This window comes from Acomys russatus, chromosome 21 (genome assembly GCF_903995435.1).
Source record: "Acomys russatus chromosome 21, mAcoRus1.1, whole genome shotgun sequence".
NCBI classification, from domain to species: domain Eukaryota; kingdom Metazoa; phylum Chordata; class Mammalia; order Rodentia; family Muridae; genus Acomys; species Acomys russatus.
In genome coordinates, this window is record NC_067157.1 from 18,242,566 (window position 1) to 18,386,744 (window position 144,179).

General features: G+C 42.7%; 1 protein-coding gene and 1 non-coding gene across 2 annotated transcripts; one reads left to right on the forward strand and one right to left on the reverse strand.

The window, feature by feature from the left end:
- Window positions 1-4,758: 4,758 nt before the first annotated feature.
- On the reverse strand, window positions 4,759-116,314 carry Fam184a (family with sequence similarity 184 member A). Its single transcript, XM_051164232.1, has 18 exons — window positions 116,075-116,314; window positions 71,274-72,128; window positions 69,930-70,065; window positions 67,429-67,610; window positions 62,689-62,886; window positions 56,638-56,760; window positions 49,071-49,232; window positions 46,946-47,067; window positions 46,369-46,519; window positions 30,073-30,285; window positions 25,147-25,300; window positions 21,294-21,421; window positions 19,611-19,795; window positions 19,041-19,187; window positions 12,709-12,826; window positions 9,998-10,102; window positions 6,812-7,014; window positions 4,759-5,316 (listed from the first exon to the last, which is right to left on the reverse strand). The coding sequence occupies exons 1-18, from the start codon at window positions 116,240-116,242 to the stop codon at window positions 5,235-5,237; spliced, it is 3,432 nt and encodes a 1,143-aa protein (XP_051020189.1). The 5' UTR covers window positions 116,243-116,314; the 3' UTR covers window positions 4,759-5,234.
- Window positions 98,626-98,731, forward strand: LOC127205434 (U6 spliceosomal RNA). Its single transcript, XR_007832645.1, has one exon. It is a non-coding gene; the product is annotated as a U6 spliceosomal RNA (small nuclear RNA).
- Window positions 116,315-144,179: the final 27,865 nt, after the last annotated feature.

The following is a 144,179-nucleotide window of genomic DNA, read 5'->3' on the forward strand; positions in this document are numbered from 1 at the left end:
GAGGGGTACCCCTAGAAAGAGACAGAGACAGGAAGAGTGAGAAGAGAGCTTGTAGGAAGATTTTACTTACAAATTCAAACCCCATACTAGGTGTTATTCTGGCTGTTTCTGAGTTTGAATACTTTGTCTATGAAGGACTGTTGACTATTTCCTCTTTGTCGTCTAATTTATAAACATTGAGAGGGTGTCTGAGACCTCTGGAACCAAATGCCCATTCATATGGTATTCAGCAGTTCACCAAAATACCGACTTCAATGTGTCAGTCCCAAGTAAGCTTAAGTGTTGGGGTTCTGGCTTGTTTTGTTTTGTTTTTTCAAGTCTGTCTCTCCAAATTTCTGAGTGACTGACTTTAAGAAGTACTTAATTTGCAGTTTATGGAGTTTTTGACTTGAAGAGGAAGATGGCGGCAGGGCTTTGTTGAGACCCTTCTAGTACAACATGGCTATTTGTATAGATTTCTGTATTTTACAAATTCTTGTATCTACTTTGTTAATTAAGTTTTGGTTTAAAACAAAAACCAAAAACAAACAAAAGGAAAAAAGAAGAAAAGGGTCTGCGTTGAATCCTTGAATCTCTGGCCCTGGGTGTAGACATGACGTCCTGAGTGCCTTTAAGACTACAGAGCCACACCAGGGTGGTTGCTGGAAACAACAAGACGTGTCATTGTCTCCCACCTGTAAGTGTTCATCCAAATTCGCAGGCTTGGTTGGCCATAACTGTAATCCCAGCACTAGGGAGGTACAGCAGGAAGGCCAGGTGCTCAGTGTCCTCCTCAGCTACAGAGCCAGTTCAAGGTCAGCTTGGGCTATGTGAAACCCAGTCTCAAAACCACGGTAACCCGAACTGTTCTGCCAAGTAGCTGCATAGGAAAACACCCTTCAGGAAAGCTGTTTACGAGACCTTAGAAAATAGTATTTACACCCAAACTAAACATGGAGGATAGCACAGTAGTTTGTTTAACCATCGTCGACTCTCATCCAAGGAGTGTTTTCTTCTGTAATAAATTCTCTCCCTTACAATATGCTGTGTCCTACCTACTCTTAGTTCTGTCTTTTCCTTAATTTATAATCTGTGTTCATTCTGACTCTTTGTTCGCATTTTCTTTTTCTGGGGCTGAGACAATGAAATCAGAAGATTTGGGGTGGCTCAAGTGACCTTGACCATCCCGAGTCCTAGTTCCCTGAGGTAAAGCCAAGGAAACAAAACCAAAAAAGGCTCCAGTGCATGCTAAGAAGTCCCTGCAGTCAAGGTTGACAGTCCTAGATGTTAATCCTAGGAGAGGCAGATCTTTATGAGTTTAGGGCTAGCCTGGTATACATATTGTGACTGTCTTAACACAAATAACCACACCTTGCATTGAACCTACTAAAATCTGATGAACTGATTAGAACTATGACTGTGAAGATTGAAATACAACAGGTCCAAAACCTAGTTCACCTTAGGCCTCTTAAACTCTTTAAGCTGTGTTTCTTGTCAACCATTTTGAGGGATCAAATAGTCTTGTAACTAGCTGGTGAAGCCCTTTTGAATGTATTTGTTTTTAAGATTAGTTTTACCTAAGTGTTTATGTGTGTCTCTCTGTGTTGCTACCTAGAGAGGCCAGAAGAGGGTGTTGGACCTGCAGGAGCTGGAGTAACAGGCAATTTTAAGTTCCCTGACGTAGCTTCTGGTAATCTAACTTGGGTCCTCCTGAAGAGCAGTGGGTGCTCTTAACAGCAGAGCCATCTCTCCAGCACCTCTTTTGAATATATTAACGTCAGACCACCACTTTCCACCAACTCCAGAGTTAGGATGTCACCCCATAGCATCTGAGGCCTACAGCAGAGCGTTCCAAGCTTTGTTGTAACTCGCTCTTCTAGTTTCATTTCTGCTGCTGTGAAAAGTATCCCAACCAAAAGCAACTTTGGGCGAGAAAGAGCTTATCTGACTTACAATTCTTGGTCCTAGTCCTTTACTGAGGGAAGTCGAGGCAGGAACTTGACAGTACACCTGCTAGCTATTTCACATAGAGTTAATTCTGACCCATGAACTATCTTTACAGCCAAAGGAAGTATGGCAGGAACCCTGGAAGATGGCCGCTGGTTGCTGGCTGGGAGGCTCACAAGCCAGCTGATACTTGGCTAGCTTTTTTTTTTTTTTTAAACAGAGTTCAGCACTACCGACCTAAGGATAGTATTTCCCACAGGGGGCTGGGCCCTCTTCTTATATCAGTTAAGGATATAGTCCCTCACAGACGCCTATAGGCCAATCTGATACAGGCAGACTCTTCTCAGCCAGGAGTGGTGGCGCATGCCTTTAATCCCAGCACTCAGCAGAGGCAGGCGGATCTCTTGAGAGTTTCAGGCCAGCATGATCTACAAAGTGAGTTTCAGGGCAGCCAGGGCTACACAGAGAAACCCTGTCTTGAAAAACAAAACAACAAACAATCAAAAACCCTTCTCTCTCAAGTAATTCCGGGCTGAGGCAAATTGGTATTTAAACTTAACCAGCACACCTGACCAACTCAGGGTTCCATCAATGTACTTGAAAAGCATCTTAATTTTCTTCTGTTGCTATAAAAACTTCCTGAAACTGTTGGCACATTGGACTGTGGAACTGGAGTAACTGGGCTGTAGTCACTCATATTTTGCTCCAGAATAAACTACCTGTTATCCCCTCTCAGGCGACAGTTACGGTTTTGAGTCTACACTTCGGAGAAGTATTTCTTTTTTTGAGACAGGGTCTTGTTAGGTAGTTCTCACTAGCCTCTCACCTGGTCCTCTGGCTTCCCAAGTGCTAGGATTACAGGTGTGAGCCTCCATAAGTTGCTAATAGGGTACTCTCAAGCCTTGTGGTATAGAGCCTTTACAAACACACACACACACACACACACACACACACGCACACACACACACACACACACACACACACACACACACGAGCCACCTCTTGAAGCAAAGCTATTAGCCTATTAGCTTGCAGAAGACAATGACTTATAATGATGACTACAAAATAAACTGAACAGTACAACCGACAGCTAGGTCTATGGTGGTGGCCTTCCATCATGGAGAGAGGAGGGGTCTTCATGACTACAGAAGACCACCCCCCTTCCCCCTCCATTCCAGGCACCACTCCCTCCTGTCCAGCTGCATGAAAGTAGATAAGAGGTAAAGAAAAAAAAATGACTTGGGGTAGTACTTTAAATTTTTAAAGTTTAGAATTATATCTATTTATTTATCATGGTGGGTCCTGGGGCTCAGGAAGGTCAGAGGACAATCTGTGTGAGTCCTGGGATTGAACTCAGGTCCACCAAATGCTCTTACCACTGAGTCACATCCCATGGCTTTTGCATGGGGCTTTCTGTGGTGCAAACCACCCCTGTGTCGACCATCTCATGTGAACAACTCCAAGTAAACTCACTTTTTTGTGAAGCTCGACTTGGTGGACTCATTGGTCTGTTGGTTCCTTCCCTTTTGGGGTAAACAGACCTTTCATTTACATCTCTCCAAAAAGTCCCGAGGCAAGGCCGTTCTGATTGCTACGCTGATCTCTGTGGGTGAAGGCCATGCGTAGCTGAAGCAGCCATCAGAAGGGCCACGTCCCCCTATTTGCTTACAGTGTTCTCAGGAACTACTTGTTAGCAGGAAAAAGTGACTTCCCTTAAGCCTCAACTATATTTGGCCAGCAACTGATAGGTAATAGTTATTTAATTTAGTTATTAAAAGTAATAATTACTCCATTTAGTTATCAGAGGTACAGTCAGTGGCTTTTCTGTAATACGAAAATCGTTGCCACATAACGTTAGCTTCTTTGCAGATGTGTCACCCATGCTTTGTGTTCACAACCCAGGCTATTCTGAGGCAAGGATGGGTGACGGCATCTGCATCCATTTTGGAGATGCTTCAGCCTACAGTTCTAAACAGAATTACCACAGCATTCCATCATTCCACCGATAGCTATGTATTCAAAAGCGGAACTGAAAGGAGGGGGCACAAGACAGATGCCTGCACCAATCCTGGTTCCTCTAGCTGCATTCTTTGGGGCAAGAAAATGAGTTGCTAAGACGAAGAAGATTAAGTTAAGCGTGGGGCAAGAGAGATTGCTCAGGGCTTAAAGCGCTTGCTGCACACATGTGAGGACTGGAGTGGGTGCCAGGGACTCACACAACTGCCAGGCTGGCATGGTCGCCCACCTGTCATTCCAGTATTGGAAAGTGGAGGCAGGAGATCAGCTAACAAGACTTGCCACTTCACTGAATTCTACATTTGACTGATAGACCTACCTCAATAAATACTAGAAAAGGGAGGTCCACGATGGTTTCTGACATCAACATGTATGTGCACATACGTGCAGGCAAAATGTATGCACACACAGACATACACACTCATAAAAAAAGCAAAAAGCCCAAATGTGACATCTTTGGGTTTGTGCTTATATGTCAACATTCTATGCTACTATGAAGATGGACAAGCGGGCTTTTTTTTTTTTTTTTTTAAAGACAAGTTCTCACTATATAGCCCTGGCTGGCCCTATGTAGACCAGGCTGGCCCCTGATGCACAGAAATCTGAAGTGTTAAGACTAAAGGTATGTGCCACCATGCCTGGCATGACCTGCCTTTTAAGACACATTATAGTAGAGCTTTTTATAGAGTAACTTTGGCTCTAAATATATTAATCATAGATACTAACCGTATTTAAGGTTTAAATCTCATCTAACAGAATCAAAAAAGAAAAAAAAACTATAAACCAACAAGAATTCATATATTGAAAGTACACAATTTACATAAATTCTTTTATTCTTGATTTATAAATGTTGACAATTTAATCAAAATTATACACAGCAATGAAAGGTATTAATATATTTCCCTATATTGATTTTAAGACTATTGAAGTAACAGTTTGTGATCATTAGTGCAGTAAATCTTATTGACAAATCTTACACCTGGTATTAAAAAGTGTTTAAAGTACACTCAATAGAAAACAACAACAAAAACATCTGTTCTAAGAAAATTTATTATGCAGTAATTACAAAGATTAAAGACTCCCATCTCAAATAAAAATAATTGTTATAATTATACACTTAATAGAGTAGAGTACCTCAGAGAGTGAGTCCAATAAATATCACAGGAAATACAGTGCATTTTCAAGTTGGAGAGACAGACACTTTCTCATTCGCAGTGTTTTACATAGGAAAGCCTGTCCAGATAATGATTCGCCATGCTCTTCTAACAGTCCAGTGCGCCAGCTCAGCTCCCTCAGAACGTGAAGTAGCGGGCAAACCACTCCTGGCGCTGGGAGTCTGGAGAAGCCACGGGGGGAGCTTCACTCTGAGGAGGACTGAATACACAGAAAGAGAGACATGGAACCCAGGATTAAATGGTTTGCGGAGTAACTGGAAAGCAATTAAATACAAGCACTGATTTCCAGAGCTGGCAACCCGCGTCACAACTAAGGACTGGCTACTCCTCCGCTTTACAGCGTGTCCTGTGAGAACAGGAATTACAGCGGCACTTCACATGAACTCCATGACAGGAGAGCCATGCCAGTTACTCCATACATCCAAAAAGTAAGCAGCAGCAAAAACAGTATTATCATCTTTGAGGTTTAAAAAAAAAATGAGTGTTTGTGGGAAAAGAGCAAACAAAAGTGTTCCCTCTTTTAGCGAATTTCCCTCTTAATTATCAGGATTCTCACATGTGCACGTTCTTCATTGGAACTGAAGGATGACAAGGCACAGTTCTTTTTACTGTTTGCATATTTATTTATATTACGCATCCACCACTATCAGTAGACACTCCAAAGAGTGCATGAAAGCCGAGTTTCCTTCTACTTTTCGCGCTCTATGTCTTAATTCTAAGTACGGTTCTTTGGGCTACTTAAGAAGCAGGAAAGCATCCCTACCGTCTCGGGGGGGTTACAAGGCACGCAACAATGTAACGGAAACTGCAGCGGTCAACTTCCTCCAGCTCATGCACATGCATCTTACTGATACCTGAACGCACCCACGCGTGGGAAACAAGCAACAAGAGTGTTTAGCAGGAGAGACATGCCGAGACACAGTCCACTATGTTTCAGTCTATTTCCTTTCGCTTTAGCATCATTAGTCATTAGCTGCCTCAGAAATCACTTAGCGTAAAAGCAGAAAGACAAACTCCACTTGTAAGACTTCCTAGTAGACTTATTAGGATTTAGTAAAAATAAGAAAAAATAAAATTGAATCAACAACAAAAAATCAGTTGTAATGAAGTAAGCGTAAACAGTACTTTTTGATTTCAATCATGTAATGACTTAATGATTTCATTTCATTCAAAACTTACTTAATATATTTAGTCAACTCTGAGGCAATTTCAAACTGGAATTAGATTTGTTTCTAAATTTATTTGTATTTGACTACGTCAAGTTCTCAGAGCTTAAGTTTTTTTTTAATTGGCAATATGCATATTATATTAATAAGCATGATAAAAGGAAATACATATAGAACGCATTAGAAATAAAAATTTTAATAAAATGATTTTAAAATTATGAAAACTAGTTTGCACTAATAAAACTTTAGTGACACATAAATATTAAAATTCTTAGCACATGAATTATGTGAACACCTGTTAGTATTTAGAAAATGCACTAGTGATAAATTTTTTTAAAAAATCTATAGGTGGTAAAGGATGTTCCAGCTATTTCTTGTTATTTTTTTAGGTTTTTGGAGTAGTGGATTTCTGCAGTGTGAAAGGGGAAATTTCTCAAGTTAAAAATGAGAAGAAGAAGGAGGAGGAGGAGGAGGAGGAGGAAGAGAAGGAGAAAAAACAAAAAATGCTCCTGGTGAGACAGGGCTCACCTCAAAAATGTCTTGGGCTCTTTGGGTGGCAGTGGCTGTGGCAGAGGCTTGTTGCTGTTGAACTCAACGTCACGGACTGGAGAATTGGGGATGGGCTCCAGGCGGTTAGGATGTCCATTGCCCACACCACTGGACTCCAGAGCACTTAGATTGGGGACACTCACAAACCTGTTTGTTGGTGACTTATCATTCTTCTTCTTTTGCTGCGTTAAAAATGACACACATGAGACTACTCAATCCCTGCACGAGAGCCAACAAGAAAACAGGAATAGTAGGAGATGTGAATTTGGCATGGGAAACTTTTGGAACCTTTGTGTCGAATTACAATGTTAAAATTAACCAGTGTTACCCAAAGTGTGGTCTGGGGTCCTTGAGAGTGTTCATCTACATGGACTCCTCAAAGACAGACGTCTTTGACACTACCAGGACAGAAAGCACAGGGCACGGACACTTAGGAGCAGTTCGCCTCTAACCACGAACCACTGTGTGGCCTATGGAACGAAAGGGTAGAGTAGTCCAGACTACGGGGAACAAGTTCCTCAAACACCACAAAGGGAAGTGGGTTTAGGCTAAAATTAGGAGGCATGAAGTTAAATGTAATTTTAAAAGAGAGGTCCATGAACTTTATCCATCTGTCAAAGAGAAGCTGTTCTTGCCGGGAATTAAAAATAAATAAATAAATAAATAAATAAATAAATAAATAAATAAATAAGGAATAAAAAATGCTTGGCACTGTAGTTTGAAATAAATCTCACATTATTACTGAAGACTTAAAGCTGACTTAAATAATGTCATTTTAAATTCTCCGTGACATCTTTCGAAAGAGAATTAAACCTGTATAATTAAATCTATATTTTAATTAACTGGCAATATCATGAACTACTTCATAATGTAAAGGCTAAAGACAAGTGTATTCATTTTTTTTAGCATCCAATCAGTATTTAAATAATAGAAATAAGAGGAATAAAGAATAAAGAAATAAGATCACAAATGTAGCCTCAAAATGTCTCAGCTTGCAAATCATCAACTTTAGTCTCAAAGAATTATGTTCCTAACTCTTGATTTGATGAGCATCAACCTTTATAAAAAATTAGAATTAGTATGTTGTAGAAGGCTTAGAATATTCTTACATGTCTTCTAATGGGGCGTGTGCTAAAGTTTTTTATTTTTCTTACAAAATTAGTTTAGTTTAATGAATAGAAATGATATAGAAGATAGAAGTTTTACTTCATTTAGCCCAGTCCCTGTGGACATTCCTCACGCTGTAGACTCTGACAGAGAACAGTGCGTGAAAACCGGAAGGCTAGTAGGAGTCAGAAGGAGCCAGGCGGTTCTCTCACACTGTATATTTTTTGCCTTTTCTTATTCTACTCTTGGGATAGTTTAGTGTTTTGAATGGGGGTTCAGTTTTTTGTTTGTTTTATTTAAGAAATCATACAGTTGATAGCCAGGTGTAGTGAGCCACACCATTAATACCAGCACTCTGAGTTCAAGGCCAATCTGCATAGTGAGATCAGCCAAGGCTGCAATATTGTAACTATGTCTAAAAACCAAAAACAACAACAAACACCCACACTTCTGGTAAAAGTGTAAAGATTTAAAACTGAAAAAAATATTTTTGATAAAATAAAAGCAAAAAATTTTCTCTACTATACCTTGTTTATACAAGTCTTAAAATGTTTTCTAATTAAAAGCTATGTTATCCTAAATTGTCAATTTAAAAAAATGAAATTAAAGCCAGGTGGGTCCCACACAGCTATAATCCAAGCATTGGGAAGATCAGTAGTTCAAGGCCAGCCTCAGTTATAAGGTGAGTTTAAATTAAGGATAGCCTATATCACGTCAGACTTTTTCAAAAATCAAACCAAAACAAAAGCCCAGCATAAAACTAATTCTGTTTACGCATTCAATTATTTAGCGAGATCTTTCTATATGAAGGTCTAAAGACAGAGCTATATCTCCTTAGTTTACAAAACATGCAAGCTCAAAATTTGGAGCACTGATGAGGAAAGAACATACTTGGTATTCTAAACAGAGAAATTATATAAGCTTTGAAAGTAAAATTTCTGTGTGGTGGCACACGCCTTTAATCCCAGCACTCGGGAGGCAGAAGCAGGTGGATCGCTGTGAGTTTGAGGCCAGCCTGGTCTATAAAGTGAGTCCAAGACAGCCAAGGCTACACAAAGAAACCCTGTCTCAAACAAAACAAAACAAAACAAAACAACAAAACAAAAACAACCAAAAAACCAAAACAAAACAAAAACCCCAGCTTTAACATAAGCTTTATTTCAATATTAGTTTCTCTGAAAGAGATTCATAATCTATAATATTTACTCATTACTTACTTTACTTACAAAATAATTTAGGTTGGATTTAAAAAAACATGATGAGTTTTTTTAATTATTTATTTTATTTGCATTGGTGTTTTGCTTGTATGTATGTCTGTGAGAGGGTGTCAGATCCTCTGGAACTAGAATTATAGACAGTTGTGAACTGCTACATGGGTGCTGGGAATTGAACTCAGGACCTCTGGAAAAACAGACAGTGCTCTTAACTGCTGAGCCATCTCTCCAGCTCCCACGTGATGAGTTTTTCAGTTTAACACATTTACTGTATATGTGCTATGCCCAAATACTAGGGCTGTGGGGACAATGATGTATAAAAGTCAGGCAAACCTAACACAAGGCTTTTCCTTTTGTTTTAAGAGAAAAATAGCGCCTTAGAAAACGCCTTACTTAAATCTCAAGAACAGTCACAGAATGTGAAAAGTGGAGCTTACAGTTCACCTTTAGTTGCCTTAGCATAGAAGGCATGGAGCTAGGAGGAGCTGCTCGGCATCTGGGGCTGGAGTCTTTCTGAACTCCACAGAGGGTGGTGGTCAATAAGGAAATGACAATCAATTAATTTGAGCCAGAGGTTTAATTTTCCTTAGAAATATGAAAAACATAAAGGTAGAGCTTGTATGTTTCAATACTAATAAAATATTTTAAGGAGTCTAAATCAGCAATAAGTGAGTAGCTTATTTTGAAGACAAAGAAATAAAGAACTGATAAACCTTAGTAGGAGATTCTTACACTTAAAACATCGTGGGCAGCTTTAACCTTATGGTACTTGCTCCATATACTTTAGCCCATTTCCCTCCAGGCCTTAAGTACATCCCTGCTTTACAGTGTCTATGGCACATACCTTAGCCAATGGGTTAATTACACCAACGGCAGGACTTGTGTTAAATATTTTGTTGAAGTTAGTTTCTCGATTGACTAATTCCAGCTGATAAATTTTATTATCCTCCTATGCAAAAGAATTATAAACATCCTTTCAACATTTTCTATTATAGATTTACAAACTTAAAATGTACGAGTGCCATTTCATTATAACTTTAATAAATGTGAAGGTTTAGGTATTTTGTTTAAACATTTCTAGGCTTGACTGCCAGCATCTTAAAGGCTGCCTTTTAAACGCTGGGCCTATGAACTTGGCCACACCCTTCAATACTCTTTCATTCATGAGAGGATCTACTAGTGTCCCATCTCTTTGTGGTGCTGCCAGTGGCATCTGAGTGGATCTAACTGGCACTTGAGGTACTGTGAGAGACACGAGTCTCTTTCTTTGGCAACAAGAATATTGTTAACAATGGTCCCTGGCGAATTGGAATTCCCCCAGAAGTCTCATGCGCAGAGAAGGAAAAGGCAGAGGGAGAACTTGTTTCCAAACAGGATTTCCAACAGTCCTGACAGGTTGTCGGATCACCTTGAGGGAGAGACGGGAGCTAAGACAATCATGATGGACAAGATCAATCTTGGCCAGGACAGTTAAGTTACGTACACCTCTTGTCTGGCATTTAAACCTCAGCCTCCTGTCAAGACCGCAAAGATGGGCCTGGAGTTCAGGGGAGACTTATTTTGACCTCTTCTCATTGTGGCCTTATGTAATACATTTCTTTCTTTCTTTTTTCTTTTCCTCTGTTTAATTGGGCTATCAAGAGTGGGTGGCCAAGCCTACTGTGTTAGGGCTGCAAGGGCCAGACTCTGACTCTAAGAAATTTTGTAATGTATGTGGCTGAGTGGTTTCCACATTACAAAGATGGCACTATTATGTATTATTCTTTAGGACCTGAAAATGGATTTGATCTCTTCTAGTCTCTTCTTTGTGATAGTGATATGAATATGTCTTCCAATGGCCATAGAAAAGTGAATGGCCCATGCAGAGATTAAACCTTTCATTTTTGAGTCATAGATAAGATGTATTAATTAATTTAACAAACAGTCTGGGAAGGCCACAGCAGATGGAGCAGCATGGGTAAGAATGGTGGCTGTGTCCAAAATGGCCTTGATTCTAGTATAATCTAGTAGAAGTAGACCCTTGTGAACCCTCTTTGTCGCCACTGACTATCTTTGCATTACAGAGCTTGCCCCACATGCCTCTTGATGCCCAGGAACCACAGTGTTATAGATATGGTGTGGAGTTGTCCTTGGTTACAGTATTGGATCTGCCCTCTGATGAAGATAAATACAATTGTATCTGTAACATTTCAAGTAGTAACTGTAAAAAGAAGCAGCTGCTTGTAGGCTACAGATGAATACACTTACTTTCCTTGCTCACTTCATAACGGAAACACTTGTCCTTGAGTCTACTGCTGTTGGGTAGACTGCTCACGTGTACCAGCCTTGCAACAGTGGGTGTTTAGCAGCCTGCAGCCACAAGAAACACTCCACAGCCTATTCCTGGGCTTCCTCTATGGACCCTAATCCACCTTATAGGTTTCAAAAGGAACTTCATAGGTTTCCAATGGACCTTTCCAGTCTTGAAGACAGACAGGATTTTCTACACCATAAAAATAATTTTTAAAGGACATGAGAATCTTGGTCTAGTGCTGTTACATGCTAGTATCCAAAGTGTAATTAAAGCCATCAGGGGACATGTAGGTGATTAGCACTGTTTTCACATTGACTATAAAAGACTTTCATTGATTAGTGATAATAAAAAACATTTTAATTACTGACCAAGATAATATCATTTTAGAAAATTCTGAAACATTTTATAAATTTTCAAACACTTATATAGTTCTTATTCTCAAATAATAATAATGGTTCTAATGAAGATAGAATATTTGCTTTAGAATCTCATGGTTTTTCTCAAATGGGCTTCCGAGTGCCCTTCACACGGAACATCGCTGATTCTCTGATGGAGCACACAGATCTTAGGCCAGACCACCAAACCCTTCTTTCCTTCTGTTTGGTTTTGGCTCTTGAGACAGGTCCTTGCTATGCATCCCAGGATACTCTTGAATTTGATGTGATGCTCAGGTTGGCCTCAAATTCAAGATCCTCCTACCCCAGCCCCCAGAGCACCTGGATGGCTCGGTATCTCTCTGGACCAGGGTTTGGCTGAATACACTTTAGGGAATTAACACGATTCATTTGAGCCCAGCACAGTGATGCCTACCTGTAATCCCAGCACATTGGAGATTGAGGCAGGAGGATTGCTGTGAGTTTTAAGAGCTCCATAGCATAACTACCTCAAAATAAAACAAACAACAACAAAAGGGGGACTAATCTGTCACCTAATTTACAGTCTAATGCATGGCCATGTTAGCAGATTTTTCTTAGTTCTAATACTGTACGTACAATACGCATCCCTATATGTACTGACAGGATAGTGACTATGAAGTGATAATGACGTATTATTAAACAGTGTATGTTAAAACTATGACTTCAACAAAGCACTGGTGAAAGGGTAAACTTTCATCCTTCTAATGCCAAATTTAAATTTGAAATTATATTTTAATAAGTTTGACCACAACACACAGATCTTACACTTTCCATTTTCAAAAATGTTTCCCCAACCAATAGTCTATTGATTACTAAGATGGTTGTACTAAAAACAAAATATCTTACAATGAGTTTCTTTATGACCTGGTCTCGTTCTGAAAGCATGGATTTTAATTCTGCAATCATCTGTATATCTTCTGGCTTCGATTCTCTCATTAGATACTTCTCTTCCATTTCTTCTAGTCTATAAACAAGAAAACCTTTATCTCACTGATATGACTCAGACACATCTTGTAACAAATACCTATATTCTTCAGTTAGTCCAGCTAAGTGCACACAAATTTAACATAAGACTTGCAAGCATGATAACGTGATTGCCCCAAGAGCTGTAGTTGTTACAGGCTTTGAGGGAATAAAGGCCACCACTTTAGGGAGGATTTATCCACTTTAAGTCGTATATGAATGAGGTGAGGTGAGTTCAGCGAGTGGAGAAGCCAAATGACACAAATTTTACACACTCAGGTTGGTTACTATTAGCAGTGGTTACTATCAACACAGTATTGGGTGATGAGGTACATAACATATGTAGGAAACAGGAAAAGATACAAAGGAAAGGGGAACAAAAGACACACATGAACGACATCCTCTTTCCTTGGCTTGTGAGGAATGCAGTTTGAAAAACTCAACATTATCAGCCAATATGGACAAATTGTAATAGGCTCATCAGGTGAAAGAATAGCCACATTTCCTTGTAGGCCTACTCTTTCCTAAATGATAAGGGACTGCAACAAGAGAGAATGTCACTGAAGACCAAGACATAGGCCACTCTTTATGAGCAGAGGTGACACAGGTCACACTGAGTCTTAGCATGGAGGTAGGGCAGATAAAAAAGAATGCAAATGGAATATCCTGGCTGAGTTTGAGGGTGGGGAAGAACTGTTTCAGAAATTATAATTAAACACTTTTTATATTTTCAGATTAGACAAGGTAGAATTAAAACTTGCTAAGTTGTGGTTAATGAAGAGTCTAGAACAAATTTATTTGACAAGAACTTAGTAGTTTCTAGATGACCTATCATGTGATCTGTCACTGTCTCATCAGGTAAACCCCACAATTTCTGTGTTTTAGTGCCATAAAAGCTCACCACTAACCCGACCCCAAGAGTTTTGGGGACACAATATCTGCCTTCCCACCCAGGCCCTGCCTACTGCTTTAAAGAAGGACAGAGAAGCAAGGAGCTGGGAAGTGATGGTCTCTGCCTCAGCGGGGATTTTGCGAAGTCAGTGTGAAGTTAGTCACATATAGTACATTTTCCTCTTCTCTTGTTGACAGAGAATACTAGGAAAAAATAAATGATATCCCATGTGATCACAGAGTATCTGGCATTTTGATTACAATATGAAAGGAATTGCTTGTATGCATTTTATGAGCCAAGCTTTCAGTATTTTAGAATCTGAGGGAGAAAAAAAAAAAAAAAAAAAAAAAGGCACAAGGGCTTTGTATGGGAGCAGCCACAAGGTGTCACTGGAGCGCTGCCTTTGTGGTTAGAAGCAAAGCTGATGAGGATCTACTTCTCTTGACTGTAAGGACAGCAGGTAGAAGTCTGGCCTGGTGGTGCATGCCTGTAATCCCAGCATTCAGGAGGCAGAGGTAGGTGTTTCTCTGTGAGTTCAAGGTCAGACTGGTCTAGACAGTGAGTCCAGGACAGCCAAGGCTACACAGAGAAACTGTCTCAGGAAAAAATGCAAAGAATAGCTGGTAGAATCTGAAACTACCATTTATAGTTTTGGAACCTCCCTTTGTTGTACAGTAAAGATCTCACCTGTGCAAGTTTGTTTCACTTTAGCTGAAGCATGCTTTTTATTTTTATTTTTTCAGAAAGGTTCTCACTGTGTAGCGCTGGCTTACCTGGAACCCATTATATAGACCAGGCTGGTCCCTCACTCAGAGATCTACCTGCCTCTGCTTTCCAAGTGCTGGGATTAAAAGCATACACTACTACACCGGGCTTAGCTGAGACATTTTTACCTACAGAATTATATAAGCTAATTCTCCCCACAACACACTTTTACATCAGCAAAAATTGTAATAAAAACTAGATAATGAAGACACAGTATTACAGACAGGAAAGCATTAAAGGAGAGAACAAGAAACCATTATGAACCAGGTGTAACTTACAGACATACAAGGATCTCACCCAACATTCTAGTAGAAAGGAACTTGGTACCATCCCAAGATCCACTTCAAGACTATGCTAGTCAGTGTTGTCCCTTCTGCAACCATCTGGGCAGCTCACTAGACCAACGGTGCTCCTACAAGGCTGAGTGCAGACTAAGGGTCAGGAGCTTGGAGGTGGGGTTCTAAGTTTGATATTTTTAGTCCTTTTTTTCTTTCATTTTTCTTTCCTCCACCTTTTCTTTCTTTGGCATAGGGGCTCACTTTCTATCTTGTATTTGATCTAAACTCAGAGATCCTCCTACTTTGGCGTCCCAAGTGCAAGGATTACAGGCAGGTGCTAGGATCCTAGCTAACCTCTGATCTTTTTACTCACAACCAGTCTATTTGGTTCTCTATTTCTTCTTTCTTTCTTCTTCTTCTTCTTTCTTATTTTTTTGTTTTGTTTATTCAAGACAGGGTTTCTCTGAGTAGCTTCTAGAACTAGCTCTGGAGACCAGGCTGGCCTTGAATTCACAGAGATCCGCCTACCTCTATTTCCTGAATGCTGGCATTAAAGGTGGTCACCACCATGCCCAGCTGGTTCTGTATTTCTTAAATGACCTTTATGAAATATGCTTTTGACCCTAAGTCATACTAGTCAGGTCTCTGAGTGCTCATCTGGTAGCAGGAATCCAGTTTATTTTCATTGAGTTTTCAGATTATTATTAAAAGTAATACAGAGACGGAAGAGAAAGGAGGGGCAGAACACATGGAAGTGCTGGTCAGGCTAGCCAGGGTCACTGTGGGACTCTAGCCAAGGATATGCCCTGCTGTGTGTGTGTGCATGTGCGTGTGTGTGTATACAAGAGAGTATATAGGTCAACTGTCCACAGCTCATAAACAACACAGTCCTGTACTAAACTATACAAAGAAAATGTCCAAGTTATCATCTACTTTGTGTTGCTTTATAAGACCAATGACCAGAGGCTGTAGACCTGAGCAATCGCATTACCAGGAACATAGCCCGGAAGTTACGCTTTATGAGCTCTGTTATGTAGAAATGAAACAGAGGACTGAAGCATTTCACTGCTGGGCTTCCCTATCCTTTCCAAGCAGACTTTGATTTGTGTTACAAAGACCACTACCACTTCCAGATGTCCTCAAAGCTTCTTTAGAGTTTTAGAGGTTAAGGATTCAAAATAGCCATTCTACCATGGCACAGTACATCTTTGCTGTTAGGGATTACTGGTATACCTAATGGCCGTGTGGAGAATTGACACTTCTCCCAGGAAGAAATGATTTCTTTGTTCCAGTACAGTGAGGTGCTAATTTAAAGTAAACCTAAACAAAATTAATATCTGGCCAGGTAATGTGGCCATATCTGTAATGCCAGAACTTGGGAGGTAGGGACAGGAAAAGCAAGAGTTCAAGGCCATCATGGACTACCTGAGAAACTGTTTCAAAAACAAACCAACATATAACAAGCCCACAAAACCTAAAATGACAAACCCTAATCACTTTTTAGACAATAAATATTTCTGGACTCCCAAGGTACTACGATAGTTTTTATTTCACTTAAACTTTCTTTACCTATGGAAAATGTCATTTAGATAAAATTGAGTAGCCTATTCTCTCATTTGCTATCATGTTTTTTTTCACACATTGGGGGTCTTGGGAACCAAGCAAGTGTCTTGTGCATGCTAAGCAAGCATTCTACCACTGAGCTATGTCCTGGGCCTCACTTGTTTTTAAAACAAAAAAATTCAATGCATTTGTAAGTTAGATGCAAGATTTTTGTTTGATTGATTGTTTTGTTTTTGGTTTTCAACATCGGGCTTCTCTGTGTAGCCTGGCTGTCCTGTAAGTTACTATGTGGACTAGGCTGGCCTTAAACTCACAGAGCTCCTACTGCCTCTGCCTTCTCAGTACCGGGATTAAAGGCATGTGCCACCACAACTGGCTGGATGCAAGGTTCTTGTTAGGAGAATAGTCAAGACAATCCAATTTCCATGAAACTCTGAGAGGGTCTGCAGAGTCAGCACTAGAGAGCAGTTTCTAAGTCATTTCAAAGACAGAGACTCTCACACTCTATCTCTACGCCGTTAAGCCTGCTCTCCATTCTCTCCAGGTGTTCAACAGGCGTTGTGGCAGAAGTGAGAAGAGAAGCTTCTAGCTGCCCCAGTGTTTCCTCAGCACTATACTTTGGTTTGGGGGGGAAGCATGGACCTTTACCGTCCCCCTCTCATCCCTCTAATAATTCACCAGGGGTTTCTGAATCTGAAGCAGCCAAGCTGAGGTTCGGGGTGGCTCATAACCCAGTAGGGTAACCCCTGTGCTGTTATTCACATTTGCATTAAGTAGGGTGAATTAGAGTTTAAGTTTGCAGTCAAAAGTAAGTGTACAGGATTCAACCTTAACTAGACATGTGACTACCTAAAGCTAAGGGGTAATTATACGATGGTATCAGGTGGAAAGAGAAACGTGATTGGTTACTGTGGCCCCAAGGCCAAGTGTAAAATCAATGCCAGTTCTAAAAAAGAGGCAAAATATTTTACTTATTGGTAATACTAATTCTTCAATTATCGAAAGCCTGAAATACAGAAACATTAAATGAACATTTGCTAGCCATTAAAATGTTATAATGAGCAAAAGCACAAAAAAGAAAAATGTCCAAACAGACACAACATAGCTACTATTCATAAGAGGACGTCAGGGCACACAGACAAACACAGGCTGTTCTTTATGGGGGTGTATCCTTTTGGGTGTGAGGAGAGGGGCTCAGGGTTTCAGTGTCTGCTGGTAAATACATAAGCCAGGAAATATGAGAGCCATGGCGCTGAGGCTGATTTTATCTTGCTGTCTGCCAAGCCTGTTATAGGTATGCTTTGCTGCAAAGTAGGCACGTGAGGCCACAGTGGCTGAAAAAAAAAAAAAATCTAACAACTGACTGTGATAAAAGCAAACAGCAAATCAGTGAGTTTGTGCAAATAATGATTATTTTCCTTTATTTTATGGGCAACTTCACTAAGTGGGGACCCTCGTGAAATGTATTCATGACAGATTCATTAGTATATGGCCACTATGTGAAGAGACACTCGGAAAGTGTGTCTAATCCCAGAGGACGTTTGAGTAAGAAGCAGCAGCAGCCAGGGGCTGGTTTCTGCTCATGTGTGCCTACACGTGTCTGCTCCTATGCATGGGGGAGACTTAGTGGTTACACAAATGCAAGATGTGAAGATGGGATTAATATTTGGAGTAGGTAAATGGTATTAGTAACACAAATGCAGAAGACCCAATGAAGCTTTGTGCCTCAGGGTAGTAGTAACTTGTTAGTTTATGGAGGTGTCTGGATAATTGGAATAAGCCATTAGCAGCAGGTTACAGTAGACTAAACCTAAGATCACCTAAACCAACCAGGGGTTAGGTCAGAGAGACAGACTGAATTCAAAGGGAGTAGTCTGCAGCAGTTTCTAAGTATTCGGGAAAGAGAGGGGCTATTAATCTTCTTAATGAACATTAATAAATTTGTATAAATTTTAACTTGAATAAAAGGGTTACTAAACATGAGTAGTAACTTTATTTGTAATGATCCTACTTTATAAATTTTTTAAATAAAAAAAACTATTTAAATGCTAATTGTAAGAATTCAAGCAGTACTCAGGTATTAGGAAATGAAGTCTTTGCTCTCTTCCGTCCTTGTTTCCTACCCATGTATTTGCTAAATGGACCCACATCATTAAAATGTGTTTGTTTTGAAGGGTGTTTAGGGTTTTGTAAAATACATGTTGACTTATGCATGGGCTTATAAAATTTCTATTGTTCGCAATATACTAATAACTTCACATTATATAATAATCACACTTTGTGATGTCATCATAGAAGTGACGTGTCATGGGGAGCCTTCTGCTTTTGTTGTTTCTCAAGACAGGGTTTCTCTGTGTAGCCTGTCCTGGAACTTGCTCTGTAGGCCAGGCTGGCCTCGAACTCACAGAGATCTGCCTGCCTCTTCCTCCTAAATACTGCGATTAAAGGTGTGTGCCTGCACTGCCCAGCAAGCATTCTCAAGATATGTATTATTTTAGCAGGCCCGCAGCAACAGCAGCAAATGAAACAAAACCATTCAATGCCTTATCCTAAGTACAGAACACACAGAGCACACTGCAGTTACATCTGTAACACAGCACTTTCATCTTCCTCACTAATAGCATTTTTATTAGCTTCAGACAGTTAAGGTGAGCATAGACACAGTGCTCCTCCGTTCATTATCCCACATGAATGTTCTTTAATGCAATATGACTTACGACACTTGTAAAGCTGCATTTATTTCCTTGAGTAGCTCATTAGTCTTATTAAAATCTGCCCGCATCATATTTTTCTCTCTGAGGTGGTCTGCTGTCATGACATCCAGCTCTTTCTCAAGTCTCTTGTTTAAATCTTGTTCATGCAACCTGTTTGATTTATTTTTAGTTAAGAAAATGTTATTCTGAAGTCAAGTTTTCAAAACTTCTATGTTCTACCAAATTTGAAATGCCCCCATTTTGATATAATATATGGGAAATTTATGTAAACCGCTTAAGATAAACTATATAGTTTGCTGTGAGCGAAATCTGTCTCCTTTAATGCTTTTTTTAAAAGAACTTTTAACTATTTACTTATGGTCATTTCCCCAGAGTCAATGAATAATAAATACATCATCAAAGTGAAGACATTTTCTTTTCCAGATGACATCGTACCCACCACACATTGTAAAAAGTGATCTTCACTATACTACTGGGCGGGCAGGCTAGGCAGAGATCTGGGAACATACTGCTAAGCATTCTGCAACAGGATTTTAGACAACAATGCATCGTCTGCTGTGGTGACTGGCATACCTCATCTGCTGGTTGGATTCACTTCGTATTCTGAGAATTTCTTTCCCCTTAAGTTCCAGCTCTTTCGTTAGGGTGCTTATGTTCTCTTGGAGGTGCTGGACCTCCTTATCCAAGTCCGAGATGTGATGATCTCGGTGGCGAACTTCCTCTTGCAGGTCACTAATTCTGCACACGTGCTCCTTACTCTGCAAAACCCAAAAAATGCTAACCATGTTCTATAGATTTGCCCTCTGTGCTGATATGACAGGGAGGAAATGACAATTTTGAATATTAAGTATAATCATTCTGACAAGGCTTCAAAAACAAACTTCCTGGGGCTGGAGCGATGGCTCAGAGGTTAAGAGCACCGACTGTTCTTCCAAAGGTCCTGAGTTCAATTCCCAGCAACCATGTGGTGACTCATAACCATCTATGTGAGATCTGGTGCCCTCTTTTGGCACATAGGCACACATGGGGGCAGAATACTGTATAAATAATAAATAAAATCATTTTTTAAAAAACCCTGAACCTCCCAAAATGAAAAACCACAAGGTCCTGTCTCTTCCATAGAGCTAAGAAATACTTACATGACTACAGTTGTAGTATCAGGGCTGTAAGGGACTCAAAAGATCATGAAAACATAGCTCACTCATTTTAGAATGAGGAAATTACTACTACTTTTGAGCTGACTTTCTCAAAGGTAACTTATAATCACTGGCAGAGTCAAGAGTAGATCATGGGCCTCTTAGTAAGTTGTATAGATCTTGTAGTAACTGCTGTCATTGTCCTTTAATCTCAAAAGGATTTTCATCTTGGGAAGCCCCAACACACATTGCGTGCTTTGGAAAGGCTTTCAATGCTACCCATACAGTTATTCCCTACAAGTCAATGTTTTCTACAAGTTCTGTAAAGTAGACATTGTCAACTTTACTGGAGGTGGAGCTGGGAAGAACAACTTCCCTCTATGGTTACAAGGTGGCTCGCTTAAAGTGTCCTAGCAATGAAGAGCAGATCTAGGCTGAGCACTTAACATGGGTGAGCCAACAAAGGAAAAGCTGTAGGTGTAATGAGCTAACACAGCTTTCCCTGCACAGTGCCGATGGCTGTATCCTTCCATGCATAGATATCTTCACTAGTACAGATTATCAAATTAAAAGCAAGTATGCCAGGCCAAGGAGCAAAGTTTTAAAAGTATAAGCAGTAGTGGCTAATTAATACATTGGCAATATGAGTTATCTTTCTTCTTGTTGAGGACCTACTGCTTCTGTATAGTTCTGTCATCCAATGTGACTGTTTAGTTTTGGTTAAATTAAACTACATAAAATTGAAAATGTAGTTTCCTGGTTGCACTAGAGAAAGCTGTGCTATGTGGCTACGGGCTACCACAATGGCCCTCCCAGACACAGGACGGTGTGTTGTCATGGACAGACCGTCCGGCTGAATAGCACTATCCTCACCCTTGATAATCTTCATATTTCAGTGTTTATTTTTCTAAGATGCAAACAAAATGCAAAATAATCAATCAAAAGGTCAGAAAATAAAATGTAATTTTATAACAAGCATACAAAAGTAGGGTTGTTCATTTCCTCTGAAGAAGGTAGTTCTTTGTCGTGTGCAATTAGCAGCTACTACCAAGTATCTTTCCTAGCATGAGAGCTTGGGGGGACCAGATCTAAGGAATAAGCACAAAGTGTTTGCACATACCTGCCGTCGGCTGATGTCCATGCTTCGCTCTATTTCCATTTTAGCCGCTGCCAGTTCTTGATGGTGATTATGCCGTAATAAATCAATTGAAGCTGCGTGTTGATGGTTTAGTTCAGAGCGTAAGGAAGCTGGAATGCAAAGAAAAGGCCTTACCTTAGGAAAAACATTAGAAATTAGGACACGTATAAATGAGCATAAAATAGACTACCATATACTATTGTAGATTTAAAATCTACTTAGCTTTGATGAGGATATGAGAAGTGCCAAGAGCTTAAATGACAAAGGTATTTGTGTGTGTGTGTGTGTGTGTGTGTGTGTGAATTCAGTTTGAAGATAAAGTGGTGGTGAAGAGGAAATGTTTTAGCTATTTGATATTATGAAGTTAATATAGACTTTAGAGATGCATGCTGACAGATGTTTAGAAGGCAGCTTGCCTCCCAGGAGTAGCTTCCCCCCCACAACATCCCTAGACTATGCAAAGTGCTGCCTGACAAATACTCTTAATGATCTGGAGGGGGGATATACCATTCATTAGAGTTTGCGATTGGTTTTTAATTTTAATGTTTTTTGAGACAGGGTCTCATGGAGCCAAGGCTGCTTTAGGATAAGCACACTATTCAAGCGGGACCTTGAGATCTTGGTTCTGCTATGTCTGTCTCCCATGCACTGCGGCTACAGGCACTCCTTATGCCTAGCCCTGGAGTTAATTGTTTCATACTCCTCACAAACATTTACTGAGCAACCACAGTATCCTAAGAGAGAATAAAACTTGAGACTGTCTTTATAACATCACAAGCTGCAAGTGAAGATACTACGCCAGGGAACTACACAGGATAGCAGAGGTTAATATTATGTATAACAAGAAAACAGGGGTGAAAACACCATATTTCCGGGAGTCAGTGATGGGATGGATCAGAGAGAGACTGTCTAAAAGATGGAAGGACTAAATTGGGGTGTCTAAGTAGAGAAGGGGTGCTCTCACTGCAAGAGAAGCCAGAACCCGGTCCGTCCTACAAGCAGGAGGCCACAGGGCACACAGTGCCGTGAAAGACAAAGGGACCTGCATGGAGGTTTCTTTAAACTTCAGGCCCATGGTTCTCAAGCTGGGAAGTGAGTGGCTATGTTTCTGACATGAATGAGACTTCAGCATTTTTCATATGGAGATGCAAGTGAGTAAAAGGCAAATTACGGATTTTGAGGCTAATCTGTGAAATCTGGTTGAAAAAATGCTGCCCTTGCTTGTAGCTGGCCCCCTTCAGCTCCTCTTGTGGTCTTCACAGAGAACATAAGGTCAGTTTCTCCTGTGTTAAGGGCTTTTTTAGTGGAAAAGTTTGCCAGATGCTGCTGTGAGGAGCCACGGAAGGATTTAAAGTGGGAAGTCTCGCATGAGGTACCAGTGCTTCAGAGTTTTCTCTGACAGTAACTGGGAAAATAATCTCTGGGAAGGCAAGTCAGGAGGAAGGTTATGATAACAATCTTTCAAAAAATAATAATAAAAGGGGCTGGAGAAATGGCTCAACGGCTAAGAACACTTGTCCTTGCAGAGGACCCAGGCTTGGTTCCCAGCACCCACATGGCAGCTTTAACTCCAGTTCGAGAGGAATCCAACATCCTTTTCTTACCTCTGAGGGCACCAAGCATGCATGTGCTACACAGACATATATGTAAGCAAAAAACTCATATACATAAAATCAATAAATTAAAAAAATAAATCATATGGCTTTGAAGTAAGTATGACAGAAGGACTAAACAAGAGAAAATAGACACAGAAAAGAAAAAAATATCCCTGATAGGCAAAATGTGGCAGTGAAAGAAAAAAGATGCTTCTATTTCCCCAGTTTTGACAACTCAATAACATGGCGCCATTAATCAGAGAGGGGAGTACAGGGATGGATATGTACTTTGGACAACAGGGAGGTGGCAAGATCATATTTGAAAGTCAAGTTTTCAACACATAGCAACAAATACCAATTTAATGTATAAGACCAAGAGGATTGATCTAGAGGCACCCATTTCAAGTCCCTGGCACACAGGTGAAAGCTGAAGCTATGAGCAGATAAAAAGGAAAAGGCTTAAAAAAGAAAAAAGAAGAAGAAGAAAAAAAAGCTAGAACTGAATCACAAGCAAAGCAGTATTGGGTGGAAACAGGTCAAACAGATGAGAGCAAAGGGTCCAGATCAGATAGCCACAACAGTGGTAATACACAGGAACAAGAAAACCAAGGGCAGAAAAGCCCCACAACGTCAACGTGGCCAGATGTGCACACAGAGACAATGAAATGAGAGCCAGTCAGTGACCACAGCACAAAACTCAGTGATAACGTCGGGCAATGTATTTTCGTGGCAGTGATAGGAAACAGATCTGTGTGGTGGATGTAAACATGTTTTTGTATCCAAGTGTGGGGTGTGAAACAGACTTACGTAAGGGTGTGAGGTGTTTTTCCTCTGAAAATAGACTTGTGAGAGAATACGTGGTGTTTGTCCACTGGAAGAGGAACAGCCTCTTGAGGGGGCATTGTCTTTGCCAACCAATAAACATCCTGAAAGGATATGTTTGTGTGTGTGTGTGTGTGTGTGTATGTGTGTATGCCCAAAATAAGAGATAAGAGGCAAGGCATTTTGGTTTTGGCTGTTCATCACTCCACTTCGAGATTTTCCTAGAGAGAACCGCTCCAGTGAACGCTTCAAGGCTCCGGGTTCTGGCTGCTGCTCTGGGCTCCAGCAGCTGCAGTTGCAGTCACCTTTACTGAATTGCTGGTTTGCTGTTTAACTGGTCTATTGGAATCCTGCTGACTACACCAGTGGAATCACTCCAAGGAACTGAGTCTAAAAAAGTTCTATCTCTTCTGTTCCTATTAACCTCCTTTCTCTCCTATCTAGGGTAGGTGGGTTGGAAGGGAGGTAAAGCATTAAAGAACCCCAAATAAAGTAGGTTTTACAGAGTTCAAAGGCCACAGTCTTGAAGAACCTTGACAAAAGACTAGTGTCTAGACTATATAAGTAGAATTCTCTTTTTCTTTTCTTTGGTTTTTCGAGACTGGGTTTCTCTGCGTAGCCTTGGCTGTTCTGGACTCACTTTGAAGACCAAGCTGGCCCCAAACTCACAGAGATCTGCCTGCCTCTGCCTCCTGAGAGCTGGGATCACAGGTGTGTGCCACCATGCCTGGCTCATAAGTAGAATTCTTAAAACTTAACAGCAACAATGAAGACTCCATCCAAAAAGGAAAACATGAAACTCCTGAGAACATGAAAAATATTCCACCTCTCTATCCATTAAGGAAATGTAAAGTAAAACTATGAGATGCTACGGCACGCTTACCAGTATAGCTAATGTGCAGTCATAATATCAAACACTGGTGAGATGAGGGGGGAATGGGTCTCCCCTCAGTGCTAGTAGATTGCAAAATAGCAATCGGGTGCATGTGTGTGCACGCGTATGGATGTGCGTGCGACTGCACGTGTTGGCGATCACATGGTAGTACATGCGTAGGTACATGTTTGGTGCATGTGTGAGGGTAGATGTGGGGATGCATGTGTGGGTGCATACACGGGTGTATGAGTGGGTACGTGGGGGCTGCTGTTCAGTGACTGATTTCTGGGATCCCCACTTGTCCTCCATGAAGACAGACACGTCATTTATAAGGACTGCGTTCTCAGATCGCAGAGGAGACTGCGCCACTCTAGCTGACATCTTTTGCCTTTTCAAGTAGTAGCATCAAATTAAGCTTGGGGCCCACTTAGACACGCATCTGACGCCCCAGAATGTAAATATGCAGCTTGGTGCTCCCTGATGACGTTTACAGTGGAAGGATGCACAAGCAAGCACGACAGGGTTATAGCCCTTTCCACAGTACCGAGCATAGCCTTTCCTTCGTCTTCGAGCTCAAAGCGGAGCGTCTGGAGCTCCTGCTCCATCTCCATGCGGAAGCCCTCCATGGACTCTCGGTGGGCTTCCTTCAGTGACTGCAGCTCCGCCGAGTGCTTCTGCTGCAAGTGACTCTCCAGAGCCTGCGCAGGAGACGTGAGTCAAGTTATTAGGCAAGAGTACGGGAAGCACAACAGAGAACGCTTCGGGGGGGGGGGGGGGGGGCTCAGGAGTTAGCAAGGGTACGCTGCCGGAGCTCATTTCCATGAAAATCAGATATAAAGTAACTGGAACTGGAAAACAAATTCATTGGGCCAATTCAGCAGAGAACAATGAATTCTGACACCAGTTTGACTCAATATATTTTGTTGAAATTGGAAATATAGACCTTTAGCTTCAGGCGGTTTTTGAATGAAATCACTTTTCTAAAGTTGCTAAGGATACAAATTATTGAAAACTAAAGGAGAGAAAAATCTGTGCTCACACACAGGAGAGGAAGAGGGTGTTATTAAGAAAACTACACAAAGTCCACTCCTTGTTTAGGTTTGCCTAAGCACAGTGAGGGTGTTTAGGAAACTTCACCCTAATCAAATAATTTACAGCATTTTAAATAAAATATTTGTCTGAGAAGGCAAATTTTCTGAGACTGAGTGGGTAGAATTTTTCCTTGTTGGATGTTTTTTCCTTAAATGTTTCCTACATGCTAGTGTGTTGAACACTTGCTTCCTGTGTGGCGATGCTTTTTTGAGCAGCTGTGTGGACCCTTTAGGAAGTGGGTCAGCAGGAAAGTCACTGTGTGGACAAGACACTGAATGGTGTAGCGCGGGACCTGGCTATGACGGTCTCTCTGCTTCCCGGACTGCAGTGATGTGCATGCACTTCGAGCCCCACCCTGCTTCGCCCAACTTGAAATGGTGAGGGAAGGTAAATCTTTTCTCCCGGGAGCTTTCCTGTGCTGTGGAGCCCTGGCCTCTGGGCGTTGTGGTCTTCAAGTCAGAGCAGCTGTGCTGTCCTGCCGGAGATCTGAAGAGACTAAGAATACTAGCGCTTTGTCACAGAAGGGAGAAGGAAGGGCTCACTGGCCCCACAAGATCCCTCCCTGAGGACATGGGGCATTTTCCTTTGGTCCTGTGTGTGCCACTGTACATAATCTTTTCTTTTTGCTTTTTATATTTTATTAATTTATTCATATTACATCTCAATTGTTATCCCATCCCTTGTATCCTCCCATTCCCCCCTCCCTCCTGCTCACCCCCTACTCCCCTCCCCTATGACTGTGACTTGGGGGGACCTCCTCCCCCTGTATATGCTCATAGAGTATCAAGTCTCTTCTTGGTAGCCTGCTATCCTTCCTCTGAGGGCTACTACGTCTCCCCATCAAGGGGACGTGGTCAAATATGAGCCACCAGAGTTCGTGTGAAAGTCAGACCCCACTCTCCACTCAACTGTGGAGAACTGACAGGACCGTCTCCTGAACATAATTTTAATTAAACTCATCGGTTCATCAACCTAGACTTGTTGTTTGGTCTACTGTTGGTGTCCTACACTTGTTCATGTCTCCTCAAGGGAAAGTTAACAAAATATTCTATCACAGCAACAAAAAAGTAAGTAGGACATCTGGGCATGGTAGCACAGGCCTTTAATCCCAGTATGGCGGGAGCCAGAGGCAGGCAGACCACTGAGAATTCAAGGCCAGCCTGGTCTACAAAGCAAGTGTAGGATAGCCAGGGCTGTTACACACAGAAACCCCGCCTCGAAAAACAAACAAAGTAATTAGGCTAGATTCCATGTGATACATTGTTTAAAAGGTTCTATGGGTGCAACAGAGGAAATGTGGCCCTCCAGGTACTTAAAGCTGAAAGGTGACACAATTTTTATTGTTTTTGTTTTACTGTAATTTCTTGTTTTTTTTTTTGTTTTTTGTTTTTTTTAAACTCGGTCTTGATTTTATTTTTTAAAGCTTTAGCCAAATCTATTCAATGGAAAAAGGATAGCATATTCAACAAATGGTGCTGGTCTAACTGGATGTCTTCATGTAGAAAAATGCAATTGGACCCATATTTGTCACCATGCACAAAACTCAAGTCCAAGTGGATTAAAGACCTCAACATAAAACCAGAGACATTAAATCAGTTAGAAGAAAAAGTCGGGAAGAGCCTGGAACACATAGGCACAGGAGACAATTTCCTGAACAGAACTCCAACAGCCTAGGCCTTAAGGTCAACAATTAATGAATGGGACCTCTTGAGGTTGAGAAGCTTCTGTAAGGCAGGAGACACTGTCAACAGAACAAAGCGATAGCCTACAGACTAGGAAAAAAATCTTCACCAACCCTTCATCTGACAAAGGTCTGATATTCAAAATATAGAAAGAACTCAAGAAATTAAACACCTCAAAACCAAACAAACCAACTGAGAAATGGGGCCCAGATTTAAACAAAGAATTCTTAACAGAGGAATATCGAATGGCTGAGAAACACTTAAAGAAATGCTAAATGTCTTTAGTCATCAGAGAAATGCAATTCAAAATGACTCTGAGATTCCATCTTACACCTATCAGAATGGCTAAGATCAAAATTTCAAGTTATACCACATGCTGGCGAGGATGTGGGGAGAGAGGAACACTCCCTCATTGCTGGTGGGAATGCAAACTAGTACAACCACTCTGGAAATCTATCTGGCCCTATCTCAGAAAACTAGGAATAGGGCTTTCTCAAGACCCAGCTATTCCACTCCTTGGAATATACCCAGAAGATGCACCAGGCACAACAAGAACATATGTTCAACCATGTTCATAGCAGCCTTATTCATGATAGCCAAAACATGGAAACAGCCTAAGTGTCCCTCAGTAGAAGAATGGATAAAGAAACTGTGGTACATTTACACTATGGAATACTATCTAGCTATTAAAAACAAGGAATTCCCGAAATTTGTGGACAAATGGATTGAACTAGAAATGATCATAATGAGTGAGTTAACCCAGAAGCAGAAAGAGTCAAATGGTACATACTCACTTACATCTGGACACTAGCCCAAGGGGCACGGCCCATGAAAGTCTTCACTTATCAGGAAAATGAGATAGAGGGGAGGACATCCTATTGGGACTCTCGGTGAGAGAAGTATGGGAGAATGGGGGAAATAGAAGGATCCAGAGGGTCCCAGAAACCTACAAGTAGAACATCATGATGGACAGATTTGGGCCCAGGGGTTCTGCTCAAACTATGGCACCAGCCAAGGATAATATGTGCAGTAAACTTCCAACCCCGAACCGGATCTAACCAATGGACAGGACAGTCTCCACAGTTGAGGGGAGAGTGGAGAGTGGGGACTGACTTTCATACGAACTTGGGTGCACCATATTTGACCACGTCCCCTTGATGGGGAGACCTGGTGGCCCTCAGAGGAAGGATAGCAGGCTACCAAGAAGAGACTTGATACCCTATGAGCATATACAGGGGGAGGAGGTCCCCCCGAGTCACAGTCATAGGGGAGGGGAGTAGGGGGTGAGCGGGAGGGAGGGGAAATGGGAGGATACAAAGGATGGGATAACAATTGAGATATAATATGAATGAATTAATTAAAAAAAGATATTTAAAAAAAGATTTATTTATTATGGATACAGTGTCTTTGCCTGCATGTACACCTGCATGCCAGAAGAGGGCACCAGATCCCATTATAGATGGTTGTGAGCCACCTTGTGGTTGCTCAACTCAGGATCTTTGGAAGAGCAGCCAGTGCTCTTAACCTCTGAGCCATCTCTCCAGCCCATACTGTAATTTCTAAAATGAAATATTTATGAGACTATGCCATATAACTAGGGCAACATATCTCTAAAAGAAAAGTGGTATTTTAAAATTTAGCATTTGGCTGCTTATTACCATATAAAATGCTTTTCAAAAGCAAAGCACGAGTGTCTTTTGATATGGGTAAAATAAAGATTGTCTCATTGAGACAGAACCTCCAACTAGGTAGTTTGACTATTTAATGACAGCACAGACACATTTCAAGCTCTGACTTCTTTTGAAGATCAAAGTTAAATGACTTTTAATAGTCCAAATGTATAGCATTTAACTACTGCTAAGAGTCCATGTTTTACTGCAACTCATAAGGAGCAGCCAATGAGTAGATTTTAACCTAGTAAGGCAGCTGGGCTGTTCCTGACTTGTTTTTGTTGTTTGCTTTGAGAAAAGTTTTCAGGTAGCCAAGCCTGTACTCAAGTGAGCTCTGTAGCCAAAGAAGACTTTGATCCGCCTGCCTCCACCTCCTGCAGGGATTGCAAGAATATGGCACCGCACTCACCCTATCAGGCCTAATTCTTAACCAAAGAAACCTCTTTGGTTTTCTGCACATGATTCATAGATTACAACTTACTATATTAGTAAGGTGTCTGTTGTTCGAACTTTTAGATTTTTCTAAAATTATTAATTTCTGTATATAAAGAAAATATTTTTATTTTCATAAATTAAAGACTCTTAGGTTAATAGTTGATGTCAAGACACAAACACAAAAATAGCTTGAAAATCTTTAATCACTGTTGAATTCAACCTTAGTAATTTATTTATACCATTTGTCAAACTAGTGTCTGCAAGCAAATAAAAAAATTTAAGAAACAAGCTTTGGGGCTGGAGAGATGGCTCAGAGGTTAAGAGCACTGTCTGCTCTTTCAGAGGTCCTGAGTTCAATCCCCAGCAACCACATGGTGGCTCACAACCATCTACAATGTGATCTGATGCCTTCTTCTGGCCTGGAGGTGCACATGCAGGCAGAGCACTGTATACATAATAATAAACAAAGAAATCTTTGGAAAAAAAAGAAGAAGAAGAAACAAGCTTTATCTGCAATCTGTATTATGTTAAAAATGGTCGTGGGAGTGTGTTCTCTCCAGGGCATGCTTTCCTGAGGTCACTGGGCCTTACCCTTTGTTCCTTCTCCTTCTCCTCTTCCATGGTTTGGAAGGCGAGGGCGTGTGCTTCCTTCAGAGACTTGTGCCTCTGCTGATGCTGCTCCTCCAGCTCTCCCAGCTCCTGAGTGAGCCGCTGGCGTTCCTGTGTGAACTGCGCCTGCAGCTGCTGCAGAGACGTCTGTGACTGGCAAAGCTGCAGCTCCAGGTTCTGCTTGAGCAGGGAGATCTAAGCCAGGAAGACACACAGCAGAGACTAAATGCAAGGCACGCTTCACAGACTGCCCACCCAAGGGGAAGAGTGGGTCAGCAGATCCCATCATAAGTTAACGTGCTCTGCAATAAGAACCTAATGTAAATAATCCATCTATTCGTATTGGGCGTGCGTATGGTGCGTGCTTGCGGAGGTCAAAGCAAAGCTGCATGGAGTTGGATCTCTCCTTCAACCTTCATGTGGGCCATGGGAATTGAACTCAAGTTGCCAGGCTTGACTGAAAACACTTTATATGTTAGGCCGCCTCACCAGCCCGGAAATCTAATCTTGAGTTCTCACCAGATTAAGTGTGTCTTTAGAAGTTACCTTGAAAATTCCCAATTGCAGAGCTTATTACATAAATGGAATTTGTAACTAGTGTTAAGAAATCCAGTGTGCACTTTTGGTGCAATACACTTAATATTTATAATATGAACAGAAACAGGCAGTAACTACCACTATTGTGTGGTTAAGTCTCCTTCAGGAGATAAACTACAGGTTAAATGGCTTCTCTGTGAGGCAGTAAGTGTAATATGGGCTCAGAATGAAGATCCGCCTCTGCTGTTAGCATCCACACCTCACCGCTGTGTGGGAATTGGGCGTTTCCGTACCCCGTCACTTAGAGCAGCTTCTGGCACACAGGGACTGTGCAATAAGCGTTAGCCAAGATCATTTGACGGCTGAAAACCTGATCTTCTGCAAGATTTGTCAAGTTAATTATTTATTTGGTGTGTGTGTGTGTGTGTGTGTGTGTGTGTGTGTGTGTGCAGCACGTTTGTGGGGATTCCCACAGACACTAGAAGAGGGCATCAGATCCCATCTCCTGGAGCTCTGGCTATAGGCTACCAGGCATGAATGCTGAGCCTCAAAACTGGGGCCTCTAGAAGAACAGTAACTACTAAATTCCATTAAGTGGAAAATGACTTCTTCCTTTTGAAATCTAAAAATATCAGCTTTAGCATGTCAAACATCATCTCTGTCTGGTTTTAATTAAAATGAAGTCTTTTCTAAGAATAAAAAGCCTGTGAGCATAAATAAGTGTGTACTATGTACATATTAATACACGCGGCTGGTGAAACTTTAATTTTACCTGTTCCTGTTCTTATCCACAGGTTATTCTAACCTGAGATGGTGTAAGTCAATCTTACTCTAGAAGAAGTCTGAAGAGAAGAGGAATTTAGAGTCCAGATACAAAGCTGTAAAATATGCTCTGTAAACAATTTAAGGCACCATTCACTCACACCTAACCAGAACAGTGCCTGCGGCCTCCAAAGCCAACAGAAGAGGGCGCTCTTCTGTGAGCAGGAACCGTTTCTCTTTTTAATGGCAACAACTTTCCTGCTATGTATTGGTGGCAAAAAGCACATGAGAAAAAAGGAAGACTTGGGAAGCAAGGCAAGAGGGGAGAGCTCTTACTGGACAACAAGGAAGGCTACGAGCAGCAGGAGTTAGTCTCTGCAGTGAGCCTGGCTGAAAAGTTAGCTACAGGAAGGGCCTGGGACAGAGCTACAACCCAGGACTAATGGAAGAGTCAGCACGTCGTCATGGATTTAGCCAAGCCCTGCTAAGAAATGACACAATTGACATTGATGCTGGAACTGTCATTATGTACTCTAAAGAAGCTGTTTCACCTGTTGATGTTTATGAATTATTAATTTGTATACAATGGTATGTTCCAGAGATTTTACAGATTCGGGGGCCAAAGAAGGAGTTATAAATCTCTGATTCCAGGCATTTCGACTTCTTAAAAAGTCTGTTGAGTCAGGGTTTTATTCTGCAGCTGAGGCTAGCCTGGAACTTACAGTGATCCATCTGAGTTCAGAGATTATGGGGTGTGGACTATCACACATGGCAACTTCGTAAAAAAGCCACAGCAACAGATAAGGCCATGCCGTGGAATAGGATTATAGTTTATGTGTCCCCAGCTTTATGCGAGGTACTTCAAGATGAGATGAGTACTAAGGAGGTCCCAGAGAGAGAAGACAGCCACAAAGCCCTGAGCATGGCTGAACACAGAGAGAAGACAGCCACAAAGCCCTGAGCATGGCTGAACACAGCTCTGTAACGGGGAGAGTCCTTCTCTGCTCAGCGAGCAAGGCCTTGCATTATAAAAGGCACCCATCCTCTCTCTTACAGTGTTATTTCTAGTCTCAGCATCAGGGTGGCTCTCATGGGGACTGCCTTGTGCTGCCCTGGAGCTAACTTGTTATAGGAAGGTCGGAGACTGTGTGTGTCACATGTACAACCTTAACAGGCACTCTCAAAGCTCTCCCTGGGCACCTGACCAAGAGGGACCTAAAATCTATGTAGCATTTCTCCTCTAAGCCGTATGCCCCAGCACAGCCTGTGTTCATCCGGAAAGGATAAACATGAAGCTTTGCTTTGCCCAAAGGCACGATTTAGGCTGTCAGTGGCCCCAGATCTTACCCTCTAAACCAATGGCCTTCAACTTTCCTAATGCTGTGACCTTTTAATACAGTTCCTTAGGTTGTAGTGACCCTGAAACAATACAATTATTTTTGTTGTTACTTCATAGCTATAATTTTGCTACAGGATGGATCTCACGGTGACTGCCTTGTGTTACATTATGATTCATATGTGAGACATTCTCTCCCCCCGCCCCCTACACACAAAGAGGTCACAACCCACTGGCTGAGAACCACTGCTCTAAATACTTAGGTTACTGAAAAGCCAACCACTGCCCTTACAGATGTTTTATTTTTGTCATAACCTGCTTTAAACGTTCACTACCTCCACACATCTCCTATTGTGTTAACTGGACCAGAGCTGTGTCAAATGGTATTATTCTGACTACAGATTGACTTACTCTTGAACAGTTTAAAAGTGAAGCTTCTGAGGAATAACATTAAAATAAAAGAACCGCCACAGAAACATAATTATACATTTAAATATAAACTGTATTTCCCCAGCTTAAATACTGTGCACTATGACATACTTTACCTTAGAAGAACTTCAAAAAATTATTTTCCAACTTAGGCTGTGTGATTAATATTGAATATACACTCTAGAAGTAACACACATTATATGCAGACAGACACCATGCAGTTCAGTAGTTAAATACCATTATTTTGTATTCTTAATTTTGGAAGCACACAGAAAGTCTTCACATTCATGTTCAATGCAGCAATGTGAATTATACGCAGAAAGCCTTATCATGCAATGCAGCACTGCAGTAAACAAATCAGGAGGGCGGCAGGAAGTAAGTCAGCCTTTAGTTAGCAGGAACATGGCATACCGTCAGAGAGGACAGATAATGAGTGAAGCAGTGTCATGGGAACTAAAGGGTTATGGCAGTTATTTAAGCATCTGCGTTTAATACAGTTTATAAAGCACATATTAATACCAAACAGCTTTAATGCAAAATAAAATAAAACAAGGATGGGGTCCACATTAAATCTTTGGACAACCTTGATCCATAAGACTGTTTTGGAGTACGGAGCAGCTAGGAAGACGCTCACTGAATGGTGAATAAGAAGCAGCAGTTGCTTTGAATTTTGCTCTATACTCACATTAAGTACTGCGAGGCATTTGTGCCTTTCTGTGTTAAACATTTTTAAAGGTTTTATTCCATTTTAAAGGATTTATTTATTTTTATGTGTATGTGGGTTCTGCCTGCTCGTTATGTCTGTGCACCACCTGCTTGCAGTGTTGCAGAGGCCAAGTGGTCTCCTGGGACTAGAGTTGCAGAAGAAGGTTGTGAGCTGCCACGCGCCTGCTAGGAATGCACCCCAGGCCCTCTGGAAGGACAGCCGGGGATCTTAGCTGCTAAGCCATCTCGGCAGCCCTATTCAATCCGTTTCAAAGCAACACAAGAATCTTTATTTCAGAACAAATTGGTCCTTATTGTAAGAATTCCTACCAGTCTATATAACCAAGTACCGTGTTCTAGATTTGCAAACAATAGGTTTAACTGCACTGACAGTGAGCGCCAGTCTCCAGTCTCCACCCTTTCATAATGCTTCCTGAAAATAAAAGCTTTGCTCTCTTTTAGAAAATACAGTATTAAGGACAGAGTTCTGTAGAAATATCAAAGAGAAAACACAGTAAAATGTATGGTTTATTTTATGGAAGGGAGGGAGCTTTGCCTCGCTGTGGAGCCCTTCACACGTGCCCTGATCCTTTACCACCTCTGTGTTGAAGCCGCTCAACAGAAACGCTGGAGCGGAGTCTAGTCATTTAGTGACTTATTAGTGTTCACATAGTAGACGGCACTGTTAACTTTAAGTAAACAACACAAACCTAGGGTGGCCAGTGCCACAGGATATCAGCACAGGCACAACATTAACCTGCCAACTTTAATCCCAGCACTTGGGAGGCAGAGGCAGGTGGATCGCTGTAAGTTCGAGGACAGCCCGGTCTTCAAAGCAGTCCAGGACAGTCAAGGCTACACAGAGAAACTCTGTCTCAAAAAACCAAAAGAAAGAAAGAAATAGCAAATGACCCTCAAGCCTAGCTGTACATTAATCTCTCCCAATCTTCTGAGATTCTGGTTCTGCATCGGAATCAGACCCAGGCTGGCCAACATGATTGTCTCTAATCACCAACTGCATGTGGCATGCACTCTGGAGTGCACCACATATAGTCCCGGGCTGAGATGAAGCTCAGCGGTACAGAGCTTGGTCTAGGTATATCTCAATATAGTGACCTGGTTTATTTTGTTTGATTTCTAGAAAAAAATTTATCAAGTATAAATTGACACATTGTACATAATGTATCTGATAAAATACTGATTTATGTTTTATATACCAAATTTTCTAGATGGACTCAGGACACACTTAAAAAAGCCTCAGCATTAATGTTTGAAGCCACTGATAGGGACACATATCCTAAGTGTGTCAGAGGGAAAAGAAAACACCACTCTGGATAAGAGGTCATGAAGGTGCGTCAACTTGCAGGTGTTGACAAAGTAGTATTCACAGAGCCAACTCTGGATGGCCTCCTCAAAATGAGTGTACTCTGGGCTTTATTTGACCATGTTAAATGAATTTTTTTCCATTTAGAAAGAACAGTGAATTTATGTTTTTTCCCCTCCCCATTCCTAAGGTGTACATGGTGTTCAGATATACAACTTGTTTTTTTTTTTTTTTTTTTTTTTTTTGCTTTGCTTGTCTGTAGTTTATGAGACAGAGGCTCACCATATTACCTAGGCTGGTCTCCAACTTACAGATGTAGGCCACCATATACAGAACTTTTCTTCCCACTCATTTTTTATTTTTACAATTGTTATTATTATAACAAAGCCTCCTATATCCTAGGGTGCTGGCCTGGAGCTCCTGGCCTTTCTACCTCTACTCCCACATGCTAGGACTACAGGCATGCCAAAGACCTCTCTCGTGGCACTTCCCATGGCAGTCACAGTGTTCTGCCTTTCCTCCTGTCTTCAGTGTCACTTAGCAGCTTTCAGATTCTGCTGGGATTACGTCATGTCATCATCTTGAAGAACACAGGCCCCTCTTTTGCCACCGGTACATACTAGGACTGTTGATGGTCATGTTAGCTTAACTGTGAAGCATGAAGTTTGGTACTTTTAGATATTGAAACAACACTAAAACCTGCTAACTTAAGCATAGTAGAAAAAGAATAATTTATCAGCATGTCAACATTTTTATGAACAATGATGGAAGGTGCTGAAACATTTTAATTCTTTTTGAGACTATTAATCTGCTCTTATTAAAAATCAGGGAGGGGCTGGAGAGATGGCTCAGTGGTTAAGAGCAATGTCTGCTCTTCCAGAGGTCCTGAGTTCATTCCCAGCGACTACATGGTGGCTCACAGCCATCTCTAATGAGGTCTGGTGCCTTCTTCTGGTGTGCAGGCATACATGTATATGTAATAAATGAATAAATCTTTAAAAAAACAGGGAGAAGGGAAAGTGAAAAAAATATATTTCAGTTAAAAACATACTTTAAAAAAAAGAATATATTTCATGTCATGAACAGTTCAAACATACTTTAAAAAAGAATAATATAGTTCATGTCATGAACAGTTAAAAACCTACTTTTAAAAAGAAGACTATATTTTAGGTCATGAAATGCTGGTCACTCTGAAAAACTTCTCTTTGGCAATTCTAAGAAAGAGTTTTCTTGGATGATCCTAAACTAAACTTGGCAATTAAGACCCACAGTGACACTTCTTAATTTTCCCAAAGATACTATAAATTGCATTCCCAACTATCTTCTCAATCTTAACTAAACAACTAGGAAGCATCCATAAAAAAGAGATGTACTAGCAATCACTTGTTGCTTTTAAGGATGGCCTATGAGAGGCCAACTGTTGCTAAGCAGGAACTTTTACTTGGGAAGCTGGGCCAATATGTGGTGGGTGAGGAATGCCTGCCAGCCCAACACTGCATGCTAATAGTTCAGAGTCTGGCAATGGATGATGAGAGCGAGAAGTGATCAATGACAACTATGATGTCACATCAGGGGTTTAATTAAATGAGGATTCATTGGCTTAATATTTAGTGCTATTTATTCTTAGGGGATTTATAAAGATGTTCCGATCCAGGTACTAACAGACAGTTAAAATAATGTACTTTTCCTTATAGTAAGCCAACGAACTGGTTTTTATTTAATTAGTACATTTTTAACCACTAAGGGGAATAGCTATGTAATTAAAATGTTCTGAGGTACAATGTAATTCATTTTTACAACAATCGCATTTTATTTGGGTTTTTATTTCTATCCCAATCAACAAATACATTTAAAAAATTGGATCGATATCAGGCTGATCAAGGCAAAATTCTTACTCTATGCTATGTGATTTTAATGTTAACAACTATGTCTAAATGTAGCCTTGTTCATCAAAATTGAGATAAACATATCTGTTGTTTATTTTAAAACACATTAAGAAAATTTGCTAACCAGAGTTATTATTTTTAATTTATTTATTTTATAGAATAGTTGACTATGAAAAGCCAATAAATTGTTTTCCTTGGGTAGTAAAAAATGAAAATATTAAAGTTTCATAGGACACATATTGACTCAAACTTTGATCTGTCTAGGAAGGCGCTGGCAGGCTGCATTCTGCTCATAAGTGCATGCGCTGGAGCACAGCTGCAGCCTTGCCCTGCATTCATGAGTGCATGCGCTGGAGCACAGCTGCAGCCTTGCCTCACCCGCCAGTGCGTGAGTGTTTTACAGGACAGCAGCAGAGGCAGTGCCCAACTTGAACATTTTCATTGTCTACTGCCTGAGAAAGGGTGCTCAGCAGCAACAGGCCTCTTCCAGAAGAAGTGTGCTGACCTCTGTCCTGACATATCAGGACCAAGTGACTCATTTAGGGACACCTGACTCTGTAATCTAATCCTGAAGGGACAAGGTATTAATGGGATTTGATATGAAGATAAATCTCATTGTTTTTCTCCAAAGAAAAGGAGAAATGTCTGGAATATTATTTTGAAGCTTAATTTCTGCAATGTTTGTCTACATAAAAGTAAAATAATACTTTTGCAAATTCTTAGGAAAGGGATTCACCTCATGTGTTACAAGTTATGACATTAAAATAGAAAATGTATTTAAACCTTATGAACTTTCACAAATATTTATTCCTTTTAAGTGAGGTCCATTGATACTTTAAAAAAAAATAACCTTTTAACTAAAGAAAAATACATTTTGTATTTATTTCCATTTTATGATAATCAACTAGTTAATATTTTTCAAGGCTGTTACCATGCCTTTCAAGGTTAACATTTAAATACTGAATTTTATAGATAAGATGAAAGTCTAGCTTAGCTTCATCATGAAACACACTTATGAAGACAATATGGCAGATGTATGCACACACAAATGAATGGTTGAAAGTTAGATATTATTAGTACCCATATGCAAAAAATTCTTATTGTGTGCCAAGCTATTTTTGTAGAAGTTAAAAGCGTCAAAGCAGTGCTGTTATGCAAAATGAAAAGTGCAACATGCCTTGTGCACAGACTGTGAGTGCCGCTCACTTACATTGTTGATAGACTTATGCAAAGCTTCACCCAGAGAGTGACGCTATGAAGAGATCACAGAAGAAAGGGGACTGTTCAGAAACCGACTGAGAGAAGGGAGGACTAAAACGGGAGTGAGAAACACAGGGCACTGATTACAGCATGCTCACAGAAAACAGTTCTGACAAGAAATCTGATTTAAGAAGAAATTTAAGACGCGGTGTAAATGATGTGCACGCAGTCCCTAACAGTTCTCTGAGCATCTGTGGGCCCATCCACTTACCTATGCAGGACACTTAAGGTTAGGGCATGTGCACTGAGTCCAGTGTAAACATGACGGTTACTGAAAGGCAAAGAACGTCTATTACTGTTCTAAAGCCCTCCATATAGCTGCAACCTAACCGAGTGCTCAACACAAATGCCTTAGGTAGGTTTCTCCAAAGAGTAGACGACAACTGCAAAACCGCCTGTTCTTGTATCTACTGCGTTGGGATAATCATTACCAATTGGGACTATACAGAAAAGACGAAGTGGTTTTATGTCTTTTACATTCTCTTTTCTAACATAAACTTTATAGACTATGGTGTTGTTTTCCAATGCCAAAACGCTGACAATGAGCTAGCGTGCTGCCTCAGGGGTGGAGAGAGGATCCAACTTCAGTCCACAAAACTCACGTGGTGGTTCACACCACCTATAACTCCAGTTCCAGGGGATCTGATGCCCACCCTCTTTGGGACTCTGATGGACAAGCACACGCACATGGCATATATACATACATGCAAAGCAAAAGACTCACACACATAAAACAATTCACTTTTTCTTTTCTTTCTTTCTTTCTTTTTTTTTTTTTTTTTTTGTTTTGTTTTGTTTTTCAAGACAGATTTTCTCTGTGTAACAGCTCTGCCTATCCTGGACTTGCTTTGTAGACCAGGCTGGCCTCAAACTCACAGAGATCTGCCTGCGTCTACTTCCCCAGGGGGATTAAAGTGTGCACCACCATACCTGGCTCAGTTAATACAATTTTAAATGGTTGGTTGACTCAGCCTGGAGGACTGGGCTATTCCAGGGCACTGTTTACAGGAACTGAACAGGGGAAGATCCGACACCTGTGCACTTGGCGTTGGAGGTAACTGATGTACAGAGCTCTGAACATCGCTAGACAAGCCAGAATCCTTAAAAAGTATGGACTGGGTATTAGTGCCCCCAGCTTGCCAATTTTTCTGTTGACATCCCACCATTATGTGGGATGGTATTAGAAAGTGAAACCCGGAGCACGGATTAGGTCACGGGAGGCAACACTTTCATTATTAGCTACTGCTCTTATGAAAACATTCCTAATGAGCTTCTTCATACCTTCCACTGTGTGAGAGCACAGATCTGTGAGAGATGCTTATGTTCAAAAGCTAACATCTATGGCATTCCATCCATATAGCCCAGGCTAAGACAGGACTATTGGTACCAAGCCATGGTGTGCTGCTCTAATGAAGAGTCGTGGACGTGGTTTAGGATTCGGTACTTAGGACTAAGTACTGAGTGGAGGCCGGAGTCTGGGCTGCATACTAGAAAAGACTGTATTACTAGGAATGGACCTAGTTGTAGGGCTCAGAAAGGAGAGTAGACAAATGCAGAGAGGTGTCAATCATTTTAGAGAACACTAAGGGAATGCTGGGGAGATAAAAGGTTGGTAGAAATATGGCCTCATAAGGTCTCAGGTGAAGAAGATCTCGGTGCTGAAAACAGGAGGAATCGTTGTCCCTTTCACAAAGACGACACGGCCTTTGCTGACAGTTGCTTCTGTCTTACAGAAAATAGAACTTAAGCAAAGACATTGAATATTGAACTGAAGTGGTTCCAAGAAGTTTCGAAGGTCTGAGGCAGCTGTCATAGTAAAATGCAAGACGAAAGAAATGGAGGTTGGAAAGATGGCTCAGCGGTGAGGAGTACTTGGTGTTCTTGCAGAGGACCTGGGTTCAATTCCCACCACCGGCATGGCTACTCATAGCCATCCATAATTACACTTTAAGGGGGATCTGATACCTTCTGATGATCTTCACTAGCGCTAGGTCTGTATGTGGTGTGCAGACGTACATTTGAGCAAAACACTCATACACATAAAAAAATCTAAAAAAAAAAAGTTCTAAAGAAAAGATAAACTACTTGAAGATGCAATTGTTAAACAAAAAAAGAATTAGAATGGAAATATTTTGAAAGCCCCAAGCCTATCCACAGTGTAAATATAAGAAAGCAGGGCTTTAGGACAACACCAAACCATGCCTGAGGACCACTTGACACAGTAGCATGGCCATCAACCATGGGCTAAGGAGTTCAGCAGTAGCGAGATACTATTATCTAAGAAGGAGGGCCCTGGGTATGGTGGCACACCCTTAATGCCAGCACTCAAGAGTCACAATCAGGCAGTCTGTGAATTCGAGGCTAGCCTGGTCTGCATAGTAAGTTCCAGGACATCCAGAGCTATATAGTGAGACACTGTCTCGAAAAAAAAAAAAAAAAAAAAAAAAAAAGGAGGAAGAGGAAGAAGGATGCTCTTGGTAGTAAATGATTTGTCTCTCTCCTTGGTGTACACAGGACAGACCGTTTGTTTGCCTCACTGTTAGCAAGCCAGAAAGTCTCCAGCTAAGGCTGTGGGGCAGAGTTCCAGGGCTTTAGGTGCAGGACAGCTAAGCCAGTTTCTCATTGTCTCTGCAAGCTGGGGATCTGAGCTACAGTGGCACTAGAGGGCAGAGGAGGAAAGAGGAGGCGCTTTGCCAGCTTTTAGACCTCATTGCAGCTGCTTGCTGCTTAGGATAATCCCTTCCTTTCCCAGCGCTCACTTTTGGAAACGGAATGCTCTTATTCTTTTCCCTTCCTTGTATGTGGGGTGCAGGGCTCCTAGCGTGGTGCCATTGGGAGGAGGTAGAGCTTTTGAGAGATGTCGTCTAGTACACAGCCTTCTATCACTAGGGATAAGCCCTTGAAAGGGAGACTGTGAGACCCCCTACTCCTCCATTTCCTCTCTGCTTCCCAGCCCTGAGGTTTCCTCTATGAAACACTTTCAGCCATTGACATCCTGGCACCACGCCAAAGGCCTTAAAAGCAATGGGTCTACTCAAGTATGGCCTGAAATCTCAAAACAAACCTTTCACTTTATAATTATGTTTGATATTCTGTTACAGCGAGAGAAAGCAAATGGTTCCATGGGTTTGCAGGAGAAGAGCCTTTTCCTTCAGCATCCATGAGCATATAACCTGGCTCTGGTCTGACTGGGATGAGATGTCAGATGTTGGACTTTAGGGCTGATGCTGAAAGGAGATGGATGGGTACACTCTGCATGTGAGGGCTGACATGAATACCGAGGAGCAGGAATGATGAGGTCATAGCCTTCCATGGAGTAGCATTAGGAAGTGGAGTCTCATTAGAGTGCTACCCCAGAGTTCCCTTGACCCTTCAGCTACGTGAGGATGTGTGAGAAGAAAGCTGCTTATGGAGCAGTGAGTGGAACCTGACCAAACAAAACTGCAGCTCCCTTGAACTTAGACTTCCTGGCCTTTACAGCTATAGGAAATGAACCGCCACTGTCTATTATGGATGTGGTCTACAATCATCTGTTGCTTAATACAAGCTAAAACCGAAGAGAATACTAGACAAACTGAGAGCTTCTATGCACTGTATTTCTCAAACATTCCATATGAGACCCATATCAACCCGAGTCCTGCATAGTCGGTTTTCAAGGCTATGTTTCTTTGTAGTTTTTGAGGTCAGTGAGCAATCATCCGTTCACTGAGTGCATGCAGAGGCTTCAGTGTTAAAAGCTTGTTAAATATGTAATGTGTTTCAAAAATGTCATTCTTTTGTTTTGAATTGGGTGGTCCAGGCTAGTTGTGAACTCATGGCACTATTTCTGCCTCATTATCTGGAGTGCTGGGCTGCAGACAGGAGCCATGGCACTTGCAGGATCTCTTCTCCCAAAGGAGGAGTGTAAAGCAGATTTTCGGATAATGGAGGAAAAGTGAAAGTAATTTTTAACTGCTTCATTTAATTGGAAATTTGCATCATTGTATATAAAAAAGCAATGCTCTTAAGGACTGATAATGGTTCTTGGTTTGTTTTTTGCTTGTTTTGTTTTGTTTGTTTGTTTTTCGAGACAGGGTTTCTCTGTGTAATAGCCCTCACTGTCCTGGAACTCTCTTTGTAGACCAGACTGCCCTTGAACTCACAGAGTAAGTTTTCGGATTAAAGGAATGTGCCACCATGCCCAGCTCTGTGGTTCTTGTTTTTAACAACTCCTTTTTAACATTTTATTTTATCAACACTTTATTTTGTGAGGGCAAGGGGGCATGGGTGCCACAGCTCTCTGGCAGACGTCAGAAGACAACTTGCAGGATCTCTGTCTTCTGCCGCCATATGGGTACAAGGATCAAACTCAGGTACCCTAGCTTGGCACCAGGCACCTTCACCTACAGAGCCACCTGGCAATTCTTCTAAACCTCGATTTAGTCCTTGCTAAAGCACAGTAAGGCTTTACTTGCCAATAATTCCCAAAAATACTGATATGCAAATTCTGAAACCCAAACACCTGGACCCTGGGTCAAGATTAACTACTACTCTTAAACTGACTGGCCTGAGAGATGCCTGTGGGGTTACTAGGTGTGCCTATGGGGGCATTTTTAGATGACTGAGTTCATAAAGGCTCTGATCTGAACAATAGCTTACTCTGTTCATGGGCTGAAGATGTTCATAGAATAACAGGAGGCAGTGGAACTCTGGAAGGTGGGGCCTACTTAGAGAAGTGGCTCAGAGCAAGCATGCCTTGCCTGTTTTCCTTCCCTTCTTCTCTGGTTCATGGCTGTCTTCAGCTCCCGCTACCATACTATTGTGCCTTGCAGCACTCCCAAAAGTAATGCACTCAGATTGCCTTCAATAAGCTGTGTGGCAAAGTAAACCTTTCCTCCTTCATGGTTTTGTTGTTGTCTATTTCAGTGGGTGGGGTTTTGTTTTGGTACAGGCATGCACGATGTGCCCATGCAAACCTGGGTCAGAGGAGAACATCGGGTGTCCTGCTCTGTCATTCCCAGCTCTGCTTGCTTGGGACAAGGTCTCTCTCTGACCCTGGCGTAGAGCTGGCATCCAGCAAGCCCTAGTGATCTGTCTGTCTCCACTTCTCCCATGTGTTACAGACGACACGTGATCATGCTCTGGGTTTTATGTGGGTGCTGGGGATTTGAACTCTGGTCCTCATGCTTGCATAGGAAGCACTCTTACTCACTGAGCCATATCCCCAGACCCCATTTTTTAAAATTAATTTTTAAAATTAGCACCCAAAGTAATAGGTTTCACTATGACATTACATACACGCACACACACACGCACACACACACAGACACACACACACACACATACACAAACACACTTATACTTTGTTCTGGTTCATGCCCCTCCTTCCTTGTTCTATCTACTTCTCTTGCTGGTCTTTTCCCCCCTTCAGATGTCACTTCATGTATATTCTAGCACCTTGGCTTTCCCTGCTCCCTTCACTCTTTAGACCTCTTCCTCCCTTCTCATGATCCCCTTGCCGGTTTCATAACACACACACAGACACACACACACACACACACACACACACACACACACACACACCAGAATATATGTTCTGTACATAAGAAAAAAAATGCCCTGATTGTCTTTCTGAGCCTGGCTAACTGCACAGAACAATGGATTCCAGCTCTATCCGTTCCATCCATCCTATCTGGAAGACAAATTTAGACCCTGGCTATGGACCCCACAGGTGTGTGTCTGAGTGGTCAGCCTCCTTTAGATCCTGGCTATGGGCTCCACAGGTGTGTGTCTGAGTGGTCAGCCTCCTTCATTTCTCAGCTAACACTCTGAATGAAGATCAATACATGCGTCATCACTTTGGAACCACAATAAAGTCCACGTTAAGAGGGAAATAAATGTGATGTCATTTTAGGATAAAAACAGAAAATATGCTCAAGTGTTTTCTTTATAACTTTCTAAATATTATTGTAGAATGAGAACCTAGATATTTTATTTGTAAATTCTGATTTATACACTATTTCAGAAAGAACAGCCTGTGCTGGGCAATACTGTAGCCCTTTAAGCTTGGCCTTCTGGCATGTACCTGTAGGCCTGACTATTTGGAAATCTGAGGGAGAAAGAGAATTTGAGCCCAGGGTTAAGATCAACCTGGACAACACAGTAAGAATGTACACTATCAGCACCACCACCACCAAAACCAACGAAAATAAGTTAAAAAATAATCACGGGTTATGAACAGGGGTAAATGAAATACTGAAAGAAAATCACTGAGGAATAAACGCTGAAGAAATACAAAGAAGAAAAAGGGGGGGGGGGAGGAAGACAGAAAGGAAAAAATGAAAAAGGATGGCCTCTGACAACTTAATGCAAGTGACACTACAAGGACAACAAAGGCAGGGCCAGAAAGGGGGCTCAGCAGGTCAGGGTGTCCGCATTGTGCCTGGTACATGAGTTCAATCACTGGAACCCACGTGGCGGAAGGAGAGAACGGGGTTCTGCAAGTTGTCCTCCGACCTGCACACATGCACAATGCACACGGGTGCACACACACAAAGAGATAACATGCAATACATGCAAATTTAGAGAAAAATGATGGAGAAAGTGGTGAGATTTCTTTATACCATGAACCCAGTCCTGAAAGTGTGTGTGTTCAATACTTTCTGGCTGGAAAATATCAGAAAGGCTTTAGGGATGCCGTCCATTTTACTACATAACTGAACCAACCACATCTTGCTGGGTGCAGAATGCAATAGAAGGATGGGGCTCTCTACCCGGGAAAATCTACTCTCTGCTCTGTAAATACGAATGTAAAAGCAGTATACACAAGGCCACTAGGAAGCCATACAAGAGTGATGCCAGCTTCTAGTCAGAATTGTTTGCTTGCTCTTATTTCAAAGACTTCAAATGACTGAGCGCGCGCACACACACACACACACTTGCTTTTCAGAGCTTTATTATAAACTACACTAACCAGACACAGACTGGCAGGCTTCAAGCATTCCTGAAACATCAATACATGTTTCTACATGCATAAACATGAGCTCACAGAAAGCCTACTTTAAATTCTATTTTGAAAATCCTCATAATCTTAAACAGAAAGTAAAAAACTAAGATATCAGTAGGTTTTAGGCACAAAATTTGGAGTTGTTTCATGCCCACATTCTGCTCCAGCTTGGTGATGTACACAGGCAGGTCTATTTAATTCCTGGTTTTCTGGATCTGTCCTTGTTTGGTGGTGCACACAGTCAGTCTATTTAATTACTACTGTATGAGCATTTTGCTTTCTTGATGATGCATACAGCTGGGTCTAGTTAATTATGATTTACCAGGATCTACCCTTGCTTGGTGATGCACACAGTCAGTCTATTTAATTACGGTTTACCAGGATCTATTCTTGCTTAGCGATACACACAGTCAGTTTATTTAATTTATGGTTTACCAGGATCTACCTTTGCTTGGTGATACATATAGGTGTGTCTAGTTAATTACTAGTTTACCAGGAGAGTGTAAAAATGCCTATAAAGTCAGAAGTTGTATAAATAAGTGAAATATACAAATTATTTTAATTATAGTTGTAAATGTTCTGGAAATAAAATAGATTTAGAAATACTACCACTTTTTGTTTATGCTGTACTCTACTAGTAGTTAAAGTATAAACCCACAAGAGAAACAGACACAGATTGCTCCCTTGGGGAAATATTTTTAGGAAGTCAAGACACTGCCAATCAATATCATCTGTGGCCCAGATGGCATCTAAGGGCCAGAAACAAAATGACTTTCACATTTTCAAACCCGAGCTGACTTTCCCACGTAAAGGCTATGTGTTCTGCTCAAATGTCAACGTAAAAAGTTACAAATTCTTCTCAGAATTTGGGATCACATACACAACAGACTTGGTTAGCACAACGGTTCATATGAGTAGGTCTCTGGTTCTGAGCATTTCAGTTAGCTCTATGCACAATAAAGCACAGTGAGTGAACATGCAGTGGCTGGCTCTCCACCTGGAGAGCGCTGAGGAAGGGAAGTCCCCAAGCTGCGAGCTGCCGACTATTACCCACCTGGTTTAAGAGGTCTTCAACTTTCTTCTGCCACGAATCCCTGGCGGCATTTTTCTCTCGCTCTTTCAACTGCAACAGTTGAGACATCGCAGACTTTTTATCCTCTTCGTGTTGCAGCCTTAACTCCTGGCGAAGTTTAGAGCACTCTTGTCTGTAATAGAACGTAGGCGTTTGCTTTGTGAAGAGAGTTGCTTCCCTCAGTAAATGTCCTCTAGGGGCTCACGAGTTTTGTAAAAGCCCCTTTAATCCTCAAGTCTGTGAGTACTCAGTGTCATTGGATTAACTCACAGGAAATCAGTAACTTAACCAAGACCACGTCTCAGTCTACCATTGGTGGAATAGGCATGAGAGCAAGAGAGCCTTCCAATTTTTAGCTACTTCTCTACTTGTTTTTAATATTCAAGAAAATTACATTTAAAAAGTGGATCTGAATTCAAACAGGAAAAAAAAAACCCTCTAAATTCTCTGCATTTAATCATGAGAAAAATTAACTTTACAACCCTGCTAGCACATCTTTTAAGGAGACTACAACAGGAGTGCTTCCTGCACTGAGGCCACACTACAGAGCCCAGCGTACCTAAGATTTTCAGTCCACTTGATCTCGAGGTCGTGGGCCATCCTGTCCACCCTCAGCTTCTCTTCCTCCTTCATGGCAGAGAGCGTTTCTTCGTGCTTGTGCCGCTCTTGTTCTAGCTCAGCCTGAGGGACAGAAAGAGAAGTGAAGAGCGGTCTCCACAAACACAGACAGAAGAAAAGCACAATTAAACAGACAATGGCCAACCCTCGGAGCAGCCATTAATAATGCTAGCTAGGAGAATTAGTCAGGCTAGTTCAACAAAATACATGGAGTACATTCTACAGTTTAAATGTTCTTTTCCTTAATTTTTAAGAATCAAAGCTTATACTATCTAAACAGTTTAAAAGTTAGTTTATTAAAACTTTTTTACCATGAACATACAACCATATTCCTCCAGCTAATTCATATTCAATTTAAAATCGGGCTATTTGTCCAAAGTCTAATTATCATATCTAGATACCTTCAGCATGATTAAAGGAATAACAAGGAATTTAAGTTGCCTGGATGTTTTTCTTTTGTAACTCAAAGCCATGTGCTTAGTGCTATGATCATGACACAATACACAAGAAATCCTTGCAGACTGGCATAAACCAAGTGATTCTCTGCAGCCAGTGGATGGAGGTGACTATCTTGACAAAGGTGCCAATTATGGACCACTGTGAGTGTTGTGGCTGCTCAAAAGCACCAGGCGAAAGAGGAGCGGGCACTGGTCTGTTCTTTGGTCACTGTGATGGCCATTTCTGCATCACTCTGTGCCTGATACCAAGGGGTACAGCAGTTTTAAAGGCTATATTCAGATTAATGACAAGACAAGCAAGTCAGTATTGAAATTCCCATCCAACGCTGTTCATTAGACTAACAGAAGCAGTTAACTACTGAAAACTGAATTCAGGCACCTGTTCTTGTCCAACACTCAGCCTCTAGAAGCCATTTGTGAACAACAGGTAGCATTAAATATTAATTAATTTATACCCAAAACATTTCTTATTCAAAGACATCCTGCATTAAGATTTATTTTAAGTGTGTGTGTGTTCACATGTGCATGTAAACACACACACACACACCACGTGTAACTTGAACTAAGTAGATTTACCAATTTAAAATACCTTACAAAACACCTCTTAATATGATTTAGTCATTCCATTAAGCTTTATGGGTAAAATTTCCACCACTGAGGTTATAGGCAATGTTTGGCATCATATACATTAAATATATTGCATATTATAGTAACTCTAAATACAAATTTATTCCTTCTCATATTAGCACTGTTGTATGATACAGTTACTATTTATTTTGTCACAGATTTCAAAAATAAAATGCAATTGGTATTCAAGTTCCACTCAATTATTTCCTGGGTAAAACATGAATAGAATTATATACACACAGGATAGGAGGTGCATCAAGTATATACATACTTGAAGTGTCACCAATTCCAAGCTAAAATCGAGTATCATTACTAACGCCAACGTCAGCTAAGTTGTTGCACTTTGCTGAGCATCATTTATACTGTACATCGCTTATCTTTTAGTTATTGTAACTGTGATAGGAAACGTTATTATCCTGCTCTGTGCCTTACTAAAGTGTCAAGGAGTGTCACTCTGTCCAAGTGACATAGTAAATGGTGGATGCAGAATTCTCACAGGACCAGCCCTGCCTCACTATGGAGCCCACAACCCAGATCACCCCTGATGGAGGCCATGAAGAACCCTTGGCTATTGTCTGCCTAGTTTTATAGGCTGTGAAACTTTGTTGTACTTCCTAAGAGTGGGAGGGGCAAGGCAGGGCCTTCTGAGACCTGTAGGTCACTGAGAAGCCCTTGTCTGCTACACATGAAAGTTGTAGCTTCATCCAAGAAAAGAATTTGCACATATACTAATTATCCTGAATCTAACTGTGTCTGTAAAAAGCTTTCCTGGAATCTCAGCTGGTAGACTCAGTCTGTCCCAGGATGCAACCTTATTTGGAAACAGAGCTCATGCACATCATTTGTATTACTTTCTAATGGGAGACCCAGGAGTTAATCCACTAGGTATGTATAAATGATGCCAACATAAGGTTTAAGGAAAGCGGCCCAATTATATTTTCATATTTACACATTTAGATTACAGTAGAATTATGCAGTTACCTCAACGTTTAATAGGGCATCCTTCGTCTCCTTTAGCCTGCCTTTCGTCAGGTCCAGCTCACCCTGAAGCCTCTCTTGGGAGTCCTGAAGAGAAGCAATGAGTCCTTCGGCAGAGCCAAGGCCTTGTTCGCTTTTCCTTACCAGATCTTGGAGGCGGCCAATCTGTGAATGAACAGGGTAGTTTTAGTATGCCACGCAACGGCGGCTCTGCACTGCTTGCACAGTGCCGTGGTGGCAGCTCTGCACCGGTTGCACAGTGCTGCGGTGGCAGTTCTGCTCCGGTTGCACAGTGCAAGTTTTCCTTTTTTTGACTTCACTGAATGGATCCCTTCTTCATCAATGTGGAAGAAGCACCACACTGTGATTCTCTTTACCATCTGCTTTTTCTTTCTTTCTTTCTTTCTTTCTTTCTTTCTTTCTTTCTTTCTTTCAAGACTTCCATATCTACAATTTCCACTTTCCAGGACCACAATGCAACAAGGACATGGATACAACTTCCCTTGGGCTTTTGGCTTAAATAAATCCCTGGTTATATCAGATAATAAAATACCTATGAAAAGGAACCAAAGCAAAATGAAGATTACATTAAAGATAAAAAATAAACTGTTTTAAAGCTTTTTAAAACATTGAACCATTTATATATCATGAATCAAGCTCTCATGCTACTTAGGAAGGGAATACAGTTAGGTCAGTACTGGCGATATTTTACATATATCTTGGAGACACAATTGTTATTTGTGTTCCTATTCAAAGGTTGCATCAAGAAAGAAACCTCTGAGTTGGAACTAGGAACAAATGGAAAGTTTGTTGACTGGGTTGGCAGAAACCCTCTAAGAGTTAAAATCCATGAATCAAACACTTTAAAGTCTAATAAAATGCTATGAAGTCAAAACTCATTTAAAAATAAAATGAACAAGCTTTCTTTTAAAACACATGAATATTTTCCTTGCAAATAGTTTCTTACAAATATAGATTTCACAAAGAGAGCTTTGAAAACTATCCTTCAGTACCCTCTGTGAGACAATCCTTTCCAGGTACCACGGACTTCCTGTTCTTTCAATGCAGGTATCTACACATGTGTATTAGATGAATGCAGGCATCTACATGCGTGTATTAGATGAATGCAGGTATCTACACGTGTGTATTAGATGAATGCAGGTATCTACACGTGTGTGTTAGATGAATGCAGGCATCTACACGTGTGTATTAGATGAATGCAGGTATCTACACGTGTGTATTAGATGAATGCAGGTATCTACACGTGTGTATTAGATGAATGCAGGCATCTACACGTGTGTATTAGATGAATGCAGGCATCTACACGTGTGTATTAGATGAATGCAGGTATCTACACGTGTGTGTTAGATGAATGCAGGTATCTACACGTGTGTATTAGATGAATGCAGGCATCTACACGTGTGTATTAGATGAATGCAGGCATCTACACGTGTGTATTAGATGAATGCAGGCATCTACACGTGTGTATTAGATGAATGCAGGCATCTACACGTGTGTATTAGATGAATGCAGGTATCTACACGTGTGTGTTAGATGAATGCAGGCATCTACACGTGTGTATTAGATGAATGCAGGCATCTACACATGTGTATTAGATGAATGCAGGCATCTACACGTGTGTATTAGATGAATGCAGGCATCTACACGTGTGTATTAGATGAATGCAGGCATCTACACGTGTGTGTTAGATGAATGCAGGCATCTACACGTGTGTGTTAGATGAATGCAGGCATCTACACGTGTGTGTTAGATGAATGCAGGCATCTATACGTGTGTATTAGATGAATGCAGGTATCTACACGTGTGTATTAGATGAATGCAGGCATCTACACGTGTGTATTAGATGAATGCAGGTATCTACATGCGTGTGTATTAGATGAATGCAGGTATCTACATGCGTGTGTGTTAGATGAATGCAGGTATCTACACGTGTGTATTAGATGAATGCAGGCATCTACACGTGTGTGTTAGATGAATGCAGGTATCTACATGCGTGTGTTAGATGAATGCAGGCATCTACATGCGTGTGTTAGATGAGTTGTAGGTGGTACTGTGTGTCATCTTGGTAGTGTTTCCAAATGGTCATAAGCCATAAAATGACTTCAGAATTTCTCCTCTATTCTCTAATCTAACATACATTCATAGCAAAAGATTTTAAACATTTGGTAAAACTTTATCCATTAAATTCTCTGAATCTAGCTGGGCCTGGTGGTGCACACCTGTAATCCCAGAACTCAGGAAAGGAGAGGCCGGTGGATCTCTGTGAGTTCGAGGCCAGCTTGGTCTACAAAGCAAGTCCAGGACAGCCAAGGCTACACAGAGAAACCCTGTCTCAAAAAAGATTAAAGGTTACTGACATGTTTATACATAGCATTCACTTACAATGTTTTAACCCTGATCTATCACTATTTTAACATCCTCACTCTGTATTTTATATTGCTTATGTGTGTCCTCTCAACTTTTTGCGCTGATGTGACTTGTGACTAATTGCACATGGCAATGGTAAATGAATGGTTGTGAGAAAGACAGTGGTAACAACTGAAAGGTTATTGAGCTCGGCATAAAGTCTAGTCTTAAGTCCAGGCATAATAATCTCCATCACGTGTGCTTCTATAATGCTCATATTCAAGGACATAAAGAAAGCTATTAACTAGAAAAGATACAGAAGGCAATCCATGTGCAAAGAACAGAGCCGGGTGTGGAAGAATATACTGAGATTACAGCATCCGGGAGGTTCAAGGCCAGCCCAGGCCGCTCAGTGACTTCAGGCTAGCTTGGACACTATGACTGACTTAAGATACTGACTTAATTTAAGAAAAAAAAAAAAAAAAAAAGCTGGAGAGATAGCTTAGCATTTAAGAGCAGTGGCTGCTCTTCCAGAAGTCCTGAGTTCAATTCCCAGCAACCACATGGTGGCTCACAACCATCTATGATGGGATTTGATTCCCTCTTCTGTCTTGAGGCATACATGCAAATAGAGAGCTCATATAAATAAATAATAAAAATAAGTACATTATTTTAAAAAGTAAATCTGGAGAGCTGGCTGGAGAGAGCACTTCCTGCTGGAGGATCCAGTTTCAATTCTCACCATCCACAAGGCAGATCGCACCTGTCTGTAACTCTAGTTCCAGGGGATCCACAGTATCAGGCACACTTGCGGTGCAGAGACATACTTGTAGGCAGAACACCCATACACATAAAATATATTTTAAAGATTTAAAGGAAAACAACAAACAAATCTAAAAACATGGAAATATTTTTTCACAACCTAGCAAGTTTTCAGTTGCATAAGTGTTATGTGAATATAACATTCAAAAATGTATAGAGGACAGTATTCTAAGTAGCACATAAAGAATTAAAGGAAGTTGTATTATGGAAATAAAGAATCTAAATAAAAAGGAAATGAATATTTAGGGAAGCAAAGACTTTTAAATTGTATATAGTTAAATATGATAAATAATAAAATAAATAGTTAAATGTAATAAAATACAAAAATCAAATGACAAGAATAGCTGTTTCTTCTCTATGAGAATAATACAAATGGGTTATGCTTAAAAACAACTATTGTCTGCCAGTGTCAAGTTCTCTTTTTGGCACACGGGAGATCTACTTTTCTTCCCCAGTGGTGTCCCGTGGTCACAGCAGGAATTCAGCCAAACTCCATATAACAGCTTGGTCAGAGTGTAACCCAGTACAGTTAGTTGCCTCACTCTGCAGCCACTGGGACTGACCCAGCAGCAGTCATAGGGATAAACACATCATTCATAGAGACCTTAGGCTTTTTCAAAGAACATGGGTCTCCTAGTGACGCTCTTTTGTCAGCTGTGCCATGCCCAAAGGAATGCATGACTGAAGAAAGAAGGCAAATCCAAGAGGAAACAAAGAAACCTAGTCCAATGTCACTGGTTTCAGTTCTGAATCCAATCTGCTTGAAGCTCACATTGTCCTGGGACATCTCAATCACGTGGGTCGGTATATTTCCTTTGTCTTTCTGCTGGTTTGCATCAGAACTTCTGCTCTTTGCAATAGAGATAGAACAACTTGGATTCCTTTTGTTATTTAGGACCCCTGAGACAACACAGAAGGTAGACGCCTCCTCCCTCGAGTCTATCCACCTGTGCTGTTCTCCAACCCCTTCTCCTAGGATGCACAGGGTGAATCTTTATAAATGATGAAAATGGACATGAGCATGTGGATGTCACACGTTTGTGCAGAGCGTCTTCTAGCATCCTCCCCCTATGCCGATATGCACTGTATTTCACGGGGCCTCGGTTACAGAGAGGCTGCCTAACTGGCTAGCTCAGCATTCTTTCTTCTTTAGTCTTTGTATTTGTTGCAAGGGCAAAGTACTGTGGTCATGATGGTTAAATTAAGCTCCAAATAATCCTGCTTGGGCAGGAATTTTGATTTTGCCCACTTGGTATTGTGGCATGAACAAGTCCTGTCACTCTAAAGTGACTCAGTGACTAGAATCTGCTACCCTGGCTTGTACTTTGGATAAAGGGGGGAAGAACACAAGTGGGTGCCTGGGAGACAGTAGGCAATACTATTACTAATGCTGCTGAGGCATCACATCCAGGCTGATATTCCTATAGGATCTACAAAAATCCCGTGGTTAGGGCTTTTGTATAGTACCTCAACTTATCATCCTGCCCAGCCCTGGCCAATCACTTATGCTCCGTTTTACAGTAAGCATCTAGCTAGACCTACAAATACACATCCTTTTGTGAACCTCCTGACCATGGCAGGCACCATGTTGACTCCCGCTGCAATCTCCATGCCTCTGAGCTCTTCGTATCCAACCAACCATCTCATGTTTACTAACCAGATGAACGAGTCATGCACTTATTTACTAAATACTAAGATATTTCATATATACCTAAGTAAGGAAAAAGAATCTTTTTAACATCTCAATATATAAGCATTTAACCTGAAAAAGGAACCTCTGTTTCCCTGACCTTGTACTATTGCCAGGCCACTAATAGTGCCCATGGCACCTCCATGCAGAAACAGGTAATCCCCATGGGTGTGCAAACAGCTCCAGAGCATAGAAAGACACAGATGGCGGACGCTTCTAAGTGGATTAGGAAAAAAGCTTCCTTTCTTTTGGGAAAACAAAGAGTCCTGTGGAAATCACAGCTACGTCTGGATTTCTCCTATAAGCAGTGCTGACATTCTCTTAATAATCCTCTATTATTTGCTTACAGTGACTAAAACACAACTGAGTCCATCCGAGGCTCCCACACAGGCTGTGAGTCCCTTTCCAGGAGCATGACATGGTTTCATGTTGCCCCCGGCTGCTCCGGCTGCTTATCTCTCTCCACACACTCAGCAGTGCTGCATGGCCTCAATTTTCATCATAGCTAATTTTTTGGTCACGGAATGACATTTTACTCATTGCTGGTTCTTAAATTTGGTGAGGTTAAAATTGCTTTTCTTGTTTCTTTTTAGTTTATAAAAACAAAATAGCGGTGCCAGTTTTCCTTGCTGTTCTGTAAACACTTGTAAGGTCGTAAGGACAGGAATCTATGAAACTTGCGAAGCATTTACACCCTCTATCCTCTTCCTTTCTCTTTTGTGTATGGAATGTTTTATTTGGTAGGTGGAAGTTTCTGGTTTCCCTGAAAAAGCAAACAGGTCTTGCTGTGACTCTCATAAGGATGCACTAAATAATTCAGGCCACACAATCCATGCAAAGCCTGTGTTACCATGACTTAGAGCAGTGAGACTGAGTTCCTAAACTCTGCTCTCATAACACTGTAATGTATGCCATTTGGAGTCGCTGCTGCCTCGGTGCTAAACTTCTTATGAATGCTTCCTTATGATTTCAAACACTTATTTATATTAGAACATTCATAATATTGCCAGTGTTTCTTTTTTTCTACTTAATATAGTTGCACAAATAATAATGCAGTTATAATCTGTTTTCACCAAGGATCTGTGAGTGGGTTTTATATAAACCCTGGCTAGCTGGGAAACGTGGCTATCCTTCATTTCAAGTTCAGGAAGCAGAATAGGAATCCTGTCCCTGGAGAGCTGAGGCAGTAGGCTCAGATCAGAAAGGCTGCCTGGCCTGAAGGGAAGGCAGAAGCCCATGGAGCAATGAGCCAAGGAGTTTCTGGGGGAACCAGAATAATGAGGCACCAAAGCATCACCAGGATGCGGAAACATGGGGGAACCAGAATAATGAGGCACCAAAGCATCATCAGGATGCAGAAACATGGGGGAACCAGAATAATGAGGCACCAAAGCATCATCAGGATGCAGAAACATGGGGGAGCCAGAATAATGAGGCACCAAAGTATCACCAGGATGCCGAAACATAATTGAAAATTTAGCCAGGAGAAAAGAAAGTAACATCTTCACTGCAGCTCAGTAGTTTCAGTATGTACGTTGGAGAAACACTGAGAGAAACCATTTAGAAGTGAGAGAGGGAACCAGAGGAGCCTGCATAAGCAGCAGCTGGTCACTTAAGTGTGCTCTAATGAGAGCAGAACATGGTAACTTGTGTGGATTTTGAAGACAGTGCATACGTGAGGTCACTGTGGATTAGCTAGGACAACAGAAGATAGGCTGGGCTACCACCAGCCTCCACCATCAGACTCTACCCTCCTCTAGGGTAATAAGTGGTCTCCTCTCTCTCTCTCTCTCTCTCTCTCTCTCTCTCTCTCTCTCTCTCTCTCTCTCTCTCTCTCTCTCTCTCTCTCTCGCTCTCTCTCTCGCTCTCTCGCTCTCTCTCTCTGGATAGACACTTAAGAATGATCCGAGAACACTGAGTGCGGTGTACGGCCCGCACAGGCGCACTCGTGCCTCCTGCTGTGGTTTCTCAGGGCAGACTCAGAGTAACAGGGAAGTGCATGAGAGGGCTGCTGGGAGAGGTGAGGTCAGTGAAGAGGGAAAAGCTGGCAGGATGAGAAGGGTAAAAACATGAACTGAGCTAGAGAGTTGGAGGGAGCTCGCCCAAGAAGCCACAGAGGGATGAACTGGAACGAAAAGAGGTAAATATGAAGGCAGCATTTAGCAACTGCCACAACAGAGACAGAGGAGGAACTAATGGCATGATTTATAGAGGTCTTTACATATACATAAATATACATACATACATAGATTTTTTTTTCTTTTCTTTTCTTTTACTTCCAACATTTTTATTCTATTCTATCCTTAGCCTTTTCTTTCTCAGGCTAAATATATTTTCCCATAGATTCAACAGTTCATTTTAGAAGCCGGTATCTAGACCCTACAGAGTTTCTCTCTCTTTAGCATGAGGCGCAGCATAGAGAAGACTAAGCTGCTAACTAGCACAGCAGCTGCTTCCGGTTCACCAGGTGAGGTGCATCCCCGCTGCTTTGCATCCCTCCAGGAAAACACTGCGGGCTAATGGTTTTTTGTGGTAAATGTTTACCTAGTGGGACATAAACACAGCATTAGGAAAATGCATCACTGAGTCACGATCTCTGGCCAGTTTTGCTCACCTACCGATACAGGGCCACCAATCAAGTTACTACAAAGCTTGTATGTAATGTAGGCGAAAGGCCTACAGAGCTCTTGCCTCCTGGTTGGCTGAGGTCAGCTTGTCTTCCAGAACTTGCTTTACGTTTTCTAGCTCTAGCTGAAGCTGATTTTTATCCTCTTCCAGACTCAGTTTCTCCTTCTTGAATTGTTCCTCCAGTTCCTTAGAAAGAGAAAAAAAATTAATTAGTAAGACTGGAGTACTATATTCCTGAAGGTTCTGATAAAGATTCTGTTAATATTTTACTTTGCAAATCATCTCTCCCTGTAGATAAAATCACAGTCACGTGTGACTCCATTTAATACTCAATGGGGTCAATGAAATAACTCTGATGAAGCCATTAGACAATGCTCCTAATCATGAGAGTGCGTGACTGGCTAAGCTGTTGCCGACAACCAGAAAAGCACAACATAAATGATAATTTGGCATGACAAAGCAAACATTCCAATTCACTCGAATCCTCCATTCTTTTATATGTTTTCATATGAAAATTCCTATAATATTTCTGGAATTCACTGTTCAATCGTGGGATGTGGTTGAGGTTTAACAAGAAAAAAATGAAGGGACTTTGAGTGGAAAATCAGTTAAGCCGATACTTGCTAAGAATGTAACCTGTTTTCCAGGCATGCTGCTTAACGCCTGAGCCTCATCAGCAATAAGATGTGATATGGAGTCCTGTCTTAAGAACCCACACTACCAAGTAGGAAGCTGTTTCCTCACCAAAATTAAGTTGAGTATACAGAGAGAATAGGGGATTCTCCAAGTAGAGAACTGATACATTTAGAGGGAAACTTTAGAGAGAAAGTAAACTGATGACATGACCACTCTACGGTATGGTTAAGAGCAGGGCTTTTATATTAGATCTAAGAGAGAGAACGGCCAGAGACATCTGGAAAAGTCCAGGGCAAAGAGAAAGAAGTAGGCGGAACATGGCCAGCTGACTGGACATGGCCAGGGCTATCCGGAAGAGAGGGGAGAAGAGCAGGTGATGGAGAATACAGAAAACACAGTGAGAGAAACAGGAACGGAGCTCGGAGAAGGAAAACAAAGCAAGGCCAGCAGGATTTCAGGGAGAATGAGTAGCTGGGTAGAAGGAGTCCCACGAGCTGGAGGGAGTTTAGGGTCAGGCTAGGGTGGACTTTAAATGGGATACAGGGTTTTGTAACACTGTGGGAGTCTGGAGGCCAGCAGGAGCCTTGATGTGGTGACAGGTGCCACTGGTAGCCACCTATGTCCCTCTGCCAAGGGTAAGGGAAGTGATCCCCTTTGGCTGAGGGGAACCAGTTTCCCAAGTTCCTGAGGAATGCTGGCTTTTACCCAATTTTCGGGGATCCTCCTTGGAGCCAGGTGGAGCTAATTTCTGGGTATATGAACGGCCTTTTGGAGTCCGGAGAATTGCAGTTTCCTTTGGACTTGACACTAAGTATGGATATGAAAAGCATGCCAGTTGTACTGGCTGGTTTTGCGTGTCAACTTGACACATGCTAGAAGTCATCAAAGAGGAAGAAGCCTCAGTTGAGGAAATGCCTCCATGAGACCCAGCTGTAAGGCGTTTTCTCAATTAGTGATCAATTGGGGAGGGCCTAGCCTATTGTGGGTGGTGCCATTCCTGGGCTGGTGGTCCTGGGTTCTATAGGAAAGCAGGCTGAATAAGCCAGGGGAAGCAGGCCAGTAAGCAACACCGCGCACCCCCCCCCCCCATGGCCTCTGCATCAGCTCCTGGCCCCAGGTTCCAGCCGTGAGTTCCTGGCCTGATTTCTTCCAATGATGGACTGAGATCTGGAAGTGGAAACTGAATAAACCCTTTCCTCCACAACTTGCTTTTTGGTCAGGGTGTTTTGTCGAAGCAATAGAAACTCTGACCAAGACACCAGTTAAAAACAATGGAGGAGTAGAAGGGAACTGAGCATTCTAGGCAGAGGAAAAGGAATGTGTAAACAGAATGGAAGTCCATATCCACACACAGCTTGGTAAGAGCACTGTGTCTACGGCATACGGTGAGGCAAGCTGTGTTAGGGACCTCCATGACGAAGTGCGGCTGCATGCTATTCTAGGAGCACCCATAGGCCTTGATGTACAACCGACACACGGCTATGGCTTATTATGGTGAAAATATTTAAATTATAATCTATAGAGGGAAAGGCACACTGAGGAGTCCACGGGGAACAGGCACTGGCTTCCAAGGGCCCTCCAAACTGTGTCAACAGTATGAAATAAAGTCTTTAGGAAGGCTGCGGAAAACCTCGGGGCCCAGGAGCTTTTCTCTAGGGCCTGGTCACAGGTGTTTCCTCTTCCAAAGTTTCAGGGGAGAGCAGGTGGTCTGCACTGTCGCGCTGTTGGCACGTGCAGTTTAAGCAGGTGAGACTTTCATCTTGGGGGAAGATGAAACCCCTTCTGAAACCCCAGTGCCTAGGAGCCAGACAAAGGCCAATCAGTCTGAGGCGAGCCGTCTGGGGAGCTGTTTCTGCACAGGTTGTCCCCGTACACAGATGATGAATCCCTACAGTTACAGGAAATATGATCATTTGTGGTAAATAAGGAGCAGAGAGGTCGTATTAGCTACTTAATTTTTTTTCACTTTCATAAACAATTTGTCACTAGGCCCCTAAAGATAATTTTTATCTTTTTTTTCTTTTATTGAAAATACATTTTTTTTTCTCCTGGTTACGTTTTCCATTCTCTCTCTTCCTCCCAGTTCTCCCGACAGCTTCTCCCATTTAGAGATACTCCCTTTCTTTCTCTCATTAGAAAAAAAATCCAGACTTCTAAGGGATAACAATAAAACATGATGTGATAAGGCCACAGCTAACAGGTCATAATTGGACGAGAAAACACAACAGAAGGAAAGGAGCCCAAGAGAAGGCATAAGAAACCCAGACTCGCTATGGGCGCACTCAGGAAGCCTGTAAAAAACAAAACAAAACAAAAAACAAAAAACAAAAAACAAAAAAAGCTAAACTGGAAGCCGGTAATTTATAGCAGAGGTCCTGGGCCAGGCCCTGCCTCACTTGCTGTGAGTTTGTATGTGTGCGCTGATCTTGTTAATCCAGAGGGCCTTGGTTTCTCAGTGTCCTCCGTCCCAACTGGTTCTTACACTCTTTCTGCCCTCTCTTCTGAAGGGTTCCCTAAGCCCTGAGCGGAGGGATCTGATGGAGACTTCCCCACTTAAAGCTGAGAATCCCAAGGTTTCTCAGTCTGCACAATGTCTGGCTGTGGGTCTCCATATTTGATTCCGTCTGCTGCAGGAGGAAGCTTCTTGGATGCTGACTGAACAGGCCACTGATCTGTTTCCCCTAAATGCTCTTAAAAAATACTTTGACTCTGGAGAAAGAGTATTCTAGAAGAAAGCTGGTTTTAGCTTAGGTACTTAGCATGTTAAGTGGGCAGCAACAAGGGAAGGGGGCAGCAGGTACAAACAAGCTATTTTGGTAAATGGCACCGAGAAGGCAGCGCAGGGAGCTCTGTGGCAAATCCCTCCAAATAGAAACACTCTCCCCAGGAGCTCAAGAGCCTCAGGAGGTAAGTAAAATGTCACAGGTGTGGTGAAGGGAAAACTTGCTGGATTCTCAAAGGCTGGTCCCCAGCTTCATAAAAGGAGAAAACAATGGTGGGGAAGAAGCTCTGGCCAGCCCAGCTGCAGCCAGTCTCTCAGACCCGGGCAGCTGCCTGCACCCTTGCACAGCGCTCCAGCTGCAGCTTTCATGAGCTGTCTGTCACCCATGTAGGCATGAGGATTTTTGTAGATGCAGGGGCTTTTGAGCCACTCCTGGTCCTTGTAAGTAACCCCTCATCCAGGCCCCTGCTGGGAACCCCAAGCAACACTCATTATGTCCTCACTTGGGAGGCTGGTATAACTGTTCCTTTGGTCCCTTAGAGGCTCTTTCTGGGAGTGAGTAGGTGTGTGTATTGCTTCTTCAAGGGAAAGTCCAACACAACACAGAGCTTCTGAATGTGTTCACATACCGAAAAGTCCATGTCCTCTTTCTTACGGCAAACATGTTCGAGAGAACAGTAAGTGGGGGCTGGAGAGGTGGCTCAGCAGTAAAGAGTCCTGACTGCTCAGCACATACATAGTGGCTCACAAAGCCTCTGTAATTCCAGTTTCAGGGGATCCAATATTTTCCTTTGGCTTCCATGGTCATGGCATACATGTGATGCAAAACACTCACACATAAAATAAAAATAAACACATCTAAGTTGGTTTTTTTTTTTTTTTAAAGAACTGTTAAGTGGGCTATAGGAGGTTTGCAGGTAGCTCAAAAATTAGAAGTTAATGGGTGAAGAAAATGACTACAAGTAATGAGGAAAAGATAAACAAGGGCTTGCTTAAATAACATCTACAACAAAACACCATCAATCAAAAATGAATGTATAAGTGAAAATTATAACTATAGCTAGCGAAGCAGCAGTGTGCACTCTGTGCATTGTGCACCAGTGTGTAATCCTGAGCAGGACATGGCCGCTGCATTACACAGGCACAGGACACGGCTGCTGCATTACACAGGCACAGGACACGGCCGCTGCATTACACAGGCACAGGACATGGCCGCTGCATTACACAGGCACAGGACATGGCCGCTGCATTACACAGGCACAGGGCATGGCCTCTGCATTACACAGGCACAGGACATGGCCTCTGCATTACACAGGCACAGGACATGGCCGCTGCATTACACAGGCACAGGACATGGCCTCTGCATTACACAGGCACAGGACATGGCCGCTGCATTACACAGGCACAGGACATGGCCTCTGCATTACACAGGCACAGGACATGGCCTCTGCATTACACAGGCACAGGACTGCACAAGGAGGGGACAGGTGAGCTGGCATGGCGAAAATGGCAATCAGTCTTGAGAAAGAGTGTCACTAATTTTTGCCTCTGCCTAGGCGAACACATAATAGCTCAGAAAGAAGTAACATTCTAACAGTGCTTACTTAAATTTTGAATATTTACATCTCAGAATGTTTTCCCAGTACTTGTACAACAAAATGAAGGGATATTATGGCAGAAAAAAACCTAATTTTACATTCTATCTATTCCACGTAAAAATAAGGTTTGTGACACTAATCTCAAGTCACAAGGATCAAGGACTATATCGCAGAAAAATCACTTGCAAACTGTAAAATGCTGCTATATAAAACATTTGAGCTTGTACTAATAAACCGCACACAAGGCTATTTAAATGCCTTATGGTTTGACAGACCTGAGACCCACATCTGACCAAGCCTTACAAACTGCATGAGACTGACAACATCCCCTCATCAGTAAACAGGTACATCAACTAATCAAGTGTCAGAAGGATAATGTGGAAAAACTATGTTTAAAGCACAAGCACACTCTGTGGGACATGATGGCAAACACTAGCGACATTATTGATCACCACAGCTAGGACATGCCTGAGAACTCAACTCCTGTCCTCATTTGATCCTTACAGGAACACTGTCTCACAACTTCGTCTGTCAGAGAAGGTGCCAGACGCACAGCTTAGGGTCCACGCCACCACAGCTGAGAAGCAAAGTGTAAAGGCCCAGGTGCCAGACAATTTGCATTTTCTCCTGTGTAACACTGGTTGTCATGTAGTTATATAAAGTGATTATTTAAGGAAGTTAGGAATGAACACACACACACACACACACACACACGCGCAGCAGCACACACACACACAAGCGAATAATGTTCCCCAGGAAGGAAGCTATCCATTAGAAATGTGTGCGTTGGTGAGTTAAGGCTTCCTAAGGGGAGTTACCTCCTGGTGAAAGGCCCCAGATCTAAGAGTGTTTCTGTAATGGTTGGTATGACATAGTCTGCCTTAATAAACCGCACCTCCATCAGGCCTTAATGCAAGCCAAGGGTGGAGGCTAGGGGGATAACAAAGGCTCAAGATCAGGCTGGGCTACAGACTGAGGCCATGTCTTGAGGGGAGGACAGGGAAGAACTTTCACTTTTATGGACATCACTACAGACACCATGATTTCAAATAAGATGAGAAGGCAGCAGCCATGAAACTCAGGCAATTGCTCTTCCACAGCACACCAACACTCGGCTCGCCAGCTCGCACTGCAGGGGAGAATCAAGTTTCCACTCACCGTTTGCAGCTTTTTCTTATCTCTGCTGGCACTGCTGTGGGCAGCCTCTATCGCCATGTGGTGCTTCCATGCTAATTCCTCGAGAGTCTTACAGTGGGCCTCGTTTAATTGGGCCACCTCTCCTTCCAATCTGTTTTGCAGGTTTTTAAGCTCCATTTCATAATATTCTTGCTGAGTTCTCTTTGCTTCATTTACTTTCTTGAAGGAAAACAAATAAAGATTAAGAACTGGCAACTGCATTTTCCACTGGTGCTAGCCATGCCTGAACACCGTAGACATGTGTAAACTGGAATGAGCTAATTACTTTGGGAGCTAGACTTTGAAACCTTACAATTGGTGTTCTCAGAGGGTAACAAGGTGGCTGAGGCAGCAGAAAATAGTTTACATCAAGAAAGAAAAGAAACTATTGCTGTATTAGAACTAAATGTGGGTTGGTACAATGGCAAAGTAACAAATAAAGGTTTTGTTTTGTTTTGTTTTGTTTTGTTTGCAGTACATCAAATAGCTTACCCAATAACTACTCAAATAATATTCAGTACAACTCGGGTGTCAACTATGTCCCTTTTCACCAATCACAGTCTAGTGATGAAAGGAAATAAAAAGACAATACAGTTTTACAAGTTCTACCAAAGGGTTTCTATTGTATGTTACTAGACAATACAGGAAAGGGGAGCAACCTGGGTGGGTAGAAATCTCTGTCTCTGTGCATGTGTATGAGACAGAGAGAAACACACACAAAAGGCAGACAGACAGACACAGAGGCAGAGAGAGAGAGAGAGAGAGAGAGAGAGAGAGAGAGAGAGAGAGAGAGAGAGAGAGACAGCGACAGAAACAGACACAGAGAGACAGGGAGAGACAGAGACAGAAACAGACAGACAGAAAGACAGAGACAGAAAGAGAGAGTCAGAGAGAGAAAATAAATCGATTCAATTTGAGAAAAGAAAACACAGAGCTGGCAATGACACGTTCTCTCATTTACTTTTCACAAGCCTAGATGGCATCCAGAGAAGTCTTATCTATGTCTTATGTTCATAACCACTTCCATTGCCTTTCAGCATCTTGAAAGATTAATGAGTAGTTAATCATGAGGCAAAGATGCAGGCAGAAAGAAAGAAAGCCTAATAGATGCAATGTACACAAGTTACCTATAATTCATTCTCTCTCTCTCTCTTTCTCTCTCTCTCTCTCTCTCTCTCTCTCTCTCTCTCTCTCTCTCTCTCCTGGGAATACTAAGTAAGGAGTTATGGGTCTCAGAAACAAGCAGGGATCAAGTAATGAAATGTCATCTTTATACTAAAAACTTAGAGATGTGTACATACGTATATGCATAAGTCACCTTTTCAATAGGCTAAGGAAAGCAGCTAGAAGGTTGTCATCGTCATCCAGACAAGCAATGACACCTACTTAAACGTATGGTCTGTGAATAAGTATAGAGAAAGGATGACGGAATAAAAACATATGAGGAGAATAGAGCCAACAGAACTAACAGATAAGGAGGTTGGAAAAAAGAAACCAAGGATAACTCCTGCCACTAGATCCAGTGATGGATACAGTAAACAGAGTTTTATGGGGAGGAAGGTTCTGTTCATATTTAAATGACATGTCTATCAAAACCATAAATAGAGACATTGAATAGAAAGTTCAATCTATAAGACTTAGGGAAAAAGATCTGGCTGTTAATGACAGATTTTTCAACCTACAGTAAACACATGGCACTTGTTACTGGAATAGATGAGTGTGTGGAATAAAAGAAAACCCTGGGCATATCTTGCCAGGAAGGCCATTACTGTAGCTTGCAGGGTTCACAGCTGGGTAACAGTATGGGTGACTTTTCTCCCCTGCTAGCAAGCACAGCACATCCTGGCACTATGAAAGCCAGCCAGCAGGGATGAGAGACATCCTAGCGAATGCCAGCTTGATCTCTCCATGTCCTAGGACTCAAGCGTGTGGTGTCTTGAGCAGCGGGGTCATACCAACAAGTTCAGGACCATAACATAGAGCAACAGTGATGGTGTCAGGGATGATTGGGGAGTCACCAGTTGCGTTCTGATCGGATTTAAGACCTCTTCTACAAGACAGAACTCGTGTGGTAGTGTGATCTGAGCCAGAACCTGCGGCCAGGTGGGCCATAGGTCTTAGGGGGAAACTATTCTACTGTTCAATTAACACTGTATTAAGCTGTCTCCCAAATACTTACACCTGTGGGTTACTACGGCTCTCAATTCTTAGCTGCAAAGCTGCTTTTTGCAATAGACGGGATTACTATAGAGAATCACATCTGGTCAGCGTGCAGAGATACGAGCCTGTGGGGTGTTCAACCCTTCATGGGACATCTGCACCAAGCTGCCTACCCCCAAATCTCAGGAACCCTCTCAGAAGAAGAGTCAGAAAAATCACAAGAGCCAGGAGTGGAGCGGTGCTTGGAAACAAGTGTTTTCTGGCCACTAAAGGACCCCTGAAAAACAGGAACTCACAGGGGCTAGGGCAGGTGCCCGAGGCCTGCACAAGACTAAGCCAGCCAGTGTCTCAGCATGCGTGGGGAAGGGACTCACAAAAACCCACTTCTGGCTGAAGAGCTACTGACAACTGATGGCTTCTAGGGTAAAAAGAGACAGTTTTCTTAGGATTTAGTCCTTAATAGGCAGCTCAACTTCCACTGGATGGGCCGGCACCCATATACACACTGGAAGCGGTAAGTGGACTCAGAGGGGGGTTTAGGAGCTGCTGAATTTGGGGGGAAGACGTGGTAGAGGTATGGGACGAGTTGAGAGGGGAAAGAGTTGATCAAAGCACATTATAAAACATTCCCGTGTGAAATTCTCAAACAATAAATGTTTTTATTGCTAGGAAAGTCAATGGAAATGTACTAAAACGTGAAGGTCGAAGAAGTAGAGGGGAAGTGAGAGACTGCGGAAGACCACTGTTAAGTGTGGGGGGAGTGGAAGACCACTGTTAAGTGTAGGGGGAGTGGAAGACCACTGTTAAGTAGGGGGTAGCAGAAGACCACTGTTAAGTGTGGGGAGAGTGGAAGACCACTGTTAAGTGTGGGGGGAGCAGAAGACCACTGTTAATTGTGGGGGGAGTAGAAGACCACTGTTAAGTGTGGGGAGAGCAGAAGACCACTGTTAAGTAGGGGGGGAACGGAAGACCACTGTTATGTGTGGGGGGAGTGGAAGACCACTGTTAAGTGTGGGGGGAGCAGAAGACCACTGTTAAGTGGGGGAGGGAGCGGAAGACCACTGTTAAGTGTAGAGGGAGCAGAAGACCACTGTTAAGTGGGGGGGGGGAGCGGAAGACCACTGTTTGTGGGGAGAGTGGAAGACCACTGTTAAGTGTGGGGGGAGTGGAAGACCACTGTTAAGTGTGGGGGGAGTGGAAGACCACTGTTAAGTGTGGGGGGAGCAGAAGACCACTGTTAAGTGTGGGGGGAGCGGAAGACCACTGTTAAGTGTGGGGGGAGTGGAAGACCACTGTTAAGTGTGGGGGGAGCAGAAGACCACTGTTAAGTGTGGGGGGAGTGGAAGACCACTGTTAAGTGTGGGGGGAGCGGAAGACCACTGTTAAGTGTGGGGGGGGGAGGTACAAACAGTACAGTGTAGGAGGCACCGAGTTCAGGGACAACTTCAGAATGGGGAACTGAGGCAAACGCAGATTCTATGGCATGGTGTAAGAGAAGGCAGTACCAAGTTAAAGGGCGAACAGGTGGGCACAGGGCAATGACGGATACTTCTAAATATATTCAAATATTGAAAGGGCAAGGGAGAGGGTTAGCCAGACTCGTGTTTGTTCTGTGGGAGAGACTACACATGGCTTTCTATGAAACCGTCCGTAAATGACCCGCAGCTGCTGATCTGGAAAATCACAGCGCTGCTGCCAGAATTTTCACAACTTGATTATTTGTCTTCTTCTTTTTCCTTTTGTAAAAATGTCCCGGGATCTAGACATCAGGCTCAAGGCCTGTAGTCTTAGCTCCTTGGGGAGGCTGATGTGAAGGGTTGCAAGTTTAGGACCAGCTGTAGCTGAGGCTTAGAGAGACCTGTCTCACAAAGAGTGAGAGAGCCTTGGGACAGCATCCAGTGAAGGGCACTTCCCCAGTGCTCAGAAGGCCCTGCGTTGCATTCCCAGTTCAAAAAAGGGGGGGGGGGGGAGAACCAGAAAGGTAAGAAGGAAGGGTGGGGAGAAAATTTTCCTAGGAGTATACGCAATAACATATTTCATTTATTTAAGCAGCACGTTTACAGCAGGGCGTGGTGGCGCACGCCTGTAATCTCAGCACTCAGTGAGGCAGAGACAGGCGGACCTCTCTGAGTTCAAGACCAGCCTGGTCTACAAGTGAGTCCAGGACAGCCAAGGCTTCACAGAGAAACCCTGTCGCAGAAAAAAAAAGTTATGTTTAATGTGATACATAATAAAGTACAAAACCCACTGCAATAAGGGTCAAGTCAACCTCTGACTTGAAATAAATTGAATGCTTAGATTTTTATTACCTAAATATTTGGAATGCAGATACAAAATTACAGCGCCTCCCTTTAAACCTAATTTTCCCAAAAACAAACAAACAAGAACTAGGCTAAGCAACGAATGGCTGCCATGCAGCAGGGCCCGGGGCCTGAGGTCCCCTGGCTGTCCCCTGGTGCCCAGCAAGGCCTGGGGCCTGAGGTCCCCTGGCTGTCCTCCTGGTGCCCAGCAGGGCCCGGGGCCTGAGGTCCCCTGGCTGTCCCTTGGTGCCCAGCTCGATACCTTCTCCAGCTCCAGCAGCTGTGCCCTCTGTTCTTCGTCCAGACTCTGCGTTCTGCTTTGCAAGAAGGCTCTTTCCTCTTCAAGCTGACATAATCGCTCGTTGGCTCTGGATTTTTCTGATTCTAAATCTTTAATTGTAACTTCCTGGGTCATCTGAGTTGCTTGAAGCATTCCAATATGACCTAGAAACCACCCCCCACAAAGAAAAGCTCCTTAATTTCTAAGCCTGTTGATGAGAGTGTGCCTCTAATGATGCAACTGTACTTCAGATGCCTGAGTGGTCCACGGCTTTCTCTTTGGCTTCCTCGCTGCACAAAGGGAAGTAGTCATCATGGGAATGTCTTACTCAATACAATCCTTTAAAATAGAAAGTCCATTTTTATACCACTGATGTTCCCTGTACCATCTTAATGGTTTTTAAAAAGGAGAAGCTGCAAGGTAAATACATTGAAGTAGGAACAACTTCTCAGTAGCTCATGGAAAAGCAAGTCCCCTGGGAGTAATTGAGGAAAGACAGGATGCACTGACTAACACACAAAATGAAAACGAGCCATTTATTCTTTCCTATTCTCTGCCCCCATCCCCGAGTCTGTCTGTCTCTGTCTGTCTGTCTGTCTGTCTGTCTGTCTGTCTGTCTGTCTCTCTCTCTCTCTCTCTCTCTCTCTCTGGAAGTATTTGTCTGCAGGGAACAAAGGTGGCAGACAGCAGGTGAGTTTCAGTTCCATTTGTTTTAGATAAAAACTAGATTGAAAGACAGAGGACCGCAAGCTTTGAAAAAAATAAAATAAGCAGGCTGTGGTGGCACACATTTAATTCTAGCACTCGGGAGACAGAGGCAGGTGGATCACTGTGAGTTCCAGGCCAGCCTGGTCTACCAAGTGAGTCCAGAACAGCCAAGGCTACACAGAGAAACCCTGTCTCAAAAAACAAAGAAAGAAACACAAACAAATAAAAAGAAAATAAATGACAGCAAAAATGGTTGAGAGGTACTGGAAGGAGAGTTGGGCTAGGTATGACCAAGATATACTGTTTACATATTTACTATGAAAGAATAAATAGAAGATTTTTTAAAAATGGGTGAGGGGAAGGTACAGGTAAAGGAAGGGTGTGGAACAGGTTTTTATAGAAAGCATCATTTAAGACAGAGATTTTCAAAGAACTTTGGATGAAGCCTCAGACTCACTGGGAACTCTAGTCAAAAACAGCCTACTGCTGCCCAGTGCGTGGGAAAGCCTAAGGGCCGGCTCAGCCTCTGTGGGCTCAGAAACTGCCTGGATGACTCTGATGCATGCTGGAGATCATTAAAAATGACTATTTCATGGGCAAGAAAATTGACCAGTGAGGCAATCAAAATGAAAGGTGGTCCTGAGACAGCTTCACTGGACACACTATCCACTTAGACAAAAAGCAACGACTTCACCTTGGGTCAGCATCTTTCTACTAAGGAATATGAAACGAAGAAGAATTAGACATCAGATGGGTGACTCAGCTGTCCTGTGGGAACTCACCTTGTTCCTTCCATACAAATTCTTCCACAGACAGACAGACGGATGTAGGGAGGATAGAAAAGAATAAATGTCTTATTTGCATATGTCAGGAGTGTATTCTATAAAATATACTCCTGAGGCTAGAAAGAAAGCCAGGAGACAAGATGGGAATGAAAAGGAGTTACTTGGTCCCAAGCTTACTGAAACTCAAACATCCCAGCGCAATTAACATCTTGTGGCAACTGCTCACAGAGAGACAATGCTTCTTTTACATAAGGATATTCCCACATAAGAACGTAAAAGCAGCAACAAACCATTAAGGCCTGAGCATATTTAGCTTTGAACTTGGTTTTCTCTGCGTTTCCCAGATACTTTCTGAGACTCTCACAAACTAGGCTACTTTCTCCTTGGCAGGAGATGTTTCCTATGATTTTGGGATGTTACTCTGGATAAAATCCTAGCTTGGGACACCCCCAGGAACTCCATTTCCACCTCAAATTCCTTGACAGCTCTAAAGATGACAGCTGAAAACCCACCAACATTGTAAACATAGCTACTGCAAAGCCAGCAAAACGCCCGTCTCCTTGGAGAAGCACACACCACACATTGGTGCATCTTATTTGTTCAGTAATCCCCCCTTTTCTGTAGACCCTGGGTTTAAATCTACGTTAAAAATCCCTTCGGAAAAATAATTCTGCTTCAAACTGGGTCATCCTTTCAGCAGTGAAGTCAAAGACCTGGCTTAACCTTGGTGGTCAAGGTAGACACTGCTATCAGGGGAAGGGGCAATGCCCCACAACTGTTGACAGTCTCATCATTTCATTGTTATAATTACCCAGGAAGATATTAGAGACATTTTTAAAAAAATTTTAAAAGTCTAAATAATCTCAAAATATTAGGAGGAATGGTAAATATTACATTTGAACAACTTTCAAACTATTCAGATATTGTTTTGAATGAACAGTGAAGTGCTGGCTTTGGCAGAGGCCCACGTCAAGCTATGGGTAGACATACTAGCTTTGAGGACAAGATCTGAAGCTTGCTGTTGCAAACGTTCCCGGGCAGCTGCCAGCTCACTTTCTACTTCCTTGTGCTTGCTCAGCAAGGCCATTTCACCCTCCTTGGCATCATCAAGCTGTTTCTGAAGAACCTAAGAAAGATCACATAGCCATAGTCAAAATGCAAGTGTGACACCAGGCTAAATAATTTATTTAAATTACAAGCATCACTGTTCTCTTACCAGAAAGTTCTGTGTAACTAGGACTCCTTAGTTTTAAATCAGTAAGAGGAGATAACACAACCTGACATTTTAACTCAAAAGACACAGTTAGGGAAGTGTGTTTCTACCCTGCCCAATGCATTCTAATGCCCCGCAGACACTAACACACCAGGAAGCCTTCTCTGCCAGTACAACAAAACATGTCATCTTGGCATCTTTTCTACACATGGACTATCTCTTATTAAATTTCACTTTTCAAAGCAATACTTTCCTTGTTCAGTGTCTAATACCAAATAATGAGGCAGACCATCCTTAATGGAGAGAAAAAAGAAAGCATAATTATTCCCTAAGGTCAATATTTTAAACTCTCTCAAGCCATTTGTGAAAATACTAGTAACCTGATTAAATGAAGTCTATTCATAGAATCAACAAGGTTTTAAACTTACCTTTCTGGGCACTTGATATCTGAACTTCTAACTGAAAAAAGGTAATAAAAATTACCCTTTCTACTTTTTTCCCTCAAAAGGAAATGAAACAAATGGAAAAGGGCTTAAGGCGGTATGAACATAAGCAGTTGACCCTAAAGCCATCAGGCTGCTGTTCTCCAAATCAACAAATTAATACATAAGGGAAAGCGGGTAAGGCTGAGCAGTGGCTTGGCAGTGAAGAGTGCTGCTCTTTCAGAGAGCTCCAGTTCAGTTCCCAAGCACCCCAAAACAGGTACATGTAGATAAAGCACCCATGCACAGGAAAGAAAATAAATAAATCCAGAATAAAGTTTTTTTTTTTTTTTTTTTTTTTTTTTAATGTGGTTAAGCATCTACAATCAAAAAAAACAAAAACAAAAAACAAAAAAAAACTTCAGAGAGCATGGTGGCCACGTGCAATGCTCAAGCTAGGGCGGCAGAAGCCAGGAAACCCTGGAGCAAGCTGGCTAGCTGCTAGCTGAAGTGGCAAAGTGAAGTCCTCTGGTTCCGACAAAAGACCCTTCCTCAACATAGAAGATGGAGAGCAATCTGAGAAAGCACCCAGTGTAAGCCTCAGGTATCCACGCTCATGTATGCATACATTAACACACATGCTCACAGGCCACACACATGGAAAGCCAGGAAAGAACCAGATGGCCCACATCCACTCACCTGTACATTGGTCTCTGCTGCAGCCAGTGCCATCTGCAGCTTTTGGCATTTGTCAAGAAGACTGCTGGCTTCGTCCTGGACCATCTGCAGCTCAGTCCTCAATTTTCCTATCGTTTTCCGTAAAATGGCTTCTTGTCCTTGGAACTCTTTGCGAAGATCGGCCTCCTTGTCCCTGCTGGCCTGCAGGCTTTCAGCCGTGAAGAGCTGTGACCTTTTCAAATTATCAAGCTCACGCTCATAAAACAACTGAGCTTTGTTCAACTTGCCCTCGTAGTCCTCGATGAGCTTTTTCTTTTCAAGTCTCAGCTCCTCAAGGGTGTTGTTCAAGGCCTCCACCTCCACCCTGTGCAGCTCCTCCGCCTTTTCCTGTCCCCTGTTCACTGAGGCACTGTGGTCCTGCTGTGACTTCAACAGCTCCTGGACTTCCCGTCTGTGAGCGGCTCTCAAGTCTTCCAGGGCCAACCGCTTGTCCTTTTCAAACTGGACCTGGAGCTGCCCAAAGCTCCGCAATCTTTCTTCGAATTTCCTCCGTATCTCTTCGACCTCCCGGGACATGGTGACTATGCGCTGGACGTGCTGGGCCTCGGCACAAAGCTGCGTGTCCTCAACTCTGTGCTTATAGGCTTCGAACTCCGCCAAAGCCTGCTGTTTCATCTTCACGTGGTCTTCTAAAGATGTTTCCAAAACTTGAATCTTTCTCCTGAGGTCTAACTCTTCTGTTACCTTGCTTTTATAGAGCAGTATTTTCTCTCTTGTTTCTGCAAGGATTTGCTGGACTTCTTCTTCGTGAGCGTCTTTGAGGGCCTGAACTGCAGACTCGTGCTCATCATTTTTAGTATTCAAAGCATATATTACCTACATGGTTTTGAAGAAGGGAGAAAATTCATCACATATTCTTTTATAGCTTAAGGTTCATTCTTTCATTTGGGTTGGGTTTTTTCTATGCATATATTATTTTTGATAACTATTAAATACTGAAACATCCGGCAGTTGTTTTTGTGCTTGCAGATTGACTTGTTTTGCAAATTCTACCCTTGCACAAACTGTTATTTTAAAGCATTCAAGATCACTCATTTTTAAAAATGCATATGTATAATTCTAGCTCTCTGGCAGGTAAGGCAGGATTGTAGGTCACTACACACACAGTGAGTTCCAGGCCACCTCGAACAATACAGAAAGTCAGTCTCTCTTTCTCTGTCTCTCTCTGTGTGTATATGTCTCTCTGTCTCTCCCTCTCTTTCTTAAAAAAGCATTCAAAATTAAGAATGATGTATTATAAATGAAGGGAAGAAAGGAACAGCAGAGGCCATTTGGCCAGAGATGACCGTCCTGGGCACAACCCAGGCCAGCGTAGTTGGGGCTACAGATGAGAGCAGGAGGAAAGTCTCGGGTAAGGACCCACCTTGCATTAGGTCCGCATGTCACATCCACATGCATGCAGCTCTAGACACTATGGTTCCCCAGAGCCCTCTCTGTGTATGAAAGGACCTATTTAAATAAAGAAATGTTAGAAAGTCCCCTTTCTAGATTCCTTATAGTTTGCTTTTGTTAAGGGTTTAGAACTATTTTATTGACAACAACTAAAATCTGCTCTGTTCTAAACTAGTAAGTGGATCCGAATTTCTCTTGGACTTTGAGAAACCACTTAGCAACTTAACCCTGGCTCGGGCTGTGCCTCTGCAGTTCCACAGGGCACTCCAGTCTGAGGGAGCCCCAGAACCACAAGGTTCAAAGGATGCAGGTCAGCCCCTTTCCCCAGGACACTCCAAGCGCTGGAGCTCCCAGCGGCATCTGGGATGGATGACAGCATATGGGACTGAATGCTCAGACCTTGAGATCTAACGTCACCTCCAGGTGACAGTGTCAGAATGGAGCTGAACTACAGACACTGGAGAGAGCCACATATATTGTAGTGAGTGGAGGTAACCGAAGCAAACCACCCTGAGTGTGAGACGAAAACACTGGCTTTGTCCTATCGCGAACAGTCATCAAGGTGAATGAGCAGGCTGTGCAGGGTGGCATATGCCACTCATCGTAATAGTCAAAAGCCTACGGCCAAGAAACAGCCATGAACTTAAGGTCAGGCTGGACTACACAATGATACCAGACTAGGCAGGGATACATAGCAATCCTTTGTCAAAAAAGAAAAGAAAGAAAGAATGAAGGAAGGAAGGGAAGGAAGGAGGGAGGGGGAAGGTGAAAGAGAAAATGAACAGGAAAAGAAAAGCCAAAGAGAAGCTCATTGGTCAGGATGCCTAGCGCGAAGTGGATGCAGACTACGGGCCTCAAACTCTCCTAGGGCACTTGTAATGGGAGCCCAGCTTTATCTCACTAAGCACATGGAAGAAAAGAGAAATGAAAGGGACAGACTTCCAAGAGACCCATGTCACACTTTTAGTACTTTGTTCCAAGAGATGATCTTAAAAGCGACTACCCGGTTGAAAAGATAAAGCAGGAGAGGGATGCAGTACGTCAGTGTCCCTTCTCAATGATCTACAGAAATACTCTTCTTTCAAACAATCAATCTCCAGTCAGCCTTTGATGAGTGATGTCACATCCCAAATCCTTTAACACCTCCTCCTCACACACCATAGGTGAAAGGCCACGCTCTCAATAATATCCAGCCTGCCCATCCTTTGCCACCACCATCTCCTGAAACTCAGTAAGTGCTTGTCTAACTGGAGGAGGCGCCATAACAAGGCTGGAAAGACACAGGAGGCTGTCGGCCTGGAAAAGAAGCCAGAGACAGAAAAGCATCGCAACATTCAAAATGGTAGAGAGTACGAGGGATATCAAAGTGAAGGTTGGAATTAAAACAATGAATTGGAAAGAATAAGATTTAAGTTATCAAAACACAAGAAATAGCAGAAAAACATTACAGTAGTAAGCATTATTTCAGTTTAAACTCTGATGCAGAGGCCAGCAAGCAACAACTGGGGACCAAATATGGCTGTTGCTTGCCTCTGCAAATATCTGAGTATGGTACAGCTAAGACCATTTGTTCAAGTGACGCTATCCCACCAAGACAGCGGAGCTGAGAATGACTGGAAAAGAGCATCATGAAATCCCAGTCTGCTCTATCCATAGGCAAGCCGTCTTAGTAAAAACTGGTAATGATAACCACAGCAAAAGGATTGAAATTCGGTCGGCTTTTTTAGTCTTTCATATTTTCTTCCTACTAAATCTCATGTAGTGATAAACATAATTGTCCAATTCTGAAGATACACTGCATTAAAAAGTGCGCATCATATTGAATATATCCGTATCTTCCAGGAAAGAAATATTATAATATACTTCTAAAAACTTAAAAAGAACAATAAAAGGGTGCCAAGTGCAACAAAATCAATACCACTCCTAATAAGTTACTGCTTAAAACATGCTATCATTGAGTTATAGTCTGTATAAATTATCTATTATGTTTACTTATTTTATTAGGGGGGAGGGCACATGCCATGGTCAGAGGGCAACTCTGGTGAGCTGGTTCTTTCTTCTGCCATGTGGGACCCACTGGAGCAAACTCAGGTCATGAGGCTCACTTGGCAAGGGCCTCTATCCACGGAGCAATCCCATTAGGCCAAGTTATGGCCATTTTCAGATAAGAATCTCTCTCTCTCTCTCTCTCTCTCTCTCTCTCTCTCTCTCTCTCTCTCTCTCTCTCTCTCTCTCTCTCACACACACACACACACACACACACACACACACGAAGATTCAAGTGCACAGGGGTGAGGAAAGGGGTGGATTCCTGAAATTGACCGGCCAGTCAGCCTAGAGGAATCTATGAGCACTGGGCTCAGTGAAGGACCCTACCAACCGCAACCTTGAGCCTGCATATATGTGCACCTGTCGTTGCAATGGACATATGCCAGCAAACTGTGTGGGCAAAAGGGTGTGTCACACCATATCACACTGTAGTGCCCATAGTGAGATTTTTTTTTTATGTTGTGTTTTTCTCTCTTTTTGTTGTTTTTATTTTTATTTTTTGTTTTCTTTTGGTGGGGAAGTTTTAAGGACAGAAGGCTGATATGGAGGGATGGGGAGATGAGTGAGTGGGATTGGGGTGCATAATGTGAAATTCAAAAAGAATCAATAAAATGTTAACCCACCACCACCATCAACAACAACAACAAAAACCAAAGAGAGGCGGAAGCGTAATCTAGAGAGGAGCTCTCAGTTGTCCCTTCTCTCTAGTGGCCACAGTGATGCTCCGAAGCCTTGTGGGGCCAGCCCTCATGGGCATTCTCGGTCCATTTACCTCTGACTAGTAAAAGGCTCAGCACAGCAGGCAGGAAGTAGACGCTTCTCACCACTGCCCCTCCAGGGTATGGCTTTCTGGCCAGTCTTGAGCTTTTACTTTACACTCATTAGACAAATTCTAGATATAGCTTCACTTTCTCCTCCTGATCAGTGTTAGTACAGAAGGGCTTTACCGTCTGACTAGCAATGAACTGCAAAAGGCACACATAGACTTACAAAGTAATATTCACCAAGGTGTTTGCTTGACTCTTCAGAGGGAGTGTATGGAGTATCTGCAGCTGTGCAGCTGTGTGTGCATGTGTGGTGCATGTGTGTGCATGTGTGGTGCACTTGCCTGTGTGCATGTGTGGTGCATGTGTGGTGGGGTATGAGTGCGGGGTCAGAGGTTCATGAGAGCTGAGCATAGAACGACATCCACAGTGAGCAGGATGGAACCACACATCAGTTTTGCCCTGGTTGGAAGTTAACTGCCTGCATTTTTTTTTTTTTTTTTACTTCTCTGTCTATTTTCTTTTAAATTAAATTAAATAGAAAAACAAAAGCTGCTTTTCATACATTATGTAATCAAATTAATTCCAGCAACAGACTTGTGCCCAAATGAAATGTTTAGGAGGCAATTAACAAAAAGCGCTCGCTCGGATTTATGTAAGCCAAGGGCATGCTAAAACCTTGACTCTAAAATAATTTGAAAACCTAATTGCTTTGGGAAATAATTACTTTTAAAGATACATTTGTTCTCTGTTTCTAACTACTGTTGGAAAAAAATTCAGAAAATATTAATAAAGGATAACAATGCTTTCTTTTCCTGCATAGTGATGCAGAATGCATTTATTTTTGAACACACACACACACACACACACACACACACACACACACACACACACACAAGTTGTAGAAAGTCTCACAAATCCAGCTGTCATCCAGGATCCCTTCAATGAGATCTGTGGTACCAAACTTTACAAAATAACGAAAAACTTTCTGTGAATGTCTACTGTATGCTCTAAATTTTTATATGAATCCCAGCAAAGAAAAGTGCATGCATTCTTCATCCTAAATAGAACTTTTCAAAGTAAAGCATACACAAAATAATGGCAATTTTAGATAATATGCATTTGTATCAAGTATCACGCTGTGGGGTGCAGAATACAGAACACAGCATGAAGTCTTCAGTAGAAATAACTAGACAAAGACTAAAAGTAATCAGAAAAGGCCTGGAAGGATAAGGCTGGAGAGATGGCTCAGCAGCTAAAAGCATTTGCTGTACTCTGGAGGACCCAGGTTCAGGTCTCAGCACCCGCAGCCTCCAAACATCCTTCACTCTAGTTCCAGAGATATGATGCCCCCTCTAGCTGCCATAGGCACTGCACACACATGGTGCACATACATACATGCAGGCAAACAATCATATATATATATAAACCATTTTTTAAATTAGTAAATCTACAAAAGCCTGAAAGGACACAGGCAGTTGTTGGGAACTGAGGAGAGCTACTTGGGTTAGGGGACAGATAGTGCTAAGCTCTGGGCTTTGTGTAGTCTGATAACTCATCAGACACCGAGACTGCCAGCGAAAGCCAATGATAAAGTTTAAGTCTCTAGGGCTGGAGAGATGGCTCAGAGGTTAAGAGCACTAACTGCTCTTCCAAAGATCTTGAGTTCAATTCCCAGCAACCACGTGGTGGCTCACAACCATCTATAGTGAGATTTGCTGCCCTCTTCTGACTTGCAGGCAAAATACCATAATAAAGAAATAAAATTTTTAAAAGTTTGAGTCTCTAGAGGATAACAGTGTTACAGAAATTTGACTAGGAAAATAGGTAGTAATTTTAAAAGACTTAGAATCTACACACATTTCTTCATTTGTACACACTCAGTGACAGTAGACACTGATTCTTTTTTCTCCATAACATTTTTATTGATTTTCTGGGATTTTACATCATGTACCCCAATCACAATATCTTCTCAGTTCTTCCATGACCTCTCCAAAAGAAGTAAGAAAGAAAGAAAGAAAGAAAGAAAGAAAGAAAGAAAGAAAGAAAGAAAGAAAGAAAGGAAGAACAAAGCAAGTCCACTTATGGTTATCTATATTCTTATGGGAGTGTGGTCAAATTCTCAGTGGCCTGCCCTTTAAATAGAACGGAGTCCTTCTAGACACTAATCCTTTACATTTCCCAGTTTCCCACAGACTTTTCACATTTAAACATTTCTTAAACAAGAGAGCAGTATGCGATTAGTTCTGCATCATAGCCTTCCCCCTGTTCCTAGTACGTAACATAAGGTTGTTCTTAAAAAGTCACCACCACAGTCAGGCATGGTGGTGAAGAGAAAGGAAGATGGAGTTCAAGGGTTTGCCTGGACTACATGAAGGGCTGGGCTGCCCTCAGGAGGGGAGCCTTCACCTAGCACATGCATGCTCCCAGCTTCAACGGCCAGTGCTGACAAAACTCAACTACTGCAGTAAAGCACTACTGTAAAGTGGGGGAAGAGAGAGTGAGCAAAATGTTTTCTGTTGCAAGGAGACTCAGTTGGTTCCCAACTACAAGTGAACTGTAATCTGCCTGACCCGGCTATCAAAAATAAAATAAAAGAGGTCAGCTAGTTTACATTGGGGAGCAGGCTGGGCCATGTCTGAGTCAAGTCCTTACAGAAAGTTAAGATTCCAAGACAGACAGACCAAAGTATGGTTCCACAAACAGGTAGGAGGCAGGTAAGAACTGTACAGGAACCAAAGTAAGTAATAATGGGATGGAGGGTCCTGAGCAATTGCCGTCTTTACCAGGAAGTGTGAACATGTCCAAATGCTGTCAGCCAACTGGCTTTGGCTTCACTCCGCGAGGGATCATGGGAGATATTCCCAGCTCTTTTGAGTCCAGGGGTAGAGGACAGACTGGCAGACCAGGAGCCTTCTAGTTCCAACCTCTGAGAGACAGGAACCTGCTGCTCAAGGCCAAGACTTAAGGGCCATGAGACAGGGGTCTTTCTTCACCCACAATTGATGTTTACCATAGTAGAAGCTAACCTGCTAACATGAAGAAAAGGTAGCAGCAGAGTCACAGCAACGGAGGTGATGATAGACCCTGTCATAGTGGTGGCATCAGAAACAGGGGACTTGACAACCCCTACCAGGAAAAGAAAGGATGGGATCCAACCAGGAAGGCCCCAGCCTGTAACTTGGTGTACATAAGCAGGGTGCCTGGTCTTAGGATCTACTTTTTATAGATAGAAATAAATTTTGTTCTATTTTCCTATTGCTTTTTGTTTGTCTGTTGTTTTCTTTTGGGGTGGCGGGGACATGGTCATACTTTGCAGTCCAGGGCCTGAAATGTGGCTTACTGCTCTGAGCTTTTACCATGAGTGGCCCCAGAACTTGGAAGCTCCCAACTGCAATACTTCAGCTTCGAGTGTCAGGCAGTACCTGTTTATGTTAGAAGTTCTTCAACAGGGTTTGGAGGCTGGGACCCTCAGTCCTACAGAGACAAATTGTTACAAGTCCTGGGTGGCTACGGTCCTGGTTCTTAGGTCTGAGATGCCGTGACCCTCAGCGCCCCACGTTGGCTAGTGTTAGAGCTCTGACATCTATGACCTTTGACCTTGAGGCCTCAGAGATCCTTGAAGTTCTTCTAACAGCAAGGGCTCATAGCCACTCATCGTCAGCTTTTCCACCTTCCTCTCCATCAGCGTTCTGCCTTTTCTTCCTAGATACTCTCTGTAACTCTTCAGCTGGTTCCCTTGTCAATATCAGCACTGCTGCTGCTGCCACCACTGGGACGGCATCCACCGTCACCTCCATTGCTGACTCTGCTGCTATTTCTGCAGTCGTCTCGCCATGTTAGCACGTTAGCTTATATCACCAGGGGTAAGAATCAAAAGTGGGTAAGTAGAGACTCCCCAGAAGAAGCTATTTATTTGGCCTCATGTCACAACATCAGGGGAGCATCAAAAAGAGACTCAAAAAGTGAGCCAAACAGCCCGCTTACATCTGCATCCAGAAAGGGCGTGGCAAGGGGCTTCTACAACAGAGATGTCTTTCATGCAGTGAGGGACTGCTGTGTGCACAGTGCTACTGAAGGTCCTGGAGCAAGGGACATGCTACCCCTCTAGGCTGGATAAAATGGCTACAAGGTAGTCAAGTGTTCACCGCTGGGGGAAAAAATCCAGAGCAGTCTTTTTTCCAAGCTGTGGAACTTCCTGGAGCAAGAGTTTTGTCATGGCAGCAGGCAGTTAAGGCCACTAGGTGGTTTCCTCACTACACCACAGAGTGTTCAGAGCTGCTGGTGGTACTAGCATGAAGGGCATCTGGCTGGCTGGCTGGCTGTTTGACTACAGGGCAAGGTCTGGAGGTTTTGTCACATAAGGAGCTTGGAGGCTGAGTGACATCTCAGTGGGTAGAAAGCACACCACGCAAGTGTCAGAACTGGTGTTCGGCTCTCCAGCCTCCACACACAAAAGCCACATGAACACAGAGAACCCTGTCTCGAAAAACAAAAACAAACACAAAAACAAACAAAAAATCCACATGGGCAGGACAGCTCCACAGAGAATGGATTCCCCCAGGCAAGCTGACCTGCCTGACTAGCCAAGTCAGCAAGCTCCAGCTTCCAGTGAGAGAGCCTGCCTAGGTAAATAAAGTGGAGAGTGAGTGATCAAAGAAGACACCTGCCAACAGCCTCAGCCTCTCCACATCCACACACATGAAAACATGCATGCACACTATGCACACATGAAAACATGCGTACACACTACATACACATGAATATTAACACACAGATACAAAGATACACACACACACACACACACACACACACACACACACGAGTCAGATGATCCCTTTATACAAATACTAATCTTAGGGTTCTTTTCTTTTTGACAATACCACTCTCCCCATCCTCTGACCTTGCACTCTACTCATTTCTCAGTAACCAGTATTTCCAGGTCCTCTCCACTCTAGGTATTTGCTCCCCATTGTTGCTTTGATCCCTAGTAGGCAATGACTGAGTTTCTGGGAAGAGCCTTGTCATTTCTTCTAACCTCAGTCACCTTTGTTCCCATCTCTCTGTCCATCACCCTTACACTGATCATCTTAAAGCATCATATCGCTACACCACTGTACGGCAAAAGCAGATCCTATCGGCCAAATGTGACCAAATGGTCCATGTGTGCTGACGGCAAAAGCATTCAGACCTCGTGGTAAAACAAGACCCAGCTTTGAGTCTGTGGTGGTTGAGTTGCTGCTTAACGCCACTTGGCAAAGTTATTCAACCTCTGCGTGTCCATCTGCACCTGCAAGGGACAAGATTAGGTTACTTATTGAAAGTCTTACAAGGATTGCCTGAAGCGAGGCAATCAAAGCGCCTGCTGCAGGACCTGCCAGTTAAGGGCTGTGAGAGAGCAGTGGTTAGCGTTGTCAGTCCTCCTTTATCCACTCTCCTGGCTGCAAATGCCCACCTCATGCCCTCGCACTGGCATCTCTTGAAAGGTCTTTTCACCCAGTCAGGAGGACCCGTCAGTGTGGACCCGTCATTGCCCGTGCTCTCTCTGCTCCACACGACTCATCCTTCAGAACCATCCCAAGGCTTTGAAGTTTCTGTCTTCAGTCCAAAGCCACACAATCTGTCACCAGTTCCCGAAAGCTTCTGCTCTAGCAAATCCTGCCTGGAACCCAAATGTGTCGCTTACGATCACATCAGCCTATTGTTTGCCATGCATAAATCTTTTCTCCGTAAATGTGATCAACTCTCGACAATGAGAGAAGTCATCTCTCTCCAGACGGTATCACAAATGCCCATCAAATCACAACAACCTAAGATGTTTCACAGGGAGATGATAATGAAATCTCTTGTAAGGTATCTCTTTGCTTCCCCTCCATTTTAATGTGTTCAGTCATGCCCTCTTATGAGGCACAGCTAAAATTCATTAATAAGATGTTTTGACTTATTAAACACATACTAATAAGGAGATGGCATGTGAAATCATCTCTTCTGTAAGCCAACAGGTCAAAAGGCTAGCATTTCTCCATAGCATTTGATTACAGTAATAGCACTGATGCTCTTGTCATGTCAAAACAGAAATGCCTGCATTATTCAAATATAAAGGCAAAACCAAAACTGTGACTTGCCTTTTTGAAATAAAAATCCTATTTCTCAAAGAGTAAGTTTTAGAGCAAAATATCAAGAAGATGGGCTAATTATTGCAATACATATTATTTGACATTAGTATACAAAACATTAGCCAACTTTATTTGTGCTTAATAATGCAGAATGAATTGATGCCATGAATTTCAAATGTCAAAAATGCATTTGGAAAATCAACTAACAAGGCCACAACTCCCAAACTATTTCTTCCTCCTCTTTAAAAGTGCTCGAAAGTGAAGAAAACAAGAAAGATTAACTCTATTTTGATGAAAGGAAACTTACCAAGAGCAATTTACCTAGACCTCAAGATGCACAAAAAGCAAATACGTAAATTGTAAATGATTAATTACTAAGAAAGGAAGAAGCTAACATGTAAGGATTGTGAAAAACACCACCAACAAGAAGTTGGCCTGTGACCACAAGGGGGAACTCTGGAAAGGGCAGATACAACACAGCAGCAGAGCAGTCAATCTGCCAGGTCACTGCCTGCTTCAAGCACACAGGTAATTCACCCTACAAGGATGGATGTGTGTGTGTGTGTGTGTGTGTGTGTGTGTGTGTGTGTGTGTGTGTGTGTGTGTGTACACGTAGTTTCTATTCAGCTCTGCTGCAAGTCTAAAACATAAGGTCTGCTTTAAAAGCCCACCTGAAAATCTCACGTTGTATACAATTTTGACTGTGTGACATTCTGGAAAAGATCAGTGCTTGCCAAGGATCAAGAGGCAGGTAGGGAATATGAAGATGATCTAATTGGTGACGCCACATGGTGCTGCAATGGCAGGTGCTTTGGAAGTCCCTTTTGCAGAGGCATGTCGCCCCTCCCTTTGCCTCAGTTCTAGGGTGCTGAAGAACAGCTGCATCCAGTCCTAAATCTAAACGATTTGCTGCACCCAAGTGATTGAGGTGTTAACTGCTGAATATAACCTTTGATTTCCAGAGAGCAGAGCAGATTGCCACCTCCAGACAGCACCAGAATGTATGCTTACCCTGTCTGTAATTCTGACCGACATAAAGTGAAGCATATAAACTGCTGTGAAGTTTCAAAGCCAACTGTCATGGTCCTGTGAGGAGAGGAGAGGAGAGGGGAGGGGAGGGGAGAGGAGAGGAGAGGAGAGAGGGAGGGGTAGAAGGAGAGATCCATGTTCTAAGTGTGTGTGTGTGTGTGTGTGTGTGTGTGTGTGTGTGTGTGTGTGTGTGTGTGTGACGGGGGGGGAGAGGGAGGGAAGGAGAGGGAGAGGGAGGGAGGGAGACAGAGGGAGGGAGGGGGAGGGAGAAGGGGAGAGAGAGAGAGAGAGACGTTCTAGGTGAACATGGCCCTATCCAGCATGGTGTGGTCTTCCTGCCCATTTTCCTGCACTTCCTCTTCATACCTCTTTAAGCCTCTTTGCATATGTGAGCTCCCTAAGAGAATCATTTGAAGAAATGAAGCCTTCTATCAGCTCAGGTGCTACCCCGTGAAGACAGATGATTCCCTTCCCATCAATGCTAGTTTCCCCAGTACTAACTTCTGCGCAGTGTGCTCACGGATGTGACTCTAGGAACAAGGCCACATGTTGCTTACACTGGTCCAAGAGTGAAACGCAAATGCAAACTGTGGTGGTAATGATGTCACTGTGGCCCCATCAATTCTAATAAATGTGTCTCCCCGAATATATAAGAACCTGTGTGTTGAAGGGCATGTGTGCAAAACACCTGCAATTTCTGTTCAGCTCTGCTGCAGATCTAAAATATAAGGTCTACATGAAAATCCACACATGAAACATAATTTCCTAGTAGTTTTCCTCTGGATGCTAGTAGTAAAATCCCATCGGGCCCTGCATCAAATCAAAGGATTTCCTGAAGAAAATGAATTGCCCTAAGAAAAAGTCTATGCCTCCTGGCATGTGGGTGTGTTCAATTATAAAGAAAATCAGGTCTGGAGAGATGGCTCAATGGTTAAGGGCACTGACTGTTCTTCCAGGACCCTGGGTTCAAATGCCAGCACCCACATGGCAGCTCACAACGGTCTGTAACTACAAGAGCTGACACTCTCACACAGACATACGCACAGACAAATAATACACAGCAATGCACATAAAATAAATGTAAATAATTTTTTAAAAGATTAAAAAAAAAAAAAAAAGAAAACCAACCAAGGGCTTTCATATGTCAGCAAACAAAGTCATAATCTTCTTGAACTTGTCAGACAGCAAGTGTTTGTCAATATTTGAAAGGCCTTCCAGGCCAGTCAGGGATACACAGCAGAGCACAGGAAGGAAACAGGCAGGTGAGAAAAATTAAGAGAAATTCTATTAACAAGTTGCTGAAGGCAAACATGGGCAAGAGTCAGAACCTAAAACTTCTTGAACAGGTACAGTCAGGGGCTGACTCCTGCATCTGTTGGCTGACACTACAGTGGGGAATGGAAGAAAAACAGCACACGGAGCAAGAGTACAGAGAAAGCCTCCTCAGTGGGACAGGGCCGCAACTGAGGGGAAATCACAGCTACTCTGATTCTCTCATTTGAGCACTGAAAGTTCAAACCAGGTAAGGCCAGCAGTGTTCTCTCTTCTCCAGTCCCAGGAACCAATGATACCCGTGGAGGCCTGGAGAAGAGAAAAAAATCCAATGCCCTTTAGGCCAAGGGCAGGAAAGTCATGAAGCCAAATGAACATAAGACGTATTTCAAGATTTTTGGAATGCAACTTAAACAGGTGTTGGCAAGGAGGGTTTCTTTATAAAGATAGTCTGTTTTGATAGGATCACAGCCAAGTGTATTAATTTCCATGTTATCGGTGGCTGTTCTCCTACTGCGACAATGTACCCGCATAGCTGTTATTATACCACGAGAAAGAATAAAAATACCAAATCATAAAATAAATCACACATCAAAAAGAACGATAAGCCAGGCAGTGATAGTGCACGCCTTTAATTGCAGCACTCATGAACCAGACGCAGGCAGATCTCTGAGTTTCAGGCCAGCCTGGTCAACAGAGTGAGTTCCTGGACAGCCAGGTCGACAGATATATGGGGCGGGGTGAGGCACCAAAAGAAAGGAAACAGCTGGAAATAAGTGAAATGAACATTAGGAAACGATGAAACCAGAAGTCCTGGTTTTGTTGCTATTGCTTTGGATCAGCTAAGGGCCTGAGAGATGGCCTAGTGATTAAGAACACTTGTTGCTCTTGCTGAGGACCTGCGCTCTATTGGCAGCATGCACGTGACAGTTCACACTCATCTGTGACTATGTTTCAGAGAACCCAATACTCTTCTGGCTTCTATGAGCATGGCATGCGTGTGGTCCATAGACACATATGCAGGCAAAAACAAATCCTATGTGCATAAAATAAAAATAAATCTTTTTTAAAAACCGCAAAGATCAACTAGAGACTAAGACATAGAGCTTCCCTCTCGCCACTCCATTACGTCATTCCGTGTGGCGGTCGGTAACCGCAGTGCTGTGACAACCCTGAGTGTCAACTTGCGAAGCACACCCCTGGGTGCATGGGGGCATTTCCTCAGATGATTTCCCAAAGGGAGCAGACCCACCCTGAATGCAGAGGATGCCACCGGACAGGCTGGGGCCAGAGGGAGTAAGAGTGGGGAAGGACAGAGCCCACAAGCATAGCGTGCCCTCCCTCCTTCCCCCTTCCATCCCCCCCTCCTCTCCCTCCACCACTCCCCCTAGCTCCTTCCTGGCCCACTGCAATGCTGCTCAGCCCAAGAGCATAGAGCCAAGCAACCACCAAGGCATGAGCCAAAGCAAAGCCTTCCTCTTTTAGGTGATTTCTTTTTCAGTTAATTTGAACCAAAAAACGTGAAGTTAGCTAACATGAGCACTCTGTGATGCTGCCCTGAACAGGCCTGTGTGTTTACAGACTGGGGAGCATAGACAGAAATGGTGCTCACAAGAACAACAATCCAGTGGTTTCTCCTATTACACAACCATAACACACAACTTCTGGTCATTCTGAAGGCCCTGCTGGTGGGTTCTCCCAGCAGCACTTGGCCCACGCAAAGACAACTGACATTGCCAGGCCAATGGAAAACAAAGCCCTAGATTCCGTCCTTCCCTCCTCCACTCCTCAGCCCAGGCAACAGCAACAGAAAAGGAAGGCCAGTTCTCTTCTCCATATGCCAAAAGAAAACACTGTGACTGGGTGCACATCCAAATCTCTGGCTCCTGGTCGTTCTTTATTGTGACAGTGGAAAGGGCCCTGTTAGAAGCTGATCTTTCATTTAAGCAGTACGGCCTCTAGACCTATCTCACTGCTGCCTGGGGAACTGCCTGTTGGAGCATCACCTGAACCTGGCTGTGGCTTGGCTCACCTGCAGGGCTTTCAGAAAGCCTCTCCAGATTACTCCTGTCTCCACTAGCAGCATTTCTCAGGTACAGGAAACAGCAGTGAGGTCACTCAGCAGGACGTCTTGCTTCCTGGAGGAAGCACAACGGCAGTGGGAAGGGGATGCAGAATTGCCTACATCCATATTCAGACAAGAAGCATAGCGCACTACCAGGAACTGAGCAATGGTCATGACATTCATACTGTGGAATAGAGAGTTCCAGTTTCTTCTGGAACACCATGATGCCAAGTATTTTCTTTAAAAAAAATTTTTTTTAATATATAATATTGATTGGAGAAATTGTAAATATTCTGAAATTAACATTTTTGTGGGGGGGTTGGTTTGAGGTTATTTTGGTTGTTGTTGTTTTTCAAGGAGGGTTTCTTTGTGTAGCCTTGGCTGGTTTGTAGACCAGGCTGGCCTTGAACTCATAGAGTTTCCACTTCTGGGATTACAGGCTTGTGTCACCACACCTGTCAATTAACAATGTTTTTTTTTCTTTTTTCCAACTTTACCAATGCCCCTGGAACACTCCTTTTCTCATGTCCAATTATTAAAATCTTATCTATACTCAGGAATAATTATCTGCATTGTATATTTCCTGATTTCTAATCAGTTCATTGTAGAAAGTTTAGAAAACAAGGGAGGAACGAGGAGAAGGTTACATTTTTTAAAAAAGAATTTAAGAGATTAGACATGAAGGGAAAGTACTAGGAAGAATGAAAAAGTCATAATACTCGCAATCTGAGAAGATAAAAAAAATTAGTTTTATGATGAAAAACAATGATTTTGGGAGCTGGAGAGATGGCTCAGAGGTTAAGGGCACAGACTGCTCCTCCAGAGGTCCTGAATTCAATTCCCAGCAACCACATGTGATCTGATGCCCTCTTCTGGCCTGCATGTGTACAAGCAGGCAGAGTACTGTATTCATAATAAATAAATAAATCTTTAAACAAAAAACAAAAGAAAGAAAAACAATGATTTTGGAAAGCTAACTGCATTACAATTATTCAGTAATTGGATGCCGACCAAACAGACTTACCCAAGAATACACTGTAGTTTTTACTATGCCCCCCTAATTTTTGGCCCATATTATCACTATTCTCAATTTCTATTTTCTTTGCGAAGGAAATTCAGAGAGATACATAATACATAACGATACGTAACAATATTATCAAAATTGCATCTGTAAAATCGTATCAAAATATTGTTAACACTGACTGTGGCATCAGTTCTGTTCCAAAACAGCATTTGAACTTCAGGGAGACCCACAATATGTGGATTCCCATAACATTTTCAACATCTTTGTTACAATTTCTCTTTAACATAACACATTCTGTTCTCATACATAGCTAGTCTTTATTCTGTATTTGGAGACTTTTTGGTACTTTTTCAGTAATCAACTAGATATGACATCTTACAATAGATGTGTATTGGGCTACAGTTATGAATCATCAACCAACAGTGTAACTCTTTTCGTAGATGTTCTACATGAGGAAAACAGAAACTGTCACTAATGAGCCCATGCGGTCAAATTTGGGGGGAGAGTAAGGGATGCTCACTCCTGTCAAAATGCATCATCTGAGTACAACCAGAATGACCAGAGTTTCTGGTCAATACAGTTTAGGGCAGGCCCCATCTTGCTCTGACATACCTTGACATTACATGACTCGATACTGAGGAACTACGAATCAAGGGCAGACCTGAAGCACAACTACCATTACATTCCTTCCACGGAACACACAGGAGCCTCAGACCATTTGTCAGAACACCTGTACTGGTCTGAGTGGTCGGCTGAGAGGGAAAGTTATAACGTGTATCTTGTTTGATCACATGGCCTTGTTTAATCATAGGACTCAAATAAACAGGCTCCTGAGTAAGAACTTGCATGACAGTAAAACTTAATGAGGTGACGCTGGTAGGACTGCGAGGTTATTTGACATAACACATGCTGAATCCAACAGAACGCAGTGGCGCAGCATCCTTGAAAGCCACAGTGTCGGAACCACAGCCATCTGAGGTCCAGGGTCCCATAGTCCAGTATCTGTGCGGGATACACTGGTCCTGAGCTGAGCTACAGATGCGCTGGCTTTATACTAGGAACCTCAGGACTCTTTCCTGGGTCACTCTGAAGCCTTCTGACCACACTCATTGACAGCAGCTTCTACTATACCAGCACAATTCTAAGACTGTACATAATTTTTATTACTGGCTTTGAGTATAAAAACCTATTTTCTAACTTTTTTCATTTCCCACTTTCACACCTGAAAGTGCTTTGAAAGAAATAACAATAATATTAATAACAGCAACAACAATAACAATGAACATTTCACCTAGGAGCCCTTCCCTTTACTCATTTCTCCCCCCTCCCCCATATGAAGCCATTACTGACGGGTTCTATCTGTTCAACCTCCAAAAGGCATCATCAATGTCTGCTGTTGCCTATGTTTTCATGCAAGGAGACCAGTGTAAGTCACCAGCACTGAGTTTAGGCAAGAACCATGTGCCTAACTCACCTCTGTGCTTGCCTTTCTGGGGCATTATGATCTGCTCCTCACTCAGAAACTGAACTGGCCACCGAAACAAAAACTATGCAGAACGGTTGTCCCCAACCCATCAACAGATACAGAACAACAAAAGCCAGTAACACTGGTTAATGCTTCAGCCTTCAAGACTCTAGTGGTCTTCCTTACCTCACCTAAGTATGAAGCCACTTTCACCAAATGCATCAAAAAAATCCAACAACATACTCAGCAGAGGCAGGGTAGGCAAGAAGCAGCTCTAAATGGGATAGGCCAGCATTCCACAGGCTGTGTAGGCTGAGGATGTGCTGAGAACTTTGGTTTCTTTAAAAACCTAGCTATGTTGAGGATATGTTTTTGTTTTAATCCCAGGTGAGGGATACGGGGCAGCTACAGATTGTCCATAGCAGCCAACTACGATTTGTTTAGTGCTCTGGCAGGAGCGTGATTTTGCCAGCTGAAGATAGTTTATATTTGGAATTCTGGAGATGCTTGAAAGGGTATAAATGTGAGAGCCTTGAGAGAGCCCGTGGAGGCTGCCGCTGCTGTCCCTGTTTGCACCTGCTGCCTATTGCTGGTTGCTGTTTGTTGGATTGCTGGTAGCTCATTGGAAGATATCCTGATGATAATGATGAAGATTGGACTTGCCCCAAGGAACCTGATGCCCCTAATCAGCAGGAAGTAGTCTAAAGGGGTCTATGCCTCCTTTCCCCTCTTTCTTTCTCTCCTACCTAGTGTTGAGGTGTTGGGAGGGATAGAGGTGGTATAGGAAGGTAGGAAAAAGAACCCAATAAAGTAGCCAAAAGCCCATCTATAAAAGGAGGCAAGAGATTTCTGTATAAGTCACCAGAAGTTTTAGTTTACTGAACAGTCCTACAGGAAAACACTCCAATATAGTAATTTACTAAAAACAAACTCTCAAGTACCTTTAACCAACATATCCATTTTAATCATTTTATTCCTCGGGGAGGAGAGAGCCAGTGAAGGACTTCCAGTAAAGGAATGACTTGATCTGACTTGTATTTTAAAAATTAAAGTTTTAGCTCCACTACTGAAGATAAGTTAGGTGGTATGAGATGAGGGAACATTCAAAAGATATCTCTAACTCAGGAGAGCCCTGAGGTTCTTAACATAACTTTGAGGTAAAGACATGAGACTTAACTGAACAGTAATTTAGGTCCTGGTAGCAAGAGAATCTGATGGTTCACCAAACTCTATCCATATTCCATCCCACGTGTTTGGTCTGCTAATGAAGTTGTACAATTCTTCAAAGTTCATTGTATCAACAACCAGAGTGATACCATATGCTAAAAATCTGGTCTGCAGCGTTGGAAAGCTAATGTGGTAAAAGATAACTAGGTCATAAGTCTTGCCTGCCATGAACAGCTACATTAATGCTCCATTGAGGAGGTCACTAAACAGGTTGGCAGTTGTTCATAGACCTGGCTGTTAAAAGGGGAGCTACACCATATGTTCAGTATTTATGGTTTGTGGCCATTTTCTCTTACTCTCCACCATGCCGTGGAGTTTCACCATAATACTAGTATCAGGTTGTTTGCACTTTCTAGTCATCGGAATCATTAGCAAAATAAATATCTTAACAGCCCATACCCAGTAACTTGATATACAGTGATAGAAAAACAGACAAAGATTCTTTGTTTTGCACAGAAATTGAGATCACTAAGAGGTTCCCCACATGGTAACCTGCAACAGATAACAGGTAACAGTAACAGATAAGCCCGGCTGGGCTACAAATCTTCCACTTCTGGCTTCCAGGGTTGTAGCTCTGCTAGTGTTTCTTTTCCCTGAACAACAAGCATGTCCAAAGCAAGAGTCAGAACTCAAGGCTAATTCTGTACTTCATCAATGTTTTAATCCATATTCATCAACAACTTTTGCTCATTTTAGAGGATGATCACAATTTGGTGTGGGAAGGGGGGAACAGGGGGTTAGTATGATGGTCATTACGTCACCCTGTTAAGAACCTACACATTTATTCCCCCACCTCCATCCTGATGGCCACAGTCACACCGACCGAGTGACCAAATGGAAAAAGATGAAGAGCCACCTATCACATTAATAAACACAAAGAGTCAATAAAATTCAGTATTTAAAAAGGAACAAAAATTTTAGAAACAAAAGAATTTGAAATATGAGAGTAGTATAACAAATTGAATTTTAAAGGGGACAACTGTGTTTTGAAATACTTTTTGTTGTTGTTTTCTACGGTGACAAACATTTTAGGTCTCAATCTACTTCTCAGCAGGAACTATATATAGTTTAATGAAATGAATATTATGATGCTCTCCCTACTGAGTTAATCTCCATAGCATCATGAAAGAATTTGAAGAAGCATAATGAATTTTCTAGGAAAGAAGTTTAAGGTTGTGAGCATTCAAAGTCTTTAGAAAAAGTAAGACTCCACTTAGTTCAGTGACACTCTCCCTACATCCTACTTTCAACCATCCCGTATTTTCTTTTCAAAGAAGCTCATATTTGACACAGTAAACAACAAAGAAGGAATGAGAATTTGCGCCAGGGATTTATGATTGAATGTCTAGTCACAGCATTATGCAAGATAATTAAACTGAAGAACATCAGGCTAGGTGTGGTGGCACACACCTTTAATCCCAGCGCTTGGGAGGAAGAGGCAGGTGGATGGATCACTGTGAGTTCGAGGCCAGCCTAGTCTACAAAGCGAGTCTAGGACTGCCAAGACTACATAGAGAAACCCTGTCTCAAAACTATCAAAGTCAAGAAATGATTCAAAATAAAGGCTAACATTGATTCCTCTATGAGGTAATAAAAAGAAAAAGGGAAATATAAAATACTACAGGCTACTGCCAATGTCCTGGGCTATTTTCCAAAACCTGACATTGAAACCTTACTGCTGAAGACACTACATACTTGAGCCATAGAACATGGAGAAATCAAACAAATGTTGACCTAGAAGCTTCATCCTTACTGGCTAGCTTTCTAGTGTCAAATGTTTCATTCACACTACTGGAGGAGAAAAGTAATCATCACCCTTACCTGGCTATGAACCTTGGAACTACAGCAATGAACATTTGGCAAGACATGCCCCCTGGTGCAATAATGGCATGCATGTCATAGGAATCACAAGCTACGTCTTCTGCTTGAATTTAAAGCCCAGCCCATAAACTGAAATAAGTCCATACCTGGCACTATTATCAGGGTCAAGAACCTATGACTACACAAGCCATGGACCCCCAGGGAAAATCCTACTATTATTATTCTGCTAAATGGCCAATGTGTTAATCCAACTCTTAATACATTTCCATTAAAACTATAGATTAGTGATCTGTCATTCAAGAAGCTTTTTTATTTTTAACAGTAGATAGGGTTAACACAGAGATCAAGGTGCAGAGAATAAGAGACTATGGAATGCTCAGCCTTAAGTGGGGCATCCCAGGGCTCACTACTTCACAAAAGATGAAAAGACTGTTAAGAGCCAGAGATGGCAAATGACTACAAGAAAACAGTGATCTCTGAATACAGCAATCGGACTTATAAATCCACAGCAGGTGAGACAGCATGCATAAGACCTGTGAACACTCAGGCAGACCCACCTCCAGCAAGGAGAGGGCAGAAAGACCCACCTACAGCTGGGAGAGAGCAGGAAGTCCCACCTCCATCAAGGAGAAGGCAGGAAGTCCCACCTCCACTGGGAGGTAGTTAACTGACAGTAGCCGGAAGGGAAAGCCGGTTTTCACTAAGGTTGTATCCTCTGGTAGGCTGACCATGCTCCATATAACCAAGAATATACTGACTGTGTTTGATGGCTTTTCTTTGAAAGAGGACAGAGTTGGTGAGTAAAGAAGGGATGAGAGCTCGGTGAAGAGGAGGAGGAGGAGGTGAACAGGATCAAAATACACTACACAAAATTCTCAAGGAACTAATGAAAATGAGAACCAATATAAAAAGATATTTGAAAGGCAAAAGTACCTAAAACAAGAAGGAAGAGGTAAATTTAATCCCAAAGCTATAATCTTAAAGACTAAATTTAAGGTAGGGCTAGACATAAATGCTAGAGTTCTGAAAGGAAATCAGGCATTGTAGCTTGTGCCTTTGTCTCTGTCACATGAGGGGAATCCCATAGAGATGATTAATTCAATTTTGGACATGTGACAGGAACTGAGGTCACGGCAGAGACCCAGGTGCTGATGACAGTCTTAAAGGACAAGATGGAAAGAAGCTTCCCAAAGCAATTTACTGTTCTACACCACGGCAACATCTCAAAGTCACCAGAATGGAGGTCTTGTTTTATCCACGGGCAGCACTTGACACAGGGCACCAGATCAACTGGCTACTAAACCGTGATTCTCAACACACAGTTGCGTTATACAGTCTTCAAGCAGCTCCACAGATTAATGCAATTCAGAGCATCCTTCCTTCCTTTGTGTTGTATCCCTACTGCTTGATACGGAAGTGGGTAAGTTCAAGAAACCTCGGGAAGTGGTTCTGCTTCTAACTGGTCCTAGCTGGATGCTACTCCAGACGCAAAGCTGTCATCACAGAGTGGGGGTGGGGTGGGGGACGGGGAGGATGATGATGGCACCTCCATAAGCCCATAGAGTCTTAACTATGGTAGGTGGAATTGGCCATTCATTGCTATTCCCCCAAGGTAACAGTTGCCATGGGCAAGAAGAAAATCACCAAGTTGAAGATCAAGTCTTCCAAGTGTACAACTACAATAACCTCACATCCACAAAGCACGCTCTGGGTATCCCCTTCAAGAGAACTGTGGAACAAGGATGCCTTTAAATATCTGGCTCAGAAAGGAAAGGCCAGATGGGCAACCCAGGTTGAGTTTAAAGTGAGGCAGGACGTGCAAGCTCACAAGGGCATTCCAGATGCTTAGAGTTTAGATGTATTCTTTTTGTTTCCATCACTAAAAATATAAGGTGCAGAGGGAATACTATTCAATAATTTACTGAGAACTTGATAGCTTTTGCCAGCATCTTCCTCTCCAAAGGGCTGTGAGAGTGTGGCATTCACCTCCTGCCCTGCATTTGTGCAGTGATCTAATGAAGCCAACTGATATAATGAGAAAATTCTACATGAGGCTATGTATACAGGACAGCGGAGCTTTAGTTCAGCCTTCAAGCTGAGCCCAGCCTTTAATTCATCACGGTCCAAGTGCCAGATGTGTGACCAAGCCCTCTAGTGGGGGGATTCTGTTTCAGCTCAGCTTATTGACTCATATACAGCCACTTGGCTGTCTTGTTTTGAATTCCTGACCCTAGAACTTGAGAGCATAATAAAACAGTAGTTTTAGGTGGTGTAAAAAACACCAAGAAAAAAACAAAACAGAGCACCAATACATGACTGAATGCATGTTGGATAAATGGCTATCACTTGGTTTAGTAACCACCGGGGAGCAGTGCTGAAAATCTAAGTAGAATTCGAGATTCTGCAGAACCAGGGGACTACTGGCTCAGCTGTCCAGAGTCCTTTTCTGTGCTTTCCCAGATCTTTTATTCCAAGGTATCCCAGGGCTCAAAGCAGGGAGAGAAAGAAAAGATAAACACAGAGTAGTTTTCATCTCTGTCATGTTCATATAGTGTGACTGAGCCCACGAAGCTGCATTGCTGAGGATGGGGGAGGAAACATGTTGCCCATCACATTCCTTGGGCAGCAAATGCAGTCTGATGGGAACAGAGTTCACACAGAGGACAGTGTAGCTTAGTCTACAATATGCAAGCTACAAGTAACCGAAGTACACATATTTTTCTTCATAAGAACCTTCATGTCCCATTACTTTTGCCAATAATAAGCCCCACTACATAGATATAGCAGATGGTCAGCTCAGACTTCATGGGGGCCCCCTAATAAGTGGAGTAGGGAGGGTGTGTCTCTGACATGGACCTTGTTGTCTGCTTTTTGATCACTTCTCCCTGGTGGGGCTGCCTCCCCAGGCCACAGGGAAAGAGGATGTGCCCAGTCCTGATGTGACTTGATGGGCTGGGGTAGGTTGATGAGGAGGATCCCCTTTTCTGAGGAACAGGGAGGGGTGAGGGAAGAGGGAAGGAGAGTGGGACCTGGAAGAGACGAGGGAGGGGGCTATAATTGGGATGTAAAGTGAATAAATTAATTAATTTTTAAAAACCCACTGTGAATTTTCCTATCTTTGAGTTCAACTTTAGAAATGAATATATCCAAGAAGATACTTTTCTAGAGTTTAAATTTCAGATTATTTGTCATTTTTAAAAAAGCTTTTCTGTCTCAACATCCTCTCTACTTACAACTGTTTTACTCTTTTCACCCTTCCGACCCAATCTATGTTTGAATTACGTTAACTGCTAAAGACATAAATAACCTACAAAAGATTTTGTGCACTCAACTATAACCAAGATAAGTGATGGCAGTGCTGGGTGTAGGGATCATTCAGCACTTAATTATTCTGGATGCTTACAGTTATGAATATTTTTGTAGTATGAGTTGGCTCTCTGGATTTTTATATATCTACCGCTCTCATCCACACATCTCTTCCTTTGCTACTTTATTAGAAAAGCACATTTTAATACTTCCAAAGATCTGTTATTTGATATATAATTTAATATTAACTCATTGTGTTTTTATAAATATAGTCTACATTGTATCTTGCTACTGTATAAACTGGTCATGCATAAATCATAATGTAAGAAAGCGAAGGTTGGAGACTGAAGAGATGGTTTCAGCAGTTAGGAACACTACTGCTCTTGCAGAAGGGCCTGGATTGATTCCCAGAACACACACGGCTGCTCACAACCTTCTGTAACTCCAATTCCAGTGCATCTGATGCCTTCTTCCAACCTCTGTGGACTCCTACATGGGGTACATATACATACACTCAAGCACATACATACCCACAAAATTAAATCAGGATATTTTGAAAATAAAATGAAGCTTAATTCTCTTGAATAGTATTGTTTTGACAGCAACATCTACATAGAAGGAAAATATTCATCTATCCTCACATTGCCCTGAATGCGCTCAATCGTCCCAAAACTCAGAAGCTGAGCAGGTCAGACCTGGTTAGTACTTGGTGTGAGAGGGGGGGAAGTTCCTCTTGTCATCTAGATTACAGCTCAGACCATTTAGAAAATGGCCAGTTAAAATCAGGTAAAGTCATGTCATTTATCATTAAACCTACTTCTTCAAAAGTTTAAAGTGCTCAGCTGTGTCCTTCTCTCCATGGCTATATACTAGAAAAACATCAGAGGCAGGAGAGAAAAAAAAAAAAAAAAAAAAGACAAGTAATAATGTAAGCAGACCAAAGATGAAGTCAACTGTGTTTTCTGTCTGACACGAGGTGAGTAGCCTGTCATGTCCCCTCAGTGCCATGATGATCCTAGAACCACTGGGCCAAGGACTCCGGGCTGAACTCCCTAAATCCAAGAGCCAAAATAAAGCCTTCTGTAATTGGCTCTGTCTAGTAGTTTGTCACAGAGATGAGAAACTCTGACTAGTGTAACTATTCTAACTTTTCTATTTCTATGTCAACCTCGACCTTCTGCACGGTAATGATGTTTTAGTTTGAACAGACATGACTGCTGACCTTTTGAGGGGAGAGACTGAGTTCTGTTTACTTTTGCAGCAGCACCTCAAGACTTGCTGCATGCTTCACTGTTAGAATGAGAGAAAAAGAAGTGAAAAAAGAATGAGGCAAAATGTGTTGAAAGGGGTTTTGTAACCTGTGTTATTCACCCATGCCCTTGTCTCCAGATATAACGACTCTGAGGCATGACTATACTTACAAAAGCCTAGGCTAATATAGCTAAGCATGTTCCCTAACCTGCTCATAACTAATATCACATTTATTCTATTCTACGTTCTGCCATGTGGCTGGTTACCTCTGCTCGGGTTTCATGTGTCTGTCCTCTTCAGTGTCCCGAGCCGAGTCCCCAACTCTGTCTCCCAAAATTCCTAACTCTCCGCCAGAACTCCTACCTTAATGTTTCCTGCCTCAGCTAACAGGCCATAAGCTTTTTATTGACATGTGAAGAATCCATAGTGTACACAAGAGATTATATCAACAGTGATGAATAAGGATAAACTGAAGGTACTTAATAGAAAACCAAGGAAACTACATGAAGCACATAATTTGAAATATAAAAGAAATAAAAAGTTTCTAAAACCCCTCATCTGTATTTTCAACAAATGCCTACACAATTTCTTGCATATGGCTTTTATAGTTTAAGAACCAGGGGAAATGGTGTATGAGCAGTTAGAATAAAGATGAAACCCACAGTCTGCAACAGTCAAGACATTTGAAGGTGTAAAGCTTGATTGGCCCACTCACGGAGAGAATGGGCAGTCGCAGGGTGTGGAGGTCAGCCACACTGGGGAATTCTTAGAAGTCTATTGGCAAAATGGTGGAGGAGTGTAAGTTTACAGGCTGTGACAAGAACTAACAGACAATGTGTGAGGATAAGCAGCCGTACTTGCAAGGAGGACACGGTACCCAGAGAGAACGCCAGGTGTACGTTCAAATTAAAGTGTGTTCAGCCAACAGATGTGGCTGCAGAGGTGTTTGTTGACACAAAATCAGTGTTAGAAGAAGTAGTAACCAAATCCTGGTAGGATTATTTTGTGTTGCTGCAAGAGTTGGAATGGTTGGTCACTACATCTAGTGGCTAAACCAACACAAATTTAAATTTTGGTACAAACATACAAAAATGCTTACATATGAATACTGAAAGGAACATGGTAAATTTTCATTAAAAAAAAAACAAACAAAAAACAAAAACAACACAACAGCTGCATAAGAGTAGGCCTGGATCCAGCTCCCTGTAGCTGAAGCTCAGACCCAGCAGGTCTGTAGGAAACACAATTCAAGAAACAGCCAGGTCTTCCTGTCTTGATCACAGAACACTGCAGCAATCACGTGAGATTTGAATGGAACAGAGAGGTAGTTACCACAGCCCTGCACGTTACAAGTGTATATGTTGAGATAGTTATTTTAAGCATCTCTGCATCTCAGGATTTCCCTGCCCGGTGAACAGAAATATCTGCTTTAAGAAGTTATGATGAAAGCCAGGCATGGTGACGCATACCTTTAATCGGAGCACTCCAGAGGCAGACACAGGTGGAGCGCTGTGAGTTATAGGCCAGCCTGGTCCAGGACAACCAAGGCTAACACAGAGAAACCCTGTCTCAAAAAACAAAAATTAAACAAAAAGTTATAAGGAGAAGATGAAATTGACTAGAGCCAAGAATGCAGATTTCAGATGTTCCTCTTTGCAGCTCTGGGATTGAGGGGAAACAAAGGGAAAATGCATTCTGAGGAGGAAAGAGAAAAGAGAAAAGAGAAAAGAGAACTGAGCATCAAGTGTGGGTGGGAAGCTTAAGAATGTGGCGAAGCAGAAAGCAATGCAAGGGAAAGCAGAAAACAGCATCAGACACCACTGGGATCCAGAAGTTCCATAGGTACATGCCTAAAAACATTCTTCAATGCCTTCAGAAACCTAGAACTAGACACGTATGGTGAACCAATGTGAAACCAGGATGACACGGACCACCTGCACTGATCCCCAGTGAGCAACGGATCTGTGGCGTAGTAGTAGACTCTTCCAGTGAAGGAAAGACCAGGACAGGCAGACTCCGCTGCACACAGAGAAGTGTACGACCAGCTCAAAGATAGTGGCACCAAAGTATTCAAGAAAGCAAACTCCAGAATAACTGCGGATGTCTCAACATCCAGAGGGCACGAATTGATGCATTTCAAGCACTGAAAGATAAATAAAATGAAATGAAATAAATCACTGCCAACCTAGATCTAGGAAAGGCACCCATCAGAAGCCGTGGAGTAATAAAGGTATTCTAGGATAAGAATAAACTATAAACTAAAGGGATTCACAGCTGCTATGTCAGCACTGTAGGAGGTACAAAGAGGCAGAAGAGGAGTTTAAATCACAGCAGTGCAAAAAACAATAAATCCCAATAGGAGAGGAGATAAGCAGATGAGCATTAGGAAAGAGTTAACCAACATTAGTGCACTAAACCACCCAAACTTCAAGAGGAGTGAAGAAGAAAGATGAGAGGATGGAGTACTCAAAGCAACAAAATGACAAAAGTTAGGGCATGCCTGTCAACACTAACTGAATGCAAATGGCTTTAATTCTCCAATTAAAGCACATATACTAAAATTGGAACGATACAGAGAAGATTAGCCTGGCCCCTGTGCAAGGATGACACGCAAATTCGTGAAGCGTTCCATATTTTGCTATCTGGGTTTCGACTGTTGTCTGTAGTTATTAAAATACATTGCTTGACACTTAATGTTCAAATTCTGATTGCCAATGGTTATTACACTGCGTACTGCATTATATAATGGGATTTCACCATAGCTGGCAGTACTTAAAATAAATAAATAAATAAATAAATAAATAAATAAATAAAAATAGCAGCTGGCCTGGAGAGATGGCTCAATTGCTGACAGTACTAACTCCTTTTCCAGTGGGGCCCAGGTTTAACTGCCAGCACCCAGATGTCCACGTGCAACCATCTGAAACTCCAGTTCCAAGGGACGCGACACCCTCTTCTGGCCTTCATACATATGGTAAAAATAAACTGTAAGTACCCAGCTGATTGACTGAATTAAAAACAAACCCCAACTATTTGATGTATACTAGAAACTCAGCTCATCCATGACATACCCAAGCTAAAAGGGAAAGGGTGGAAAGTGATATTCAAAGCACAGAATATGAAAACAAGAAGGATAAACGACAATCACAAATGACAAAGCAAATCTCCAGACAATATTAAAAAGAGGAGACAAATAAAGCTACTATATATTAATTAGGTGACCAATCTACCGAAGAAGAGACAATGATTTTATGTATAATGCACTGAATTTAGGCATATCTTAGTCCATAAAATAAACAATGTTGGACATATGCGAACAGATAGTAGGTGGTCTTCCATACTCCACCAATAGATAGACTAAGTCAAGAAATCAACAGGGAACTATCAGTGTTACTCTGAGTCAAATGGGCCTAACAGACATTTACAGAGTCCAACAAATGAAAAAGAAACATTTTCTTACCAGTTCACAGAGTCTTCTCCAGTAGATCATATATTAGATAATAAAGGAGGTCGTAACAAACATGAAAGAAAAGATTCACGAATTTTATCATATCATAATGAAATGCAAAAGAATCAGAACACAGAGATAGAACAATAATTGTCTCTTCAATGCTCAATGAGGGACTAAAGTATGTAAGGGGAAATTTTACATATCTAGAATGAAATAAAAATGAAAACCTAACATACCAAAAACCATGGAACACAATGAAGGCAGTTCTAAAAGAAGGAGGTTATGAGGCTTCATGTGGGTCCACTGGTAAGAGGAGCGGAGACTGTCTCTGACACGGACTCTGGTGCTTGCCTTTAGATCACTTCCCCTTGGCAGGGGCTGCCTTACCAGGCCACAGGGGAAGAAGATGTGCTCAGTCCTGATGCAGCTTAACGTGCTGGGGTAGGTTGATGGGGGGCTCCCCTTTTCTGAGAGTAGGGGAGGGGGGGATAGAAGGAAGAGGAAGAGAGGACAGAACCTCAAGGAGAGGAAGGAGGGGGCTACAATCAAGATGTAAAATGAATGAATGAATGAATGAATGAATAAGAAAGAGGGTAACGGGAAACTCTAAGTTCCTGTACTTAAAAAACCAGGAGGTCTCGGGGTTGGAGAGATGGTTCAGAGGTTAAGAGCACTGACTGTTCTTCCAAAGGTCCTGAGTTAAATTCCCAGCAACCACATGGTGGCTCACGACCATCTACAATAAGATCTGGTGCCCTCTTCTAGCCTGCAGGCACATGTGCAAGCAGAATACTGTATAAATAATAAATAAATCTTAAAAAAAAAAAATCAGAAAACAAACCAAACAAGCAAACAAACAAAAAACCAAGAGGTCTCAAACAACCCACCTAACGATGGTTGGCAAAGCAAACTCAATGTCAACACAGAAAAAAATTACTAAATGTTCAAACTCCATTTAATGAATCAAGATTAAAAGACCAACACAAAAGATTGTTGAAACAAATTGGTTCTTTGAAAAGATAAACAAGATTGGTAAACTACCATTAAACCAAAAGAAAGGAAAATGCAAATTGATAACATTACAGACAAGAATGGAGATATTACAATAGACACCACTGAGATCTGCAGGATCATTAGTAGCTGTTTTGAAATTTTATACTTCAATGCTATAGAGAAGATAGAAGAAATGGAGTTTTTAAAAACATTTGGTCTACCTAAACTAAACCAACATGTTATAAACAACATAAGCAAATCTATAGTAAGCAAAATGACAGTAATAAAAAGTCTCCCAGCAAAACAGCAGCACAGGACTAGATATATTCTGCTAACCTTTACCAGGTCAATAAGGCATGAAGCATTGACACTCCTTCACGTAGTCTGTATCACAGAAAGGAAAGAATGTTCCAAGTTTATTCTATGATGCATTATCCTAATCCCAAAACTCATGAGGACTCAATGAAAAAAGGAAAACGACAGATATCCTTCATGAACACAGATGCAAAAACCCTCAGTAAAACACTTGCAAACCGATTCATGACATATTAAAAAGACCACAGGAATATGATCAAACTGCTTTGATTCTAGGGACGCAGGGACACTTGCTTGCAGAGATGGCTCAACATAATCAAGTCAGTAAGTGTAATCCTGGCATGAACAGAAGCGAGGCAGGAAAATCATGTAAGCATCTCAACAGATGAGGAAATGACACTTCATGAAAACCCATTGTTCCTTTTCCAAGGACTGAAGGATCATAACAAAGGCTTTAGGTAACGATCACATAGCCAACATCAGACTGACTGGAAAAACTTAAAGGATTCCATCTAACGTAAGGACCAAAAGTAAGCTGTCCAGCTACCATTTAGCAAAGGGTTTGTTTGTGCAGTTTGAGGGTATAATCCATTACCGCATGGGAGGTGTGGCTGGTTGCAGGTGCCACTATGCTCAGAGGGCAGGAGAGACAGATGAATGCTGCTGCTGTTCACTACCTTTTATTCAGTCTGGGACCCCAATCCACGGGACAGTGCCTGCTACACTCTGCATCTTTCCTGCTTGGTCAGCCTGAGTTGGAACCGCTGTCCCAGACACACCTGGAGAGGCGTTGCCATTGTGATTCTAAATCCCATCAAGTTGACAATGAAGATAATAAACCTTACAGGAAGAAGGCATCTGCAGGTGTCTTCAAAAGACCATTAGCTTTTATAAATAAACTCAACAAGGTGACAAGATACAAGTCAACACACAAAAATCAGTGGCCGTTTTTGTGCATCAAGAATGAGAAAGAAATCAAGAAAGCAAGTTCATTCACAATAACTTTTAAAAAGGCCAGGGGCAAGCTTAAACAAGAAGATAAAAGAACATTGGGATGAAAACTTTAAAACACCAGAGAAAGAAATGGAAGAGGGCAACAGAAAATGGAAAGGCCTTCCATGTTCATTATGTAGCCCAGGCTGGTCTCCAAATTACAGTTCCCAGCTTCCCGAGGGCCAACTACAGCTATGCCTCACAATGCTGGACTTGATATTTTTTAATATGACCAAATGTATAGAAATTTTGTGTGAATAATCTTATCAAATTAAAAGGAAGTTCACTCTGATAGTTCACTTAAATATATCACAACCTTGGCTTTAAAACTGTAGGGCTCTTCATTAGCATTTGTCACATACACATATAATTTTTGAGCTGCTGTCCACAGAACTGTGAGCAGAAGAACAAGTACCGGTTGGAACGGACTCAAGGCTGATCCGGAACCCACGCCATGTAGCTTATTACTGTCCTAACTCCAGCTATAGAAGACCCAAAGGCTCTGATCTCTGTGGTTATAGCAGTCTCTAGCCCCATGTGGTGACACATACCTGTAATCCCAGCACTCAGGGAGGCAGAGGCAGGCAGATCTCCCAGGGTTCAAGGCACCTACAAAGAGAGTTCAGGACAGCCAAGGCTACACAGGTAAATCCTGTCTCGGAAAACCAAAACCAAAACCAATCCCAATCAAACAAAAAACTGTCTCTAGTAATAGGATTGGCCCCTGTTCAGGAATTGTTGTCTACCAAGAAGGGAAAAAATTTTCAAAGCAGATACCACACATAATTAAAAATGATGAAAGGACTATTGTTTTAAAAAACCTTGACTAGCTAAGATTTTGTATTTCGTGACCATACATTCAACTTCATGTAGCCAAATGATTGGGGAGTACTGTATTTTTCGGACTATAAGACGCACCTGACCTTAAGAGCGCCCAGTTTTTAGAGCAGGAAAACAGTAAAAACAGCAATCGGGTCACCACTTTTGGGTGGGGGGAGTGTGTCTTATGGTCTGAAAAGTGCAGTATATTTAGAGTTAAATTCTAGTGTTCATCCCCATTACCTGGTTCTTCCTCCAAGACTGTGGCCCCCACCTGCCCTTATTATGTTCTTGAGAATCCAAGTCAGCATCTGAATAACAATAATCCAAACAAGGTAAACCTAATAACTACAGACCCAGCACCCCTTCCTGCCACATTCCTAACTGAAGCTGATCTTCCAGCCAAGGCCCTGGCTCTCCTCACCACAGGCTGCTCTCACAAGGCACTTAGCGCACCTTGGATCTGCCTACAACTTATACTATGCGAGTACTTGCCTAACTGCCCTCTACAAGGCCAACACAGCACCAAGAAAAGTCAAGGTTCAAATCCTGGCTCCGTTCAAAGCCTGCCCCAGAGCATGTCATTGAAACTCTCTAACAGCCAGTTTCCTTGTGGAATCCAGCTGTAACCACACAGGACAAGGTAAGCATGAAGTCCAATGTAATACAGCTTTATCACTCAATCTGCCTCATTGCAGAACCTTCTAGCAATTAACGCTATGCATCCCAAGGTGTGCTCTCTCCCCCTCCCTCCCTCCTTTCCCCCTCTCAGCTTAATGTTAGCCTCTGAATTTGTACTTTTCTATTGCTATAATGAGACACCATGACCAGGGCAAATTACAGAACAAAGAGTTTATTTGGCTTTACAGTTCCAGAGGCAGAAGGGTCCAATTATGACTGAAAATAGTGGCAGCAGGTGGCAGACATGGTGGCCAGGACAGCTGAGAGCTCATGTCTCCAGCCGCAAGCAGGAAGCAGAGAAAGTGGACTGGAAATGACTAGTAGCTTAGAATCCTCAGAGACCAGAGACCAGAGACTTCTCCACACAGGCCACACCTCCTAAACCTACCTAAGCAGTGTCACCACTGGGGACCAAGTACTCCTGCATTACAGCCTGTGGAAAATCATGCTCAGTCCAACCGCCGCAGCCTCACTTCACCACACAGTTCCTAAAGCAACACAGCAGTGCTAAATAAAGCTTTTGCTCTGTGTTTGTCTCTTAAGTCAATAGGTATTTATTTCTGTGTGTGCGTGTAGGGAGGGCAGATGCCATAGTGCACACATGGGAACCACAGGACGGCTCGCAGGACTTGGCTCTCTTCTACTATGCAAGTTCCAGGAATGAAACTCAGGTTGTCAGGCTGGGCAGCAAATGCTCTTAGCATCTGATCATCTCACTGACCCTCACTCTGTGTTTTGAAATAAACTAGATGCTATGTCTCTCTTTCTGGAGTAGGGCAATGTGACCAATTCAAGACACAATTGACATGCAAGCAGCCAATCGGAATGTAATTCTGTAGCATGCTCCTGACTGTAGCACAGGTCAGGTGACTTGCAACTCACACAGAACATGATTATAGCCTCCTCAAGCCCTTCTATTCTTCTCACCACCAAGTGTTTGGGGGAAATAACAAGAGCCACAATCACGATAATAGGAGGGTGTTTAGGATGTTAAGAAGTAATCGTCACAGTCACACTGGCCCATAACAACAGCTGAAAGCCAGAGCAGGGCTAAGTAGAAGCAAATTTCTGCCTGATTTCTTTTTTAAATACAGACTATCTTTCACACCCATAGACTTCCTGTTTATGAATTTACCCACCCACTAAAATGAGTACCTAACTCCAAGCCTAACACTCACGGTGTTAAATAAGCTCCATTTGGACAGGAACTCCACAGCAAACTCAGTGTTAATGAACCAACAATACACGACATGTTTCAGGCAGATGTATACAAAGGCACTGTGTGCTGACCTGTTGAGGACATGAGAGACCAAGGGTTGTCACCAACCTAGTTCTAATTTGCCAGATAATACAGAGCATGGAATGTGGCCTGCCCTATAATGAGAACTGACTAGATTTTCAGTACCCCTCAATCTTTGCTTCTAGAAATGCAAAACATCCCTCCATCCAAAACGCCATGCACGAAACACACTTTGGGTTGGAGACAGTGTTGGCAGAGGCTGAGCCTGGGGGCGGCGGGGAGGACTAGAGCACACAGGACTTGGCATTTACTGACTGCCTCTCGCCTACATAAATTATCTCATTTGACCTTTGCGATAACTTTGTGCAGCGGGCTCTGCTATTGTCAATTTATAACGAGGTCTAGAGAGGTAGGAACATTAACTGAAAGGCAGCACGTGAGGGAGTTAGACATCATATTCACACAGAGCTTAGGGAACCAGAGCTCTGATCCTCTGAGGAACACAGCCGCAGCTTTCCTGGGGGTCTCTGTGGCCCACCTGCTCATGGAATTCCAGGTTTCACACAGATACACTAACTGCTGGGGTTCTTGAACTTTCCCTCTGTTCTACTCCCTGGCCAAACACAGCACAGAGATTTGTAAGCACGGGATATATCAATCAGGGCACCAAAGCTTCATGAAGGAAGTGTTTAAGAAACAAAGTTTCTTTGACAATGAGAGGATATACATTAACTTTCTACTTCAAATAGAAAAAATTCAGAGTACCACAGCAGTATATGTAGGATTTGTCGTAATTTATTAAACAATGTTAGCAGTATATTCCTATTACATTTTCCCCGTCAAATAAAAAATCAGAAAAACACATATAATCTAAATAGAGTAGTAAATTAACAGGAATAAGTAATTAATAGTGCTTAGTTCAGTGTATATGCAGACATTGAATGAATTTTCCAAATACAGCTGAACCTGAAACATGCACCCCACATGCCACAGTAAACCACTGACCCTTGTTTCCCCATCTTCTGTCAGCACTACAGAGCTTAGAGAGGCCATGCATACATCAAAGTGACAGTCCTAAGAGAAACAGGACAACACGAACGTATCCAATTTCTTATACATTTTTGTTAAAGTTTTGCCAGGAAAGATGAGAGCCTTAATGAACATGAGCTCAAGGTCTACATACGACAGCTCTTTGTGATGCAGTTTAGCGATAGCTAAGAAACTATTTTCTACAATAATGGCTTTGGTCTCAGATGGTAATTACACCAAAATATTGACTACAACTGGGAATCTCTCACTTGCAAAGGTTGGCAATTCCAAAATTCACTGTTAGACATGGCAGTCATGTGTTTTTCCAGGACAAGGTAAAGATTTTAATCTGTACAGTGGATCTGAAATATTCCAAAAACCCAGGAGTTTCCCTCCATGTGGGGCTTAGTACCTTATCCAAGCTGGTCTCGAATTCATGAGCTCAAACAATCCTTCTGCCTAATCTTCACTCGTGTTCAGCCTACAGGCACATGCCACTGTGCCCAACTCTCAGAAACATTGTAAACACTGCCAAGCAACTCAAACATTTTGAATTTTGGAGCAGTCTAGACTTTTTGAGGTAGGAATGTTTGGCCAGTAAAGTTTATGCAAACATGTCCAAATGAAAACACAAACAAAACCTTTGGAAATCTGAAACACTTCTAATTCAAGCATTTTGCATAAGAGATAGTCAACGTGCAACACGTCAATGATCCACTCGGTTACTAGGTAATCTAAAAGAATTGCTGTGGCTCAAACAGGCTTTAAACAGAAAATGAACCAGATGGTAACGCCCCCCACCCTCCATCAAGCTATCATTTATAACATTGTTTTCCATTTTTAATACTAAATTCAGTTAGTAAATGCTCCCCTGCAGGTGTCTACCTCCAAAAAACCAAAAGTCTACTGTGCACTAACTGTGACATCTACTGCATGCCCTTTGTACTGATGGGATCTGCAGGATGGAAACCTTCTACAGTAGAAGCCCCATGGTGTGGAGCAAATTCCACTATGCACATCAGTCTCTTTTCATAGCATCATACCGACTTCATTTGGATGTTCATGAGAGGAGGGGGCACTTGGGAGGCAGAGGCAGGTGGATCACTGTGAGTTCAAGGCCAGCCTGGTCTACAAAGTAAGTCTAGGGTAACCAAGGCTACACAGAGAAACCCTGTCTCAGAAAAAAAAATCTCACAGGATCAGCTGGCCAGGAGAAATGACTGCGCCTCATCAGTATGTCCCCTCTGCCATTCATCACCTAACTGGTATTGCAGACCCAGGGTCCTCTTCATGCCCATCTCAGATGGAAGGGACCCAAGATTTCTCAGAGACACTCGTCCTTTTAGAATTTAGGGTACAGCAACAGACATCACTCAAATAAACGGAATCTTGATCATTCATAACACTTCTTAAGATGAAGATACAAGCAAACAGAACAAAGGAGCAGTATGTTAAAATCTGGAAATGTGCCAGTTCATGGCCTTCAAGGAACTAGGTCTAAGTGACAACATGGTTCAGCAAGCATCCCAAAGAAAAACATTCAAATGACTACAGCAGCAATGTCTACATCAAGCAAGACAATCTCTTTTTTTTTTATTTCTTTTCTACATTTTATTATAAGTGTATTGCTTTTTTAAAAATATGTTTTATTAATTTATTCATATTACATCTCAATTGTTATCCCATACCTTGTATCCTCCCATTCCTCCCTCCCTCCCTCCCTCCCTGTCAACAGAACAAAGTGACAGCCTACAGACTGGGAAAAGATCTTCACCAACCCTACATCTGACAAAGGTCTAATATCCAAAATATATAAAGAACTCAAGAAATTAAACACCACCAAACCAAATAACCCAATTGAGAAATGGGGCTCAGAACTAAACAGAGAATTCTCAACAGAGGAATATTGAATGGCTGAGAAACACTTAAAGAAATGCTCAACGTCTTTGGCCATCAGGGAAATGCAAATCAAAACAACTGTGAGATTCCATCTTACACCCATCAAATGGCTAAGATCAAAACCTCAAGCAACACCACATGCTGGTGAGGATGTGGAGAGAGAGGAACACTCCTTTATTGTTGGTGGGAATGAAAACTAGTACAGCCACTTTGGAAATCTATCTGGCGCTATCTCAGAAAACTGGGAATAAGGCTTCCTCAAGACCCAGCAAGTCAATCTCTTAATCAATTCAATTAACAGCTTTATAAGTCTGCAATTTAGTCACTGCCAATAAAGACACAAAAATTTACCAAACCCATGGATACTTACTTAACATACGGGAAGGAGGTGGGGGACAGGTATGTTTTCCCTCAGGTACCAGCTTTTTTTTTTTTTTTTTTTTAAGACAGGGTCTTTCGTTAGCCTAGGCTGACCAGGGAGCTTCAGGGACCCATCTATCCACCTATCTTTGCTCCATGGCTTCTGGGATTGCAAGCATACAATACACACAAGCACACAATGCCTGGCTTTTGGGGGTGGGGGTGGGGGGAAATGGTTCCTAGACTTTGAACTCAGGTGTGATATTTGCCTAGTGGATGCTTCACCAACTGAAGCGTCTCCTCAGCCTGAAACCTAGAAACTCGCAACAGTGTGGTAAGAAGAGGCTCTGTTGGCTTGGATGGTAGGCAAAATGCAGTTCCAATAGGAAAGCAATAACTGGGACCGCTTGACTAAACTTGCAAAGGACGCAAATGCTGAAACAAACAGAAAAACAAAGACTTGTAACTTGGGCTGCCCACACAGAGCAACTTAGAGACCTGAGTTCAAGTCCTGACGGACCTTATAATCATCCCATAATTTTGGATTCTTGACTTCTATGTCTGTAAATGAGTGGCTTAAGATAGCTAGAGTCTAAAATTTCTATCTGGAGTTTCCTTTAATTATGAAGGCAGTTCCACTCTCCCCAGACCCCTTTTAAAAATATTTTGGACAACTAATAGGTTATTGTGGGTTTTCATTTGTTTGCTTTTATTCTCTTTCTTTCTTTCTTTCTTTCTTTCTTTCTTCTTTTCTTTCTCTTTTAATTTTTTTTTAATTTTATTTTTGCTTTTATTTTCAAAACAAAAGACATGCTATGAAGCACAGACTAGCTTGGAACTCACTACGTACCTGAAGCTGGCCTCAAACTCATTGTGACCCTTCTGCCTCGGCTCCCAAACTCTAGGATTACAAGGCTGCACTACTATAGCTACCTGGATATCAGGCTTCTGTGTGCATTAGTAAAAGCGCAGAAACCAATCCACTCAGCTGTGACTAGGAGATTATATCCACGCTACTGCACAAGACAATGGCAGGGCTGCGGTGCAACGTGGGAGAAGGAAGGAGGCAGTGACTGGCGTGTGCTAGTGCTAAGCTGAAACAGCCAGATGTTTATGCCATGCAGCTACTTACAGCAGAAGCTTAGAAACCCAAACTGGGCATTATTATGCAGTAGTATCTAATTCTTTAAAATAGTGAAAGTAAGTAACTGCAGGATAAAGAAAAGTGAAAGGGATCACTGGGGGAGGGGGGGAGGCAATAGAGAGGGTAAGATCAGGCTGCAAGTGATTGAGTAAATGGAAAACGTGGGGGTGGGTTGCTTTAATGAAGGAGAGAGGGAAATATAGCAGGGAGAGGAAGGTAAAATAACAGTAAGGATGTCTGAGAAAGTCATAAGGAATCATATTATTGTATATGGACCTAAAATATCTATAACGCACATGAGTCTGTGCATACATACACTTATATAGCTTACATGAAATCTTCCCACCTAGGCTGACAATGCTTCCTCCAAGAGCCAGAGACAATCTGACAAAAGCCCCCACACCAGGCACGAGGAACACTCTTTTTGCGGGGTTGTGTACAAGACTCCCAAAACGCTGTAAGCTCCTGCTGTTCCCCTCAGCTGCTTCCCAAAGGTAGAAGGTTCACCTCTTGCTGAAGACACCACGTGCTATGGACACAGCACCCAGAGGACCTAAGCTGCATTTGATCTGAGAGCCTCCTCCCTGGGGATCAGCTTTCATGGTATCAGAAAGCTTCCCAAAGAAGAAGCATCCAATACTCTCACCCAGCTGTGGTGCCTATGAACCACAACAACGGCAAAATCAGCCTTAAGGCGTAGTGATGCCACACATACCTTGACGTAGCCGGCAGCTCTCTAACTGGACTTTAGACGGACTCAACAAGAGGGAACCCACGGCTAGCACCGAAAAGCCAGCCAATTATTCAGTGCTGGTGACGTAATGGATCCTAAGGCGAGCCACTTCATTTAACCAGCACAACCCCAAACTGCAGTCCGAATATTTGTCCTTATACCTACAGATACGTGCAGCCTTCACTCCTCATCAAGAAAACTTCGCGTTGCAACACACAGAGACCACGCTAGGATGTCACTATCAACCAAAGCGCGCAGTTGTGGAGCTCAGTCTCAACTGATACATCTACAGACCACCTCTTGCCCCTGTGGCTCAGGGGTCACTGCAGAAGAGAGGGTGAAAAATTGTAAGCACCAGAGGGGCTTCGCGGTGGGATTGTGTTTCCTACAAATGTCACAGAAGCTACACCCATGAAGCTTCACCAACATGACAGCCTAAATATGACCTAGGCAAGGAGGACACCAATAAACACGCCAATGTGATACCAGAAATCTCAGAAGGCCTCCACACTTTGCAAAGAACTGCAGGCAACTAAGGAATGCTGAGAGCGGAAGTGATAATCTTCCACTGGGAAGAGGCCCCAGATTGGTTAAACAACTCCTCAGCTTCCTAAAGCTGAGAAGCCAACAATCAAATAAGGGGAATAGGTATCCTCAAAAACATGATCACTAGTGACGAATTGCATCATTTAAATATCAAATGAGGAATAAAGGTAACAGATGCTATAAGCATCCAGAGGAAGGCAGTCCCCAAAGACCAGGCTGCTGAGGGAAGCTCCAGGTGCAAAAAGAAAGGGACTTGACCTTCTGCAAGTTCTAACTATAAGCGAAACACGGAAGGAGGAATACCGAAAGCTCAATTACCTAAAGAGGCTAACACAGCAAGATAGTAAAACTGACGTTTCTACTCAGAGCCAAAGACAGTAAAACAGCATTCCCAAGCAGGTAGCCAGAGCACTCTTCAAAAACACCAAAGGAAGAAGTCTGTAGGTTCAACAGTGCTGAGGTAGGCTACCTGCTATGCCAACCACTGCAGCAAGCAGCTTTGTGGAGATCACAGAATGGTTCTGATCTCCATTAGGGAAGGCGGGAAAGAAGAGTCTGTGGAAAGACGCTGAAGCTGAGAAGACAGCTTTGAGGGGAGCACTTGGAGAGCCTGATGCTCATCTCAAGCACTGGATCCAGCCCTAAACCACAAGATGAGAAGAAGCTGGGTAGGGAAATGTGAGGCCAAGAGAGGTGGCTGAGTTGGACTGGTTACCAGAGCCTTTGAAGAGAATGGGTGGCTCCCACGGACCGGATGCAAGTCCTATGGGCAAGAGACACAGCAAGCTGGGATGCAGTCGCATGTGTCCAGCCGCGTGGCCGAGCTGGAGCTTGAGCAGATCACGACAAAACGACGATGAAGGAAACCCCAGCGCCAAGAAGCTGAGCAGGGAGTCAGTAACTAGTCAGAACTTAAGACGCTTTTTAATTGCCAGGGACGTTAACATGGAAATCTCAAGCAACTGAGGCAGGAGGTGGAGGACCCACAGGTGACGGCTGAACTGGGAACACCTGCGGAGGATATGACAGCACCTGAGTTAGACTCCATGGAGCGTCTTTACTGCTCCCTCCTGTCTGTGTCCTTCCTTGTGTCACTTCATAGGGATCAGACACCAGGGCTGGCCAGACAAAAGGACAGTAGAAACCAGGCTAGAAGCAAAAAAAAAAAAAAAAGCCCGTGAAATCCCTTCCCCAGTTGCCAATCTGCCCCATTGCAGGAAGCAGGGCTGAAGAGGGTGAGCAGAGTACAAGAAGCCTCACCTGTACATCTGCCTGGAAGAGTGTATGGTTGCCCTGGATGCTTTATTTTTGGTTTGGTTTGGTTTAGATTTTTGGAAACAGAGTTTCTCTGTGTAGCCTGGACGATCCTGGATTCGCTTTGTAGCCCAGGCTGGCCTCGAACTCACAGAGATCCACCTGCCTCTGCCTCCCAAGTGCTGGGATGACAGGCGTGCACCAGCATGCCTGGCTTGCACTGGACATTTTCATAATCAAATATGAGATGTCTGTGACCTAGTAGCTGAAGGATGGTCTATATTACCTAAGGACCACTAGAAAAATCAAGTCCATCCGTAGCAGAAACGATTCAGTCCTGAGAAGTAAATTTAAAGGGACAGAGGTATGTACTGAGGGGTAGAGGGGAGGCAAGGTAGAAGTGACGGCAAGGCTGTTTCATGGCTGCATCTCCCAGGTCTGCTTTTCTACCTGAGATTCTAAACAATCAACATGGGTGCAAGTACAGAAGTACAGAAATTAATTTTACAAATTAAAATAGAACCCATTAAACCTCCCTCCTTGCCTTGAAGTCAGTAATTAACAGTTTCCACAACCTGGGAACCCACCACCGATTCAGCACTCGTTTGTAACACTTGACATAAACGTCCTAAATATTCCTGACTTACAGGCAGAGACTATGTTTGGCCCCTCTCTCCTCTCTCATTCTCTCTCTCTCACCGGCTCTGTCTCTTAGCTTACCTATATACCCATGTATTAAAAAGGGCCCTAAGAACTGCAGTTCTCACCACAGAAAGGCTGCTCTGTTGGATTCTTAGGAAACAGAACTTAAGCAAATATCACACACTGAGTATTTTCATTAGTTAAAGATAGGCTGGATGGAGGGCTTGGGGGTTTGGCTCCGGGCCAGCGTGTTTGCTTAGCATTCATAAGGCCCTGGGCATGATCCCTGGCACCAAAGGGAAGGACAAACAAAATAAACCTCCCTAGGTACGTTATAAAGTAATGAACAGTCTATCCTCTTTATTCTATCAATGGTAGTCAGGTCTCTGGAACGCGCCTCGTAGAACAACAAATCAGGATGCGAAACCTTGAAACTTTATTATTTAATATAATATATAGAGTGAGTAGAAACCCTCAGAGTATCAACAAGGTTATCAAACACAGAATGGAGGGACCCCTCTATAAGCCTGGGACTCAGGAGGCATTTTTCACTCTGAGGCCAATCTGAGTTATGGAAACCCTGTCTTTAAAAAAAAAAAAAAAAAAAAAAATGAGGCTGGAGAGTTGGCTCACTGGTTAAGAGCACTGGCTGTTCTTCAGAGGTTCTGAGTTCAATTCCCAGCAGCCATATGGTGGCTCTCAACCACCTATAATGAGATCTGATGCTGTCTCCCGTCTGATGCCTTCTGGCATGCCAGTAGAACACTCATGCATAAATAAATAAACTATTAAAAATTAAGTTAGATTTAAAAATACTCGTTTTAAAGTTTTAAAAAATATCTTACCTATATTTTCTTAATACTTTGTTCGTATGTAATAAGTATTTTCAGACAACCTGAATTAAGAGCCTACTCTGTGCTGTTACAGTTCTCTACGTATCCCTGTTGCTACACCTAGGAAACTGAGGGTCAGGGCTGGTGACTTGCTTGAAGTCACACTATTAGTAAGTGGTGGAGCCAGCTTTCTAACTCAAGACAGTGTGTGAGATCAGCAATGCATGTTCTCAATCATGCTGTTTCTTTAGTGCTGGTGAGAGCCCATTGGATTGTTCTGGTTGGTGGTGTGTAGGCACATGTGTTTATGCATGTGCCTCTGTGTGTGTGTGTATATATGTGTGTGTGTGTGTGCTCAGGCGCGCGCGCGCGCGCGCGCGCACACACACACACACACACACACAGAGGCCAGAGACTGGTATCAGGTGTCTTCCTCAATCACTCTCCATCTTATTCTTTGAGGCAGCACCTGGCTTTTTTTTTTAATGTGGGTTTTGGGGAACCAAACAAAAGCCCTCATATCTGCATAGGCAAACACTTTATCAACAGAGGTTTCTTTTTAGTCTCAAGTTCCTACTCAAATAGTTATCTCTACAATATGCTATTTTGAAACAAAAGCTACAAAAAAGTGAGTTCTATTTAATTTACCTCCTGCTGATATGAACTCATTAGAAACCCCTACAAAAATCTCAGGCAGCGGATGCAATGGAACTCAAACTTCTCATACTCCCTTTATACAAGCATTCATGATGTGAGGCTTAGGACATACTATTTACAGTAAGCCTTATGTGACTACAAAAGTTTACAGCTTCTAAAGTGACAAACAAGGGAAACATCGCTTTTTACAGGTTGTGAAACTGACTGAAGTGGGGCATGGCTCTTTTTTTTTTTTTTTTTTTTAATTTATTTATTTTTATTTTCTGTGCATTATATGTCTGTGGGTGGCAGATTTTGGAGTTACGGACAGTTGTGAGCTGCCATGTGGGTGCTGGAAATTGAACCCGGGTCCTCCGGAAGAACAGTCAGTGCTTCCAACCGCTGAGCCATCTCTCCAGCCCCATGGGGCATGGTTCTTAGACTGTTTCGTTGGCAGGCTTTATCTTAGAAAAATCTAAGAGCTGGTGACTGGGGTCAGAGAAGCCTTAGGCACTTCAGTAAAACACCATGGTCACCACCCCTCATCAACATGACTCCCACGTGTCTACTGTCACCTCTAAGAGCAGGGCAGAGGCATGTGCAACCTACACCCACCATTTGCAGGGATGCTGCTAAGGATCCCTGAGTACTGCACAGGACAGCCCCCTGAGAACGAACTACCCAATCTAAAATGCCAACAGCATCACACTGAGAAACCCTAGTATAAGGGATTAAATGTCTGCAGCACTTCCAAACAGACTGGGGGGTTAGAAACAGTAACTACAAACAGGAAAGCAGTGTGCTGTAACAGAAGCCCTGGGCCAGCAGCATCTGGTTTATTACATCCGAGAGAGATACCATCCCCTTAATATCCCACCTGGGCCAGCAGGGCTGAGTTGCCGGTACTGAAAAGAGGACAGGAAATTGAATTGTGAGTAGAGGGGGGAAGGTTTACCGAAGAAAACCAGCTTTTATTAAATACTACACAGCCCCACTTCTAATCTATGGAGTGCTTGTAACTCACCAGAGTCTCCAAGAGTTACAATCTAAAATAAGAAAATGGATGTGGTGGGTGGACACGGTGCAAGAAAAACCCAGAACAAATAAAAATTCATGAGCCTTGCTGTGGCAACCAGCATTCTGGAGATGAAACATTTCTGGGGAGCCCTGGCTTTTAGCCCCAACCATGCAAATGCTCTGATAACATGCGGCCATGGTTACACCCTTCACCTTCCACTCCAAGTTTGCGGATTCTTTGCAAAAGCAAATGGTACCAAGGGCAAAAGCAGCAGCGTCTCTGAGGTGGCACTTGGAGCACAAGAAGGGCAGTGCAAAGAACAGAAAGGAAACTCCACAAAAGGTGGTACTGCTTTGTATGGCTTGAGTCATAATCTCACGATTTTAATTTTTTTTTTCCACCTGTGCTTCTAGGCGCCCCCTTCGTTTTGTTTCTTGTTGTCTTTCTTTGTCTCCTCAACCATATCTCTTTACTGGAAGTGGTTGCCGCCCTCCCCATCCCTGCGTCATTCCCTTTTCATAGTACGCCCCTTCCTCTCTTTAAACTCTAGTGAAATTGTATGATGGGACTCTCTGGTGTTGAGCCAGGTCTCACGAGATTGGCAAGCAATGAACTCAAGCCCACCTTCCTCCTTTCAACACGGCAACAGTCCTACAGAACGTGGTCACCACTAGAGACTTCCAGAACCCCCCCAGTCAGTTCCACACAGCGTTAGATTGCTGGTAAGCTTGGCACAGAACCAATCCTTATTATCAAGATTTACTAAATTAGAAAAAGAACTCCCTAACTGGCGTACCACCCGGAGCTATGGCTGGGAAACTGTGCGGGAGATGTATCCATGGGCTCCTTGAAAACTGTCTTCCAATAAGATGAAACATTTACTAAATGCAAACACGGTGTGATTCATCTAATAAACCTTATTTGACACTTTGTCAGGGTAACTAAAGGAATGACTCATTAAATCCCCAAAATGGCACGCAAGGTATGGTTTACTCTCCTACAGTCCTCGGAATAACCTCGGTAAGTTTATTCTCCCGTTAACTGTGGAACCAGTAGCAAACACCGATTAACTCTGAGGATTCCGGTCATGTTAGGTAAACCAGTACAGTACTCTACGGGGTACTGGAACGCGGTGCTTCATGCAGCCCTTGGCAGAGGCACTTGAGCAACAGGAAAGTCCATTACTACCGTGGAAGCCCAGAAAGTAAGCCTTCGTGTGCTATGGGCAGGTATACCCCTAGTCGGCAATGGGGTGCAAGCCCTGTACACCCCGCGGTGCGGTGTGCGGTCTAGCTCAAGTTTGGTGGCGGGTCGGGAGGCAACTCTGGCTGTTGCTTCTCTTAGGAGCAGTCTCCAGCCGGCGCCAGGTGAGCCCCGAGACCCCGCACCCCGTACCTTGGTGAGCTGGGCGATCTTCTTGCTCATTTTCAGGTGCATGTCCTGGCTGTAGTCCATGCTGTGCCCCGCCAGCTGCGCGGCGGCCGTGGAGGGCGCGAATTTGGCCGCCCCGGCCGCAGAGCCACCGTAATAGTGCTGCTGCCAGCTCATGCCCGGGGTCGCCATCTTCCCGGCCGACCCCGGCCGGGACACCTGTCCCCGTGCGCGGGGCGAGGCCGGCGCAGCGACGACGTGGGGCAGGCGACCGCCGGGGCGGCCGCTTGCCGACCCGCCGGCCCGCGCCCTCCAGTCTCTGCGGCCCGCACCCTCCCGCCCGCCCGCGACGGCCGCGTCCCTCTGCCTCGGCTAGGCGATGGCGCGGCTGGCGTCCCGCAAGCAGCGGCAACCGGGCCCGGAGACTCGGTTGCCGCCGGGGCTGCGGAGGGAGGCGGAGACGGGGCGGGCTGCAGCGGCCGGAGGCGGGGCCGGGGACGCGGGAGCCGCGGAGCGCCGTTACCAGGGCGCGCGGCTCGGGGCCGGCCGAGCGCGCGGGGCTGGTCACGTCATTTCCCCGCAGCCAAGCTCCGCCCCGCAACTCCCCGCCCCGCAGCCCTCCAGTCTGCTGCACCTCCGCCTGCAGCCAAGCTCCTCCCCGCAGCTCTTCAGCCCGCAACCCTCCAACCTGCAGCTCCACAGCCCGCAGCCAAACTCCGACCCTCAGCCCTCCAGCTCAGAGCCCTGCGTTCCTGCAACCCGCAGACCTGCGACCCCCGCAATCTACGGCCCTGCACCCCTCAGCCCACTGCACTCCGCACCCCTTCAGCTCCCAGCTGCACAGCTCTTCAGCCCCGCAATAAGCGGCCCTGCACCACGGAGGCCTCCAGATCACAGCTGCACTGCACGCAGCTCGGAACCCTGCAGCCCGGTAGCCCCATAGCATCGCTTCCCCTTTCACCTCACAGCACCACAGTTGTCAGCTCCTTGACCCGCAGCCCACCCAGTCCTGTAATTTTTTTTTATTAATTTATTCATATTACATCTCGATTGTCAGTCCTGTAATTTACAACCCTTATGGCCTTCTGTCCCGGCAGTCTGCAGCCTTTGGCTATTGCCCTGTGCCTACGTGTGCAATTTTGTTTTTGTTTTTGTTTTTGTTTTTTTGTTTTGTTTTGTTTTGTTTTTAAATCGTCCAGAAAAGATAGGACTGTGATGGTGACCTCCGGATAGCAACAAGCCTGAAGCTTGACGGAACATCTGCTTGTGTCTCTTGTGTGTAGGCCCAGCAACCGCATATTCAGGACCGTAAGGCCAAGCACCTCCGCACCAGAGAAGTGGTGATGAAACAGGGGGAGGTCTTGTAAATCTAGATTTGTCTGGTCTTTTCAAACTCACCCAGGCTCGAGCACTTCAGAGGGACGCACCGACCTAACGTATGCCAGACTACATTGAATGAAGCAATGCCAAATGGCTAGGTGTGAAGAAACAAACCCGTCCAGCCAACTGCACCCCACTTCTCCACAGTGGAATGGGGCCTGGAACAATTATGTATGAAATATGATTGTCTAGAAATTAGGACAGGACTGGGATAGAAAGGGGAGAACAGATCAGGAGAATGAGATGCCAGCATTTAAAGAACGGGGGCTGTACCAAAATTTGGCACTTGCACTTTTCCTTCATTGCTAAACATATTACTGTGTACTCATCTTTTCTTAGCGTTTCTACATTTATAGGTCAAATGACTTTAAAATACTTGTATCCTGTGTGAGGTGGCATCCTCATAGGTTAACGTCGATGCAAACTTTGCAGAACTGCACTTATTGTCTTAAGAAGTATGCTCTCCATTTGGTTTTGCAGAACTTAATTTCTCCACTGCACGTTGATTCCTCCTTCGCATGCGAGTAGCCGTCACTCGAAACTGAAATGCCCACAAGTTAACTTGGAGGCCAAACTAATAAAGTGTCTGAATGTGACCAAAAATAAATAAACAAACGAAATGAAGATTGAATAGGATCCTAAAATGTTTCAGGATCAGTTAGAATTCCAGAAGGAAAGAATGAAATTTGGTGATGCCTTTTGCCAGATGCTGGGTACTCAGTACCTGAGTAGTAGACCTTCCAGAAAACAAGTTTAATTCCAGTGTTCAGAATGGGGCAGGTGATGAGAAATGCTTGTGTATTTTCTGCCCCCTTAAGCACTAATTAAATAAAATAAAGAGAATTAGAAACCATATAAACTGATGACACAATGGCTCCATGAGATGGTTAAAAGACTTTTTTGTCTTGTTTTTTGTTGTTGTTTTGGGAGATATTAAAGAGCAGCCAGAGACATCTTGAAGAGTCCAGGGCAGAGAGAGAAACCAGAATGAATATGGCCAGCTGACTGGACATGGTCAGGGCTATCTGCAGGAAAGGAGAGAATAGCAGGGGATGGAGAACATAGAAAACATCGAGAGAAGCAGGAGCAGAACACTGGGAGAGAGAAAATGAAGCAAGAACACCAGGGTAATAAGGAGAACAAGCAGCTGTGAGGAGGAGTTATGTGAGCTGGAGGGAGTTTAGGGTAGAGGAGGAGGAGAGGAGGGCTAGGATGCTGGACTTCAATATGTGTAACTGGTACCTGTGATACTGAGGGAGCCTGGAGGCCAGCGAGAGCCTCGATATGCTGACAGGTGCCACAGGTAGCCATAGGCCCCTTCTGCCAGCAAAAAGAGAAATGGTCTTTTGGGTAGAGGGACACAAGTTCCTGAAGAATGCTGGCTTTCATCTAACTGCCAGAAGTCCTGCTATAATTCAGATTGAGGGTTTTTTGTTTTGTTTTGTTTTGTTTTGTTTTGTTTGTTTGTTTGTTTTTAATATATGAAATGCCTTTTGCAGTTTAGGGAGTTGAGTTTCCTTTGGACCTGACAGAAACTTGTATTATTTTATTAAATTTGGGCCAGAGAAGAATCAGTCATGTTAGCACTTTCTTGTCCCTCCCATCTTCAAAATAAATATATATGCTCAGTAAAGTCACATAGCCATGTCTCACTAAAGCAAGAAGGGTGTTTGGGGGTTCTGCTGCTATGACAGAGGGGAAAGAGCATAAGACTGCAAATACAGAGACCAATATGTATCATCAACTGAAGCCCTTCACCTTTTCCTTTCCAATAATTCCTCTGAAAGACAATTATCTACATCTTTCATCTCTTTCTTGGAAATTAGAGATTGGTGTACATGAGTGTCTGGCATCACTAGCTTAAGCCAAGAGAATCCACCCTCCCAAATTTCATGCTCCGAAGGTATCCAATGGTCTATGACTTTTACATTTTCCCTATAAACAATGAATAAAATAGACCATTTTACATAGAGGTATCTTTATTATAAATAAGACAGAGACATGTAAAGTACGCCATAACACCCCCAAGATCCCACAACACAGAGGCTCACTTGTAAAGAATGTGCACAACAGGAGAGAAAAGGAGGGGTGCCAGGTAAACAAGAAACCTTTGTACACTCTCAGCTTCTAACAGGACATGTTTATTTTAAAGAAATCACTAAATGTTACTGGCTTCTTGGTACTGAGGCTGCCGGTCAGTATCTGTCCTGAAGGTGCTAACAGTGTCGTGGAGAGGATAGACTGGTAAAGAATATACAACAGGGCCTTGGAGAGGCTCAGAGGCTGCTCTTCCAAAGATCCTGAGTTCAATTCTCAGCAACCACAGGGTGGCTCACCACCATCTATAGTGAGATCTGGTGCCCTCTGGCTTTGTGGTTGTCCATGCAGGCAGAACACTGTATACATAATAAATAAATCAGAAGAAAGAGGAGGAAGAAGAGGAGGAAGAGGAGGAAGAGGAGGAGAATATACAATATCTTTAAGGCATTTTAAATGAACTTTGGAGGGTGCACCTAAGCTAGCCTTGGAGTGTCTGAAAACACTTTTCCTCATACAAAAAGGTAGTGTTTGAACAGACTGCAGAAGGATGCATGTTTCAGATAAAGAGGGAAATGTAAATAAGCTCTGGCCTTATTAAGGCCGAAGCCTTGGCACTGAGCAAGCGTAGCCTATTTAGGGAACAGCAGGTGGGATGTCATGGCTAGAGCAAAGGTTGAATGGGATGTCAGGATACTAGTGTTGCCGAGCATGTGTCAAGATGACTCGTGGGTTAGAAGACTTACATGCCCTGACAGTGATACTTTGGCAGCTTATTTTGATGACAAGGATAAGCATTAAGCAATCAAAATGAAATAACCGGGTTTGCATTTCAGTTCCATAATTCTTGCGACTGAGGAAAATGGACCACAGAGACGCCTATATGGATGAGGAGTCTGTTGTACCTAGTAAGTGAGACACGAGGAAGTGTCACCTTCAATACGCCTGCAATAAGGGAAAGGAAGGGGTGGGTATGATGCATCCAGAAGGAAAACCAAACAGGACATGCAGGCTGGGGAAAGGAAGATTAGTCAAGGACTCCACCTCAGAAAAGGAATAGGAGGGACAGATATGTTCAGTGCAGAACATGGTAACATTTGTGACCCCTGTAGGGTGTCTATACGGAGACGTTCGGTTCAGTTAAATATAGAAGAGCAGCTATAATGCAGTATCCAGATTAGAAAAATAAATGCCATTGCTTTCAAAAGGGCACCAGAAGCCAGGCTTTTGTGTGAAAAAAAAAAAAAAGGCATCAATGTAGGTGGGCATTATAGCTTGGATAAGCATCCCGCCCCCCCCCCCCCAATGTCCATGTGCTAAAGGCCGCAGCGTGGCACAGTGGATAAGTGGTGAAGACTGTAAGATGCTCTTTGGTCAGACCACAGCACTTCGCTCTGCCATCACTGTCTCCCAGGTACACCAGAGCCCCCAGACAATGGGTCTTCAGGTCTTAGGCCAGAGCTTCCAAAACTGTCTGTGAAACATATTACTCTCTTTCTATGCACTTACTGTCTCAATCGTTTTGCGTAGTGAAGGAAGGTAAACAATGGTAGGTTGTCCTCTGGCACATTCTAGAATGTCTCTTTGAGGATGTGCCATCACCCATGGGTGAAAGCATCAGGCCTGTAAGAGTAATACCTAAGAAGTGGGGTCATACCAATGCAGAACCTTGGTCCAGCTGGGTTAGAGGCTGGTACAGAGAAAACTGCTGAAAGCAGATGGAGGAATAAACAGTAAATAAAAAGAATTATTAGCTTAGAGTTGGAATGGAATTTCAAGCCTAATTTCTTAATTTTGTACACGTTGAAGACAGAAACGTAGAACTGCCCAAATTTTCAAACCAATTAATAATGGAGGTAGAACTATGATTTACATTAAACCTCAGTTTCTGGATAGTGTTGAAACAGAATCTCACCGCGTGCCACCCAGGCATGCCTGGCATTTGCTATTTTGTCCAGACTGGCCTCAAACTCATGACTCTTCTACCTCTGCCTCCTATGTGCTAATTAGTACGGACTTGTACCACCACACCTGGCAATTGTTTTGCGATTAACCAAACACTAGCTGAAAGCCATTTATAGGTAAATCTTTTTCCGATATCCTTTCACTAGACCGGTCTCAGGCTAGTTTCTGTCTGCTAACATTTCAATTAGGATATATATGTATATATTCAGAATGAATTTAAAATGGTTTCAGGTAAGTTAGGTGTAGTGGTGCATACCACTAATCCCAACACTTGGGAGGCAGAAGCAGGCAGATCTCTGTGAGTTTGAGTCCAGCCTGGTCTGTCTACATAATGACAGAGAGACCCTGTCACACCCTCCCCACTTCAATGGTTGCAACATTGAAGGGAGTGAAGAAAATTTTGTTCATGGTTGCAACGGCTAATTAATGATGAGGCAGATGAAGCTTGAATGACCCTACCAAGAAGGGTCCTAGGAACAAATAACACTGTTATAAAATTGAACCAAAATTTATAAAAATAACGGTTTTTATGTTTTTTTCTTATGCTTACAAAATTGTGTTTATCTCAGGCCCAGAAACCTAGATACACCCCAGACTACAGCATTTCAGAATCAAAATCACAGCCAGGAATGCAATCAATAACGTATCTGACGTCGGATCAGAAGAATCAAAATGAGGTAGGAAATGTGGGCTCCAAAGCCAGTGGACCAGCTGGTGCAGTGTTGCAAGCCAGATGCTACCGGGAACCCTGATTCAGGAAAACCAGGACAACATAGAGAGACCCTATCAGAGATACCAAGGCAGAGAGAGAGAGAGAGAAAGGCAGAGGGAGGGAGAAAATGGGGAGGAGAGAAGGAGGGAGGGAAGCGGGATGGGTGAGACAGAGACAGAGAGACATATGAGGGGAGTAGAGAGGCAGAAGAAGGAAGGGAAGGAGGCAGGGAGGGAAACAGACAGACAGCAGAGAAGAGGCAGATAAAGTGAGTGTGATAGAGGGATAACAGACCGACAGACAGAAGAACATGATGGTTCTAGATAAAAGCCCAGACAACAGGTTGAAAAGTAGACAAATTGGACTTCATCAAGACTGACAATGTTAGCCGGGCACAGTGGCACACTCAGTACTCCCAGCACTCAGAGGCAGACGGATCTCTGTGAGTTCAAGGCCAGCCTGGTCTACAAAGCAAGTCCAGGACAGCCAAGGCTACACAGAGAAACCCTGTATCAAAATTTTTATTCTTACCATATCAGCAGATTAAGGAACACTCAAGAGAGAAAAGGAAATCTTTGCAAGAAGGACATATTTGCAGGTCATATACTTGATAGTGGATTGATACCAAGAATGTATAAAGAGTTCATAAAAACTCAGAAACAAAGATTCCTATTTTTAAAATAGGCACAAAGCTTGAAATACCACTTTCCCAAAATGTATACAAATTACTAAGAAGAAAGTACAAAGATAGAGGCTTAATCTAGCCATCGGGGAAATTAGAATCCAATCACAGTGAGATGCCACGTCATACCCAATGAGATGGCTATTATCAAAAAAAAAAAAAAAAACATTACAAGGAAATAGGAAGAAGTAAGTATAGACCGGGGAAGTTAATACACTTGTGCAATACTGGTTGGAATATAAAATGGTGATACACTGAAAAAAATATGGTGGTTCCTCAAAAAACAAACAAAAACAACAACAAAAAAAACCCTGACATATAATAATGTTGTATTGTATGTTATTATATACAATACAATATATAATAGCAAACCCTCTCCTAATGCAGCTGTAGAGAACTTGAAAGCAAAGACTCAAAGACATCTGTATACCAGTGTAGTAAGTATCATAGCAGCTATACTTTCTTTCTTCGTCATAGCAAGTGTCTATGCACAGGTGATTGGATAAACAGAATATGGTAAACATGATTGGGATCTTAGCCAGTGTTTAAGAGGCTGCTTCCAGCTCTGGGGTGAATACTGATGGCATTGCACTAAGTGACTTAAGTCAGAAAGATACAAATAGAGCGTGATCCTACCAGCATGAGGTACCCTGGGTGGTCATAGTCATAGAGACCAATATAACAACGGTAGACGGAGGGAGAGTGTGGGGTGGTCTTTAATGAGCACAGTTTTAGTTGGGATAGAGGCAAAGTTTTAGAGACAGATGACACTAAAGGTGTGAGCCAACCACACCCAGCTCATTGTTGAATTTATTTTTTTTCAGGTCTTTTCATCAGGACAGGGAAATGGACAGAAGAAGAACAAAGGAATCCCCCAGAATCCTCTGAGGTCTAGAAGTACTTGTTCCTGTTTCTGTCCTTTAGCAACAATCCCAGGTGATCCTGGCAAGCAGGATCAGCTAAGACACCAATATTAAAAAGGGCTTTTGTCTGTCTGCTAGACGTTTGGCGTGAAGATCCAAAGTGAGGAGGTGGTGTCCATCCAGGTAGCTCTGTGTGATCTCTCCTGTGACCCCTTGTAACAGCGAGTGTCCTTCTCTCCCCCCCCTGCCCCCCCCAACAATTAGCAAGGCCTAAAATATAACAAAGCCTAAAGGTTTATGGGGACAAAACGCACAGATTCTGCAAGTAAATGAACAGGATGGTGTGTGAAGGGCCAGCCATTCCTACTTCATCTTGGTTTCCATACGGAGTTCCAGTGTTTGGACCATATGTTAGCCATTATCTCAAGGCATATACCATATGGAGTAGGACTAGTCTCAGCCACGCAGAGCATTTTTCCTTTAGTGGGCCAAGCCTTTAACAACCCATCCTAGCATCCCAGCAAAGGGGCTACATTTGAACAATGGGGTATTATGGTAGAAACAGTGGATTCTGTGTTGTTGTGACCATTGCTTTGTTGTGACTCCTTTACTCTGGTGTCCTTTACCTAAAATGATCCATTCTAGGATCCAGCATCTGTAAATAAATCACTCTGTGAGTCATCAACTAATAATCCTAGAAGTGACATTCACGGGCAAGTCAGCCAAACTCATATTCAGAATCAAAGGCACTTCTAGTAAAGATGACTCATTCCTTCAGTCTCAGGAGGGTTTGTGTGAGACAAATCTGATGGAAGCGATTTATCACTAAGTGCCTTGCTGTGTCTTTAAGAGTTGGTACTCTATTAAGTGCTAATTATTGGGCTTGCTGCTGGCATGACAGACCTCCTGTAGAAGTGGTAGCTATGTCAGCTACTGGGGCTGTGCATGGCTGCCCTGCATGTCAAAAAGGCCTCCCTATGTTCATGAGTCTGTTAGGCTACAGTGCCTAGAACAAAGACTAGCTGACAGGCCACACCTACCAGCCTCCTTCTGGTGAGTGCTCTCCAGTGGACATTAAGAGGTGTATATTTGATTCTACTTTCACATGACTCTTTACATTCAACATGTAATCTTTCTTGTCATGTTGCCCTAACAAAGCAACTAAATCCAGTACTATACAAGAGACCCTATATATCGTTTATCTTTCTTTTTCTATAAAGCAGGTGTTCTGTGCCAAATTCAAGACCTCATCAACCAACATATTAAGCCATTTCTTCTTATATATAATATGTATAAATATATGTACATATCATATACATCATATATATATCATATATGTGTATGTGTATATGAGATATGGGGTCTTAAGTATCCCAGACTGGCCTTTAATTTAATATATAGCTGAGGGTGATTTTGGCTTTCTCTCTCCACCTCCTAAGTTATACACACGCACTACCATAGCCACTTTTAAAGTTACTTCATTTTACAAACACAATTGTAATTTTTTTTCCTTCCTTGGGCACAGGGAACATTTGAAGAGGCTGTAGGTGTGGACTGGTTGAAAATCACCAGTGCAACATTGGTCGGTAGCGTGGGCATCTGGGCACCTGTTCATCAGACTTATTTGTGGGCCGTGAGTGTGGCTACGCCTGATCCTCTCTGTATGCTTTCCCTCACAAGATGTATGGTGGTTGGGTGAACCTATGGCCTAGCTGATTTGATAATATACAGAGTGGGATCTCCACTTGCAGGCTCTTGATGCCCCATGACCAGGTGTTCAGTCTCCACTGGGCCCCTGGGGCACAGCTGAAACTGCTCTTTAAAGCTGAGCATGGGTCGCTGAAGAAGGTGTATAAGATGGCAGGAGCTCTGAGTTAGCTCGCCTCCACCAGCTGCCTCTGGCACCCTTGAGTCTATTGTGTCCTGTAGTCCTAGTAACAAGAAAATTTGCCTCATTGGTTGAAAGTGTGGCAGAGTTTTCTTTTGTTGTGTCTGAAGACACACCAGCAAAATTCTGGTGAATTGCTCAGTGAATTGGGTTGGAGCAGCATCTTCCACGGGATGCTAGTGCCTCCAAAATTAAAAGAGACCAAACTTGTGCCATGATTCTAAGCATGATAAATGTGCGGCTCGTGGTTAGGGGCATCTAACCCTGGTATGCACTCAGGCTTAAGAGACTAACATGGCTCCCCTGGCACCTTTAATCCTGCACTTTTAAAAATGAAACCAAGAGATTGTTGGAGTCCCCTATGATTAGTGTCACCTTAGATCTCTGGCTTTTACAAGGTCTAGGTTGCAGGAGAGCTGGAGTGTTACTGCACATATGTATATGGGAGGAGGCTTCCTGTTCAGCCATGGAGATCCGGGTCTAATAACTGGCTATGACCTGAAAACTGACCCAGATCACACTTTCTAATTATGGTTGTCAATCTATATTTAGTGCTCACCTGTTTTTAATGGTTTGCTTGTCTTTTGGTGGTGGGGGAGTTGTTGAGACAAATCAAATAATAATGTTGAAAGCTGCCATGGCTGCTGTCCCCACAGCTACGAATACAAGGGTCTAGTACTTATTACTCCAAGCCCTTAGGACTCCAGAACTCTGCTTAACTTCTGGCCTTCTTGTCTGCTGTCCTGATTATGGCCACCTGGCCTTTGATGTTTCAGTTCAGCTACCTGAACTCAAAAGTCTTTTTTTTTCCCCCAGAGACCCAGGCCCTATTGTATTCTGTAGTCAAACTTTCTTCTGTAACCATGACTCATATGAGATACTTGGCAGACCTTTTAGAGAATGCTGGTGTGTTTTTTATTGCCCCATGGAAGGACTAGCCTAGAAAACACAGGCAATGGTTATCATTTGAAAATTCCCTTCCTGGAGCCTTCCAGAACAGTCCTTAAAATCCAAAGGCAGCTTAGACTCTCTATGTCTTCATTCTGCCTCAAGGTACATTTAGAACAATTATGTTGGAACAGATCCTAGGTGTCCTTGACAGAATAATGTTAAGCCTTGCACTGTGGGTGAAATGTTTCCAAGTCAATAAACTTGACACATCAGTCTTACATCTCCAACAGCCTACTTAGTTTAGCACCATGGAATCTATTGCCATAGCTCATGTCTTATTTTCTGTCATAATTTTTCTATAGCTCTTTCAGTCACTTATGTCTTCACGTATAGATTCTGTACCTCCTACTTTATAGACAAGTACCTTACACATTACCAATGTGTGAGTGACAAGGGAGGCAGTGACTGAATCCCAAGGAAAACTGCCATTCTATAAGAATCCCAGCACTTGGGAGGCAGAGGCAGGCAGATTGCTGTGGGTTCGAGGCCAGCCTGGTCTACAAAGTGGGTCTAGGACAGCCAAGGCTACACAGAGAAACCCTGTCTCAAAAAAAACAAAAACAAAAACAAAAACAAACAAAAGATACTCTACTAAGGGAAGTTCTCCCTCCCTCTCTCTCTCTCTCTCTCTCTCTCTCTCTCTCTCTCTCTCTCTCTCTCTCTCCCTCTCTCCCCCCCCCACCCCCCCGGGATACAAGATCTTTATTATCCGTATCCGTAGCTTTGCCCACAGCCACATTCTCACTTGTCTTTATTCTAAGTCTCGGGCTCTGCTCATTGCTATGAAAGCCATGTCTTTGATACAGAGCTCTGACATAGGGGAGCTTTGCATTCCGGGTCCTTCTACTTCCTGCTACCCCTATCAGTAAGTTCTAAATCTGATTTTTAGCACGCATTTCCATTTTCTTCCCTAAGGTCTCTTTATTTGTACCTGGGAAGGAATTTTTAACTTTCATAGAAACCCTTGAATCATTTGTTGTGTTTTGTTTGTTTGTTTGTTTTTGTTGTTGTTTTTTGAGGCATCAAAGAGTATAAAGGCATTTTATGAAAACCAATCAACTGTATACTCTTGTAATCAGTGTTGCCCCTCTTTATTTAAATATCAGAGACACTGGATAAGCCAGGCTTCCCTCACCTGCATCTGATTTACCACCGATGAGAATTCTATAGTTAGGCCAGAGGGAGTTGACTCTACCTGTAATAGATTTCTGTTTCCATCTCACTAGGATATAAACTATTTTCACAGTCTGCTCCTGGAAGCCTTTCTTGTAGTACATTTGGTATTACAGTTTTGTTGAGATAAAGACTCAAGTTTAGGTCTTTCTTTTCTTTTTCTTTTTTTTCCTATTTATTTATTTATTTATTGTTTCAATCTCTTTACAGCCTGATCCCAGCTCACTTCCCCCTCTTCTCTCAGTCCCACCCTGATGCCTCCTTCCTTTTAAAGAAGGAGAGGCCCGCAAGGGTTCCAACTCACCGTGGCACCTCACGTCAGAGTAGACTAAGCACATCCTCTCCCACTGACACCGGCCGACAAGGCATTCCAGCTAGGGGAAAGGGACCATGTGGCAGGCAACAGAGTCAGAGACATCCCCAACTTCCATTGTTAGGGGACCCACTTGTTGACCACACTGCACATCTGCTCTATATGTATAGAGGGGTGTCTAGGCCTAGCCCAGACATGCTCTTTGGCTGGTGGTTTAGTCTCTGTGAGTCCCCATTGACCCAGGTTAGTTTACTCTGTAGGTCTTCTTGTGGTGTCCTTTACCTTTCTTGCTCCCTCTATCCTTCCTTCCACTCTTCCACAAGACTCCCCAAGCTCGGCCTATTTTTGGCTGTGGCTCTCTGCATCTATTTCCATCAGGTTTCTGGAAGACAGTTATGGTAGGTTCTAGCAGAGCACCATTAATAGTGACAGGAGTTGGCTCTCTCCCGTGGGGGTCTCAAGTTAGGCCAGTCATTGGTTTGCCATTCCCTCAATCTCTGTTCCATCTTTATCCTTACACTTCTTGTAGGCAAGACAAATTTGGGGTTGAAGGCTTTATGGATAACCTGGTGTCCCCCTCCTTATGCTGGAAGTCCTACCTGGTTACAGAAAGTGATGACTTCAAGCTCCTTAACCCCTGTTGCTAGGAATTTCAATTAGGGTCATCCCCATAGACTCCCAGGAACCTCTTCTGTCCCAGAGATGACCCCTCCCACCGATTTCTGTGCTCTCTCCAGGGCTCCCCCAGGCCCCTCTCTCCCAACACTTGATCCCCACCTCACCCCCATTCCCTTCCTCACCTTCTCTCCCACCCAGTTCACCCCTCCAACTACTTCAGATGTCTATTTTATTTCCTCTTCTGAGTGAGAAGCATCTCCCATTGGGCCCTCCTTGGCTTCTTCAGGTCTGTGGACTGTAACATGGTTATCCTGTACTTTGTGGCTAATATCTACTTATAAGTGAGTCTATACCATGTGCGTCTTTCTGGGTCTGGGTTACCTCACTCAGGATGATTTTTCTAGTTCCATTCATTTGCCTGCAAATTGCACGATGTTGTTTTTAATATGGAGTAGTATTCCATTGTGTAATGTACCATATTTTTTTATCCATTCTTCAGCTGAGGAACATCTAAGTTGTTTCTGGTTTCTGACAATTATGAAAAAAAGCTGTTATGAACATAGCTGAGCAAGTGGTATGATGGGGCATCTTTTGGGTATATGCCCAGAAGTGGTATAGCTGGGTCTTGAGGTAGATCTATTCCCAATTTTCTGAGAAACCTCAAGATTGATTTCCATGGTGGCTGTACAAGTTTGCATTCCCACCAGCAATGGAGCAGTGTTCCCCTTGCTCCGCATCCTCACCAACATGTGCTGTCCCTTGAGGTTTTGTTTTTGTTTTTGTTTTTTAATCTTAGCCATTCTGATGGGTGCAAAATGGAGCCTCAGAGTCTTTATTTGCACTTTCATGACTAATGATGTTGAACATTTTTTAAAGTGCTTCTCGGCCATTAGAGGGTCTTCTGTTGAGAATTCTCTATTTAGCTCATTAACCCATTTTATGTTGGGTTATTTGGTTTGTTGGTGTTTAATTTCTTAAGTTCTTTATATATTTTGGATATTAGCCCTCTGTTGGATGTACAGTTGATGAAGATCTTTTCCCAGTCTATAGGCTGCCGTTTTGTCCTATTGATAGTGCTCTTTGCTTTACAGAAACTTTTAAGTTTCAAGAGGTCTCATATATTAATTGTTATTCTTAGCGCCTGAGCTGTTGGTGTTTTGTTCAGGAAGTTCTTTCCTGTGCCAATGAGTTCAAGGCTCTTCCCCACTTTCTCCTCTATTAGGTTTAGTGTATCTGGGTTTATGTTGAAGTGTTTGATCTACTTAGATTTGAGTTTTGTGTAGGGTGATAAATATAGATCTATTTGCATTCTTTTACATGCAGACATTTAGTTAGAGCAGCACTATTTGTTGAAGATGCTTTCTCATTTACATTGTATGGTTTTGGCTCCCTTGTCAAAAATAAAGTGTGGGTTTATTTCTGGGTCTTTGATTTGATTCCATTGATAAACCTGTCTGTTTATATGCCAATACCATGTGTTTTTTGTTTGTTTGTTTTCTTTTAACTACAATTGCTTTTTAATACCACTTGAAATCAGGGATGGTGATGCATCCAGAGGTTATTTTATTGTACAGGATTGTTTCAGCTCTTCTGTTTTCTTTTTACTTTTTTCCATATGAGATTGAGAATTGCTCTTTCCAGGTCTGTTAATAATTGTGTTGAGAATCACTGCCTTAATCAAATATGCTGATCTCTTCTTTGCAAAGAATAAATAAGGCCAATGCACACTCACCAGAATAACCTTTGTCTCTTCAGAAAGCAATGGATTAAAGAAGAAACAATCTACTTAGGAAGCTAGTGCTGAACTTGAGGGGGATCTTGGCAGCAGGAGTTGGTGACACTCTGCAGTTTCTTACGTCGTTTTGCTTTTCTTCAGATTAGCTGGGCAATCCCTCCTTCTTGGGTCCAAAATCCGGTGTCCAGGAGATAAAACCTTTGCTTCAGATTTCATGGCATGGCATGGGTGGGTCTCCCAGAAAAGACAATAAAATATTTAGATGAGAAACTGTATATGATTTTTCCACCCCTTGATGTCCAGAGACAGATGCCAGCGGGAGCTGTTTCAGCCTTCTGGGTTTCTTTCTCATCATGGTTTCTTTTTTGTTATTACACTGTCCCTTAAATCTTAACTCACTGTCCCTTAAATAACTCAACCGTCCCACTGTGTATTCTGAGCCAGTGGCTTGAAAAAAGTCTCCCTCCTCAACTTGCTTCTTTACACTTTCTGTCCTGTGATCCTTGTCTTCTTCCCCGCACTCTATGACTGTCTTCATACACTGCACACCTGGGGTGTATAGATTTTTCAATGTGCTACTATTTTGTACCATCTGGAAGCTGAGGCAAGATAAGCAGGAAAAGACTAGAAATAATGCCGAGGCCCATTGTTAATATGCTGCCCACCTCTAGGCTGAGATACAACATGGCAGTGACAGCTGTGTGCTGGGATATGTGTTTCTCTGCACTGCCTGACACCAGTTATCCCTCCCCTCCTGCTCCTTCCACACAGATCTGGTTCTGGCTCTGCTGATGGTGGATATAGCGGGTCTCTAGGCAGCCCGTCCAGTTTCAGAGCACAGAGCGGAAACAACGCACTTTGTATAGTCCTGCTAGGAGCACCCTCTCTTTTCACACCTGAAGATTTAATCTATCACCTTAAATGTTAAGAGATGAGTTAAGAAAGAAGGATTGAGGCACTGCAAAGCTTGAGGACCAAAGAGCAATAAAGAAGAAATCAAATTTAGAAAAAAAATGTATCCAATGGCATATTGGGGTCAGAGAATGACGTTAGTGTCTTCTGCTCTTTCTGTGGATCACACTGCTCTTTCTCACCTCTGTCTCATGACTGGCTTGATTCACACTTTAAAAGTGTGACTTCCTTCTACAAAAAATAACGTTTATTCAGTTGACTGATGTGAAAGAGCTTAGCTTTCAGCTTTTTACCTCTGTTCTCTTCTTCCTGTCTACTCTTTAACTTCTCATCTTTTTACAAAGAGGAACATTTTAAAATAGAAAAAGAAAAGCAAAGCCCAAAACAGAAGGCGAACCATCAACCAATACACATCTGCAAAAACAAATCTTACAGCAAAGTTTTAAAAATGAAAAGGGGCAGGGCCAGAGAGATGGCTCAGAGGCTGGCGCGGTCATCTTGCTGAGGACTGGAGTTCAGTTCCCAGCAGTCAGGGAGTCTAGTGTCCTCTCATGGACTCTGTGGGCACTGCACTTATATGTGCATGCATGTGTGTGTGTGTGTGTGTGTGTGTGTGTGTGTGTGTGTGTGTACGCATGCTCAGGCTCGCAGATTCTGAGAAAAGGATTTGAATGCTAGCAGTCTCTCTAAGAGGTGATGCAGGAAGCATGATACAATTCTAATTTCCACTTACAACTATGGCAACTGGGGTTCAGGCTCACAGTACATGCTGTAAGAGGCTGTGTATAGCATGTCTTAATTTTTCCCAACAAGACAATAGGAAGCACAATAGACAATGTTTAATTATCAGCATCTGTCCTTTACTTGTTGAGATTTGCTTCCTGGAAAAACTCTCTGAGACCCTTTAGGCAGGGGAAACTATTGGGGGTTAGCAAATACATGCCTGAAATCAGTTAACATCCAAGGTAGGCTGAAGGGAACGTACATCAAGCAGGTGTATATTTTAGCCTGAATAATGACATATATATATATTTGCTTTATTTTTTCCTGTGTGTTTTGCTTTTCTTAAAACACTCAAAATATTTCTGTTATTTGTATGATTTCTTCCTATACATTGTGATAATATTTGTGGTGGTTTGAACAGAAGTGGCCCCCCCCATAGACTCATGTGTGTGAATTCTTGACCCATATGCAGTGGCTCTGTTATGAGGTATGGTCTGGTTGGAGTAGGTGCAGGCTTTGAGGACTTTTATATGCTCAGGTCACACCCAGTGCAGCAGTCTCCTTCTGCTGCTTGCGGATCAAGATGCAGAGCTCACAGCTCCTTCTCCAGGACCATGTCTGTCTGCATGCCACCATGTTTTTAACCATGAGAATGGACTAAACCTCTGAAACTGTAAGCCAGCCCCAGTGAAATATTTTCCTTTATAAGAATTGCCATGGTCTATTATCTCAGCTGGGAATAGGGCTTCCTCAAGACTCAGCTATTCCACTCCTTGGAATATACCCAGAAGATGCACCAGCACACAACAAGGACATATGCTCAATCATGTTCATAGCAGCCTTATTCATAATAGCCAGAACCTGGAAACAGCCTAAATGTCCCTTGGTTGAAGAATGGATAAAAAAACTGTGGTACATTTACAGCATGGAATACTACTCAGCTATAAAAAACAAGGAATTCCCAAAATTTGTGGACAAATGGATTGAGCTAGAAATGATCATAATGAGTGAGTTAACCCAGAAGCAGAAAGACTCACATGATATATACTCACTTATAATTGGGCACTAGCCCAAGAGGCATGTCTCATGAAAGTCTTCACTTACCAAGAGATTGCGATAGTTGTGAGGACATCCTATTGGGACTCTAGGTGAGAGAAGTATGGGAGAATGGGGAAATAGAAGGATGCAGAGGGTCCTAGAAACCTACATGAAGAACTGGCAGATCTGGGCCCAGGAGTTCTGTTCAAACTACTGCACCAACCAAGGACAATACATGCAATAAACATTGAACCCCTACTCAGATCTAGCCAATGGACAGGACATTCTCCACAGTTGAGTGGAGAATGGGGAATGATTCTGACATGAATTCTGGTGCCCCATATTTGACCACTTCCCCATCGTGGGGAGACCTGGTGGCACTCAGAGAATGGATAAGCAGGCTACCAGGATGAGACTTGATAGCCTGTGACCATATAGTGGGGAAGGAGGTCCTCTTCGGTCCTAGGGCAGGGGAATAGGGTGAAAGCAGGAGGGAGGGAGGAATGGGAGGATACAAGTGATGGGATAAAAATTGTCAATGAAACCCTAACTTAGACAGGGCTAATGTCTACTTCATGTAGCCCATATAAGCCAAGCATTCCCTCAGAAAACTGTCAAGGCCAATTACTTTAATTAACTTAATAATCAAATTTATGTCTTTGATTCTGATCTTGTTGCTTCAGTTCTCTTGTCTCCTGAGACAGCATAGATGCTTGGAGTATGGACAAGCGTGTAATAAACTAACATTGCTTAAATGTTACATACAAATCACATTACCATTTATGATGTGCTATGTCTGTCCTCATATGCCTAGCATGTGGGACACAGAGTAGAAAACAAGAACTACCATATAGATTAAAAAAAAAAAAAAGAATTAAATTCCTCTTGCAGGGGTTTGTTGGGAACTATCCTCCAAACCCACAACTGGACAGTGTGCAGAGAATGAGAGGTTTTGGAACACTTGGTCCTTAATGGGACATTTTCATCAAAGCTCTGGGCTTAGGATCTATACAGAAGAGGGGAAGGAAAGCCTGTAAGAGGCAGAAGGGATGGAAGCTACCAAGGAACCAGTGCCTTCCAGAGACAACAGGACTGACTCACACATGACCTCACAGACACGGCGGCAGAATGCACAGGGACTGCACGGGTCCAAGCCAGATAAGGTTCCGGTGCTGAGATGGGAAGTAGCCATGTGCTCTCACCACTGACCAAGAAGTTACCCACTTTGGCTTGCTATCCCTTTGGCTTGCCTACGGAAAACTAGTTATGTGCAATGGAGTCTCAGGGCAGACCCTGTGCCGCATAGTGATTAGACAACACAAAAAGGGGCCAATGATATTTTTGTAGCTTTTTGTCTTGTATTGCTTTGTTTGGCTGTTTTGGGTCATATTGGTCTTTTTATTGTATATGTTTCTGATTCAGTGGGGGGGGCAATGGTGTGTGTGTGTGTGTGTGTTGGTGTGAGTTTCTTATGGCTTTTTTCTTCTTTTGCCTGTTCATTTTCTAAAGTGAGAGAAATATTTTCAATAAAAATGGCGGTGCATGCCTTTAATCCCACCACTCGGGAGGCAGAGGCAAGCGGATCAATCACTGTGAGTTTGAGGCCAGCCTGGTCTACAAAGTGAAGAGAGAGAGAGAGAGAGAGAGAGAGAGAGAGAGAGAGAGAGAGAGAGAGAGGAGAAGAGGAAGAAGAAGAAGAAGAACAAGAAGAAGAACAAGAACAAGAACAAGAAGAACAAGAAGAAAGGAGACATAACTAGAAGAAACTGAGAAATATTTATCCTGGTCCAGGGCTTAGGGTGAGGCATGGAGACACACAGAATGTTTCCCTTCTCTAAATGGTAAAGTGGTTTTCAACAAAAAGAGTGAAGTTGATTATAAACGTAAGAAACTGGCCTCTTGGGATTGGCGGTAGACCAATATTTACTGTAATTCTTAATTTTCCTCCGTAATCCGTAATTACTGAATTTGTCATAAATCAAACACCAAGAAGCACGAGAAAGGAAGGCTGTGCCTAAAATAATCTCCACTTAGAATCAGGCTTACAGACTAAAACGAGTTGCAGCAAAAATAAACTGCACTGTATCTCAGGAAGGCAGAGGAATCGTAGACTTTGGAAACATCATGGAAAAAAAAAAAAAAAAAAAAGCAGAGGAGAGCTGTATGAACTGCAAAGCTGGCCTTAAGCCAACAGCCTTCCAGGATGCCTGGGAGCCGGCAGTCCTTGGTTTCTAACACGGAGTTGCTCCTTACTTACTTTTCCTTCTAATAAAAAGCCCCCTGGGGAACTCTCTAGATTCCTAAAACTCTGTTCCTGTTCTGGGTCATTACCCTCTGGCTCTCCTACCACACTGCTGTTTGTGTTTCCTTCACAGCACTCCTGTGTCTGTCACTGCCTGCTCAGGATTTCCGAGACACTGGTGCGTGCCAAGTGATGACTAGCTCACTCGATGGCTTTTCAGGAGATAGCTTACAACAAGAGGTCAGAGAATGGTGGTTCCCCTTAGTTGTGTTTCCTGTTCGCTTTGGAAGAGATGAAGCAGGGAATGGCCAGTCACTTTAAAACTGTTAAAAGAAAAGAAAGAAAGAAAGAAAGAAAGAAAGAAAGAAAGAGTCCTGGAGTTCCTGAAATCCACCCTTAACTCCACCTAGTCTTGAATAAAATAACAAACACTGCATTTTAAAAATGCCATAACTTTATTTATTTATTTAATGTTATTTTACCTACATCTGTACCTACCTAAGTATATGTACTGTGCACATAAAAGTCTCTCACTAGGCTAGATGAAGACATCACATCCCATGGAGCTTGAGTCACGGGTAGTTATGAGCCACCTATGTGGGTGCTGGGAACTGAACCAAAGTCCTCTGGAAGAGCAGCAAATGCTTTCAACTGCCGAACTATCTCTTCAGCCTGAATGGTCCCATATCCGTGGTTCTAGACCTGCCCCCGGGTCAGGTTCCTCATGAGCGCTTACAATAAAGGTAATGAATTCTGCTTTGCGCAGGCTGAGAATGTAGGACAAAATATAGCATTCGAAGTCTAATAAAACAACTTATTTAGACCCAACTTTCCAGCTGGACTGAGAAACAAACTGACCATCTAACTGGAACGTATACATCACCAACACTGTGAGGACAGTGGGTTTTTAAAGCAGGTATAATGTCACATGCTTGTATTCCCAACACTTGTCAGGTTAGGGCAGGAGAATTAGGAAGTCAAAGTCATCCTTGGTTACAATAGCAGGCTGAAGGCCAGGTTTGTCAAGGGAGTGAAAATATACTGGCTTCATCTCATGTAAAAAAAAATAAGATGACTATAGCCTACATAATGAAAAATTCATTATATATGTGTGTGTGTGTATACATATATATATACACACATATATACACACACACACACATATATATGGAGTAATTTAGAACTGAAAGATTTTTAAAGTGTTCCCCTAAGGAAGGCTCAGTCTAGTAGAATTAACTAAAAATAACAACATGGTAGAAAGGGTAACACTGGTGTTTTGAGATCCAGGCATCACATGGCAGGACCACACGAACACACATACTTGGCTGTGCTGGCACTCTGTTAGGTCTATCCCTGTTCAGCAAGTGCCCCATCCTGCTGAAATACCCATCTGTCTTCTCTATCTACTCTGCAGTCTAGAAAATCCCCAGCTCAAGGGTCAACCACAGCTAGCTTGACTCATCTGTGATATCATGGTTTTGCCTTCTATGGAATTGGATTAATGTGGTCTAGAAACCTGGTTCTTACACATTAAAGAAAGATGGGGTGGTTTGGAAAAGTTGTCTGTGCCGAGACCCATCCCCCATCTTTGTCTCTGAACTTGGCTGTGTGAGGGCTCACTGCCTGGAAGGGCCATCCACCTGTTACCAGCCTGCGCGCAATCCTAGGACCCTAACGATGGTCGAATAACAAATGGAAGGAAGCATCCATGATGCCATTGGCTGTGCCCACATTCCCAATTACTTGCCAAAGACGTCAAGGTTTTCTGATATACGAGTTAATGAGTTTGTAGTATTTAAGTACATCTGGCTAAAGGATTCTGAACACTTTCATGCAAGGATACTTTAGCTGATATAGCGGAGGTATTAGACCTCTCGCCCTTGCATGCCTTTGTTCTCCTTCCAAAGTAGATGAGGAGCAGGACAAAACTCACAGATGGCATAGATAATAGCCTATGTCCATCTTGCTTCCTGGAAAAGATCCAAGGAAAGTCTGACTCTAAGGAACCACCTCCATATTTTCTTGAAATAAAAGTATGCTTTTAAAAAGAATATCCACTCTTTTTCTCAATAATCACATATTGTTCCATATGTTTGAATATGAATATAGTACTAAAAGATGTATGGATCTGCAGATACTCCACATAACATAGCAAGAGAAATAAGGGTGAGTATTATGTGGTAATTTAAACCTCTTGAGACAAAGGTGATGTTTCAGATGTGTGTTCCCAGGGTCCCGAGTAGTGTCAGCTGAATAAAAGGCTTGCCAAAGCTGAAGCATCCAGACAGTACATTCCAAATGTGTCATACCGACAAATTCCCTACAAAGATTTTCAGAACAGTATCCTCACAGTGCTGCTTCCTGCTGTCCAGACTAACCAGAATTTATTTTATTTAATTGTGCATGCTTTCAAAAACTCCAAGACACATTTTGTTTGTATTTTTAAAGGTATATGCCTCTCTTCTTACATGTGAACCAAAAGAATTACCTTTTTGGAGGGCAAAGAAAGTACTGTAGAAATTAGAAGAAGAAGAAGAAGAAGAAGAAGAAGAAGAAGAAGAAGAAGAAGAAGAAGAAGAAGAAGAAGAAGAAGAAGAAGAAGAAGAAGAAGAAGAAGAAGAAGAGGAAGAAGAAGAAGAAGAAGAAGAAGAAGAAGAAGAAGAAGAAGAAGAAGAAGAAGAAGAAGAAGAAGAAGAAGAAGAAGAAGAAAAGCCCAGCTTTACAGTACAGAGACTGTTCAACACTACTTTAGTCAGGTGATCAAGGTTGGCTTCAACAGTGAGAAGCCATGTTGATACCAGTTACCTTTGATATGATGCATGAAACGACACTTTGCTTCCTTTCATACACTACTGGCCAGTACTTGAAGCCACCAAGGTCATCAAAACAGAGAAAGTCTAAGAAACACATCCAGGGAGTTCCTGAGCATACACAACTAAGTGGGATCCCTGGGAGGGATCCAGGACCAGAACACTAGGCAAGAACCATGGAAAACAAAACTGAATGGAAAGATGAGCCTTTCGTGAATGATGGTGTATCATACTCGTTACTAACACAGGAAAGCAGGCACAGAGTCCACAACAACTCCCTGTGCCATCTTCATAATTTTTCTATATAAATAAGATTTATTCCTTCAAAATAAAGTTATTTCTAGAGTACCGGTACTAAAAACAGATGCAGTAAAAGGTTTACCTGTGTTTCCTATTTCTTCAATAATTTTCAACGATTGCAAATTTGTCTCTGTTCTCTCAGTAATAAAAATATTTAAAAGCATATGCTTCTTACAGAAATAAGTTATAATCTGTGCTTTGACACCCACATCAGACACATTTATTGCAAAGGTGCAATAAGTTGGTTGGCAAACACTAATTTTGATGAATTAATTAGCTTTGTATAACTAAAGACATTAGTCACAAATGCCTGAATGTCAGTAAGTTACCAGTTCTATGTTTAAACAAATTATACCATTACTTAAGGCCACATCTTGTCTTTAATTTTGGATACCACTGAAGAGGGAAGTGCCAGTGACAAAACAAAACAGATCTTTCTTGAAAGAGAAGACGTTAAATGGTAATTCGTAGAGCTATTCTTGAAAGTAGGACCTTAGCTCTTTCGGAACTTCTATCTGCTTTCAAGTCCTATGACTTTGAAAAACAAACCAAGTACTGGCTATTTCCTAAGGACATTAACTCAGTTTATAGAAAGTAGAGGCTACCTCAACATAACTGCCTAACTTCTCCGCTCTTAGTTCAGTTGAACTTGCACAGATGCTGGGACCTCAGTATCATTTGGTATCTCAGTTTTCTCATCTCTAAACAGGACTGGTGGTTATAACCTGATATAGCATTATGTTGTAATGATGACAAGTAGGACACTAGGTGTTGTATACTAACCATTCCTATACCTCAACATCCAAGACTGGGTCATTTATAAGGGACACAATCTTTAACGCTCGAAATTTCAGGGACTTGGAATCCAAACTTTGGCAGGTGCATCTGTAGAGGACCTTGTACTGTGTCATAAGATGATGGACACAAGTGAGACTTAGTGAGGGACGGCTTCATCTTATACTGACTCATTCACCTATAGCTAACGTTCTTTCTCCCCTGACTTGCTCTAGAGCAGTGGTTCTCAACCTGTGGGTTGCGACCCCTTTGGGGGTCCAACTTCCCTTTCACAGAGGTCACATATCAAGTATCCCGCATATCAGGTATTTATAGTATGACTCATAACAGTAGAAAAATTACAGTTATGAAGTACAATGAAATAATTTTATGGTTGGGGGTAAGCACAACATGAGGACCTGTATTAAATGGTCACAGCATTAGGATGGTTGAGAACCACTGCTCGGGAGACACCTAATCATCCCTCAAAGGCCCACCTGGATGCCATTAAATCTTGACATAAGTTTTAGAGAAGAAAAATCATATTTAAGCCTCAGCAGATATGAAAGGTTTGGAGGGGGAGGTAAGGTGTATGTTCAGAGTACTAAATACTTTGAAATTTCCATGGTCTGAAAAAGCAAAAATCAAGTACATGTGAGGCCTGGGGGTGGCTCTGTTCATAAAGCCTTGTCACACAAGCATGATGGCTGCAGTTTTGATCCCCAACACCCACAAAAAAAGTCAAATACTTGGGACCCCAGTATTGGGGAAGAGAGTGGAAGCAGGCAGATCCTTGCAGTGTGCTGGCAGCGATGAACAGCCAAATCTATCCCAAGTCTTCAATCCGCCGCCAGTTCTGGGCTCATTTATATATCTCCTCCCAGAGTCCATTCACGGGATCTTTTTCATCTGGTAGCAATTAAGCTCCTGCACGAGGTGGTTGCTCTTCTAGTGAATTAACATCACCTGTTCTCTCACTAGACCATTCCGATCCCACATTTGGGATCCTAAAGAACAGGTTTCTCCCCTTCAGATGCTGAAAGTTTTCACAGCCCAGAGTGGAAGCTCAGCAGGAATTGGTATTTGTCTTCTGAACTATGGTTTAACAAACTCCGCCTTAACACACTCTGCCCATCCAAGCTACACCCAGCTCCTGTGGACCAGAGTTTGCATTCTTCAGCTCAGTAGCGCTTTAAAGCAGAGAACGCTGGAGGCTATGTTTGCCTGTGGCAAAGTTCTGAGTGTGCTAAGTTGCCCTCCCCTCCCCACCCCTCCTCTCTTCTCTCCTCCTTTCCCCACTGCTCCTCTCCTTTCTTCCCCTCCTTTTCCCTACCCCTCCCATCCCCTCCTCTCTTCCCCTCTTTCTTTTCCCCTCTCCCCTCTCTCTTCCTTCTCTTCTATTTTTTTTCTTTGTTGCCCCTCCCCACACTTTACCCCATCACAGGTTGGGCTGCAGCTCACTATGTAGCCAAATGTGAATTTCTAATCTTCATTTTCTGCCTGAGGTTTGAGTTACCATGGCTGGTTTAAGCGGTGTTGGGGGAGAAAAGCAGGGTTTGTGCCTGTTAGGTAACCACTCCACCAACTACGATACATCCCCAGCTCAGTGCTCTTACTCTCTTTTCACACTGTACACTAGTTTTTACATCACAGAAAGCCGTCTGTTTCTTGCTTCCCCTCTGAGGGTCCAGAAGTGACAATTTCCTCTGGAGGTTGAGTGTCTCCAGGCAGTTATAATGGAGTGTGATGGACAATGAAAGGAGCTGCTGGCCCGTGAGCCAACAATTGGTAGAAGCTGGGTCCTTGGCATGCAGCGGGGTTATCTGACCACTGATGGGTGGATGCAGCTGAGAATGCCGTAATGAAGTATATATCTATCCTCTAAGAAATAGGACTGACTGCTGGGGGTGGTGGCGCACACCTGTAATCTCAGCACTCAGGAGGCAGAGGCAGGTGGATCTTTGTGAGTTCGAGGCCAGCCTGGTCTACAAAGCGAGTCTAGGACAGCCAAGGCTACACAGAGAAACCCTGTCTCGAAAAACCAAAACAGAAAAGAAAAAGAAAGAAAAAAAGAAATAGGACTGATTTCTCATCATTTCAAACAGCTTCTTCCAAGGGTTTGAGACCATCTATGGGCTAACCCAAGCCTACATATGCAGCCACTCTTGACTCAGGCCTCCGTACTTAGGAGTTCTGTCTCACCTTTCTGAGAATTGCCCCCATTCCCATTTCCTCCATGAAACCCTTCCCAGCTATCCTGGTCTTACAGCTCTCTCTGCACCCTGAATTTCTATAGCAGTTCTCGAAACCAAACCATATAATTTGGCCATTAATTATATACTGCAGCACATTATTTTCTTTGTGCCAGTGTGCCTTGGTGTTTTATTCTGCTGCTAAATTATAAGCATCATGAGACATCCCACATCTCTCACTTCACAAGTGACAAGAGACCTGCTCCAAGTATAGAAGAGAAATTAGGGCCATAGGCTTAGACTTGGATATAGCACATAAGCCTCAGCCTCCCTCACCCTCACTTTCCTCCTACCTGGCTTGCTTGGGTGCTCTCATCCTTGAATAATTTAATAATTTCTGCAACTCTCATTTCTTTTCTGTGAATCTCCCCCCCCCCCTCCTCTCCTTTCCTATTATCTTCTCTCAGATGTTGACACATGCTCATCTCACTAGGGTCTAGTGACCAGGTACATATTTTAACTGTGTTCATAGACTTCTAAACCTCCAAACCTTCACTTTTTTTTTTTTTTTTTTTTTTTTTTTTTTTTTTTTTTTTTGGAGACAGGGTTTCTCTCTATAGTCATGGCTATCCTGGAACTTTCTTTGTAAACCAGGCTGGCCTCTAACTCAGAGATTGCCTGCCTCTGCCTCCCAAGTGCTGGGATTAAAGGTGTGCACCACCACTGCCCAGCTCAACCATTCTTATAACATGTAATAGACTATGGGTTATCTTGAACTGTAGCATTGTGGTAAGCCTGGATAATGGAGCCTGATAGTAAATAAAGTCTTCCTCATTCATGCAGATTTTACAAGACATCTTAGGAACTGTAGATCCGCTTTTGTTTTTTAAGAAAATCATCCTCTCATATTGCAATACATTCATATAGGCACATGTACGTACACTAAATAATTTATAATAATAAGTCAAACAAAAAGTCCATCTTATTCTAAATATTATTTCTCCATTTTTCTAAAAGTCTCCTACTGTATATATACTGTCTGCTTTTGTATTTATACTCATGTCTGTTTTTTTTTTTTTTTTAACTATGCTTTTTATACTGTTTTTGTATGTTTCTTTGTTTGTTTGAGAGGGTTTCTTTGTGTGTAGCTTTGGCTGTCCTGGACTCACTTTATAGACCAGGCTGGTCTCAAGCTCACAGAGATCTACCTGCCTCTGCCTCCCTGAGTGCTGGGATTATAGGTGTGCAGCACGGCTCCTGGCTGGTTTTACTCTGTTTTATATACTGTTCTTAGTTTTAAAAAATTCTAGTATATTTATTGTTTTTTTTTTTTTTTCTTTAAACACAATTTTCTTTTGGCTACCCTATCTCAGAGACATTCTTCTCACTTAAGAGTTTGGTTCTGGGTCACCTAATGCAAAGCCATATGGTGTAGTTTTCTCATGTAACAGGAAGTAGAAGGCTCTACTCAGAAGTAAGGATCCCGGCTAGAAGTGGGGGCCATGTGGTCATTAGTGCTTTCTTTTTCTACCTTGCAATGCTCTATAAGTGGTTTTTAATAGTCCTGGCATCCTCCCTGCTTGAATATCGAGACTTCTCCCTTTGGTCACCCAAGTTTTAGGTAGAAAGCAAATAAAACATCACGAAACGGGGATGGGTTTGAGCACACTCAGAAAACACATTTCCATTTCTTACACACTGGAGCTTTCCTCTCAAGAACAGAACTGTGTCATGTGGTCATAGCTGGCTGCAAGGCAGATGAAGGCACGTAGTTAATTTTGGTTGGATGTGCTGTAGCTCTATTTTTAAAAAATGGGCCTTTTCTTAGGTGGGAAGGAGGTGAGAGGGACATCAGTTGGATAACTGGTGTCTGCCACATAGAAAAGCCAGAAGCAAAGTCTCATGAGTCATGGACACTTACTTCAGAGCTCTAAGATGTGGCAAGGTTAAAACCTTGCAGCTGCCTGGCATATCTGGGTGGGGTTGGGAAAAGTCTGAGTAGCACTCTGAGCATTCAGACTTGAATTCTGTGATTTACTGCCTTTCAGAACTCCAATGGTGGAGCCCAGCTAGACCACTCAGGCGTGGGTGTTCCTCTCACTGAACATAGCAGACAGGTTAGTTGCTTTCCTGATGTGAAAAGCGCAACACAGACTGATACATTTCAATGACGCAAGAGTTTACAGCGCATGCCTATAGCTCTCACACCCAGAAAACTGAGGCTAGCCTGGGCTACATGGTGGATGCGAACTCCAAAAACATCCAAAGTCTCAAAACAGACATACAAGAACTAACTAACAAAAGAAACAGAAGAATTGGCTCCTGGCCGGGAGACCCCAAACCCAAGGACCATTTTCTGATGACATTCTTGTGCTGGCAGAGTCCAAAGCCAATGCAGATCATTTGTCACGGGACAAATACCAGGACGCGTAAGTCTTCAGGGACACAGCTCCCCTTTATAGTCTCAGGAGTTGGTCACAGGGCTTTTACTCAATGTTAGTTTATACTAATCACCCCCAAATACCTGCCTTTAAACAGTCATTGGGTTAAGTTTTATCCCCTTTTAATACTACACAATAGGGATAAAATTTAACTACATGAACATTTGGGAGAAACATGTAAACCACCAAACCTACAGCAGAGGCTGGGGGAGGATGCCGAGACAACCCCAGAGAGGCAGAATTGAGCACAATTTAAAAGACAAAAGTGCTATTCCTTTGCCCAACATTTTATTTAGCTTATTGGATATTTGCTGCCACCTGCAGCTTAAATGTGATATTACTCTGGTCCTTGGCTGTAAGAAACAAAATGACCTAGGGAG

Excerpts from the sequence above, each read along its gene's own strand:
- Fam184a (XM_051164232.1), bottom strand. The coding sequence starts at position 116,242 with ATGGCGACCCCGGGCATGAGCTGGCAGCAGCACTATTACGGTGGCTCT. Across the intron at positions 70,066-71,273 it reads CAGCAGAGACCAATGTACAG|GTTCTTCAGAAACAGCTTGA; the intron begins GTGAGTGGATGT and ends GATCTTTCTTAG. Across the intron at positions 46,520-46,945 it reads AAGTGGACTGAAAATCTTAG|ACAAGAGTGCTCTAAACTTC; the intron begins GTACGCTGGGCT and ends GTTCTATTACAG.